Source organism: Dipodomys spectabilis, unplaced genomic scaffold (assembly GCF_019054845.1).
Source record: "Dipodomys spectabilis isolate Male_0828 unplaced genomic scaffold, ASM1905484v1 ptg000299l, whole genome shotgun sequence".
Taxonomy (NCBI): domain Eukaryota; kingdom Metazoa; phylum Chordata; class Mammalia; order Rodentia; family Heteromyidae; genus Dipodomys; species Dipodomys spectabilis.
In genome coordinates, this window is record NW_024870976.1 from 2,005,736 (window position 1) to 2,115,000 (window position 109,265).

Here is a 109,265-nt window from a genome sequence, read left to right on the forward strand (position 1 = left end):
ACAGCCTACCACCGCCCCATCAAAGCCCTTGTGAATCAGGCCCGGCCCGGCAGGGAAGCCTGTGCCTGCTGAGACCTCCTGGTCCAGCTGCCCCAAGGCTCCGGGTCCAGGTCCAGGTGTGCAGGCATCTGGCAAAGGCCATTAGAAGCTGCTGTTTCCCCATAAGGACAGAGGCACCTCTTCTCCCCAAAAAAACTCCTTTTGGCAAGTGGCGCTGTGGCTCCAGTGGTAGAGCGCTCACCTTGAGCTGAAGAGCTGAGGGACAGCACCCAGGCCCAGAGTTCAAGCCTTACCACCTACAGAAAAAAAAAGACAAAAAGCTCCTTTCTAATTCAATTGTGGCAGATACATAAAACACAACCATCTGACCATCTTCAGTGTCATGTAGTGCAGTAGTTCAAGTACACTCACTACCATCCATCTGCATCTCCCCAGTCTGAAACTCGGCCCCCCATTCCCCGGCCCCAGGCAGCCACTCTTCTGCTTTCTGCCTGTGAACTGAACTGCTCGTGGAACCGCAGCATGTGTCCTTTGGTGGCCAGTCAATTTCCCTTACACAGCATCCTCAAGGCCCTTCCACGGTGTAATGTGCCAGGCTCTCCTTTTTTAAGGGTGAGTAATAGTTCATTGTATGAATGTATGATGTTTTCTTTGTCCACTCATTGGTTAGTGGACACATGGGTTGCTTCTACCTCTTGGGTCCTATGAACACGGTGTACAACTATCTATTTGGGTCCCTGCTGCTTTCAGTTCGAGGCATAGACCCAGAAATGGAATTACTGAATTCCATGAGGATTCTGGTTGATTTTTTTTTTTTCCGAGAACTCACAGCACTGCTCCACAAACTTGCATAAATCTTCCTTTGTCAAGCCAGGGGCCTACTGCAATCCTAGCTACTCAGGAGCAAGGTTCAAAGCCAGCCCAGGCAGAAAACTCCATGAGACTCTCATCTCCGATTAATTAGCAAAAAGCCAGAAGTGGAGGTGTGGTCAAGTGGTAGAACGCCAGCCTTCAGGAAAAAGCTGCAGGCCAGCGTGCTGAGTTCAAGCCCTAGCTCATCTGAGGGGAGCAACACCTCAGCCTCTCCTACCTCCCCCAAACCCCTCCCCTGTCTGGGCTCTGCCATCAGCCTGGGAGGGGCAGGGGGGTCTGCAGATATGGGTTGAGTCCTAACTCCGCAAATTCAGGCAGACCCATGCCAGACAAGCACACTCTGCGGGGAGCCCACACACACCGCCAGCAAAGTATAACACCCAGATGGGGGGACAGTGACAGGGCCCCCCAGAGTTCTGGACCCCCAGGTGATGGCCCCAGGAGGTGCAGGGACAGGGCAAACTCTCCCCCTCCTCAGAGCCCCCCCCCCACCTCCTGCTGCTATGAGCAACTGAGGTTGAGGACCCAAGTGCCCCCACTTCCAGCCTGGGGCAGCCATCCTCCCCACTCAGCCTCCCCGCCCCCGCCCCCCACAGGGGCTGGTGTGAGCCCGGAGCCCAGCGAGTTTCCCACACTTTGGCCCCATTCACAGTGTTAAATGGCCCACAAAGGCCGGGCGTGTGCCTTGAGGCCGCCTGGGCTGCCATCTGGCCCGCACTTGGGGAGAGAGCCAGCCTTTCATCCAGCTGGGATTTAACACCATTCATTTCATATTTCCCACCACTGAAAATTGGATCAAAGCTGCTCTGCTCCGGGAGGGGGTACGGAGGAGGAGGGGGAGGGGCGGCCCCTCCCCCACGGCCCACCCACCACCCTCCCCTTGGGTAGGCTGCCGCCCTGGCCCACCACAGGGTGCAGGCAGTCGGGGTGGGGTGGAGGCTGGACTGCATCTTCTGGCACGTGTCTCCTTCGGGCCCAGAAGTGAGCTCTGGGAAGAGACCAGAAGGGCAGGATGCAAGCCCCAGCCAGGCCTGGGGGAACGGGTCTGGCCGGAACACCATGCCGCGGCTCGTTTGTCCCACATACACACATCCGGGCACAGCCACGGTCCCTGCCGTCAGCAGCCAGAGAACTGCCAGGGCACGTGTGCCCTTAGACCCAGCTGGCCGTGGCCAGAGCCAGCCCAGCCCGGTTCGCTTCTGTGCCTTTGTCCTTAGCTTGCCCCTGGCCTGGGCTGGCAGGGCGATGGTGCCACAGCCCCTCGCAAGCTCTCCCCCGGGGAGCTCACCTACGGGTTGGCCACCACCTAGCATGAATCCCGCTTTGGCTGCAGAGTGGCTCTATTGACCACTGCCGGGTCTCCCTGTGCAGACTGTAGGCCCTGCCCATCCTCCCCCACGGTGCCAGCTGGTGCCAGTGCTCAGGACTGAGGTGGACGGATAGGCGTTGCCTAGACACTGCCCTCTGGGCTTAGAGGTGTCTTCTGCCCTTTCCATCAAACAAGGGCTGGAGTCCCCCGGCAGGCCCCACATGCTCAGAGAGGAGCCTCTAGCTTATGGTGAGAGGTGTGCTAAGGGGGTCCTGGAGGCAGGAGAGCAGGGCTATCCACCCTATAACTAGCTGACCGTAGAGGGCCATCCTGACGTAGGCCAAAGCAAGCCTTCCCTTGTCCTGGACTCATCCATCCACAGGTAACCAATGGCTTCCTGAAGCCAGACTCACTCAACAGGCCCTCATGGCGGTGGGTCACTGCCAAGAAGTAGGAACATATTTCAGTATTTCCTCGTCAGCCCCTGGTCCGGGCTATCTCTAGATGCAGCTGTCATTGGACATGCAGGGAACCGGGCTCCAGATCTAAACCCAGGCTGAAGCATCCCAGTGTCAGCCTCTGGCTCCCAGGACTGACGTCCCCACCTTCTGCTTGGACTTGGCTGGTCCAGTCTAGGTCCCACTCCGCCCCTCCGGCGCCTGGGGGACTGCTGGGCTCTCTCCCTGGCCATGGAGAATCAGAATGAGACTGTTCCAGGCAGATGCTCCAGGCATCCTTCTTCTGGAGGCCTACCGTGGTATTGGTCCCCAAAGCAGCCACCAGCCCCCAGTTCAGCCGGCTGGGTGCCACGCTGGGGGAACCATCAAGGCGGTTCACCGCCAAGACATTACCCAGGTAGGCTCCAGCCCTCACCTCTGCCACCTCCACCCACTGGCCCAGTGCCTCTGGAAGGAAGGTAAACCCCACGGGCGCCCGCAGGCTGCGCAGGGCCTTCTGGAAGACCCACGGGGGGGGGGGGGGGGGGGGGGAGTTTCTAGGCTAGAGATGGGGAGAGGAGGCAAGGACTTTGCCTGCTGGTTCCAGAGGGGCAGCCTAAATTCCCTGCTTCATAAACCCCCTCCGGGGAGGAGGTGCAGGGGCTGCGGGGGGCTGCCTAGTGTGGGGCTGCATACCCCACAGGCCCTGGCTTTCTGGGCATGCCCCAAGCCGGCATGGTGCTCCCTTCCCAGCTCCGGAGAGGTCACTCGGCCGCAGGTCAGCCTAGGGAACTGGCACCGGAGACCGACAGGGCTGATCCTGAGAGAGATCTTAGCCTCCAGCTGTGGGCCAGGGTACCACTGCCTCTTCCAGGAGAAGGGGGGGTCCCCCGGCGCCCTTTCCCAGGGGCAGCAAATTCCCCACCGGCAAGAGGGGGATCCCCCCACGCCACCCCACCACACGCCACCCCTGGAATCCACTGCACTTAATCCTAGCCCCTCTGTGCGCCCTGGCCTCTGCCGGCCAGCAGTGGGGAGTCCCCGCGCGGCCCGGGGGACGGGGGGGGGGGGGGGGGGAGAGGAAGGGGCCGCTCCTTCCGGCCCACCCCTCCCCGGGCCTGGGAAAAGGCAGCATATTGAGGCCCGGGGCTCCCCGCGTCAGGCCCCGGGATGCTAATGAGGGCGAGCGCGTTCCCACAGCCCGGACATTGTGCCGCGCGGCCCACCTGCTCCTCGGGGAGCGCCCATTGTGCCCGCGCCAATTCACAGGCAATTTAGCGTGCGCTAATGGGCCGGCGCCTTTGTGCGGCCCGCGCCGCCATTGGCCGCCGAGTGTGGGAACGGCCGCGGCGCCCGGGCCCCAGGCGCCGGCGCCTCCGCCCGCGCCTATAAAGGGCCGGGCGCGCGGGGCCGCGGCCGCGCCAGCCCGGGACGCCGGCCCGCCCGCTCCGCCCCGCGCCCGCCCTCCCGCCCGCGCCAGGCATGGCCCCCAGCACCGTGGCGGTGGAGATGCTCAGCCCCAAGGAGAAGAACCGAGTAAGTCCCCGCCCGCCCGGCGCGCGGCCCCCGGGCCCCGGCCCCCGCGCCGCCCGCCTGACGCCCCCCCTCCCGCAGCTGCGGAAGCCGGTGGTGGAGAAGATGCGCCGGGATCGCATCAACAGCAGCATCGAGCAGCTGAAGCTGCTTCTGGAGCAGGAGTTCGCGCGGCACCAGCCCAACTCCAAGCTGGAGAAGGCGGACATCCTGGAGATGGCCGTCAGCTACCTGAAGCACAGCAAAGGTGAGCCGCGCGCCCCGCGCCCCGCTCGCGCTGCCGGGCTTCGCGCCGCCCTGTTCCACGCCGCCCGCGCCCCCTACCCCGCGCCCCGCGCCCGGGCTGCACGCCGCCCCGCGCCCCCCAACGCCGCGCCCGGGCTGCACGCCGCCCCGCGCCCCCCAACGCCGCGCCCGGGCTGCACGCCGCCCCGCGCCCCCCAACCCCGCGCCTGGGCTGCACGCCGCCCCGCCGCCCCGCCCGCTCACGCAGCCCCGTCTCCCTGCAGCCTTCGCCGCGGCCGCTGGCCCCAAGAGCCTGCAGCAGGACTTCAGCGAGGGCTACTCGTGGTGCCTGCAGGAGGCCGTGCAGTTCCTGACGCTGCACGCCGCCAGCGACACGCAGATGAAGCTGCTCTACCACTTTCAGCGGCCCGCCGCGCCCGCCGCGCCCGCCAGCGAGCCCCCGGCCCCGGGCACCGCGCCGCCGCCCGCGCGCGCCTCCGCCAAGGCCGCCGCGGCCGCACCGCGCCCGCCCGCCCGCGGCCTCTGGCGGCCCTGGTGACCTGCCGGCCCGGGGGGGCCCCCGCGCGTCCGGCCCCGCCCCGGGGGGCTGCCCCGCGGGCCGGCCGGCCGGCGGGCGGGGGAGCTCATTCTTAGAGAATGCGCGCGGCGGCGGCGCGGGGCCCGGCGCCCTGGGCCCGGCCGCGGCCGAGTGTCTGACCCCGCGGGGTTGAGCAGTTGACTTCTGCGAAGTCCCGGGCCGCCGGGTTCTATGACGTTCGTAGGGTCGGGCGCGCCCGCGGCGCCCCGGCCGGCGGAGGACTTGCTCCGAGCCCGCGGCTGCCAGGCCTGCGCCGGGCAGGCGGGAAGGGCCGCGGGCGCCTTGCCTTTTGTGAAGGCTGACTCTTGGTGTGTCCTCATAGGAACGGACTCAGCGCGTGGCCGCCAGGGCTGGGCTGTCTGGGAAGGGCAGGTCTCCACTATGATCCTTACAGGGTGCTGCCGCGCTGCCGTGTGGGTGGGCGCGTGTGGGCACGACTCTGGACTTGGCAGGCGAACGCTTTGTCGCGTGGGGAGCCCACCGACGGTTCTGCACAAGGGCTTCTAATAAAAGCTGTCAAGACCTCCGCTGTGTGTGCCTCGCGTCTGTCTGTCGGTCCTTGACAGCCAGGGGGTGGGCCTGCAGGGGCCCATGGGCCCAGGAGGGGTGCCCCTGCTTGAAGGGCTGAGGAGGAAGCAGGGAGGCGGGAAAGGCAGGATGGAGAGAGGCCTCTTGCTTTCTACACACTGGAGATGACTGGTTCCTACTGGGACCCGGAGGGGCTGGCAAGGTGACAGCTGTAGGACCTTCACCGAGAGGGAGCCAAGGGCACAGTGCATCTCCTCTTTCCACGAAAAAGGACGTAGCTGGGCCACACAGAAGGAGAGTTTGAAAAGACTTCTCTCCCTGCCCTCCTCCTGCCCCACTGCAGTGACCTCAAGGTGCCCGGGGGCACCTGCTGGACTAAGCCAGGCTGGCCAGCTTTGGTCAGTGCTAATCCACAGAATGCCAGCCATGAACCTTGCCAGGGGCTATCCTTGGCTTCAGAAAGGACACCTATTTTTAGGCAAGCTAAAACCTGTGGGCCATGTCTGTAAGAACCAAGACCCACAGCTCCCAGGCACACAGTCTCTCCCCAAGGTGAAATCCACGGGGCACAGGGTAGGAAGAAGCTAGGTATGGCTGTACATTTTCTGAAGGACAAGTCACAGAGGTGGGCCAGGCCCTGCCCTGGCCTCTTCCTCGCCCAACATTTCCCCCCCTCCCCTCTCTTCAGAGTACTCCTCCAGCCCAGGGCCTACCAGTGGCCTCTTGGGGTCTCTGGTGAGCAGATCCAGCCCACATGTTTATTGCACAGCAGCAGCATTTGAGTGAGTGGGACTTGCTCTGGGTATGGAGAGAAGGCAGGGCACAGCTCAGTGCCAGGTGCCTTCTGCTCCAGGGAGCAGACCTGCGTGCCCCGGGGCAGGTTCCCTCCCCTGCAAGCACACACCCTTGGGAAGGAAGCACCTGTTTGGCTGTCTCCCCACGGAAGCCGTGCCAGGTCCCTGAGTACTGCGCTCCCAGGAGCCCGCTCAGCTGACAGTGATACTCTCAACTTGCAGACAGAGGCTGAGGACAGGAGACTCTTAAGTGACCTGTCCAGGACCACCAGAGGCAAGTGCTGACCCCACCCCCTCAGTTCCTTCCCAAGCATCCAGGGCCTCCTCACGAGGACAGGCCTTCAGGGAGGACAGGCCTTCCTCTCCTCACCCCAAGCCTTGCCCCCCCCCCCCCCCGGGGTCGTGCAGAAACCCTGCCTTGCATTAGGCGGCCTCTGCTTCCTTCTCCTTACACCCGTCAGCGTGCGCAGCTTCCTCGGCTGCTGGTCCCGGACACAGGAGGCCGGGGAGGGGGACCTCGGCTTCCACGGAGTGCACAGGACTGTCAGCACCGAAGGTCACATGTGGGGGGTGCAGAGGGCGGGTCACCCTCGCGAAGGTCAGGGGACATTGCAGCCGCACGCAGGGCCAAGTTCCCATCCGACCAGCGCGCGGCTGCGCGGGCCCAGAACACTCCCAGTTAACATCTGGCCGGCTGGGGTAAGCACCGGACCATCCCCGGGTGCAGGCCGGGCCTCCGGAGGACCCCTGGGACCGGCGCCCGGGCCGCCCCGCCCTCCCGGGGCGGGGCCGGGGCGGGGCCGGGGCGGGGCCGGGCTCATTAGCATAATGTATGCGCGCGGCGGTTAGCAGTCAAATCTATGCGCATAGATCTCCATGGCCGACGAGGCGCCGGGCACTTCCAAGATGGCGGAGTGCGGGGCGAGCGGCGGCGGGAGCAGCGGGGACAGCCTGGACAAGAGCATCACGCTGCCGCCGGACGAGATCTTCCGCAACCTGGAGAACGCCAAGCGCTTCGCCATCGACATAGGTGGCCGGGGGCCGCGGGCCGGCGCGGCGGCGAGGCGGGCGCGGCGGGAAGGACGACGGGCGGGGCGCGGGCCGCGCACGGCCTCGCCGGGACTTGTAGTCCGCGGCCCGGCGGCCCGGCCCGGCGGCGGCGGGGCTGCGGCTCCCGGGGGCCGGACCGGGGCTCGCCGGGGCTCGTAGTCGGCGCGGCGGCGGCCCTGGTGCGGTCCGGGGCGGGGGTCCGGGCGGGGGGCCCCGGGTCGGGGGTCCGGGGCGGGTCCGGGGCGGTGGGCCGCGGCGAGGCGGGTCCGGGGCGGGCCCCGGTGCGGTGGGCCGCTGTGAGGCGGGTCCGGGGCGGGTCCCAGTGTGGCGGGTCCGGTGCGGTGGGCCGCGGTGCGAGTCCCGGTGCGGTGGGCCGCGGTGCGAGTCCCGGTGTGGCGGGTCCGGTGTGGCGGGTCCCGGTGCGGTGGGCCGCGGTGCGGTGGGCCGCGGTGAGGCGGGTCCGGTGCGGTGGGCCGCGGTGAGGCGGGTCCGGTGCGGTGGGCCGCGGTGCGGGTCCCGGTGCGGTGGGCCGCGGTGCGGGTCTCGGTGTGGCGGGTCCGGTGTGGCGGGTCCCGGTGCGGTGGGCCGCGGTGCGGGTCCCAGTGTGGCGGGTCCGGTGCCGTGGGCCGCGGTGAGGCGGGTCCGGTGCGGTGGGCCGCGGTGCGGGTCCCGTTGCAAGGTCCCGGGGTCTTCCGCGGTTCGGAGACCACTCTGCCCCGACGGTTGACAGCTGGGCGCGCCGCCGGGGCTCGGGGCGGCCGGCAGGTTCTGGGGACCCTCCGCGCCCGCGCCCTGGCCGCGCCTCCCCGGCTCCGCCAGACCCCGACGCCCCTCCCGTGGACTCCCGGGACACCGAGGCACCGGAAGGGGCCCGAGCTTGTCTAGGCCCCTGTTAGGAAGTGGCGCCGACCGGATGGGAGCCCAACCCCCCTTTAGCTTGGAGGTCCATCTCCTGCTTGGGGTCCCATCCACTTGGGGGGTCCGTTTCCTGCTTGAGGGCCCATCTCCTGCTTGGGGTCCCATCCACTTGGGGGTCCATCTCCTGCTTAGGGTCCCCTCTCCTGCTTGGGGTCCCCTCTCCTGCTTGGGGTCCCCTCTCCTGCTTGGGGTCCCCTCTGCTGCTTGGGGTCCCATCTCCTGCTTAGGGTCCCCTCTGCTGCTTGGGGCCCCAACTCCTGCTTGGGGTCCCCTCTGCTGCTTGGGGTCCCCTCTGCTGCTTGGGGTCCCCTCTCCTGCTTGGGGTCCCATCTCCTGCTTAGGGTCCCCTCTGCTGCTTGGGGCCCCAACTCCTGCTTGGGGTCCCCTCTGCTGCTTGGGGTCCCCTCTCCTGCTTGGGGTCCCCTCTCCTGCTTGGGGGCCCATCTCCTGCTTGGGGGCCCATCTCCTGCTTGGGGGCCCATCTCCCACTTGGACAGCCCCATCTCCTTCTTGGGGCAGGTCCCATCTACTGCTTGCGGTCCCATCTCCCGCTTGGAGGGCCCATCTCCTTTGTGGGGGCCCCATCTCCTGTTTGGGGGGCCCCATCCCGGCCCCCTCGAAGCCCATGTGCTGTCAGCAGCCTGCTTAGACACGGGCTTCTCCTATTTCCTCTTCCCTAACCCAGGGCTGTGGGTCCAAGAAACCACAGCTGCCCGCGCCCTTGGCCACTCCGCTCTTCTGCGCTTCCAGATAGCGACCTTAGGTCAGCTGCACTGGCTGCTGTGCTGCTTTGGAAGCTGGAAACACCCAGGGACGACTTGTTTATCAGAACATGCCGGTGGTTGTGACCTGACTGGATTTCTGGGGGCAGTGAGGCAGGAAAGGGCCCCAGGTTGTCCTGCCCTTGCCCGGTGCCCAAAGCTGAAAGGAGCCAGACAGGTGGAGGAGAACAGCCCCGGGGCCCGGCAAACAGGAGTGTGAGTGCCCAGGCCCGCGGGCCACTGCACTCAGCGGGACTTGCCCGTAATCACTAGATTGGTGCCAGCCTCAGGGCGCAGAAGGCTGTACCAGGGTGTGCAGGCCTGTCTTCTGCCAGCTTCACCGTGCTCACTGGACCAGCACCTCGGCCCTTTCTGCTACCTCTGGGGGAAGGAGTAGGTAGCTACAGCCTTACCTTGGTGGGCTTCTCAGGGCAGAGCACTGTGCATGCAGGCACATGCCAGGGTGTCCTATTTGGGGTGTGGGTTAAATTTAACACCAAAAACACAGATTCTGGGACTTGGGACTTTGTAGTAATTCTGGCGCCTCCTAAAACCCATCTTTATGCCTGTGCAGTATGTGTGTGCGTGTGGGGGGGGGGGGGCGATTGGGGATTGGATAGGAAGCGTTTGGCATTGCTCTGGGGCCGGGCCAGGATGGGGGTAGGGAGGAGAGCTCAGGGGCTTAGGACAGCCAGGGAATGAGCTTAAGTCTGTGACATGTTCACTAACGGGACATGGGCTGGTCCACAGCCTGACCAGGCAGGACTGGCAGCCCTGGCACTCAGAAGAGGGCTTTAACTTGCTAACTAGGAGGACTTTGGCCTTCAGATACCTTTGGTGTTTCCACATCTGTGTGCAGACCCGAGTATTTGCTCTCACATATTCCCGTGATACCTTCGCACAGTGCAACCATTTAGAAATAACTGTAGCCTTCTCACTTGCCTGGTGAGAGGGTTCTTTCCTTACCACGATCCTGGCTGGCCCTGTAGGAAAAGCCGTTTATAGAACTCATTCTGTATTGCTGAGCTTTCTGTTTTTTCTCCTGCTTGTCGGTCGAGGGCCTTCAAACCCTTGAACACAGTTGTACCTTTTCTTTGCTCAGGAGGGTCGACAAGCTGTGGCTTGTCTTTGGCAGTGCCTTTTTGGGATTCTCTTCTCTGAAGTGTGTCTAAGGTGAACAAAGGCTTCTTGCTTTTCTGGGAGCTCAGCATCCACTTAGGTGCAATACCCCAGAGGCCACGGGGCCCCTGTGACATTGAGAGGCTGGTGCCTGGAAGCCTCTGTCTGACTTCCTTTGGACATTTGTGGGGCTTGGGCTAACTTGAACTCGAGCACCCAAGAGCCAGGAGGTTCTTTCTGGCCCTGGTCCCTGCCTTAGATATTGAAAACCACCCACCAACCATGAGGAGATGTGGTGTGTGTTCCTTATGCCGACGGGAAGCCAGCTTGTTCAAGTGAAAACCTGGGTGCATCAACTCATTTCCTTGGGCCACTATCAAGATCAGAATGTGAAATGGAATTTTCTTAAATGACAGTCGAGTGCACCGGATGCCGGATGGCACTGTCCCTCTGTTAGTGATCAGAGTGTACAGAAAGGAATCTTTGAATTCTTTGTCAGAGACCACACACTACTGGGATCGCTGTTCTCGGTGGTTCCCTTTCCCCGTCCTCTGTTGGGTACCAGTCGGGTACCGAATGCCTTGTCCATGGAGGTCACAGTCCCCCGGGGGAGGCTGTTCCTACAGCCCTGGCATTCCCCAGAGAGCTTGAGGAGGACAGTTTCCAGGCCTCCTCCATCTTGGTTCTGATTTTTGCCCTGTCTGTCTTCCTCTTGTAGGCGGGTCCTTGACCAAGCTGGCGTACTATTCAACGGTGCAGCACAAAGTGGCCAAGGTGCGGTCTTTCGACCACTCAGGGAAGGTGAGCCACCATGCCTCTCTGCTGCCCACATACGTCAGCTTGGCTGTTCTGGAAGTTTGTTTTCTTTACTTTTAAAGCTTTAGCAAGGATTTTATTTTAATATAACGAGTTGAAGTAGGGGGAAATTGAAAAAGAAGAGAAATTTTTCTTGCATGCCATTCCGGAAATGGAGTTAAGGCCTCCTGGAAATTGTAATATTGATACCCATCCCTGAGTCCTCACTTCGTCTCCCCTCTAACCCTCTGTGGGAACACCCCAGTTCCTGCTCCTTAGGGCAGGTCTTTCCTGCAGAGGCTTCCCGGAGGGCCCTGGGGTATCCTGGGTCCCTCCCTCCTCTCCTAGGACTCTGCCTTAGGCCCCACCTGCATGCTTTGTGATTGATGAGCTGTGGCACCTGGGGCAGATGGCAGCGCTGTGCTCAGAACCCCCTGGGCTTGTCCCCTCAACACCCTGCTGAATTCCAGGACACAGAACCAGACCATGAGCCCCCCTATGAGATCTCGGTTCAGGAAGAGGTGACAGCTCGTCTGCATTTCATCAAGTTTGAGAACACCTACATCGAAGCCTGCCTGGACTTCATCAAAGACCACCTGGTCAACACCGAGACCAAGGTCATCCAGGCAACAGGGGGTGGAGCATACAAGTTCAAGGACCTCATTGAGGAGAAGCTGCAGCTCAAGTAAGTGGAGAGGGGTCCCAGGAGAAGAGCCCCAGCCCCCTGGTGGCTCCAATGGGTGTGGTGTGGCCCTGGGCAGCTGGGCTCCCTGTTGCAGTTCCTGCCTTTACGCATGGGCGCTGCCTTGGCGTGGCCGCTGGAAAGCAGATCTGTCTGTCAGACTGAGAAGCTGAAGCTTGGCAGCGTCTCTGGGTTGTAGCTCGGGCACAGCCGAGCAGCTCTGTGCCATGGCCTGGCAAGCATACCACAGTTAGTCCCCTCTGGGCTGGGACTGCTCCACGTGGCCGGCTCTTTCTTTCCAGAGTGGACAAGGAAGATGTGATGACCTGCTTGATAAAGGGCTGCAACTTCGTGTTGAAGAACATCCCACACGAGGCCTTTATGTATCAGAAAGACTCCAACCCCGAGTTCCGGTTCCAGACAAATCACCCCAACATCTTCCCGTACCTTCTGGTTAACATTGGCTCCGGAGTCTCCATCGTGAAGGTGGGTCTCAACTTCTCAGAACTCTGAGCCAGTGACTCAGTGGCCACTCGTTGTCCCCTGTGTTGGAGCCAGTGCTGGGCACAGGGCCAAACCTGACACGTGTCACAGAGGCGGTGCCCAGGCTCATGGAGCCGATGGCTGAGGGGTGAGCAGGCCCTGCTGCCGGTATTGTGGCCACACCCCTGTAGCTGCTCTCGGGAGTGGACGGGAACAGCCCTGGCCGCGGTGGCCTCTGTGGCTGACTTGTCCACCCTCGCTCTTGTCCCAGGTGGAGACAGAGGACCGGTTTGAATGGGTTGGCGGGAGCTCCATTGGAGGCGGCACCTTCTGGGGCCTCGGGGCTCTGCTCACCAAAACAAAGGTATGCTGGCCTGTGGAGACCTCCGCTTCCTGCCCCTTTGCAGGAAGGTCTGTGGCTGGAAGGCTGTAAAGGGCCTGTAGTCCTGACACCGTATGGGCTCCGGACTCCCCAGCTGAGCTGGAGGGTTTGGGGGGCGGTGTAGATTGCCAGAGCAGAACCAGTGAGGTGGTCTGTGGCCTCCAATTTTCTTTTGCCTCTGACCTGGGGTGCTGAGGGGAGCTTTTTGTGTCCCTTTAGCAAGTTGGTTTCCAGGGTAGCGTGGACCCCACCAGCTGCGGGGCCCGTCACCACCCCGCTTTGCCCCTGCAGAAGTTTGATGAGCTGCTGCACCTGGCCTCCAAGGGCCAGCACGCCAACGTGGACATGCTGGTGCAAGACATCTATGGCGGCGCCCACCAGACCCTGGGGCTGAGCGGCAACCTCATCGCCAGCAGCTTTGGGAAGTCGGCCACGGCCGACAGAGGTACCTGCCTGGCCGCTGCCACCGGGGAGGGGGGAGAGACTGGGCTTGCAGAGCCGCCCGCGCCCACGGCTCCTGCTTGCTGCAGGCCTGGCCAGCGCTCCCGGAACATTAACACGTTCTGCTCGCCTTTGTTTCCAAGGAAGTGCGAGTCAGGAGAAGCGGGCTGGGTGGGATTTTCCTCCTTGAAAACAGCCTGGTGCAGCAGAGCCCGGTCCCGTGTCACACGCGCATGACCTGTCTGACATCGCCCCCTCACGCCCGGCTCTGCTTTCCTGCCCCTCAGAGTTCTCCAAAGAGGACATGGCCAAGAGCCTGCTGCACATGATCAGCAACGACATCGGGCAGCTCGCCTGTCTCTACGCCACGCTCCACGGTGTGGACAGGGTGTACTTCGGGGGCTTCTTCATCCGCGGCCACCCTGCGACCATGCGCACCATCACCTACAGCATCAACTTCTTCTCCAAGGTGACCCCCACTGACTATCCAGGAGGACCAACGTGCTGACCGGGGCTGTGGCTGGCCACAGGGCATGGAGACACTGGAGGCACCGGGATGGGGCCACATTCGCCACCCCTTGCAGCTGAGCTCCCCGGGGCCCTGACAGACCACCGGGAGACCCAGACCCACCCACCCGGCCTGGCCCTGCCCTCCAGCCATTTGCAGGCATTCTGCCATTCAGCAGTGTGACACTGCTGCCAGGCGCAGGCACTCCAGGACTTGGTCACGGACGAGAGCCTCGCCCAGGGCGGCTGGTGGGGCGGCTTCCTGGAGGACACTGTCTCCGCACAGGACCACCCTTGCGTCCTGGAGACCATGGGCTGCTCCCTGGCACTTGGGTCCTCCGGTCCCCGGGTGGCGTGAAGTTGTGAGCAGAAGTTGGGGTCTCGGGTGCAGTTGGTGTAGAACAGTGCTGACCGGACACTGACTGCTGTCTGTGGGCTTGGCTGTGGCAGGGAGAAGTTCAGGCGCTGTTCCTGAGACACGAGGGCTACCTGGGTGCCATCGGGGCGTTTTTAAAAGGAGCTGAGCAGGACAGTAAGTAGAGCGTGGCCGTGCGCACATGCATCTCTGAGTGGTGGCAGTCACACAGGCTGGGCCTGAGCTCACGGCTGTCTGGGGAGCCCGGCCGGAGGGGGGGGAGCGGCAGGCCTCAGCACGCCTCAAGAATGGGTATTTCTAGTATTTAATAAGTGATTTTGTCCCTTTTCCTCCCCCACTTTCCCCTTTTGAATCAAGGGCCAGGCTGACACGGTGACGGCTTCTCGTTTTTCCAGATCCTAACCAGTACAGCTGGGGTGAGAACTATGCAGGCAGCTCCGGGCTGATGAGCACGGCGCCCGAACTCTGCCTGGCGCAGCGGACGAGGAGCGGCACGGTGAGTAGCCGCCACCCGCCCCTGCGACTGCGACCACTCGCCTGTGTGGCTGCACCCCAAGGAGCGCCGGGGCTGGCCTCCCAGAGCCAGGCCTCTCCCCGAGGCGGGGCCGGGCTCCCGGCACTGCCTGCTCAGCTCCGGGCACCTGCCCTTAGTCCGTGTTCCGTCCTGTGCTTCAGGATGTCTGTTGTTCCCCGTGTGGATGAGGCCCTTTGTGTCTGGGCTTGTGCTCTGGCGGGAGGTGAGCTGAGCACGGTGCACCTGTGTGAGGCCTGCTGAGGCTCCTCGGCCCCCGCCAGCCGGCACCTGCTTGGCAGGGCTTGTCGCCCCACAGGCTCTGAGCTTCCCTGGTGATGTGCTGGGGTTGGCACGTGACTTCTGTACTCACTGTACACATTGGACAGGCTTTGTAAATGCCAGGGTGGCCGAACAGCACACATAGGTCCCAGGCTATCCCAGGACACACAGGTCCAAGGCCATCCCAGGACACGCAGGTCCAAGGCCATCCCAGGACACACAAGTCCCAAGGCTATCCCAGGACACACAGATCCTAGGCCATGCCAGGACACACAGGTCCAAGGCCATCCCAGGACAAGCACAAGTCCAAGGCCATCCCAGGACAAGCACAGGTCCAAGGCTATCCCAGAAGACACGCAGGTCCAAGGCTGTCTCAGGATGCAGAGGTCCACGTCATCCCAGGACGAGGCTGTGGCACTTCTTCTCTTCCTTGTTGAGCAGCTTCCTTTAGGGGTGAGGGCAGACCTCCTGAGGCTCGGGCGGCCCATGCGTGTTGCACATACATCCTTTCTGGGCCGGGTGCAGGTGGAGACTGCTCAGTGTCTCTGCCTGAGCACCTAATTCATGGAGTGCAGCTGCGATGCCTGCCCCGAAGTAAGCAAGGTGGGTGCAAGGACTTCCCAGGAGCGCCAGGAGCCCGGTTGATGCCCTGCTCTTGGGCTGGTGATGTGTCCTGCTGACAGATGGGCACCTGTCTGACGTTTTTGGGGTGGTTGCTTCCAGAAGAGCCAGAACCAAAGTTTCTTGAAGCTTCCTTTTGCCAGGAAGACTGGGTGGCTCTGAAGGCTACTTGTGCCAAGCAGGAGGAAAGCTAGGAAACTGGTGGTAGCCTCTGTACCCCTTTCCCCAGTTGGTACATTCCCTGCCATCTGGGGGCAGGTGTCTTGTCCTTCCGATCTCACTGTCCAGGCGGCCTTGCTCTGCCCCTCAGTGCAGGCCCACACACCCTGGTAAAGGGGAGCCCGGGTCCAGGTGTATGATGTCCCTGATAGTTGCCAAGGGCAAGGCAAGGTTGTCCCTGGTGGAGATCATGGAGATCACTTTGGGCTGGGCTGTGTCCCTTTGTATGTGTGTGTGTGTGTGTGGGGGGGGGGGGGGTCATGAGGCTTGAGCTCTGGGCTTGGGCGCTGTCCCTCAGCTCTTCAGCTCAACGCGAGCGCTCTACCACTTGAGGCACAGTGCCACTTCCGGTTTTCTAGTGGCTAATTAGAGATAAGAGTCTCATGGACTTTTCTGCCCTAGCTGGCTTTGAACTGTGATTCTCAGATCTCAGCCTCCTCAGTAGCTAGGATGACAGGCGTGAGCCACCAGCGCCCGGCTTGCTGTGTCCCTTTGATGGTTCCTCTGGACCAGGACACCTGCACTCCAGTGCGGTGCTCATTTCTGACATGCTCATGTGCTCGCTGCCAGTGACCGGGGCATACAGATGGCCACTGACGTAGCTAAGTGAGCTGAGGGCCGGTATGTGCTGGGCAGTCTGGCAGCCCTTTGTGGAAGGATGGATGTGGAGCCAGGGCACTGCCCGACGAGACTGAGGCACGGCAGCCCGAGAGAGGCAGCCCAGGAGACTGCGTGTCAGGAGGAGGTGGCTTGAGGGGACACGGGGACACTGGGTCAGGAGGAGGTGGTGTGAGGGGACACGGGGACAGTGGGTCAGGAGGAGATGGCGTGAGGGGACACGGGGGGACAGTGGGTCAGGAGGAGATGGCGTGAGGGGACACGGGGGGACACTGGGTCAGGAGGAGATGGTGTGAGGGGACACGGGGGGACACTGGGTCAGGAGGAGATGGCGTGAGGGGACACGGGGGGACACTGGGTCAGGAGGAGATGGCGTGAGGGGACACGGGGGGACAGTGGGTCAGGAGGAGGTGGCGTGAGGGGACACGGGGGGACACTGGGTCAGGAGGAGGTGGTGTGAGGGGACACGGGGGGACAGTGGGTCAGGAGGAGATGGTGTGAGGGGACACGGGGGGACAGTGGGTCAGGAGGAGGTGGCGTGAGGGGACACGGGGGGACAGTGGGTCAGGAGGAGATGGCATGAGGGGACACGGGGGGACACTGGGTCAGGAGGAGATGGCGTGAGGGGACATGGGGGGACACTGGGTCAGGAGGAGGTGGCGTGAGGGGACACGGGGGGACACTGGGTCAGGAGGAGATGGCGTGAGGGGACACGGGGGGACAGTGGGTCAGGAGAAGGTGGCGTGAGGGGACACGGGGGGACAGTGGGTCAGGAGGAGATGGCATGAGGGGACACGGGGGGACACTGGGTCAGGAGGAGATGGCGTGAGGGGACATGGGGGGACACTGGGTCAGGAGGAGGTGGCGTGAGGGGACACGGGGGGACACTGGGTCAGGAGGAGATGGCGTGAGGGGACACGGGGGGACAGTGGGTCAGGAGGAGGTGGTGTGAGGGGACACGGGGGGACACTGGGTCAGGAGGAGATGGTGTGAGGGGACACGGGGACAGTGGGTCAGGAGGAGGTGGCGTGAGGGGACACGGGGGGACACTGGGTCAGGAGGAGATGGTGTGAGGGGACACGGGGACAGTGCATCAGGAGGAGATGGCGTGAGGGGACACGGGGGGACACTGGGTCAGGAGGAGGTGGCGTGAGGGGACACGGGGGGACACTGGGTCAGGAGGAGATGGCGTGAGGGGACACGGGGGGACAGTGGGTCAGGAGGAGGTGGCGTGAGGGGACACGGGGGGACAGTGGGTCAGGAGGAGATGGCGTGAGGGGACACGGGGGGACAGTGGGTCAGGAGGAGGTGGCGTGAGGGGACACGGGGGGACAGTGGGTCAGGAGGAGGTGGCGTGAGGGGACACGGGGGGACACTGGGTCAGGAGGAGGTGGCGTGAGGGGACACAGGGGGACAGTGCATCAGGAGGAGATGGCGTGAGGGGACACGGGGGGACACTGGGTCAGGAGGAGATGGCGTGAGGGGACACGGGGGGACAGTGGGTCAGGAGGAGGTGGCGTGAGGGGACACGGGGGGACACTGGGTCAGGAGGAGATGGTGTGAGGGGACACGGGGACAGTGCATCAGGAGGAGATGGCGTGAGGGGACACGGGGGGACACTGGGTCAGGAGGAGATGGTGTGAGGGGACACGGGGGGACACTGGGTCAGGAGGAGATGGTGTGAGGGGACACGGGGACAGTGGGTCAGGAGGAGATGGCGTGAGGGGACACGGGGGGACAGTGGGTCAGGAGGAGATGGCGTGAGGGGACACGGGGGGACACTGGGTCAGGAGGAGATGGTGTGAGGGGACACGGGGGGACAGTGGGTCAGGAGGAGATGGCGTGAGGGGACACGGGGGGACAGTGGGTCAGGAGGAGATGGTGTGAGGGGACACGGGGGGACACTGGGTCAGGAGGAGGTGGCGTGAGGGGACACGGGGGGACAGTGGGTCAGGAGGAGGTGGCGTGAGGGGACACGGGGACAGTGGGTCAGGAGGAGGTGGTGTGAGGGGACACGGGGGGACACTGGGTCAGGAGGAGGTGGCGTGAGGGGACACGGGGGGACAGTGGGTCAGTAGGAGGTGGCTTGAGGGGACACGGGGGGACACTGGGTCAGGAGGAGATGGCGTGAGGGGACACGGGGGGACACTGGGTCAGGAGGAGGTGGCGTGAGGGGACACGGGGGCAGTGGGTCAGGAGGAGGTGGCTTGAGGGGACACGGGGGGACACTGGGTCAGGAGGAGATGGCGTGAGGGGACACGGGGGGACACTGGGTCAGGAGGAGGTGGCGTGAGGGGACACGGGGGGACAGTGGGTCAGGAGGAGATGGCGTGAGGGGACACGGGGGGACACTGGGTCAGGAGGAGATGGCGTGAGGGGACACGGGGAGACAGTGGGTCAGGAGGAGGTGGCGTGAGGGGACACGGGGGGACAGTGGGTCAGGAGGAGGTGGCGTGAGGGGACACGGGGGGACACTGGGTCAGGAGGAGATGGCGTGAGGGGACACGGGGGGACAGTGGGTCAGGAGGAGATGGCGTGAGGGGACACGGGGGGACAGTGGGTCAGGAGGAGATGGCGTGAGGGGACACGGGGGGATACTGGGTCAGGAGGAGGTGGCGTGAGGGGACACGGGGGGACACTGGGTCAGGAGGAGATGGCGTGAGGGGACACGGGGGGACACTGGGTCAGGAGGAGGTGGTGTGAGGGGACACGGGGACAGTGGGTCAGGAGGAGATGGCGTGAGGGGACACGGGGGGACACTGGGTCAGGAGGAGGTGGCGTGAGGGGACACGGGGGGACAGTGGGTCAGGAGGAGGTGGCGTGAGGGGACACGGGGGGGACACTGGGTCAGGAGGAGGTGGCGTGAGGGGACACGGGGACAGTGGGTCAGGAGGAGGTGGCGTGAGGGGACACGGGGGGACAGTGGGTCAGGAAGAGATGGCGTGAGGGGACACGGGGGGACACTGGGTCAGGAGGAGGTGGCGTGAGGGGACACGGGGGGACACTGGGTCAGGAGGAGATGGTGTGAGGGGACACGGGGGGACAGTGGGTCAGGAGGAGGTGGCGTGAGGGGACACGGGGGGACAGTGGGTCAGGAGGAGGTGGCGTGAGGGGACACGGGGACAGTGGGTCAGGAGGAGGTGGCGTGAGGGGACACGGGGGGACACTGGGTCAGGAGGAGGTGGCGTGAGGGGACACGGGGGGACAGTGGGTCAGGAGGAGGTGGCGTGAGGGGACACGGGGGGACAGTGGGTCAGGAGGAGATGGCGTGAGGAGACACGGGGGGACAGTGGGTCAGGAGGAGGTGGCGTGAGGGGACACGGGGGGACACTGGGTCAGGAGGAGGTGGCGTGAGGGGACACGGGGGGACACTGGGTCAGGAGGAGGTGGCGTGAGGGGACACGGGGGACAGTGGGTCAGGAGGAGATGACGTGAGGGGACACGGGGGGACAGTGGGTCAGGAGGAGGTGGTGTGAGGGGACACGGGGGGACACTGGGTCAGGAGGAGGTGGCATGAGGGGACACGGGGGGACACTGGGTCAGGAGGAGGTGGCGTGAGGGGACACGGGGGGACAGTGGGTCAGGAGGAGATGGCGTGAGGGGACACGGGGGGACAGTGGGTCAGGAGGAGATGGCGTGAGGAGACACGGGGGGACAGTGGGTCAGGAGGAGGTGGCGTGAGGAGACACGGGGGGACAGTGGGTCAGGAGGAGGTGGCGTGAGGGGACACGGGGGGACAGTGGGTCAGGAGGAGGTGGCGTGAGGGGACACGGGGGGGCACTGGGTCAGGAGGAGGTGGCGTGAGGGGACACGGGGGGACAGTGCGTCAGGAGGAGGTGGCGTGAGGGGACACGGGGGGACACTGGGTCAGGAGGAGGTGGCGTGAGGGGACACGGGGGGACAGTGGGTCAGGAGGAGATGGCGTGAGGGGACACGGGGGGACAGTGGGTCAGGAGGAGATGGCGTGAGGGGACATGAGGGGACAGTGGGGTCACTGAGGAGTCCCCGGTGCTGCGGAAGTGGGGTGGTGCTGAGGGACAGCGCCGTGGCGCGCTGGCGGGACAGATTAGAAATCTTGAGGTGTGGACCCACCCCCGCCAGGCCAGATGACAAGTCCAAGGAGTGTCCACGCAGCTCTAGGAAGGCGAGTCGAGGGTCTTGCATAGAGACGAAGGGGACTGTCATCTGCTTCTGTAGAGAACGCAAAGCTTAAGCTGTCTGTTCTTTCTGTCTTTTGTTGTTGTTGTTGTTGTGGGGCCTGAACTCTGGGCTAGGCGCTGTCCCTCAGCTCTTCAGCTGTAGACTAGCGCTCTGCCACTTGAGCCACAGCCCCACTTTTGGCTTTTTCTGCTTACGTGGTGCTGAGGACTCAAACCCAGGCCTCAAGCATTCGAGGCAAGCCCTCTACCACTGAGCCACCTTCCCAGCCCTGGTCAGTTCTTTCTGAAAGCAGACGGTTGCTACTCCTTGCCTTCCCAGTTCGACCTGCTAGAGATGGATCGCCTGGAGAGGCCCCTGGTCAGCCTTCCCCTCCTTCAGGACCCGTCCTCCTATGTGCCCGACACTGTGGACCTCACTGACGACGCCCTGGCCCGCAAGTACTGGCTGACCTGCTTTGAGGAAGCCCTGGATGGGGTGAGGGTCTGGGCCCAGGGGGAACCTGTGTGGGCACCCAGGGCTCCAGGGGCCCAGTCCCAGAAGCAGCTGGCTCCAGCCCTCCGAGAAGTTGCAGGGTGAAGACAAGGTGGAGGGCAGGGAGGGGTTTTCCAAAGCCCCACAAGCTGGGTTTAAGTCCAGGAAGGGCGATTCTGCTCTTGGGCACAAGGCAGCTCCCAGCTGCACAGCAGAAAAGCCAGAGTGGGGCGGGGGCCTGGATGCTGGCCAGTCCGCTCCTTTAGGCCGCCGGCCTGCTTCTGCTGAGCCTCCTGCCCAGCCGGCGGGCCTTGGGGGACCCGGCCACCCCACTGTGTCCCTGCTTCCGGAAACAGGATGCAGTGGCTTCGCACTGTGACGGAGTATCTGGCAGGAACAAAAAGGAAGACTTATTGCCAGGAAGCTCGGAGGGAGAGGCAGGGAAGGGCCAGGGCAAAAGCGTCTAAGACCCCCTTCAAGCCAGCCCACCACCCTTTAAGGCCCACCTCCAGCCATGACCCACTGTCCTCAGACACACCCCTTCCCAGGTGTCTGTTCACACCGACTGCGTCCGCCTCTGCTGGGGGCAGAGTCTGCTCTGTCCAAACCCCCAGGTCATGTCCTTGTTGGGGTGAGGCCCAGGAGATGGGGCGGAGCGTTTCTCCACCTCTCCTTAGTCAACATTGGTGGTAACGCTGGACCTAGCTCTTCGGCTGTGGCTGGAGGCGTGGGCCCCGCTGTGCTCTGGTGCTGTGGTAGGAGCTCCCGCTTCTGCTGGTCTCTGCCCTGGCCCTTGAGCAGCTCACGTGTGAGCCTCGGACCTCACAGTTGGCAGGAAGGCGCAGGGGTAGAGCCTGCTTCCATCTCGCACAGTAGACACTGGAGAATGGTGCAGGACAGGCCCTCATCCACAGTGAAACACTAGGCAGATGGCCTTGTCACCAGTGCCACCAGTGCTTCCACAGAGCCTGCTGTCCTGCTGGGGGGGGCGGGGGAGGCAGCCCGGCCGTGGGGGCCTGTAGGGAACATGCCCAGGGTGGGCCTGGGAGCCCCTGACCACCCGGCTGTGTGGTAGGTGGTGAAGCGAGCTGTGGCCAGCCAGCCCGAGTCTGTGGATGCGGTGGAGAGGGCGGAGAAGTTCCGGCAGAAGTACTGGAGCAAGCTGCAGACACTGCGGCAGCAGCCCTTGTGAGTGCCGTGTGCCCGGCCAGCACCCCAGTACACCTCTGTGGGGCTCCCCCTGGCCTCGCAGTGGGGGGGTGCCCCGCTCAGCCCCGCTCTGTCCCGGTTCCACCCCCAGTGCTTACGGGACACTGACTGTGCGCAGCCTGCTGGACACCAGGGAACACTGTCTGAACGAGTTCAGCTTCCCGGACCCCTACTCCAAGGTGAGCCCGCGTGCCCCAGCCCCAGCTCGCACCCTGTGAGGAGATGGCCGCTCTGACGCCTGCATCCAGGCCAGAGCCTCACTGCTCCCTGCCTGCCCCTGCCCCGCTGCCTGGGGGACCCCTGCTCCTGCCACTTCCTGCACCTGGCCCCCTCCCCGCCCCGCCCAGGTGTGCCTTGTGTCAGATGGCACTTTAGGCTTGTGTGTCTCCTCAGCGCGCGCCCTTGGGCCCTCAGCTTAGGTCTTGACCTGGCTGTCATGGAGGGCTGGCTTCTCTGCAGGTGAAGCAGCAAGAAAACGGCCTGGCACTGAAGTGCTTTCAGAGCGTGACGCGCTCACTGGACGCGCTGGGCTGGGAGGAGCGACAGCTGGCCCTGGTGAAGGGACTCCTGGCTGGGAACGTCTTCGACTGGGGCGCCAAGGCCGTGTCTGAGTAGGTGTCCAGGGCCTCCCTGGCCCGGCCCCTTCCTTTGATCCGGAGCATGAGTGTCCGTCCCCCAACAGGCTGTCTGGCCCGGCCCGGCTGCAGCGGCCGGGACGGCAGACTGGACTGCAGGGCGCCCGTGCTGCTCCGGCCCTGCCTGAGGCCAGGCGCACCTCCCTGACAGGGAGGGACGCAGCAGAGCGTGGCTACGGCCTTGACCTTGGCGGGGACGTTTGCAGCGGTCACACACCCATGTGTGTGACAGCTCACGCCCATTGCGAGAAAGGTGCTGTGCGGAGCGGCTCAGTGCCTGTGTGTCGGCTGCCTCGGCGCCTCCCCGGGCTCCTCATGGCGGGCAGCTTCAGAGGAAGCCGTGTTTGTGCTGGAGAAGTGGCATTTCCGGCCCACACCCCACGGGGTGGTCACAGGGAGGCAGCCCTCCCCTGGCCCCAGCCTCTGCTGGGGTCACAGGCCTGTCCCGGGGGGTGTTTCAGACGCACACGGAGGACCGTTTCCTGCCCCTGCTCATCACATCTCTGAGAGGCTCCTCCCCACCAAGCTCGGCCGCGTGGCACGGCAGGCGCTGGCCGGTGGGAATGGTAACTTGGTTCTTTTCTCCATAGTGTCCTGGAGTCTGACCCCAGGTTTGGGTTTGAAGAAGCCAAGAGGAAGTTACAAGGTACACACGTGCTGATTTTCAGCATGTGGCTGGGTGGCCCGTGGGCAGTGGCCGGGGTGGGGACACGCCCCCTCAGCACCGGGCTCCCTGTGACCCTGGGTGTCAGAGGTCCCGCCCCGGAGAGAGGAGCCGCCAGAACAGGGGCCCCCTCGCACTCATTTATTTGGGTTACTGTTTCCACAGAACGGCCCTGGCTGGTGGACTCCTACAGCGAGTGGCTGCAGAGACTAAAGGTGTGTGGGGCTGCCTCCCCCTCTGCCCTGGGGAGATGGGCCCAGGGCCAGGGCCAGGGCCAGGCTGGGGGTCATCAGTCCACGGGAGACGGGTGGAACTGCCCCAGATGTCCCCGGATGTGGGCAGAGCACACAGCCTTGTCTCATAGAGCTGATGGCAGAACTTGCCCCTGAGCTGGGAGGCACAGTAGAGTGCTTGGCCAGCACGTGTGTGAGGCCCAACATTGCAGAGAAAATATAACGTCCCTGTTCCCTGCTTGGCCCGCAGTGACCACTAGCCAGGTCAGCTGGCCTCTGCACCAAAGCCCTCTGGGACTTTTTTTAGCAGCCCAGAGGGACAAGCAGCATAGGGCCCCGCGGCTGCCTGTGTCAGTGCCTGCGTGTCCTGGGAACCCGAGGGCCCCGGCCCGGCCCTGCAGGGGCGTGGAGTGGTGGTGTGTGAAATGCTTGGATGCACCTGTTCCCAACTGAACGTCCTGGTTTTGTTTTACAGGGGCCCCCTCATAAATGTGCCTTAATTTTCGCAGATAACAGTGGAATAGACATCATTTTGGGAGTCTTCCCCTTTGTCAGGGAGCTACTCTTTAGAGGCACGGAGGTGAGTGTGCAGGCTGTGTGGGTGGGACCCTTCCCCTGGGCACCTCCACTCGGTGGGGTGAGCCCCGCTGAGGGCCCCTGCGGCTGTCACTGCAGGTAGGTGTGGGCTCGGCTGGGTAAGGATCTGGACCTGTGGTGGCACAGCTCCAGTCCAGGGCCTGAGCTCCGTAGACTAGGGCTGACCCAGCCTTCTGGAAAGCCGTTCACTGGGGCCTGGGGACAGGCGTCACCAGTCCCGTGGGGTGGGCAGAGTTGGGAGGAGTTCGAGGGCACGCCGAGCTCACTGCCCCGGGCTCTGCTCCCTCCCAGAGGCCACAGAGCAGAGCCACCAGGCCGCTGAGAGCCCTGCCCCGCAGCCGCTGGCTATTGGGGACCTGCTCAGGGCTGGCCGGGCGCACTGGGGCTGGTCCACACCGGGCCAGAGCCACAGAGCTAAAGGCCGCGTCCCCGCAGGTCATCTTGGCATGCAACTCTGGCCCCGCCCTGAATGACGTCACCTATGGCGAGTCCCTCATTGTGGCCGAGCGCATCGCGGCCATGGACCCCATTGTCCAGTAGGTGCTGGCCATGTGCAGCCTGTTGGGGGCGGGCCCACCCGCGGGCGTGGGAGTCGCCGAGGGGTCCCGGTACTGACCCCCTGTGCTCTGCAGCTCTGCACTCCGGGAAGAGAAGCTGCTGCTGGTGCAGACGGGCTCCAGCTCCCCGTGCCTCGACCTCAGGTAACCGGCACTGCCACGGGGCCGGGGAGGCCGAGGGGAGGCGGTGTGTGACCCCAGAAAGCCACCTGGCCTAGAGGCCTAGAGGCTGGCACCTGTGGGGCTCCGCTCAGTGCCTCTCACAGCCAGCTCTGAGGTGGAGGAGTTGGCTGGCAACTGGATGAGGATGTAAGATTCTCTGGGAAGGAGCTGGGGTGACCACAGGAGCTCCCAGGCAGCCCACCCAGGCCTTGGGGGTCAAGGCAGCTGCCAGGAAGCTGAACCTGACAGACAGGCCCCATAGCAGCGAGCGGAGCTTGGAGGCCCACCCCCCCCCATGTCCCTGCTGGCCACCGCCTCCTAGAAAAGCGCCACCCGCACAAGTTTCCCACATGCCGCCTCTCACTAATGCTGCTGCTTCCCCTCAAAGCCGCCTGGACCAGGGTCTGGCCGTGCTGGTGCGGGAGCGCGGGGCCGACCTGGTGGTCATCGAGGGCATGGGCCGAGCTGTTCACACCAACTACCACGCGGCGCTGCGCTGCGAGAGCCTGAAGCTGGCCGTGGTGAAGAACGCCTGGCTGGCCGAGCGCCTGGGCGGCCGGCTCTTCAGCGTCATCTTCAAGTACGAGGTGCCTGCGCAGTGAGGTGCCCGCCCGCAGAGCGCCCCGCCGCTCGCCGGGAGCGCTCCACCATGCGCGGCGAGCCCCGCGCCCACACTCTGTGACTGAGAGCCGCAGCCCGCGCGCCCGGCCAGCCCTGCGTGCGTCGGGCCAGCGTCTGTCCCGAGTGACTCGAGACGGAATGTATTTAACTGTTAAATAATCTTTTATATATATATATACATATATATATATAAACATATACATAGGTGCCTGTGTGTCTGGTGAGACCTCGTCAGAGGCACAGGTCACGTGAGGCTCCGCTGACCGGCCCTGGCACGGCACCCACTGCCGCACTCTGGGATCTGGATCTGGAGAGCCTGCCCAGCCACAGCACCAGGGCCCTCGGGGGGCCCAGCGGAGCACACAGCCAGTGTGGGTTCCTCTGCTGTGGTCTGGAGCCCAGGGCTCAGCCCTGGAGGTGAACCAGAGGCTGGGGTCCTCACGGCCATGAGGCTCCATCCTCCGCTGACCCATCGCCCGTGTGTGTGTGGGGGGGGGGGCACAGAGAGTTGGGCTGCCAGGTGGCTCAGGGTTCTGAACCTGGTCTGCCAGACAGGCCTTGAAGAGGCTTGCTTACCCCAGGCCCCTCAGATCAAGAGAAATGCAGGGGCCAGCAAGGCCACCAGACCAGTGATGCCCAGCCTGCCCTGCACGGCAGTGGCTCCTTCCCCCACCCCCCACCATCCCCTGCCGGCCTGTCTGCCCTGCACGGCAGTGGCTGCTCCCCCGCCCACATCACGATGCCTGTTGCTGGCCCCGGGCCCTGGGTCCTGGGTCCGTCCCGAGCAGCTCACCCTTCCATGGGCCACTCAGGCATGCCAGACAGCCATTGCCCAGCTCCTCCCCTTCTTCCAGCCCAGGGGCTTGAGTCTGCTCCCAGGCTACAGTAGGGAAACCTTCTGGCCCCCTCTGCAGCCTTCATGACCAGCTGCTCCCAGCCACCTGTGGGCCGGCCCTGTCCTCACCTGCCCCTCCCAGGTTTAGAGCAGCCCCCTGGCCTCCCAGCCGGTGCAAGTCCACCAGGAGTCCCGGCACTTAGGTCTCCCACTGCCCAGGCTGTGCCCGCAGGAGGAGGTGGGGCGGTGGGCCCCTAGGACTCTGCACACAGGCCCCCCACAGAGCCCGCCCTGCACCACCTCAGATGCCTTTCTGTGCAGAGGACCCGGCATGGGCCAAGGCCCTGTGGCCGTCAGGCTTGCCACCTTCCTGTCTCTGACCCACCCTTTTCCCATCTGGAACGCGTGGGCTGATTTCCGCCTTGTTCCCTGAACAGACCAAGGTCCTGGGCTGGCACGTGTCCCCGCCCTGCATCCTGGCTCTGCCCCTCACAGGTCTTCGTAGTCAAGCTGGCTGTCAGAGCTCAGACCCAAGGGCTGGGTGTTCCTCCCCAGCTCTGGGCCACCAGCCCAGGCAGAGGTCGCAGAGAGACCACAGCCAGCAAGGTGCTAGCAGGAACCCCGGCCCGGACATGCTCAGTGGAGAAGGGTTGGCCCGGGTCCCATGGCTGCCTGTGGGACTGGGAACCCAAAAGGCCACGCTGTCCCCAGCCCTGTGCCCCCCTTCTTGAGGGTCCCTGGCCAGAGGCCATTTTTCCTGATGGGACACATCGGCTTCCTGTGCCAACCGCAGGCTGTCAGGTCACAGCCCGCAGATGTTGAAGCCTTGTATGGAGCATCCCGGTGCTCCTGGGATGTGGGTGAGCCCCTCCGGACCTCGCCAGGGGAGGCGGGCGGCGTGGAGGTCAGGGCCCAGCAGTGCCCCACAGGGTGGCCAGTCCTGCAGCTTCCCGGGGAGTGATGGATGTGGAAGCACATGCCCGAGGCTGTGACAGGCAGAGGACCCTGCCCGGGCCAGGCCTGGTCGCTTGGAGCACGGGCTGGCCAGGCCGCCCAGGGAGCCTGGACGGGGTGGCTGAGGAGTGGAGGGGCCCGGTGAGCACTGCAGAGGGAGCAGACGCCAGCGTGTTTATTGGAGTTTACAAAGTCTTTAAAATGTCCAGTCAGAACAAGCCAGTACAAAGTTGGGGTGGGGACAGGAACAACATCCTGTCACTCAGGGTGTGTCACGGGCATTCTGGGGACAGGCACACATCGGGCTGGAGAGGGCTGGAGACCCAGGGGCGCTGGCTTACTGCACGCCCCCAGGGCCAGACGCCAGTAGAGCAGTGGGAAGGGCTCGGCGTCTCAAAGTTTAAACCTCGCTATCCATCTTAAAATGTGGAGCTGGCGCCCAGGCCGCCCCCAGGACCAGCAGAGGACTACAGCACCTCCCTCCCCAGGGGCAGGCACCGGAGGAAGGCCGGGGCGGGGACAGACTGAGGGCAACCCAGGGAGAACAAGTGGGGACCCAGCAGCTCTGAGCACCCAGGCACTCCATCCCCCGGACCCGCCCGCACCCTCCCTGCCCCCCTCAGGCTTCCAGGGAGGCCCGGCCCACACGGGGGGTCAGTGCCTTGGCAGCAGCACCACACAGCGGCTCTGGGGCCCCCTTGGAGGGGACTGGCGGGTCCACACAGCCCTCATGGCCCACGGAGCAGGCACCCTCGGGGGTGCCCCGCTCCTCTTCTGGGGGGCCCAGGCCTCGCAGCCTCTGCTGCCGCTCCTGGGCGCGGCGGGCCCGGCTGGCGATGGCACGCACTCGGCTCTGGCTGCGCGAGGAGGGCCGCCTCAGGAAGGCCGGGGCCCCGAGCCCCCCCTCCCCGCCGGGACTCAGGCTGGTGGGTGAGGTGATGTCCTCGGCCTCCTGGAAGCCTGTGAGCCAGCGCAGTTGCTCGGTCAGGGTGTCTGTCCGCACCCCAGGCCCCGTGGGACGCGGGACCACCCCCAGAGTGCCCAGGCCACGGCTCAGGCTGCGCGAGCCACTCTCCAAGCCAGGGCCGAAGTCGTCGGCCGTCAGGTCCCCCAGGCTCTGGGACTTGGCCGCCGTGGGGCCATCCCGCGGGCCCCCCAGGGGCAGGCCCTGTCGCTGGCCCCGCAGCTGGTCCGCGCCGGAAGGCAGCCGCTGGCTCGCGGCCTGCAGGTTGGGGTTGGATTTGCTTTTGGTCACCGGAGGCGGGTCCCGGCGGGTAGCGGAGGCCGAACCGGACCGAGAGGGCAAGCGTCCAAATGGGACCCCCAGCAGGCTCTCGCGGCTGCGCCCCAGGCCCAGGCTCGGAAGGGACAGGTCAATGACGGTGTCGCTGGACGACATGCTCGAGGACGAGGACACGCTGTCACGGTGGCTGCCGGGCTCCAGCCGCTGCCACAACCGGTCGCCGCCTGTGGCGTCTGAGTAGACCGAGGGCGCAGGGGTGGGCCCGCCCAGGAGCCGCCAGGCGCCCAGGGGTTCTGGGAGCACCTGGCCCTCACTCTTGGCCCTTCGGACCCTGGGCAGATGGCCCAGGACCTGTGGGAGGGCCTTGCCGTCCGTCCCCCGGGGGCCTCCACCACTGTGCAGCGTGCACAGGGCCTCTTTGTTGTCCCCTGTCCGGACCTGGAGGGGCGCGGAAGCTCCCACTCTGCCCCCAGGGCCCGTAGGGCCCCGTGGCCCTTCCCGGGAGGGGCCGGCGGGGGAGGCCGCCCGTGGTGGGAGCCCAGGGCCCAGCGCTGGCTCCTCGGCGATGGTTTCCAGGCTGCGCGGTGGGGAGACTGGCCGCTGCATGGGGAAGAGGCGGGCATCTGGGTGGAGGGGAGAGGGACAGAGGGAGATGCGGATGGAAACAGGGTGCAGAAAGGTAGGGAGCACAAAGGGAGGGCAGAGAGAGAAAGGGGAGACCGAGACCAAAGGGAGACGGAAAGACACAGAAAAAGGGAGATGGCGGAAGACAGGCAGAGATGGGGCAGAGTGAGGGAGGGACAGGAAAAGGGGAGATTGGGGGGAGAGAGAGAATCGAGTCAAGGACTGGAGGCCCCCGACCCTGTGCCAAGGTCAGGCCCACCCCAGGTCCCCCCCACCCCCCACTGGCCAGCCTGGCCATCTGTGCACACCCAGCACCCCCCATGCCGCTGGGGCCAGGGGCAAACGCCAGATTCATGGGCCCCATGCCACGCAGGGTCCACAGGGCCGCCGGCAGCCGCTCAGGGTGCTCTGGAGACGGATGTTGGGGCGAGGGCTGCACACAGTGTGTGGGGTGGGGGTGGTGGGCGTACAGGGCGGGCGGTGGGGTGACGGGCACAGGGCATGGGGGTGGGGTGACGGGGTGCACAGGGTGCATGGGGGCGGGGGTGACGGGGTGCACAGGGTGCATGGGGGCGGGGTGATGGGGTGACGGGGTGCACAGGGCGCATGGGGGCGGGGGTGACGGGGTGCACAGGGCGCATGGGGGCGGGGTGACGGGGTGCACAGGGCGCATGGGGGCGGGGTGACGGGGTGCACAGGGCGCATGGGGGCGGGGTGACGGGGTGCACAGGGCGCATGGGGGCGGGGAGACGGGGTGCACAGGGCGCATGGGGGCGGGGTGACGGGGGTGCACAGGACGCATGGGGGCGGGGTGACGGGGTGCACAGGGTGCATGGGGGCGGGGTGACGGGGTGACGGGGTGCACAGGGCGCATGGGGGCGGGGTGACGGGGTGACGGGTGCATGGGGGCGGGGTGACGGGGTGCACAGGGTGCATGGGGGTGGGGTGACGGGGGTGCACAGGGCGCTTGGGGGCGGGGTGACGGGGGTGCACAGGGTGCATGGGGGCGGGGTGACGGGGGTGCACAGGGCGCTTGGGGGCGGGGTGACGGGTGCACAGGGCGTGTGGGGGCGGGGTGACGGGGGTGCACAGGGCGCATGGGGGCGGGGTGACGGGGTGCACAGGGCGCATGGGGGCGGGGGTGACGGGGTGCACAGGGCGCATGGGGGCGGGGTGACGGGGTGCACAGGGCGCATGGGGGCGGGGAGACGGGGTGCACAGGGCGCATGGGGGCGGGGGTGACGGGGGTGCACAGGACGCATGGGGGCGGGGTGACGGGGTGCACAGGGTGCATGGGGGCGGGGTGACGGGGGTGACGGGGTGCACAGGGCGCATGGGGGCGGGGGTGACGGGGTGACGGGTGCATGGGGGCGGGGTGACGGGGTGCACAGGGTGCATGGGGGTGGGGTGACGGGGGTGCACAGGGCGCTTGGGGGCGGGGTGACGGGGGTGCACAGGGTGCATGGGGGCGGGGTGACGGGGGTGCACAGGGCGCTTGGGGGCGGGGTGACGGGTGCACAGGGCGTGTGGGGGCGGGGTGACGGGGGTGACGGGTGCACAGGGCGCATGGGGGCGGGGTGATGGGGTGACGGGGGTGCACAGGGCGCATGGGGGCGGGGTGACGGGGGTGCACAGGGCGCGTGGGGGCGGGGTGATGGGGTGACGGGGTGCACAGGGCGTGTGGGGGCGGGGTGATGGGGTGACGGGGTGCACAGGGCGTGTGGGGGTAGGGTGACGGGGGTGACGGGTGCACAGGGCGCACGGGGGCGGGGTGACGGGGGTGACGGGTGCACAGGGCGCATGGGGGCGGGGTGATGGGGTGCACAGGGCGCATGGGGGCGGGGTGACGGGGGTGCACAGGGCGCGTGGGGGCGGGGTGATGGGGTGACGGGTGCACAGGGCGCATGGGGGTGGGGTGACGGGGTGACGGGTGCACAGGGCTCATGGGGGCGGGGTGACGGGTGCACAGGGTGCATGGGGGCGGGGTGACGGGGGTGACGGGTGCACAGGGCGCGTGGGGGCGGGGTGATGGGGTGACGGGTGCACAGGGTGCATGGGGGCGGGGTGACGGGGGTGACGGGTGCACAGGGCGCGTGGGGGCGGGGTGACGGGGGTGACGGGTGCACAGGGCGTGTGGGGGCGGGGTGACGGGGTGCACAGGGCGCATGGGGGCGGGGGTGACGGGTGCACAGGGCGCATGGGGATGGGGTGACGGGGGTGCACAGGGCGCATGGTGGCGGGGTGACGGGGGTGCACAGGGCGCGTGGGGGTGGGGTGACGGTGACGGGGGTGCACAGGGCGCATGGGGGCGGGGTGACGGGGGTGACGGGTGCATGGGGGCGGGGTGACGGGGTGCACAGGGCGCATGGGGGCGGGGTGATGGGGTGCACAGGGCGCATGGGGGCGGGGTGACGGGGTGCACAGGGCGCATGGGGGCGGGGTGATGGGGTGACGGGTGCACAGGGCGTGTGGGGGCGGGGTGATGGGGTGACGGGTGCACAGGGCGTGTGGGGGCGGGGTGATGGGGTGACGGGTGCACAGGGCGTGTGGGGGCGGGGTGATGGGGTGACGGGTGCACAGGGCGTGTGGGGGCGGGGTGATGGGGTGACGGGTGCATGGGGGCGGGGTGATGGGGTGACGGGTGCACAGGGCGTGTGGGGGCGGGGTGATGGGGTGACGGGTGCACAGGGCGTGTGGGGGCGGGGTGATGGGGTGACGGGGGTGCACAGGTCGCATGGGGGCGGGGTGACGGGTGCACAGGGCGTGTGGGGGCGGGGTGATGGGGGTGCACAGGGCGCGTGGGGGTGGGGTGACGGTGACGGGGGTGCACAGGGTGCATGGGGGCGGGGTGATGGGGTGACGGGTGCACAGGGCGTGTGGGGGCAGGGTGATGGGGTGACGGGTGCACAGGGCGTGTGGGGGCGGGGTGATGGGGTGACGGGTGCACAGGGCGTGTGGGGGCAGGGTGATGGGGTGACGGGTGCACAGGGCGTGTGGGGGCGGGGTGATGGGGTGACGGGTGCACAGGGCGTGTGGGGGCGGGGTGATGGGGTGACGGGGGTGCACAGGTCGCATGGGGGCGGGGTGACGGGTGCACAGGGCGTGTGGGGACGGGGTGACGGGTGCATAGGGCTTGTGGGGGCGGGGCCCATTACCTGGCACTTGCAGCTCTCAGTCCCTAACTATGGAGGCCGCACAGGGTGCAGGGACAGAAAGGAGAACATGGTCAGCAAGGGCTGGGCTGGTGGGTGGACAGACGGACAGCAAGGCCAGGAAGGGGCAGGGAGGAGGCGGTGGAGGCAGGCTGGGTGCAGCTCCCTCCCACCCGGACTCCAGTGACCAGGTGCAGGCCAGCCGCTGGGGCTGCTCCCGCTGATCTCCCACCTGAACTGGCAGGGCTGTGGGCAGCCAGGGCACCCAAGCATGCGGGGCCTGGCCCTGGGGCTTTGCCGTGCCGCCCTGGAGGTGCTGGGTGCCACCCGGGGCCTCCAGGGCGTCTGGGGTGGCCTGCAGCTGCACCCTGACTTGCGCGGGGCTCCAGGGAGGGTTCTAGGCAGGCCTGGAGCCTGGCCCTGGAGGTGGGCATGGTGGGAGCTGAAAGCCACCAGACCCAGGAAGGTAGGCCCAGGCCAGGGAAGGCTTGCTGGAGCCTGCCCAGAGAGGCCTGGGCCCTGGGCCCTCTGTCCGCCTGGGGGCCAGATGCACACTCCCCTGGCCCCATCCCACAAGGCACCAGGGCTTCTTGGGCAGAGCGGAGGGGCCAGAGGCCAAGCGGAGGGAGTGCGGTGGAGCAGAGGCACACAGCACAGCGGGCGGCAGAGGTCCAGGCATGCCGGGTGCGGGAGGAGGTGGCAGGCCTTACCCGTGGAGAACATGGGGGAGTGGCTTCTGATCTCCTCCAGCTTTTGAACGAACAAGGCGTTCATCTCTCCCTGCAAGGCCCCCTGCTGCCTGTGGGGGCCCTCAGGCGGGCAGAGGGCCCCCTTGGGGCTGCCTGGGCTGTCCGGGCTGCTGGAGCCTGAAGACACAGAGCCGCCGCCACCCGGCCCCTGCCGTGGGGCCCTGGGGCCCTTGAGGGCCTCTCTGCTCCTCCCTGGGGGGGCTCCGGGGCCCAGGGACTCCCCCCGGGCCTGGGGCTGTTGGCTGATGGCCGCGTGCCCGCCCACAGGCCCGGGGCTCGGTGGCCGCTCCCTGCGCAGACCCTCGGCGTCCACACCGGCACAGGAGCCCACCACACACTTCATGCACGTGGCAGCCATCCCCGCAGGTCCCGGGCCCTCCGGGGCACGAGGGGGGCGTGCCGGAGCCAGGCTCCGCCCTGCTGCCGCTGCTGCTGGTGCCTTACCTCGGGGGCTGCTGCCGCCCGACCCCCTGGGAGCCGGGGCCTCGGGGGCAGGGCTGGGGGCGGCCACGTCGTCTGCCGCCCCCTCCGAGCCCACGTCCTGAGTGCCCAGGGCCAGCTCTGGAAAGCCCTTGCGGCTGGGCTTCTGGCTCTTGGCTGGGGCGCTGGCCGTGCGCCGCAGGAGCCGCTGGCTAACGGAGGGCCGGGGTGGGGGCTGCCCAGCAGCATGACTGTCCAGCGAGCCTGGCTTTGGGCCGCGGAGGAAGAGACCTTTTAGCCCCAGAGCCTGCTTGACCTGCAAGAGAAAGAGCCTGCATAGCCAGCCAGCGCGCGCCCGGCCACTGTGGACAGCTGGAGCGGCGGTCCCCGGCTGCCTTCCTCGCTGCCCGGCCACAGGACGCGGGGCCGCAGCAGCTCCATCGGGCCGGCAGGACCCCACCCCTCAGACTGAGACCCTGCCCCTTCTCCAACTCCAAGTCGAGATCAGAACAAGGATGGGGAAGACAGCTTGCCCGGGTTCTCTCAGGGCCAGGCCGCCACCCTAGACCAGTCACTGCGCTCTCCCCTGTTCCTCAGAGCCGCAGCCCCGTCTTCGCCGAGGGCGGCATCCCTCCTCAACGCCTCCCACCACGGGTGCCCGCAGCCAGGAAGCAGGCTCAAGGGCTGCAGGGAGGCCTGGTTTCCATGGCCCTGCCCGGTCCCCAGGTGCTGATCCTGGCTCCTGAAAGAATTGCCCCTCCCGGGAAGCCCTCCTGAATTCTCCCGGGCAGTCATCAGTCTCGCCTGCTCCCTGCTCCCCGTCCCCCCAAACCCTCCTGGTCCACGGCTGGCTCCCCGCAGGTCCACAGTTGGGCTGGGGCATCTGGCCCGCCAACACCTTTCCTGGATGGCTGGGCTGGAGACCCCTGCCCAGGGTACCGCTGGAGGGGGCCATGACCAGAACAACCCTCATCACATGCCACATACCCGTGCCCCAGAGACCCCACGCACCAACCACGCCCCCGAGATGGGCTGTGCCGGTGCCACCAGCCCCGAACCCAGCGCCCAGCAGGCGTGAGCCCTCTGGGGGAGGTGATCATGTGGCTAGCACTTGAATCAGCTTCCCGATTCAAGATCCAAATCCAGTGCAATTTGGTCACGGTGGCTGGAAAGCCATTTAGAGGGAGATCCAGGATTCAGGTTTGGAGTGGCGGCGGGGACGCCCCGTTGGGAACCCCGGTGTCGACTGAAGAGAAACAACAGCAGGAGGAGCAGACTGGGGAGCAGGAGGCGGAGGGGCAGGCGGCCCACGGCGCCCCCAGAGAGCAGCACTCGGAGAAGAGGGCAGAGGACGGGCAGGCCTGGTGTGGAGGGAGGTTGGCCGGAAGCAGGAAGGGCCCTGGCCCTGGCGAAATCCTGGATCTGCCTCATAAATGCCACTCTCTGGCTGAGGATGGCCCAGGAGACCCCGGCGCCCTGTCATGACCCATGTCCCATGAGCTGACAATCTCCAAGATGCTACCAGGAATCACAGATGCTAATGGGGGCGCAGCCTGGCATGCAGGTGAGGCACCACCGGGCTCCACCGTCCCGAGGCACCCGGTACCTTCGAGATGCCTAACAAGGCTGTGCTTCTAAAGGTAGACTTGGGACATAGAGAAGCCCACTGCAAGACCAAAGAGACAGAGTGAAGGCAGGTGAGGCGGTGCTGGCCAGGGAGGGACCCACCGGCCCCGGGTGACAGGCAGACACGTGACACACAGAAGGACGGTAGCAGAGGACCGGAGACACCTACAGAGCCTCCGGGCCCCCGGGCGCAGCAAAAGAGAGAAAGTCAGTGGCAGGCCAGGCAGAACCGAGTGCCAGCCGGCCTGGGCCCAGAGGGGTGCCAGACACGTAGAAAGGGGGCGGGGAGAGCCATGGATCGAGACCCCACCTCACCCTGGCCCGGGGGTAGCAGGGGCTGGGATCATGGGCAAACCCAGGCAGATGCCTTGCTGGCCACTCTGAAAGTCGAAGCTGAGGGAAGGCTCTAGAAAGAAAAGGAGAGCCACAGGAAGGGACCCTGTTCTCCATGGTCCCCAAGAAGCCGGGTGGGCCTGGGTGAGGCCACCGAGAGAGGTCTCGCTAGCAACTCCAAGAGCAGGAGGGAGCCCCCGGGCGGGCAGGGACGACCCCCCGGCCACGTCCACCTCCGGACGGGAGGCCAAGCACTGCCAGCACCTGTGTCACACGTGGAGGAGGCCCGCGGAAGGACTGCCAGGCCCCGGCGGCCCAGCAGGCTCAGGAGCAGCCGTGGGGCGCTGCTGGGGCCGGTGCCGCCCTTCCCCCAGCCACAGCTCCCGCAGGTGCCGCTCACCTTACCGCTGATGTCACTGACAGACACGTGCACGAAGATGGACGCCTCTTCCATCCCTTCCAGGTACACGTGCCGGTAGCCTGGCAGAGCAGGGCGTCGCGTGTGAGGGGTGCGGACCTCTCTCCAGAGGTCCTCAGGCCCTGAGCAGACCGGGGAGCGGGTCCTGGAGGCTCACCTTCTCCGCCAGGCCTCCACCGGCCTTGCTCTGGGGTGACCCCACACGCAGCGCCCGCCCTTGCCCACCCCTGGTCTGCCAGGCCAGCTCCGAGGATGCCTGCAGTCCCAGGCCCACCCGCGGCAGATGTCACCTGCAGGGAGGAGCCCTCAGACTCCCCAGCCCCCCTGGAGAGTCCCCCAGCACCCAGGGCCCCTGCCCACCTGGCATCATGCTGCTAAAAGCCAGCGTCCTCTGGCCGATGAAATCCCGCCCAATGGGGTCGTGGTCCCAGACCAGGAAGCGGATGAGTGCGATCTCGGGCATGTGCACAGTGAACACCAGGGTCTCCTCCCACATGGGGTTGAATCCTACAGGCATTGGGAGGAGGGCCTCCACCCATCAGAGGGGACCCACACTGGACGGGCCGTGGACACAGGGCAGGCGGCCCAGCTGCCCTCTGGGGTCAGTCTGTCATCACCAACGCAGAGAGACAGCCTTGGGCCCCGGGCCAGCGCGCTCCCCCACCCCACCCCAGACGCTCACCATTGTCGTCCACCACTCGAGTCTGCTCCTTGCTGCAGTCCACCGGGAGCCCGATGACCTCCACCTCCACAAAAGGGTCGATGATCTGGGAACAGGATGAGGAGTGGAGCCGGGCTCAGGGCCCCCACGGCCCGGCCCACCCGTGGGAGCTCCTCTCTACCTCTCCACGGTCACCCAGCATGGAGTCCCGGGGCTTGGGCAGCTGCTGCCCGCTGATGATCCTCAGGGCCAGCTGCTTCTTGAGCTGCCCGGGCAGCGGGTCCTCGGAGTTGGGGTTAAAGACACCTGGGAGGATTGTGGGCGTGAGGCAGAGCCACACACGGGCCGGGCGTGGCTGGGCTGGGCGGGGCTCCGGTCATACTCCTGCAGGCTGGAACATCCCAGCAACGCCACATCGCAGCAAGTCAGTTCAACACAACCAAAACGGAGTGGAATTGGAAGGGAACCCTCAGGCTGAGCTCCCAATAGGCCTTGCGAGGGTGGCTTGGTCCACAGCACCTGGGCCTGCGCCCCACAGACAGCCCTAGATCCCTCCAAGAAGTCCTGCCCTGCATCTGCAGTCCCAGAGCCCGGGGAGGGGAGGACTGCCTAATTCCCCACTCCCCTTTGCTGGGCACCCCCACACCACTCAGCATCCTGGCAGCTGATCCCACCCATCCTGCCCCCCGTCCCCCCCCAGGGCCCCAAGGTGCCAGGCCTTACCCTGGCACATGCACGGGGGCTTGAGCACATAGCCACAGCCGCCATTGGCACTGAACTTGGCGCGGTTCAGCTGCAGCATTCTCCCCTCGGACTGGTAGTTCAGGGCAACTGCAAAGGGAGGTCACTGGGCTGTGGGGGTCAGTGGCCATCCGCCGTGCCAGCCCCCCGCCCCGGACTCTATGTAGCCTCTCAGCAAGGGCTCTGGAGCTCAGCCAAGAGCAGGGGGCCCTGCATTCTGTCAGAAGGATCACAGGCACCCGACATTCTAGCCGCACAGGTGCAGACCTGGACTCTCCCAGCGGGCCTGGGGGTCTCAGCGTCCACCCCGGCACTGGCCTAGTGGAACTGGTGACAGGCCTAGATGTTCTCCAAAGCCATGGTTGGGTAAGGGTGAGAGGGCGAAACAGGATGGGGCCCCACGTGCGCACTCCTAACTACCCCCGCCCCCCGCCGTCAGCCGAGCACCCACCCATCTGGCAGCCGGCATTCCAGAAGGGCTGTGGGTTGTAGTTGCTGGAGTCCACGCGGTAAGAGGAGGGGTAGATGCGGGAGAGCTGGCGCTGGTTGAAGCGCAGGTACTGGGCTGGCCTCTGCTGCAGGATCTGGTGGGCTTTGGTCTCGCTGAAGGATGTCACCTGCCAGCTGGACGCCACTGTGGCGGTGACCGCGTGAGTCCGCGCTGCGCTGGACGCATGCATGCTGGGCCGGGCCACCTCCCACACCACCCGCCCGCCACACGGCCCTCACCCTCCGTCTCCACATCGTGGGAACCCACGGACTTGGTGTACTTCACCAGGTCGGAGAGGGCCCGGGACAGCTTCATGGTCTTCTTCTGCCTGGCCGTCCTGTGGGTGGCAGGGGCCAGGCCCTTCAGAGCGGGCTGGGGCCTGGCCTGGCAGCTTGGCCCGGACCCCGGGACGGGCCCTCTGCTCTCCAGCAGCCAGGCCTCGAGACGGTGTGCAGTGGGGGCAGGCACCGGCTCTGCCCAGGGCAGACAACCAGGCCACATGGGGACCGTGGAAAGGCACTGCTGGGCATGGCCTGGCTGGGAGCTACCAGTAAGTGTAAAGGTCCTGGAACTCATCAGCAGGTGGGGGGGGGGGCTGCCAGCCATGTGGGAGTGCTGAGGGGTGTAGTCAGGTACCACAGGGAGAGGACCTGGGGGTGAGGGTAGCAGGGACTATGTGCAGCCCTGAGAGAGAGATGGGAGGGGAGCGGTGGGGGTGGGAGGATGATTTGGGGGCCTCCAAGTTGGAATTGGAGGTGTGAAATGCTGGTGAGACCCGGAGATGCTCTGGGAAGCTGGCAGAGATGCGAGCAGGGGCTGGGAGGGCCAGGAACAGATGTGGCCCTGGGCAAGGCGTGGGGCGGGCGCTCGGGGAGGGGTGGGAGCTACGTCCTGGGAGGCAGAGCAGGGCCGGGGGGTCCCTTGGGATCAGGCGGCCCAGTCCTGGTGCCCCAGCTGCAGAGTCCTAGCCGCACACAGATCTGTGCCCCAGCCCCAGCCCCAGAGCCTCAGCCCCCTCTGCCTCCTCGGAGGTCTACGGGGTGGTGGGGAGAAGCACCCTGTCCAGCCTCCCAGGAGCCCCTGAGAGATGGGTGAGGGGTCCATGGCTGGCGGACCCTGGGACTGGACAGAAGTCTGCCACAGCAGGGCACTGACCCTCGGCTCTGGCCTCCCGGGGCGTCCAGGTCTTCGTCTCCCTCTTCCACGCTGGCCGCCTTCTTTATCTTGCTGCCCTTTTTCTGTGAGGAGCCCGAGGTCAGGCCAGGCCAGGGCCCAGGGCAGGGGGGCGCAGGAGAAGTTCACCCCACCTCCCACCCCGTGCTGATCTGCGTGTCCTGCTCCACCTGGCCCTGGCACTGGCTCCACAGCTGTAGGCTATGGAGAGACGTGACCAGAGGGTCACCCAGACAGTGGCTCCTGACCAGCCCTGGTCCAGCGACAGCTTGCACCTGGGGTGGTGGAGGACCCCATGTGCGGGACCCCCTCCTGGGGTGGCGGAGGACCCCATGTGCGGGACCCCTCCTGGGGTAGATGGAGGACCCCATGTGCAGGACCCCGTCCTGGGGTGGCGGAGGACCCCATGCGCAGGACCCCTCCTGGGGTAGATGGAGGACCCCATGTGCAGGACCCCATCCTGGGGTGGATGGAGGACCCCATGCACAGGACCCCGTCCTGGGGTGGATGGAGGACCCCATGTGCGGGACCCCGTCCTGGGGTGAACAAAGGACCCCATGCGCGGGACCCCGTCCTGGGGTGGATGGAGGACCCCATGCACGGGACCCGTCCTGGGGTGGATGGAGGACCCCATGTGCAGGACCCCGTCCTGGGGTGGATGGAGGACCCCATGCACGGGACCCGTCCTGGGGTGGGCGGAGGACCCCATGCGCGGGACCCCGTCCTGGGGTGGATGGAGGACCCCATGCGCGGGACCCCGTCCTGGGGTGGATGGAGGACCCCATGTGCGGGACCCCGTCCTGGGGTGGGCGGAGGACCCCATGCGTGGGATCTGATTCAGAGCTCCGTTCACCTTGCGCTTGGAGAAGCTGCTCATGAGAAGGCGGTTGTTCCGCCTGCCGGTGCCGGTGTCTTCCCCAGACTCCACGTCCTCCTCGGCCCTGCTCTGCCCCTAGGAGACATGGGTAGAGTGTAAGCCCAGACTCAAACCAGCCAGCCGGGGTAGGGCAGCTCCCTGGTGGCCCCAGAAGGCCTTCCTGGAAGAGAATGACCTGAGCCAGCCCGAGAGCAAGGTGGGAAGTGGGCTGGGATCAGGACAGTGGGGCTGGAGACTGGACAGGAGGACCAGAGTCAAGACAGAAGGACAGACCAGGGTCAGGACAGCAGGACCAGGGTCAGGTCAGCAGGACTGAGCAGGGTCAGGACAGCAGGACAGGGTCAGGACAGCAGGACCAGGGTCAGGACAGGAGGACAGACCAGGGTCAGGACAGGAGGACCAGGGTCAGGACAGCAGGATGGGGTCAGGACAGCAGGATGGGGTCAGGACAGCAGGACGGGATCAGGACAGCAGGATGGGGTCAGATCAGGTCAGGTCAGCAGGACGGGGTCAGGACAGCAGGACGGGGTCAGGACAGCATTATTGGGTCAGGACAGCAGGACAGGGTCAGGACAGCAGGACCAGGGTCAGGACAGGAGGACAGACCAGGGTCAGGACAGCAGGACAGGGTCAGGACAGCAGGACCAGGGTCAGGACAGCATTATTGGGTCAGGACAGCAGGATGGGGTCAGGACAGCAGGACAGGGTCAGGACAGCAGGACGGGGTCAGGACAGCAGGACCAGGGTCAGGACAGCATTATTGGGTCAGGACAGCAGGATGGGGTCAGGACAGCAGGACAGGATCAGGACAGCAGGACAGGGTCAGGACAGCAGGACGGGGTCAGGACAGCATTATTGGGTCAGGACAGCAGGACGGGGTCAGGACAGCAGGACAGGGTCAGGACAGCAGGACAGGGTCAGGACAGCAGGACCAGGGTCAGGACAGCATTATTGGGTCAGGACAGCAGGATGGGGTCAGGACAGCAGGACGGGGTCAGGACAGCAGGATGGGGTCAGGACTATGTCCAATCACACGCCCACACCAGCTTCTCATAATGTGTGGTCTTAAACTCAAGGACGCCATTCTGACGCTCTTTTCTGTGGGAGAGGACTGCTGTGAATGCGTTTTCGGCTGGGATTCTCCAGCTGAGCCGGCAGAGGCCATGCTTGCCAGGGGGGCCTCTGATCACCTGCCTGCTCCGCGCAGGGCCAGGGGTTCCCTCAGCAGACCAATCACACAGGGCTGCTCCCGAACGCGGCCCAGCAGCAGAGCAAGCCCCCTCCCGGCCCCAGCCCATGGCCCGGCCCCCACCTCAAAATCTTTGCAACCATCATGAACTTGTTCCCACTGAGCCGTGGGGAGACGGTGCCCCGGCTTCTCCAAGGCCACGGCAGCCTCCTCTCCTCCCCCCCCCCCCCCCCCCCGGCCAGGCTAGCCCTGCTCAGGCACCCGGCGCCACCACTGAGCTCAGCGGGCCCTGCCCCACCGCAGCCTCTCCCGGGGATGGGGGCTGTGGACAGACGTGCGTCTGCAGCCAGGTAACAGCTGGGGGCAGACACGCCACATGCACCCCTGCACTGCACAGGTGAGAGTGCGAGCTGTGCTACCCAAACACCCAAACCTGCACACACGCACGCACACACCACACATGCATATACGCTCAGAGACACACACAGACATGCACACACCACACACATGCATATACACTCAGAGACACATGCACTCACACACCACACGCATGCATATATACTCAGAGACACAGATAGACATGCACACACCACACACATGCATATACACTCAGAGACACACACAGACATGCACACACCACACACATGCATATATGCTCAGAGACACACACACACGCACACACCACACACATGCATATACGCTCAGAGACACACACGCACGCACACACCACACGCATGCATATATACTCAGAGACACAGACAGACATGCACACACCACACACATGCATATATGCTCAGAGACACACACTCACGCACACACCACACACATGCATATACGCTCAGAGACACACACAGACATGCACACAGCACACACATGCATATACGCTCAGAGACACACACAGACATGCACACACCACACACATGCATATACGCTCAGAGACACACGCACACACCATACACATGCATATATACTCAGAGACACAGACATGCACACACCACACACATGCATATACGCTCAGAGACACACGCACACACCACACATATGCATATACGCTCAGAGACACACAGACATGCACATACCACACACATGCATATACGCTCAGAGACACACACGCACACACCACACACATGCATATACGCTCAGAGACACACACAGACATGCACACACCACACACATGCATATACGCTCAGAGACACGCACGCACACACCACACACATGCATATACGCTCAGAGACGCACAGACATGCACACACCACACACATGCATATACGCTCAGAGACACACAGACATGCACACACCACATACATGCATATACGCTCAGAGACACACAAGCATGCACACACCACACACATGCATATACGCTCAGAGACACACACAGACATGCACACACCACACACATGCATATACGCTCAGAGACACACACCACACATGCACACACATGCCCACACACAGACACAGACACACACTGCCTCAGGAGCACACTGGACACGGAGCGCAGTGCTGAATGCAGGCCCCACACCAGATAAGTGCACCCCACACCTGTCAAGTGCAGGTGGTGCGGCGTGAAGCTCCCCCCCACCGCTCTGAGCCCCGCCCCTGCCTCCTGCCTCTGGGGGTCATCTCCAGAGCGGCTGACCCTTCCTGATGCCCCGTGGCCATGCAGCCTTGCTGGCCCCGCCCTCCTAGTCAGCAGATCCCACAGGCCGTGAGCCCACGGTGCAGTCACAGAGTCTGAGGTCCGGGGCCATCAGGGGCTGATCGGCCTTTAGCGACGTCTGTGTCCCCGGCCGCAGCACGGGCCGCCAGCCGCAGCACATGGAGTGGCAGAGTTGCACCTGGTATCGCGGGAGCTGCTTGAGGTAGTGTGCTGAGGGGCGCTTCCAGCTTCTCCCCCAAAGCACTGCCGTCGCCAGCCACACGTGGCCACAAGCAGCAGAGAGAACAAGGCTGGAGGGTCTTCCCCCGGTCACGGAGGGTGGCAGGGCCCCCAGCAGAGGGGACAGACACCTATGCTGCTAGGATCTCCTGGCCCACTAGTGATCTGCCTGCTACCCCCAGCATTCCTCACAAGGAACCCCCTGAGGTTCAGGTACGGAGGGGCTGGCAGCCTGCCCCCGCCATAGAAAGGCCCAAGGAACTTCAGGTGGAATTGTCCCACACCGATCCTCTGTCTGCCTGGACCCCCCCCCCAGGGGCTTCCCGTGGACCTCCTGGTCACTCTCCACTCTGCAGATCCCTGCCGCCCCAGGGATCTCGTGCCGGGAGAGACCTGGCGGCGTGGGGCCCCCTGGGTGTCTCAGCAGGAGCACAGGACCAGCAGCTGCCAACATGACGGAGCCAGGGCTCGGCTGCTCTCCTGTGCACCCCGAGCGCCCCCTCCCCAGGAGCCAGGGCTCGGCTGCTCTCCTGTGTACCCCGAGCGCCCCCTCCCCAGGAGCCAGGGCTCGGCTGCTCTCCTGTGCACCCCGAGCGCCCCCTCCCCAGGAGCCAGGGCTCGGCTGCTCTCCTGTGCACCCCGAGCGCCCCCTCCCCAGGAACGGCTTGCCAAGGGACATCTGAGTCTAATGTCACTCCCCACCTGGCTAGATGGAGCTGCAGCTGCTCTGTGCGGGATGGTGCTTGACACCAAAGACACAGGAAGGCTGCGTGCCCGCGACGGGGCCCGTGTTAGCTCTGGCAACATGGGCTGTGGGTGAGCACACGGACAACCACCTCTAAAAGTACCGGGCCCAGCAGGGGCCACACCCCCAGCGCATCGCCCCCCCTCCCCCAGCCATGGCCTGCAAGACATAGGTGGGTGAGGTAAGCAGACCAGACCCCGAGCTCTGGGAGATGCCACAGCCTGTTTGCCCTGCAGACCCCCTGCCCAGTCCAAGGCCAGCTGTCCACCTGTCACAGCCACCCTGGAATAGGCCAGCTGCCCGCCTGTCACAGGCCAGCTGCTACCCAGCTCCTTTGTAGGCCACCTGGCTGATACTGCCGGCCTTCAAGGCTGGCTGCCCCTCCAAAGTGCTCCTGACCACTCAGCCTGGCCCCTCCCCAAACACCTTCAGCAGGCCCCTGATGAGTCCCCGGTGAGCATCGTCCCCACCTGACTGGCCCTGTGCACCTGGGCGAGTCCAAGGAGTGTGGCTGTGTCCCCACCAGCTGGACCGCACGAGGGACCGGCTGGGATTTGAGAACCTGCTGAGCCCTCCCTGCCACTCCGCCACCTTCACTAAAGCGGGCAACGCTCCACTCGCCCTCCACCAGGAGCCGCGGGCCTCCCGAGGACACCACGTGTGTGCCAGGTGTGTGTAGAGTGTGCACAGGCATGCAGGACGCTGTGTGTGGGCCGGCAAGTGTTGGTGTGCACAGAGATACATGTATAGGTGTGTGTACAATCCTGTTGTGCAGAGATGTGTTGTTGCTGTATGTGTGTATACAGGCGTGTGCATGAATGTGCGTGCATGCAAGTGTGCACCGCTGAAGGTGTGGGCACAGGCATATGTGGAGTTGTGCACAAGCAGGCATGCACACGTGATGTGCTGCGTGTGTGCGTGGGGGCGGGTACACCGGTGCGTGTGGTGCCGTTGTGCTCAGGTCTGCAGGGGCAGGGTGCGTGCAGGGTGTGCACACGCCCCGAGTCCCTCGTGCAGCCCACCGTGGCTCAGGGGTCTCACCTTTTTGGCCTCGGCTTTGTGCCCGAGTTTTCCAGGTGGGGGCAGCGTGGAGACGGTGAAGTCGTTGGGATCCTCGCAGTCACGGATCTTTGACTCCTTGATGAGAGAATCCAGCTTCTTCTTGGCAATGCTTTCCACCCGCTTGCGGTTGGTAGAGGCCTGCAGGGGCCCGGAGCCAGCCGTTGGCACTGTCCCCAGGTCTGTGGGCAGCATCAGGTGACAGCCCCCAGGGGACCTGCGCGCGAGCGCGCTCACACACGTGTACACACACACACACACACACACAGCTCACAGAAGCTGCCACTGACCACAGGGCCTGCCGGCAGGCCGCTCCAAGCAGAATGTAGGCCCAGGCCCCCGGGATGTACTCAGTGACAATTCTGTCTGAGCTGCAGCTGACAGCTTGTGTACAGGCGACCCTTCCCGTGGGTCTTTGCAGAGGTGGGGTACACAGCAGAACTTGGGACACCACATTGGCTACCATGCCCTGCTCCACCGGGAGAGGATGGAGGAGAGGAGCAGACGGGAGGGGTGCAGGCTGGACCTGGCAGCCCGTGTGGGGGTCCTCGAGGGAAGGCTGGGCTTGCACACACTGGGGCAGACCCCGGATGCCCAGGCCAGAGCAGGCACGAAATGGACATCACAGTGGAGGGGTTTATCGCCACCCCGGGCCAGCTGGAGACACAGCAGGCACACCCAAGCCAGGAAGAATTCTGCTGCCTCAGGGCGTTCAAAAACAATTAGCCAGCCCTGGCCAGGAAGCCACCCGCCTGCACAATTATTTTCCCATCCAAAGGCCCTCAGGGAGGAATCAAGTGTGCACTGCCTGGAAGAGGCAGGCTGAGCACAGAGCTCAGAGCAGAGACACGAGTCACAGCGCTCCCGGCCCACGCGGAGGCTTCCCTCCATGGCCTCGGAGGCCGGGCCCACCGTGGGGAGGAAGACACGAGGTGTCCCACTAGCGTGACGCGCGTGGGGCCGGGCAGGCTCATCCAGCAGAGGGCTGGCCTCGGGGCTGGTGCAGGTAGCCAGCGGAGCACTGGACACTGGGTGCAGATGGGATTGGCCAGGAAGCCGGGGAGTCCAGCAGACACAAACAGTGCAGAGCGATTTCCCTGCCTGGCCCCGCTCAGCGAAGGGTCAAGAGGACCAGGCCAAGGGCCAGGCCTGAGACGGGACGGCAGCAGGTGTGTGGCTGACCCGTGGCCGGGAGCGTGGGATTCATGGCTCGTGGGGTGGGGAGGGCACTCGGAAGGCCCCACAGACCCCAGCCAAGCCCGTGGTCAGCAGCCAGCCCCTAACTCGCCATGGGGCAGGACCAAGGGCTGCTCTCAGGGACATAGCCCCCCCCCCCCCCGGCTCCCAGGCACACCGCCCACCCTCGGCCCTCCCCGCCCCCCCCCCCGCACACCGCCCGTCCTCGGCCCCCCCCTCCCCCGCACACCGCCCACCCTCGGCCCACCCCCCCCCACACACACCGCCCGTCCTCGGCCCCCCCTCCCCACACACACACCGCCCGTCCTCGGCCCCCCCTCCTCCCCCCCCCCCACGGCACACGCCCTCTGCCTCACACACCCCCGCCCGCCGCCCGCCCTCGGCCCACACTCACATCCCCATTGAGGAGCTTGCAATCCTCGTCGATCTCGTCGGCGCTATCTTCGTCAGACACCTCGCCTTCCTCCGCATCCTCGCTGATGGTGGCGGGGAGCTTCTTCCCCTGGGGAGGAGGCAGACAGTGGGAGGGACGGGACAGGGCAGGGTGCGGGGTGGGGTAGGGAATCCTGGCTGGCACCCGTAGGAGTAGGGGAGGGGCTCTGGAACCTCAGCCAAGGGCCGGGGCCAGACCAGAGGACCTGCTTCCGTGTGCACACATGGGCCTGAGACTGGTCGGCTACCAGAGGTCGATGAGATCAGGCCAGCGAGGGGCACCGCCACCCTCACCCCGGACCTGCCCTCGGACGCCTGGCCGGGTGGCAGGCTCACCTTGACTAGGATCTTGCCCCTGAGCATGTGTGGCGAGGGTAACGAGGTGGCGTCGTCCCCGCTCACGGAGGAGAGGTCCAGCTTGTCCCCGAGGATGTCCGTCAGATACTGGGCCATCTTCTTCTGCTGGACCACGCTGCAGTGGTTCTCAATGGAGAGGATCACGGGATATCTGGGAGCCCAGGGAAGAGCAGGGTGAGGCCAGGCCCCTGCCGAGGATGCGCGAGGCCCCACAGCTACGGGGTGCAGGTCACCTCTCATCGAGTCTTTGCTAAGTCTGCACGCAGGCAGCCAGCTGCTTCCCAAGGTGGCGATGAGGGAAATCAAATCAGTGGGTAGAAAAGGAGCGGGGAGAGCTTAGAGGCAAGTAAAGATAGCATGACTTTTGGTGTTTTTTATTTTTGTTTTTTTTTGCTTTGATTTTGGTCGTGGGGCTTGAACTCTAGACCTGGGCACTGTCCCTCAGCTCTTCAGCTCAAGGCAAGCGCTCTACTTCTTGAGCCACAGTGTCACTTCCAGTTTTCTGGTGGTTCATTGGAGAAAAGAGCCTCAGGAGCCGGGCGCCCAGTGGCTCACACCTGTCATCCTAGCTATTCAGGAGGCTTGAGATCTGTGGATCATGGTTCAAAGCCAGACTGAGCAGGAAAGTCGTTGAGACTCATCTCCAATAAACCACTCAGAAAACTGGAAGTGGTGCTATGGCTCAAGTGGTAGAGTGCTGGCCTTGAGCTGAAGAGCTGAGGGACAGCACCCAAGCCCAGAATTCAAACCCCACGACCAAAAAAAAAAGAGTCTCAGGGACTTTCCTGCCCATGCGGCTGGCTTAGAACCGCAATCCTCAGATCTCAGCCTCCTGAGTAGCTAGGATTGCAGGCGTGAGCCACAGGTGGGAGGCTGGTATTTTGTTTTGTTTAGTTTTTTCCCAATTAAAAACAAACAAAGGCAATTGGAAACTCTAGGAAAACCAAAAGAAACATTTGAAAAAGAAGTCATGGCTTACATAGGGCACAGACTAAGCAATGCATAGAACATAACCAACATAATCCCTTTGACCTGCACACCAGAGCAGCAGCCTGTGAGTGAGCATAAGGTCCTCCAGTCTTGTGGAGGAGACAGGCCTGGCTTACAACATCTGGGTGTTCTGCGGGGCCGCTACCACCTGTCCCGAGCGGTATGAGGCTGTTCAGTGGAAGGTTTTCAGCTTCATTTTCATTTTCACCTCCTGCGCATTTCACTTTGATTTTTACCCAAAGGCAACCATGCTCCTCTTAGGAAACACACCCAGACCGAGAGGGCGTGTAACGGAGAGAGACACAGGCAGCCACAGGCTGGGGAGAAGGCATGCGAAGATGGGGCTACAGGGCTCATCTCCTCATTTCGTAGGCAAGAGACGGAGACCTAAAGCCTGGGGCTTGGGGGGCGCAGTAAATACGCCGGCCGCACCCGAGGCGCGGCAGAGCCCTCGCTCTTTTTTATCGTGACCACAGGAAACTGGTGTGTTCCAGTCACCATGCCAAGAGCATCGCTGTCCCTCCGCCCGCAATTATTTTGATTTCCTAAATCCATCTGGCTTCGGCAGCCTCCTTCACTCAGCTCCTTTCCTTCCTGTAAAGCCTTGTTTAGCCAAGGCTCAGAAGAAATGCCACCAGTGCGGGAGGCAGGTTTCCATTTCCAGAGCCCAAATTGGATTTTCCTCAGCGGTATCTTCAGCCACAGCTGAGTGACAGCAAATTGAGTCTGGACACAGAATGACTTCTCGGGAGTAATTAGTGCTGGAGCCACGGCCGCGGTGGGCGCGGGGCCGGGCGCTGCCTCCCAGCACGCGTGGACAGACCCCAGCAGGCGTGCCCCCAGCCACCTCGGCCTGTCATGTGGCCATCGGTCCTTCGTGTCCCGCCCTCCCACCTCCCGTCTCCTGCCTCAGAGCAAGTCCCTGAAACAAGCCCAGTCCCTCGTGAGCGGCAGCACTGCCTCCCCCTCCCAGAACCGGCTCGAGGAGCAGCCACTCACTCGTTCTTGACGAAGGCGTACTTGTTGATGGTCTCGATGACGTCTTTGAAGAGGATCTTGGAGGTCAGAGTGTAGCCGTGGTGCACGATCGGCTCCCCGTCCGGCCCATCCCAGCAGTCCACTGCGGGCAGGCACACCCCTCAGCCCCAGGTCCTGGCCATGGGGGCCCGGGAAGGCTGGGCAGGACACCAACTAAAGGGGGTGTCCACCCTCTTTGCTTATGGCGCACCCTGCCCAGAGACCCCGGCGGCCCCTGGGGCCCCAGCCCCTGGCCAGGCGGCGACGGCCCCGCGGGACAGGGAGCCAGCGGCCGGGACGGCTCACCTTCTACGCAGCGGCAGCCGGCCTGCAGGACCCAGGCGTACATGTCCACCCGAGACTGGGACATGAGCTGGTCGCCCACGAGGTAGGTGTTGTGGGACGAGGTGATGAAGTAGTGGCTCAGAGGTCGCGTCATGTCCTGGTGCACACCGTAGTGCTCAGGGTTGAAGATGTCGCCGGCAGGGCTCCGGGTGTAGTTGGTGAAGCCTGCGGGGGGGGGGGGGGGGTCAGCCCCACCACGGAGTCCTCTCGGGGCCACCTGCCCCGTGTGGAGCTCGGGGCCCTGGCTTCCTTCCCGGCCGGCGGGACTGCGGGCAGCACCCACTCACCATCGATGCCCAGCACTCCCTTGCTCTTGTTTTCCGGGCAGGGCTCAAACTGCTCGATGATATCCTGGCAGGTCTCGAGTGTCACGCCTTTCATCTAGACCAGAGCAAGGGCAGGAGTCCAGGCTAGCCTCCCAGCAGCCCGGGCTAGCCTTGGGGGCACGTCCCCCTCTTCCCATTGCTTCACTCTTCACGTCGGCTGACCAGAGTAGGCAGTGAGCTCGAGGCCGTAATGCTGACCACTGGGACTCGGTGGCCAGAGGACTACTCGTCAGTCACATGAATCTTGAGTAGCTCCCTCTACGTGTGGGTCCTTCCCACGGGGCCTTACTGGGCAGGCCACCCTCCACTGGTGTGGGGAGGCCCATGAAGGGGACGCAGGGGCGAGGAAGAGCCCTGCAGCACAGGGAGCCGTCTCCCTCGCAGCCCAGCCCGGCCCAGGGGCTCCCAGCAATCAGAGGCAGAGTGACCTCCAGAACTCGGTGTCAGCAGGACCTAGAGTGGACAGCTGCCTGGCCAGCCCCCAGAAACCAGACGGGCAGTTACAGACAGGGGAAGGGAGCAAATGTGGACCAGAGTCTAGAGCCCTCTGTGGCTCCCGGGGAGGCTAGAGTCCTGACAGCTCAGGCAAGGGCTCCGTCCACCTGCCCAGAGGAGAGTATTAGACTCCAGGCTGCAGAGAAGGTTCTGGAACCTAGGGGTCGAGGTCAGGGAGGAAAGGGTCCATTCTCTCCATCTCCCATTAGAGAGTATCCTGCCTTCGGCCTCCACGTGCCATTGCCTGGACAGAGGACTTGCGGCTGGGCCATGTCCCCCAGCCTCATGCTGACGCCACGCACTGTGGCCGGGGCCGGGCGCTGTCCAGCCAGGGCAGCAGGACCAGCAGTGTGGGCTCTAAAGCTTCACTTGGCAGGGTGGGGGATGGGGCTTCCAGGGGATGGGGCAGGATGGGGGAGGGGCAGAGGACACCCAGACTGCAGGCCAGGGTGGGCAGCGGATGGGGAGGGGATAAGACAGGGCTGGGCACCAGCCATGCTGGCCTGGAAAGCGACACTGGGGAAAGCCCGCTTGGCTTCCCCTGTGGCGACCCGCGTCAGTTACGGTGAGGTTACGCAGGGCGGCGGGCACTGTGCGGGGCCCGGGCCGGGCACTAGGCCCCGAGGCTTGTTCTACTCCACACCACGAGAGTCTCCGGAAGGGAGGCCCGAGGGACACTCCAAAGAGGGGCCACCCCATCTGAGCTCCCTCCCCAGTGGGCGTGGCTTCCCTGTGGCCCTAGGCTGACCCGTGGGTGCTGCCACCCGACAGGCAGTACTTGCTCTCTGCCCAGGACTGGCGTTGGTCCCTGTGGCTTTGGACACTCCTGCTAGTCTGCAGGGCCGTGCCATGGGCCACTCAACTCAGCCCACTAGGATTGGACGAGGAAAAGACACAGCACCCTGGGAATCAGGTGTTAGGTGGACAAGCAAGCCAGGCAGGTAGCCTCAGGCCCCTGGGGCTGGACCACATGGGAAGGAAGAGATTCCCAAAGGTGGGGCTAACAGATTCCTCCTACATGCACCACACAATGCTCTGTCAGGGCCACCGGTGCCTCCCTGAAAGCTCGGGATGTCCGTGGTTAAGACAGAACTGTAGGGAGACACTGGGGGAGACCCTGCCAGCGTCTCCACCCACCTGGCAGTTCTGTGGGCATGCCACGGAACACACCACAGGGCATTCTGTGGAGAATGGGAGCTGAAGCCAGTTGGGGCGCCGCGGGTTGCAATCCACCCTGAGCAGGTCTGTGAGGGCGTCACGCGGGCGCTAGGACGAGGCTGGACGCCAGCACGCTGCCCCCGCCCGGGCCCCACCTTCTGTTCCACCTCCAGGAAACGCTGCAGGTCAGCAGCGTCCAGGTGGTCCTTGTGGTTGCTGTAGGTCAGCATGAGCAGGTAGAGGTCCCGGCGGGTGGACATCATCTTGTAGAAGGCGCAGAACTCATCAAAGCCCAGAGTTCCCTGGCGGTCATCCGTGTCCGCTTCCTGCAATGCCAGGCTCTTGGTCACCACCGTGCTACACCACAGGGCCCTCATGACCCACCCCCTCCAGGCCCAGGGCACTGCCCGCCCCAGGCCCTGCCCCGGGCCCGGGCCACGCAGCCACCCAAGGGGGCAGCCATGCTTCTGATGCCAGACTGATGATGGGCTTGGCTCTGAGACTTGACTGCTCCTCTTGCCCAGCGTGGGAGGCTCTGCAGCAGCAGCCACAGGCTGGCCACCCTCCCCAGGATGAGCAGACTCCCGCAGCACGGCTGGGCCTCAGAACCACTGGCCTCCCCGCTCACTGGCCCGGGCTTGTGCAGCCCAGAACCCAGCACCGGTATCTGCCTGTCATCCCCAGCAACAAGACAGAATACACACCCAAAGAAGCCACACAGAGCTCAGAGCCACGGTACAGAGGACACCAAACCCGGCTCCAGCCAGCCCAGGGGGCTCCTGGGCTGTTAGGCCTGAGCACAAGTGTGCTGGGAAAGCCCCAAGTTCCAGGGTTATCTAAGAGTTAATGAGACAGGGGCCTGCAGCTCACACCTGTAATCCTAAGGACTCAGGAGGCAGAGATCTGAGATTCATGGTTCAGAGGCAGCCTGGGCATAAAAGTCTGTGAGACTCTATCTCTAATTAACCACTGAAATGCTGGAAGTAGAGCAAAGTGCTAGCTGTGATCAGAAAAACTCAGGGACAGTGCCCAGGCCCTGAATTCAAGCCTCGGGACCAGTATAAAAAAAGAAGAAGAAGGGATTTAATGAGATTATGTTGGCGCTGTTGTACCACCGCACAGGTCTTTGCTAGATTAGGCCGTTTCAGGCAGCCGGAAGCAATGTCAAGATTTTTCTACAACCAGATTGCTGCTAATTATCACAGTGACCTGAGCCTGGCAGGAGGTTCATCTATTTCCCTTGGCTTGGAGCTCCTGCAGAGGCTACCGGGCGGGTGGGCAGGAAGGGCAGGCCCTGGGGGACTGGGGCCATCCCTGATTGGCCAACTAAGTGGACCAAGGCCACTAGGCCTCAGAGGTGTGGGGTCTGGGGTCAATGGCCCCAGAGCAGCAACCTCCCCCACCCTGTAGCTCTCTAGAACTAGCCCTGGAGCACAACCCTGCCCTCCGACTGCCAGCTAGGGGGACTTCCTCTAGCCCCCTGGTAGAACCAGGCCTTGGAACCAATCAAGTGCTCACTGTGCCCCCACAACAGGGCAGAAGAGCATGGACTCCAAGATTCCATCTCAGAGCCCAAGTCAAGACCTCAGACTGGGCCCCTTGCTCAGGCCGACACACGGGGCCTGATGTCCCGTGTCACCTGCTGTCCGGCTCCCAGAGCAGCCCGAGGAAGGTCCTGCTGAGGCCGGGGCTGTCCCCACAGGCTCACAAGGAAGTGGGGTGGCCCAGTCCTGGGTCCCATGGGGGAAGGGAGGTCATCTCATCAGATGCAAGACACCTGCCAGTCCCCGCTGCCCGGGCAGACTGTCTCCACCAGGGTCTGCAGTGGGGGGGGGCAGTCCCCGCTGTCCTCAGCGGGCAGTCTGAGAGCTCACTGCCCCTCTGGTGCCCGTGTGCGCAGACTCGGAGCAGGCAGCTGTGGCTCCAGCCGGGCATGACTGCTTGTCAGGGGCTGGACACGGCAGAGCTGTCAGGCCAAGAGCTCTGTGTGTGTGTGTGTGTGTGTGTGTGTGCGCGCGCACGTGCACGCGCGCACACATGTCCACGTGCATGCAGACATATGTGCTCATGTACATACGTGTTGGGGAATCTGGAGCCCAAGCTTATATAGCCTCTTTCCCAGGCTGTAGCAGGCGCAAGGCTGTGGGACTAGGTTTGCTGGCTCAGCCCATCCCTGCCCCAAACCAGGACCTGCTGACGGCAGAGTTTCTCTCCCCCGCAGAGGTTCCAGAAAGAGAACTAATTACAGACAATAAAGGCTGCTGCTCAGCTGAGGGATGCATTTTCATAACTTCTAACACCAGAGTGGTTGGGGGCCCCAGTAGCAGGGGGGGCTGAGGAGAAATTCTGCCCACCTGGAAGGCTCCTGATGGGCCTGAGATGGGGGTCCTGCGATACCAGGAAGGGGGTACGGCTGTGGGCCTTGGGGGCCTATTCCAAGGGCCTAGCCTGCCCCACTGCACGAGGCTGTGCCCAGCGCTCAGCCCCTTCCTTGGAGCCAGCAGAGCAGTTCCTGGCAGAGCTAAGCTCTGGCACCGAGCTCGCAGCTGCCCGGCCCACACAGGCCAGGGTCAAGCCGCCTCTCCCGGTGGGGCGGACACCCTGCCAGGCCCTGCCAGCCCCTCTCGGGAGCCCTGCAGGGCCCCGCAGGGCCAGGGTAACCTAGCAGCCCACAGCGATCCTGGGTGGTGCCCTGGAGACTCACCCTGAACATCTGCTTCACCCTCTGGCGGGGCAGGTTCACGTTGAGTTTGTGCAGCAGCTGCAGGACCTCGCCGATGCTCAGGCTGCCGTCCCCGTTCTTGTCGGCCTCATCAAACGTCTGCTTCAGCCACTTTGGGGCTGAGTTAGGGGCCAACACAGGCTCGCAGGCCCGACCAAGCCCACCGGGCGGAGAGCAGCCGGGGCCCCAGCCCATGCCCCTCTTCCCACCCCTCCCCCAGGCACAGGGCTCTGCAGGGAGCAGGCTGCCCACACTGGACGGCAGAGGGGTCTGCCCTGGGGTCTGCCGCCGGCCTGCTGCCCAAGGATATTGGTCTCGGGTTCGCTGGCGACGGGCCAGGCTGTCCTCGTCGCTGATGCCAGCCATGAGGTAGCGCAGGCCGGTCACCCAGGTGCGCGCCTCATCGGCGCTGGGGGAGACCAGGTCCAGAGACTCGCGGTGGCTGCCATGGTAGATGCTGAAGCAGCAGTTGGGGTCAAAGCTGCTGTCAGGGTAGCGCTGGAAGATCTCGGACTGCCGGCCCTCGCTCACCTCTTGGATGGAGTCTATGGAGACTACAGGTGGGTGGGGGAGGGGACTGGTCACCGCCTCGCAGAGGCCAGGAGCCCCTGGGCCTGCACTGCACGGCTCCAGGACTGGGGTCCGGCCCACCTACAGCCCCTCCACCGCGCCCCCACCCCCGCTACATTTCGGCCCCTGTGGTCCCACAGCTCCACCCCACCCCCGTGAGTTAGAGGGGTCACCTCTCCCCCCCAACCGGAAACCTCATGCATCTGCTGCCTTGGGACTGTAGCTCATTGGGGCTGCCCGGGGAAAGCCGGGCCGGCCGGCCCCTCCTGTCAAGCCCCAGTGGGCTCAACTCCCTGTTCTGAGAGCGGTAACTGGCCAGCTGGGCATGGAGGTCCCACGATGCCTCTGTCATAGACCCCAACCTAGCAGGCGTGGGAGCCGGGACGTAGCAGGTGGACTTGGGGTGCTCTGCACCACGGCAGGGGGCTGGGGGAGTCACAGCTAACCACAGAGCCTCTCCCAGAAAGCTGAACCTCTAGAAGTAATGAGCTCCAAGGTCCGCGCCCTGGGCAGGACCCCCTCGCAGCTGTGCAGGCCCCGGTGCTGCCAGGGGGCGCCCACTCCCGGCCCTGTGAATCCTACTCCGTCACACACGTGGACCTTCCAAGGCAGAGGGGTCTGAGCCCCCAGCTGGGTCTCCAGGAGTAGGGGAGGCTAAGGAGGGCACCGGTTCCCCAGCTCATCTCCCCTTCCGGGGCTCCCTCACACCCTCACCCTCCTGCCTCCCAGTGTGTTGCGTGTTCTTGCCATTAGCATGCTAGCCACGCACCGTGGGCCTGCTGGGAGGCCCGGCCCCCGAGCCCAGGGCCAGCATCCTCCGATGCCCTGCCGCGGGCAGTGCTCCCAGCAGTGCTGGGCTCCCTCGCACGCACCCGGGAGGCAGCTCCATGGCTCCCACGGCGGTGGCAGATGCCCCCGGGCCAGGCCTCCCTCGCCCTGGGGCTCGGCTTTACCCAGTCCTCCTGGGGCTCTGGCAGTGTGGCTCTCCTGGGACCCGTGGCAGCACTCTTGGCAACCACGGGGCTAAGGCCGCTCTGTCCTGGCACTGCTGGGGGCCGCCTGGGGGGGGCCCGGATTTCCCCGGCCCCAGACCCACCTCACGCTCAGTGTGCCCCAAAGGGCCTACATGTCCCCTCCAGCCTCGCCCTCACCGCACCTGGCTGGCCCTTGTCTCTCTGATCTCTGGAAGCTTTTACCCCCTCAGCTGGACTAATTGCCTTTTGCCCTTCACCAACCCCAGCATTTGGCACAGGGCTGGGCACTGGCTACCCAGTCCCCACTGAGTCTCAAAGCCCCGCAGGGTGGACAGTCGGGCAAGAGCCCCTGGCCCATGTCCACCCTGCAGTTCCAGAGGTCACTGAAATCCAAGGCCACCGGAGTGCAGGGTCCCCGGCCGCAGCCGTCCAGCAGCCACACCCGGGAGGGCCCCCCCCTCCTCGAGCTCCCAGGCTCCAGCCCCCCCTCTACGAGCTCCCCAGGCTCCAGCCCCCCCGGTCCCCCCCCGCAAGCTCCCAGGCTCCAGCTCCCCCCCCCCCCCGCGAGCTCCCCAGGCTCCAGCGCCCCCCCCCCCCGCGAGCTCCCCAGGCTCCAGCCCCCCCCACACCCCCCCGCGAGCTCCCAGGCTCCAGCCCCCCCCCCCCGCGAGCTCCCAGGCTCCAGCCGCCCCCCCGTGAGCTCCCCAGGCTCTAGCCCCCCCCCCGCAAGCTCCCCAGGCTCCAGCCCACCCTGCCCCCCCCGCGAGCTCCCCAGGATCCAGCGCCCCCCCCCCCGCGAGCTCCCCAGGCTCCAGCCCCCCCCCACACCCCCCCGCGAGCTCCCAGGCTCCAGCCCCCCCTTCCGCGAGCTCCCCAGGCTCCAGCCCCCCCCGCCCCCCCCCCCCCGCGAGCTCCCCAGGCTCCAGCCCCCCCCGCCCCCCCCCGCGAGCTCCCCAGGCTCCAGCCCCCCCCGGCCCCCCCCGCAAGCTCCCAGGCTCCAGCCCCCCCTTCCGCGAGCTCCCCAGGCTCCAGCCCCCCCCCGCCCCCCCCCCCGCGAGCTCCCCAGGCTCCAGCCCCCCCCGCCCCCCCCGCAAGCTCCCCAGGCTCCAGCCCCCCCCGCCCCCCCCGCAAGCTCCCCAGGCTCCAGCCCCCCCCGGCCCCCCCCGCAAGCTCCCCAGGCTCCAGCCCCCCCCCCCACCCCCCCGCGAGCTCCCAGGCTCCAGCCCCCCCTTCCGCGAGCTCCCCAGGCTCCAGCCCCCCCCGCCCCCCCCCCCGCGAGCTCCCCAGGCTCCAGCCCCCCCCGGCCCCCCCCGCGAGCTCCCCAGGCTCCAGCCCCCCCCACACCCCCCCCGCGAGCTCCCCAGGCTCCAGCCCCCCCCACACCCCCCCGCGAGCTCCCAGGCTCCAGCCCCCCCTTCCGCGAGCTCCCCAGGCTCCAGCCCCCCTGCCCCCCCCCCGCGAGCTCCCCAGGCTCCAGCCCCCCCCGCCCCCCCCCGCGAGCTCCCCAGGATCCAGCCCCCCCCACACCCCCCCGCGAGCTCCCAGGCTCCAGCCCCCCCTTCCGCGAGCTCCCCAGGCTCCAGCCCCCCCCGCCCCCCCCCGCGAGCTCCCCAGGCTCCAGCCCCCCCCCCGCGAGCTCCCCAGGCTCCAGCCCCCCCCACAACCCCCCCCCCGCGAGCTCCCCAGGCTCCAGCCCCCCCTGCCCCCCCCCGCGAGCTCCCCAGGCTCCAGCCCCCCCCGGCCCCCCCCGCGAGCTCCCCAGGCTCCAGCCCCCCCCGCCCCCCCCCGCGAGCTCCCCAGGCTCCAGCCCCCCCCGCCCCCCCTCCCGCGAGCTCCCCAGGCTCCAGCCCCCCCCGCCACCCCCCCCGCGAGCTCCCCAGGCTCCAGCTCCCCCCGGCCCCCCCCGCAAGCTCCCCAGGCTCCAGCCCCCCCCCCGCGAGCTCCCCAGGCTCCAGCCCACCCCACCCCCCACCCCCGCGAGCTCCCCAGGCTCCAGCCGCCCCCCCCCCCCCCCCCGCAAGCTCCCAGGCTCCAGCCCACCCTGCCCCCCCCCCCCGTGAGCTCCCAGGCTCCAGCCCCCCCGCCCCCCCCCGCGAGCTCCCCAGGCTCCAGCCCCCCCCCGTGAGCTCCCCAGGCTCCAGCCGCCCCCCCCCGTGAGCTCCCCAGGCTCCAGCCGCCCCCCCCCCCCCGCGAGCTCCCCAGACTCCAGCCCCCCTGCTCCCCCCCCCCCCGCGAGCTCCCCAGGCTCCAGCCCCCCCCGCCCCCCCCCGCGAGCTCCCCAGGCTCCAGCCCCCCCCGCCCCCCCCCGCGAGCTCCCCAGGCTCCAGCCCCCCCCGCCCCCCCCCGCGAGCTCCCCAGGCTCCAGCCCCCCCCCCCGCCACCTCCCCGCGAGCTCCCCAGGCTCCAGCCCCCCCGGCCCCCCCCCGCAAGCTCCCCAGGCTCCAGCCCCCCCCCCCCCCCCGCGAGCTCCCCAGGCTCCAGCCCACCCCACCCCCCACCCCCGCGAGCTCCCCAGGCTCCAGCCGCCCCCCCCCCCCCCCGCAAGCTCCCAGGCTCCAGCCCACCCTGCCCCCCCCCCGTGAGCTCCCAGGCTCCAGCCCCCCCGCCCCCCCCCCGCGAGCTCCCCAGGCTCCAGCCCCCCCCCCCCCCGTGAGCTCCCCAGGCTCCAGCCGTCCCCCCGCGAGCTCCCCAGACTCCAGCCCCCCTGCTCCCCCCCCCGCGAGCTCCCCAGGCTCCAGCCCCACCCCCGTAAGCTCCCCAGGCTCCAGCCCCCCCCGTCCCCCCCCCCCCCCCGCGAGCTCCCCAGGCTCCAGCCCACCCTGCCCCCCCATGGGCTGCCCACTCACTCTTGGCCTTCTCGTTCTTGCGCGAGGGTCGCCAGCGGAGACAGGAGCGGTGCTCATCCAGGTAGTAGAGGCGGACCAGGCCCTTGGAGCTGCCTCGAAGCTTGACCATCTGCGTCCCCTCCTGCATGGCGCTCATGCATCGCTCCACTGGACACGGGCACACAGATGACACAAAGACAGCCCATGAGCTCTGCGGAGTTGTTCAGGACCCCTGTCTGCCCACCACCCCTCCTCTGATGGCCCGAGACACTGAGGTGAGGCCAGGTCCAGAGAGGGTATGCCCGGCCCTGCTCAGCTACAGTCCAGCCTGCCACCACCGGCAGCCCCAGTAACCACCTGGGCCCACTGATCCGAAGCCCACAGCCAGAGCCACGTACCAGTGGCTCCCATCCGTAAATCCCAGCTATTCAGGGAGCTGAGATCTACAAGTTCACAGCTCAAAGTTTGCAAGGCTCCATGTCCAACTAATCAGCAAAATGCAAAATGGAGGCGTGGCTCAAGTGGTAGCGTGCCAGCTGAGAGTAAGTAAAACTGCAAGCCCCTGAGTTCAAGCTCCTTACTGACTGACGTGCATGCACATGCATGCATGTGCACACGCACACACACACACACACACGGCCCAGAGCCGTGTGTGCACGGGAGCCACTGTGCACAGGCCTCCAGGGGGCACAGCGTGGGCGAAGCACATCCCGGTGCCCAGGCTGGCTGTTGGCACCAGCCGTGAGCCACTCTCGGGAGTCACAGTCCCACTTCTGAGTGCCACGCTCCCTTTTTGCAGTATCCTCGGGACGACCACCCTCTCTCCTGAGGATCAAGTCCAGTGCTAGCCTCCCCAAGTCCTCCCCAAGCCTGAGGGAGGCCTCCGGTGAAGGCACTGCTGAGAGGTTGAGCCCACAACCCACTCCCTTTCTCAGACCCCTGCCTTCCTTCCTGTCCTCTTGGTTTCCTGACCCAGGTCCCAGAGGAAAAGGCTGCGGGCTCTGGGGAGTTCAGGTCAGGCCAGCTGGCCTTGCCTAGGGACAGGCCAGTCCCTCGCTGTAGACCCTGCAGACTTGCTTACAGAACCCACCCCCCCCCAGCTGAAGCTCAACGCCACAAGGGTCACACAGTAGTTGGAAGGTCAGAGGTCAGAGCACTCTGGGCAGGACCAGCCTGGGAGACTTCTTGAAGGAAGATCCCTCTGACTGTGTGGGCATGGGGAGGCGGGGAGGCTGGACTCTCCAAGGCACAGCGTGGTCACTGGTTCCATGGGCTGGGGACAGGAGACGAGACAGGCCCCAGAGCCCACACAGGAAGGTGGCAAATGCTTGTAGCCCCCATGGCCGGTAACAGCAGAAAGGCGCAAAGCAGACAGTCCTGACGGCGCCTTCGGGCCCACCCAGGACACACACTGGACCGTCCCGTCCCTGACCCACTGTCTTTTTTCCACCCAAGTCACATCTGACCAGCCCTCTGTCCACCTCTAGGGGCCAGGGTACCCCGCACCAGCACACAGTCCATCCTAACTGGCCAGAGGATGCTGCTGACCCCCCCAAGGGACAGGGACCCTGACACTGTGAGAGCTTAGGGGCCCCTGTGCCCCCCACCCTGGCGATCCGACCCGGGCTTCAGCCCTGCTGCACCCCCTCTCCACCTGCGTTTACCCTCCAGGAGACTGGGGGTCCTCCTTTGGGGGCTAAGCAGTCAGTGTTTCTAGACCCTGGCGACCCCAGGGGAGAGGTAAGGGGTAGGAGGTTAGAGGTTGGTGTGGGGCTCAGGTGGAGTACAGGCCTTTAACACCTCCAGGGGGCCCCTACCCTCCCCAGGCTCCTGCAGGGTCTGTGCCCCTGGGGCTTGGCCAGTTCTCAGCCAGGGCCTCCCCACTGCCCCTCTTACCTAGTAGGCTGAGCTGCCACCGAGGGCACACCACCATGCACCCCCCAACCCAAAGGAACACCTCTGTCCCGCAGGCCGCGGCTCCCATGAGGGGCAGGGGCACTGGGCTGGAGGCCGGGCATGCCCAGCCATGCTCACAGAGCCCAGGGGGGCCTGCAGGTCAGGTGGGGGCGGTGCCAGGTACACAGGCCCCTTGGGGCTCACTCTCTCTACTCCACCTCTTCCTCTTCCTCTCCAGAACCCCTGGATTCCCCCCCACCCCCACACACACAGGGCTGCCCTTAGATCCCTGGCATTGGCCTGACTACCACACACAGTCTCGCAGCCCCTTCACCAGCTCGCCCACCCACCCTCCAGGGCCTAGGGAGCACCGGAAGAAGCAAGGGCTGGGGGAGGTGCCCAAGCTCACACTGCCCACCCCCTGGCCAATCCCCACACTAATCCTGCAGGAAGCCAGCCCAGCTGGCCAGAGGATTGAGGCCAGGGTGCTCCCAGCTGCCAGGAGAGCATGGGGAAGAGCGCCGGTCCCAGCCACCAGGCCCACGGGAGAGTGTGAGCAAGAGCAGCAGGACAAATAGGGACTCTCCCAGGACCCAGAGATGCGGTGCAACCCCAACGGCATTACCAGCCTTGTGCGGGGCTGGTGCTCAGGGCTGCTCTGCCCCTTGCTCCCACATCTCAGAGTCGGATGGGGACAGGTCCAGAGCATCAGTAGCAGTGTGCTGTCCCCTGGCTCTGTACCCAGCATCCAGGGCCCAGGCTCGGAGGCTGGAGGCCAAAGCTGAGCCGGGGCGGGGCCACTGCCCAGCCTGGGGAGCTGGACCCAAGGTATCAGGGACCATGTTCCATCTCAGTTCTTAACACAGGCCGGTGGGAGGTCTCCGAGCCTTCTGCCACTTCCTGTCTCTTTCATTCTGCTCTAGGTCCCTGGGCTGTGGGGCCTTTACCCCAAGGTCGCCCAGGTCTGACCTTTAGGGCCAGAGGTGCTAGTGACCCATTGCCCAGAGCACATAGACTGCTGCACCTATGCCCAAGGCTACGATGCCCGGGCAGGCTGCCCCTCACAACCCAAGGAGGGGACCCAGCCCACCTACCTGACAGCTGCCACTGGCCCCCCACCTAGCCACAGGCCCATTAGGGGCGGTGGAAGGGGAAGGAACCATACAGCCCTCCCGCTCTCCCCGGGGCTGCCTCCCCCATGCCAGGCCCCGTGCCAGCAGGGCAGGCTGTGCCCTGGGAACCCCACCGAGGACCCCAGCCCACAGCAGCCCACGTTGACCAGGACCCTCGTTCCTCCTGCCTGGCCCAGCCTGCAAGCCCCGGTTATTTCCACGTACTTAGCCATAGGAAGTCTGACCCCAGTGAACCAGGCCCTGCCAGCCCAGATCTGATGTAATCAACTCAAAGCCAAACACAGAACCCAATTAGGAGCCCTGGCCAGAGGCCCTGCCTCGTGTGCTCGCTGGAGGTCGGAGGCAGCATGCCCTTTCTGCCTCAGATTGGATTAGGGAACCATTAGCAGCCGGGACAGGAAGGACTGAGTCCTGAGGAACTCCAGAGAGGGGCCACAGGGCCTTGGCAGCGTGGCTACTCGTGGATGGGGAGCCCAGGGCTCCCAGGAAGCAGCAGTGCCAGAGCAGGGGATGGGGACACAAACCCGAGGCCCTGGGGCCACCAGGGACCCCAAGGAAGGCAGGATGGGCAGCTCACGCCCGCTCACGGTGCATCAGACTTCCCTTCGCAGAGCCAGTCCACGCACTCCCCACGCACTCAGTGGACCCCGTAGACAAGACCCAGTTCTCCAGACACGCCTGCTCCTGCCCTGCCTGGCCTGGCCCAGTCTGGGTGCTCCTGAACCCAAAGCTCCCAGGACCGGTCAGCCACGCCCTTCTGGCTCCTTGTCTGCCCTTGGCTCCCAGCCACAGGCTGGCCTTCCACCCTGGCAGCGGAGGGACTGGGGCACAGATCGCACGGGCCTGGCGCCAGTCCCGCAAAGCTTGGCTTGAGCCCCCGCACCCCAAACTCCCCAGCCCCTCCTCAGGGGCCCCAGGCGGTAATCCTCCACGACCAGGCAGGAGAGGCCCAGCTAATCCTCCTGATACAGAGCTCTGCCAAGACGCCTCTACCACCCCCTGGGGACCAAGGTGACCCTCATCCCCTGTGGCAGTGGGTCGGGCCCAGGCAGGGAATGCTCAATGGGGCGTCCAGCCCTGTGTGGTTGTGGGGTCCCCCCATGCAGCGGATCTAAGGCAGACAGATTCAGACAGAGTCAGAGGCGACAACCAGCCCACTGGCCGCGTGGGGCTTGAGCCTGGGGCCAGCTGACAGGCCCTCAGCTGACTTCCCGGCTCCAGCCCTTCACCCCCATGCCTGGCCCAAAGCCAAGCCCACGGAGGCAAGGGCACCTTCCTGTGCCCCTCAGCAAGACCCACGGCCCCCACACCTACACAGGGTCCACCTCACAGCCAAAGTCATGGGGCCCGGGGGGAGGGGGGGGCAGGTGAGGCCAAGACCACCACCCACCTCTACGGCTGCTTCCTGACGGCACACTTGGACACTCCTGGGAGGCCAGGAGGCCAGCCTCCAAAACAAGGCCACAAGGACTCCCCGTCCCTTCCCAGGACACCTTTCCACCCTAGCTCCTCCATGCTCTGGGCCCTAGAGCTCACTGCCTGCCCCGAGCTGGGCGTCAGCTGCCCGCAGGGGATACAAGGGTCCGGCCGGGCTCCGACTGAGCTCCCACCCCCAGGGGGCTGGGCTCCGACTAGGTGGCTAGAGTCACCACACGGCCTCTCTGGCTCAGACGCCCTGCAGGGCTGAGGGGAGCGGGGAGACCGTAGCTGGCCCCAGCTCATGGTGGATGGACCTGCCCGGTCACCCCCAGCCCCAGGTCAGGGCCGTGGGGTGGGCAGTCCAGGCCATGGAGAGGTGGAGCCTTCATGCCCCTGCTCCTGTCTCCTGTGTGTGGTGTGCACCCCAGGGACCTGCGACCCCACAGAAGCACGGCAGGCCGGACTCGCTCTGCCCTCTGTCCCTGCGTGACCCCGCTGGACACAAGTGAACAGGCGGACGGAGGACGCAAGCGCACGGCCTGCCCCAGACAGTACCCGCAGCATCTGCTCGGCCTCCGCTAGCTCTGGGACAGAACACAGCCATCCTAGAGGTCCTGGTGCTCAGGACGGACAAAGGGTTGGATAGAGATACCTTGACAGGGGGTACAGGGAGGCCCTCTGGGCCGCTGGCCCCACAGTGGCCCCATGGGAGGGCACTGTGGCCCAGGACAGTTCCATGGCCCCCTGGCCTTTGCAGTGCCAGGAGACAGGAGCCCCATCCTTTCCGCCCTTCCTCTGGGCAGCTCCTTCCCTGAGCTCTTGCAGGACTCCGGGCCTGGGTGGCTGTGGGGGGCGGGGCAGACCAGGACAGCACCAGGTGGCCTTGCTCTGGGGATGAAGATTGCTCTTGTCCCAACGCTGCTCAGAGCCTGCCCGCCTGCCCTCCCCCCCCCCCCCCCGGAAAAGCTGGAAAATCAACTGACGCTTCCAACAAAACCACAGATCACCCCACACGTGCACAGGGACACCGGTGGGTGTGGCACACCCTCCTCACACACACACACACACACACACACACACACACACACACACACACAGGTCGGGCACACCCTACCCACTGGCCTCCACAGCAGGGACAAGGCTGGGCTTGGGCACAACCCCTCCTCCCCCCCCCCCCCCCCCGGTCCCCGGCAGTGCAACCCCCTTGTTACCAGTCCGCCTCTTGCCCATCCAGGCCTCTTCCTTTTCACCCGTCCTAGAGGACTCTGCAGGAGCCCCTCCTATGTCCACCCCACTTACAAGGATCCACAGCACAGGAAATGGGGGACAGAGGCCCCCAGGCCCTCCCCCAGCAGCCCTGTGGTTCCCCAGCTCCCTGTGTCCTGCAGACCAACCCAGCACAGAGCAGGTGCTCAAACAGTGTCCAGGGTGAGGAGAGGAGGAGGAGGCTGACCTGCCCTGGCCCACGGCAGTGTCCACTGGACCAGCGTGGCCCCTGGCCCACGGCAGTGTCCACTGGACCAGCGCGGCCCCTGGCCCACGGCAGCGCCCAGTGGACCAGCGCAGCCCCTGGACCAGAGCCTCGAGGGAGGAAGGCAGGGTGGAGGGAGGACCGGCCCACACACATATGGCTGAGATTATTTAAACGTCTGAGAGGCAAGGCGCCCCCCACGTCTGGGCGCCTCCTCCCCAACTATTTTTACTTTATCAGGGAGTGAGAGCCGTCTCCCTGCAGCCCTCCCCGGCAGGACCCAGGGGCCCAGAGCCAAGGCTGGAGCTCGGCAGGGCCAGGCAGGGACGCAGGACGATGGCTGTGGACCCGTCGGCAGGCCCAGGCGGGGAGCCTCGTCGGCAGGCCCAGGCGGGGAGCCTCGTCGGCAGGCCCAGGCGGGGAGCCTCCGGAGCCCCGCTTGGTCGGATGTGCCCTTTTCCTCCAGCAGCCCTCCCCTCAGCAGGGGCCTGGCTTCCCGCGGGAATGGAGAGGTCTCGCCACGTGGCATGGGGAGGCTGGGGGGGGGAGGAGATGGGGGGAGCCGGGCCTGGGCGGGGCCGGGGCTGGGGTAGGCCTGCTGAGACCCTGCTCTGCCCCCCTGCCCTGGCTCACCAGCGCTCCAACGCGCAGGCAGCACCTGGGGGTGGAAACAGACTCCCCAGGGCTGTCCACTCTCCATAATGACTGGCCCGTCCCTGGTCCGGGCGTCTGCCTCCCACCTCAGAGGTCCTCGAGTCTTGGGCCTGGACTACAAGGGGAAGGTGGATGGCAGCAACCTGGCCCGTCCTGGGCCGTGGTAACAGCCCCAGGCCCAGCTCTCCAGATGAGAGCCAGCAGGGGCGCCACCCCCAGGAAGCTGCAGGGGGGGGGGGAGTCCCAGGTCTTCCTACCCTCTCCCCAGGGAGCAGCGGAGGGGGGGGGAGGGGAAGCAGGCCAGAAGGTCCGGGGCCCAAGGCTACCCAGGACAGGGCTCAACCCCAGGAACTCTCCACACAGGATATTGTAAGGCCGTGAGTGTCCACCACCCAGTGCCTCTCTCCAGAGGCCCCTCGGCTCCTGCCCAAGCCTCTCAGCCTGCCTCCATGTCCAGGGGCCTGCAGGGTCTCCCTGCCTGCCCCGGCGCCAGGGCCTCTCTGGGTGCCGGAGCCACGTCCGGTCCCGGCCCAGCCAGGGTTCTGGGCTCCCTCTCCCGCCCCACCCACCATCCCCAGCCAGCGTGGCCTGTGGCAGCTCAGTTCATGGCAGTGGCATTAATCATGTCCGACGATCCTGCCAGGAATACAACGCTATTAATAGCCCATTTCACAGCTTCCTGCTCTGGTAGGTGCCCCTCGTCCCTGCGTCCCTGGGGGGCCTATCTCTGCCCCTCCCCACAGCCTTCTGGAAGCATCAATTGCCATCTCCCCTTCCTCCAGCAGGGCTGGCCACGCAGCACCGGCCGGGGCTCCGTGAGAGTCCGGGGCAGATCGTGGCTAAGCCACGGCCAGACGGACCACAGCTGCTGTGGGCTGGCCACATCCTAGAAAGCCACCAGATTCTGCCGGTGGGGGGGGGCAGCCTCTCCCCAGGCGGAGTCTCCAGAGGCCCTGAATGGGCAGAGCCAGCCCCACCCCTGCTTCTTACCTCCTGGCTCCGGGGCCAGGAGGGAGGGCAGCAGCTGGCTGGGCTAGGAGCTTCTGGGTGGAGCTGGGCCGGGAGCAGAGGAGCAGGAGGCAGAGGCAGGTTGAGGATTCGTTTCCTAGAGAGCCCGCGCTCCTGCAGCCCCGGCGCGTCTGCCGGGCAGGTGTTCGGGAAGCAGAGCACGCCTTGAGCTCTGACTTCCCAGCACTTCTTCCTGAAGCCCATAGTGCCTGTGCAGACACCCACCGACCGACCAGACCTCAGGCTCGGCCAGCCACCCCGCCTCTACCTCCCACGGTGCTGGCCCGCACACCTCTGCTGACCCACAAGAATCTGAGTTCCGGCAGGGCGCCAGTGGCTCAAGCCTGTCACCCTAGCTCCTCAGGAGGCTGAGATCTGGGGTCATGGTTTAATGCCAGCCCAGGCAGAAAAGTCCGCGAGACGCTAATCTCCAACACACCACTAGAAAACCGAATCTGAGCTCCTCTGAAAGTGGGCTGCCGAACCTGGCTCTGTGCAGCTCAGCCAGAAGGGCTGGAAACTGGGATCTTAGAGCGCTTCGGAGGGAAACCACAGCTGTTCCGGCCCCCCCCCACCCCCCGGCCACCTGAAGGCCAATGCCCTGAGTCAGAAGAGTGGTCCTGCCACCCCGTCAGGGCCACGTCCCCACGCCCCAGGCCTGCCTGGCTCCCACCTGAGTGGAGCCAGAGAGGCCAAGTGCTCTCTCCCTCCACTACTGGCCACATGTTGGGCGCTGACCCTGGCTGGTGTGGGGTCTCTGCACACGGGGCTGCCCAGGAACCAAAGAGCCCCTCCCACCCCCGCCCCTCCCCCCACAGGAAGGTCAGCCAGCCAGGAGCCCGCATGCACGGGCTTGTCCGATTACTGGTCCCCTGCTGGGCCCTCTCTGGACCCCCGAGAGGCCCTGGCATCCCGCCCCTGCCTCGGGAGAGGGCACCGCCTGTCAGGGGCCTGCGGCACTCTGGGGAAGGTGCCAGGAGCCGGGGAGGCTCTTCAGCGGTGCAGATGGAGGGCTGGACTAGGGATGCGCGCCCATCTGCTCCATCCTCGGCTCCGCGTTGAAGCTGTGAGGACCCGCCGTCAGCTCCCGCGCCCCTTGGAGGAGAGAACACAGGGCTGGGGGCGGCCCTGCCGGCCCTCCACTGTACGGCCAGTCTCCCCCCGCGGGAAGCAGCTCCCCCACGTGTGTCCAGTCCCCGTGGGCTGCGGGGCCTTTGGGGGAAGGGGGCAGTACCAGCCTCTGCGCATCCTGAGCCAGGGCACGGAGGCCAAGGAGCACCCATGGGCCAGACAGGCAGGAAGATGCCACGCAGGGCCTCCCCAGGGTGCCCAACCACCAGGAAGCCCTGCCACCACCCTGAGCTGGGGTTGGGGGCCGGCAGCGGGGGCCCGGTCCCACACCAGAGCCCTGCAGAGTCCTCCATTCATAAAGGACATGACAGCAGGGAGGTGGAAGGACAGGAGGGAGGGGACGGACTCCTGGAAGAGCTGCACCAGCTAGCACAGCACGACCCTTTGCAGACACACTCCACCACCCTGGCGGTGGCCGCACACAGTCCCTCCAGTTTCTGGGCTCAGAAGGTGTCCCTGTGTGAGGTCGCAGCCTCTCTCCATCCAGCATGCTTGCTATGCCAGCCAGGGGCAGACCCAGCCAGGCCCAGAACACCTAGGAGCTAAACGGACCACCAACAAGGCAGGCGCTTGCTCTCAGAACCCCAGCCCTTGATCAGAAAGTGCTTCCTGCTGCCCAACCCAACCCCACTGTAACTCTAGCTGCGTGTTCCCTTCGTGCCCTGGCCCAGGGCTGGCACTGTTTTGGGGGCAGAAGAGACGGGACCAAGGAGAAGTCCCGTGCCGTGCAGCACAGGGTGTACCCTTTGGGCAGCTCTGAGAACCCTTCCCTCTCCTGGCAGCCCAGCAGCCCCCAGCACCCCACGCTGCCTGCCCAGGAAAGTGCCCCGACTCAGGGCAGAAAAGCGGGGCAGAGCTGAGCAAGGTTTGCCGCCCAGAACCTGCAGGGTGTTCCGAACAACACAGGCTCCTGTCCATGGTGCTGACTGGAGCCAGGGCTCCCGGGGCCGCGGCACGCACGCAGAGCCCACGGCCCCAGTCACCCTGGGAGGTGCCCACATTGGCCCTCTGGGACACAGGCATCCCCTGGGGGTAGGGTGGGGTCAGGGGACAGCAGCTGCACCACTGGAGCTCTTCCTCCTCTGCCCACCAGAACTCCACACCCTTTACCCGTGGCCCTGTCAGCCGTGAGGCAGAGGAGGGCAGGGGCTGGGCAGGGGAGGGCAGGGGCTGGGCAGGGGAGGGCAGGGGCTGGGCAGCAGGAGGTTGGACGGGTCAGTGGCTGTACTCTGAGAGCCTATGGGAGTAGCCAAGCCTGCTCCCCACCCCCCCAGCCAGGGGCCACGGCTGCCCAGCACTGGCCCTGAGTCCCTCGTGGGGGTCCCAGCCCCCTTCCAGGCCCCTTCCCTCTCCCTTACCTTGGTCTCGGCTGAGCTCACTGGGGGGGCCCGGGTCTCCCATGGCCGGCAGTCTCCAGCACCGCTGTTACCGGCACGGCCCGAGGTGGCTGGGGCCCCTCGCCAGCCCCCCGTGCTCCCCAAGTCCCAGCCTAAGCCAGGGCGCCCCGCACACGGTGCCCATGCCGGTCAAAGCCTGCAGCCACGCTCCGCGCTGCGCTGCCGCGGAGATCTGCGATCAGCGAGGCTCTGCTCGGGAGGCAGCAGGAGGGAGGGACGGGTCCGCCCCTCCCGCGGGAGCCCCGCCCACCGCCCTCCGCCGAGCCGATCCGGCTCTAGGTCCCCGCCCCTCCCCTCCCAGCCACCTGGGGCAGAGCTGTGTGAACCAGGGAGGGGGTCTCCAGCTGGCACGGCGCCAGCTCAGCTCCAAGGTGGAAAGAGAAGGCAGCGCTGTCCGCTCTCCACTTCCACGGGCTCCTGAGACCACTCACGCCCACCCTGAGTCCAAGCATAGGGTGACCCGGGGCCCCTCTGACCACAGCCCCCCCCCAGGGGCCTCCATGACTCCAGGTCCTCTGACCACAGCCCTCCCCAAGGGGTCTCCATGACCTGGGGTCCCTCTGACCACAGCCCCCACCCAGGGGCCTCCGTGACCCCGGGCCTCTCTGGGCTGGGTCTCAGGCTGCACTCCTGGCCTGGAGTGGGTTCCACTGGGCATGAAGGACGCAGAGGGTAGTGAGTGCTGAGTTGTCCACCCCGGACCAACGGCCAGCCCTGTGGACCTCGCAGTTACTGTGTAGCCTGACTCCCTGCATCCAGCATCAGGGCAAAGCCCCATTCTCCATTGCACACACATACACACACACACACACAGAGCAAAGCCCCATTCTCCGTTACACACACACACACACACACAGAGCAAAGCCCCATTCTCCGTTACACACACACACACAGCAAAGCCCCATTCTCTGTTACACACACACAGAGCAAAGCCCCATTCTCCTTTACACACACACAGCAAAGCCCCATTCTCCGTTACACACACACAGCAAAGCCCCATTCTCCGTTACACACACACACACACAGCAAAGTCCCATTCTCCGTTACACACACACACACACACACACACACACAGAGCAAAGCCCCATTCTCCGTTACACACACACACAGCAAAGCCCCATTCTCCGTTACACACACACACACACACACACACACAGAGCAAAGCCCCATTCTCCGTTACACACACACACAGCAAAGCCCCATTCTCCGTTACACACACACAGCAAAGCCCCATTCTCCGTTACACACACACAGCAAAGCCCCATTCTCCGTTACACACACACAGCAAAGCCCCATTCTCCGTTACACACACACTCCAGCCCAGGAGACACAGTCAAGGGTCCTCTCTGCTGCCCACAGCCTGTCCACCTGGCCTCCCAGAAGGGGCCTGGGTCAGCTGGTGGGGATTGGGAAGGCCAGGCAGGTGCACGCGCCCAGGAGGGCTCTCTGAATGCCACCTCGAGGTGTGACTGCCTCCTGCGGGCCAGGCCCCAGGAGTGGCCGGGGAGGGGCCCCTCCAGGAGCTGTGCTGCCAGCTGGCCCTGCCAGGAGGGGCCTGGGCCTGAATGCCCAGCAGCTCCTCCTTTGTTGGCAGCCACGGTGCCCTGGGTCAGAGCGTCCACCGCCCCTCTCTGGGCTGCTCTGGTGGATGCTGTGTCTTGTGGTCACACCAAGCCCGGTCAGCGCCCTGGGGCCTGTGCTCCAGTGGCTGGGCGGCGCTGCTCACACACCAGCTCTGAATGAGGATCTCAGCTGGCTGTGCAGGGTGGAAGCACGGAGCCAGGGACAGAGGCCAAGGAGCGCTGAGGGAAGCCTCCGCGTCCGGACGTCCAGGGGCAGGCCCAGGAGGCTCACACACCTGGCCTCTGTTCCCCCTGGGACAGTCCCCTCGAAGAGATGATCAGCAGAAAAGGAGAAACGGAGGCAAGGATCCAGAAGAAAGAGGGGGACGAAAGACAAGAACCACAGAGGACAGACCTGGGAGTGAGATGGGGAGAGGGCTGAGCAGCATGGTCTCCAGGGGGACCCAGGCCAGTCCAGCCTCGCTCCCTGGACGTGGACAAAGCCCATCCCAGAGAGGCTGGGTGGAATCCAAGCTCAGTTCTAATGAATAATCCACCCGCCTGGCTGTGTGCCCCCCCACACACACACACACCGCCAGGAGATGATTCCCGTCACTGCTCTGGCTGCGATTAAAGAAATCCACCACCGCACATGTTAATTTGCTAAGATTCTGATCTCCTAGGCCTCCTTGCTGGGCATTTAAGCAGAAGTCCCAATTTGAGAGCATTTGACTGGACTGGCAGGGGAGGGGAGGCTCCAGGGAGGGAGAGCCTGTGGCACGCAGTTTAATCTTCCTGGAGGAGGAGGTGGAAGATGCAGCTGGCCAGGTGTGGGGTGGAGCAGAGCCCCCCATCTGCTCCCCCCGTCCCCCCCTGCTCAGCACCGTGCTCTCTGGGGTGGGCACCGCACTCTCAGGCCACGGTAAGGCCCAGTCTGTCATAGGAGGGCCCCTAACCCTGGGTCCCCACTCCACGGGACAGGGCCTTGCCCTACAGAGCTACGCAGCTGCCCCGGTCCCCGTAGGGCCAGCGGAAGGCCAGAGCGGCCCACGGGCTTGGTGGAGTCCGTCCTCTGCTAGAGAGGGGCCAGAGGGTGCCTGAGGCCTGGATCTTGGGCCCGGTGGCTCTCAGGGAGGCCTGGAGTGGACAAGCCCACCCCTGCTCCATGCCTCAGTGTCCTCCCTCTCCACAGGGACACCCAACACAGGTCCTTCCTGCCCCAGGCCCATTCTCTGCGCAGGGTGCCAGCCCCTCCCCAGGTCCCTGCAGCCCGGCCGCCGCCCTGGCCACGGCTGGCCCTGAGGGCTGTGTCCTCCCTCCCTCAGCTCCATGCCAAGGGAGCCACGCGAGCCAGCAGCACAGCACCCATCCCACACCACCCGCCCGGGGCCCTGCAGCACTCCCTCTAGTCTACCACTGCCAGGGAGCTTCTCACAGAAGGGGCTCCGTGTGCCCGCCCGAGTCAGGACGCTGCCTCGGACCAGGGTGGCAGGCAGGGAGCCCCCAGGGACCCCTCCCACCCAGAAGAGGCTGCGGTCCAACTGCCCTGAGCCCCAGAGCCCCCTGCTGGCCAACGGGCAGCACTTCAGGCAGTCAACCTGCCACCTGGAGAGGGAAGCGCTGCACCCTGGAGCCCGAGGCAGGGTCCTCCTGCAGTGAGGGTCAGCCCTGGGTGGCCTGAGCCAGTGCCTGAAGGGGCCACAAACACCACAGCCAAGCTCAGCAAGCAGGGACAGAGAGGACGGTGCCCAGAACAGCAGGTCAGAGGCCCCAGTTCAAGTCCCAGCTCTTCCTGTCTCAGTGTGAACCGTAGGAGCTCATGGCCACATAGCCTCCATTTCCTCTTCTGTCAACATATACAGGCCATCAGCCGAGGAAGGCCTGGCCAGCCTGGAGCCTCAAGCCGAGGGCCCCTCGAGCGTGGTCTCTAGGCAGCCAGTGGGCATGCTCAGGGGGCCTGGCTGGGTCAGAGGCTCTCCCACCAAAGGTCCACATGTGGAGCCCCTTCTGGTGGGTTCTGCTGCCGGCAGGGGGCCCAGGGCACTGGCCCTGCTGTTCTCGGGTCACAAGGGTGGCTGGCCACCGGGCAGCAGTAAGTGACCACTTCCCATCAGCCTCGTGGAGCAGGAGGCCACGGGAAACAGCTCCCCAGCCGAGCAGCAGAGCAATTCACACCTCTGAATCTTTTGTGGGGCACCTCAGCTTTGGACTTCAAATTTCTGTCCTACATAAATCTCCAAGGAAACGCTGCGGATGGCCAGCTGCTGGGAGCGGAGACAGCTGTGTCCTCCTCAGCGCGCTGAGCAGGCCTGGGCACAGCCCAGGAGACCAGGCTCAGCCGGGGCCCAAACCCAGCTCCGAGCCGTCCTCAAGGGGCCACCTCAGAATGCCTGAGCTACAGGGTCCCCCAGAGGCCCGCTGCTCCCCATCTCTGTTTTCCAGACAGGGAAACTGACACCAGCAGGCAAGTCTTGACTGGGGTCCTCGAGCCAGGCGGAAGCAGGGCCTCCCTCGGGGGCTGCTCCTCGCGGTCTCTACTGCATCGACTACAAGCGCTGTGTGCGCCTGGCACCAAATGCCATAATTACTTCTCAGACGTGCCGACTGGTGTTTCACGGCAGTTGAGGACGGAAGCGGGGCCCCTGGGTGACAGGCAGGGCTGACAGCCCTGCGCTGGGACAGAGGAGCCTGAGACGTGTCATTAATTATTCAACATCAACGCCAGGTTCGTGTTGCTTCTCGCCTGGTCTGAGCGTCCTGTCGATGTCACCACTGTTAGCAGCAATCAAAGCGGCTCTGGAGGAATCGGCCCACCCTGCAGCCCTGGGCACCCCACAGCCTGCACCCCAGCATGCCCTCGGGGGCGAGCATCCTCCTGCCCTGGGAGGCCTGGGAGGGATGTGTGGCATGCCAGAAACCCTTCCCCAGGCCCCTGTGTCCCCAACGGCATGTACTACATCCAATGGCGTGTACTACATCCAATGGCGTGTACTACATCCAATGGCGTGTACTAGATCCCTGCACGAGGGTACGCCAGTGACCACAGCCTCTCCAGTGACCACAGCTGCCCAGTGACCACAGCTGCCCAGTGACCACAGCCACGCCAGTGACCAGGCTGCCCACAGCTGCCCAGTGACCACAGCTGCCCAGTGACCACAGCTGCCCAGTGACCACAGCCACACCAGTGACCAGGCTGCCCACAGCTGCCCAGTGACCACAGCTGCCCAGTGACCACAGCCACGCCAGTGACCAGGCTGCCCACAGCTGCCCAGTGACCACAGCTGCCCAGTGACCACAGCCACGCCAGTGACCAGGCTGCCCAGTGACCACAGCCACGCCAGTGACCAGGCTGCCCACAGCTGCCCAGTGACCAGGCTGCCCAGTGACCACAGCTGCCCAGTGACTGCAGCCTCTCCAGTGACCACAGCTTCTCCAATAACCACAGCTGCCCTGAGACCACAGCTTCTCCAGTGACTGCAGCTGCCCCAAGCTGACAAGGAAGACACTGCCATCCCAGGCCCTCCAGCCCACACCCCCAAGCAGGAGCCCCACTCCTAGAGGAGTCAGGGTCAAAGGGAGCGCCCCCAATTCCAAGGCAGAAAATGGAAAGAAACAAAAGAGCGAGGGCAGACACTTCTGGAGGTGGGGTCCACAGAGGCATGGGGAAGGGGGCCGTGGTCAGTGGTCAGTCCACAGCACGGGGAAGGGGGCCGTGGTCAGTGGTCAGTCCTCACAGCATGGGGAAGGGGGCCGTGGTCAGTGGTCAGTCCACAGCATGGGGAAGGGGACCGTGGTCAGTGGTCAGTCCTCACAGCATGGGGAAGGGGGCCGTGGTCAGTGGTCAGTCCACAGCATGGGGAAGGGGGCCGTGGTCAGTGGTCAGTCCACAGCATGGGGAAGGGGGCTGTGATGGTCAGTGGTCAGTCCTCACAGCATGGGGAAGGGGGCCGTGGTCAGTGGTCAGTCCTCAGCATGGGGAAGGGGGCCGTGGTCAGTGGTCAGTCCTCACAGCATGGGGAAGGGGGCTGTGATGGTCAGTGGTCAGTCCTCACAGCATGGGGAAGGGGGCCGTGGTCAGTGGTCAGTCCACAGCATGGGGAAGGGGACCGTGGTCAGTGGTCAGTCCTCACAGCATGGGGAAGGGGGCCGTGGTCAGTGGTCAGTCCACAGCATGGGGAAGGGGGCCGTGGTCAGTGGTCAGTCTTCATGGCATGGGGAAGGGGGCTGTGATGGTCAGTGGTCAGTCCACAGCATGGGGAAGGGGGCCGTGGTCAGTGGTCAGTCCACAGCATGGGGAAGGGGGCCGTGGTCAGTGGTCAGTCCACAGCATGGGGAAGGGGGCCGTGGTCAGTGGTCAGTCCACAGCATGGGGAAGGGGGCCGTGGTCAGTGGTCAGTCCACAGCATGGGGAAGGGGGCCGTGATGGTCAGTGGTCAGTCCACAGCATGGAGAAGGGGGCCGTGGTCAGTGGTCAGTCCACAGCATGGGGAAAGGGACCGTGGTCAGTGGTCAGTCCACAGCATGGGGAAGGGGACTGTGATGGTCAGTGGTCAGTCCACAGCACGGGGAAGGGGGCTGTGGTCAGTGGTCAGTCCTCACAGCACGAGAAGGGGGCCGTGGTCAGTGGTCAGTCCTCACAGCACGAGAAGGGGGCCGTGGTCAGTGGTCAGTCCTCACGGCATGGGGAAGGGGGCCGTGGTCAGTGGTCAGTACACAGCATAAGGAAGGGGGCCGTGGTCAGTGGTCAGTCCACAGCATGGGGAAGGGGGCTGTGGTCAGTGGTCAGTGGTCAGTCCACAGCATGGGGAAAGGGACCGTGGTCAGTGGTCAGTCCACAGCATGGGGAAGGGGGCCGTGGTCAGTGGTCAGTCCACAGCATGGGGAAGGGGGCCGTGGTCAGTGGTCAGTCCACAGCATGGGGAAGGGGCCGTGATGGTCAGTGGTCAGTCCACAGCATGGGGAAGGGGGCCGTGATGGTCAGTGGTCAGTCCACAGCATGGAGAAGGGGGCCGTGGTCAGTGGTCAGTCCACAGCATGGGGAAAGGGACCGTGGTCAGTGGTCAGTCCACAGCATGGGGAAGGGGACTGTGATGGTCAGTGGTCAGTCCACAGCACTGGGAAGGGGGCTGTGGTCAGTGGTCAGTCCTCACAGCACGAGAAGGGGGCCGTGGTCAGTGGTCAGTCCTCACAGCACGAGAAGGGGGCCGTGGTCAGTGGTCAGTCCTCACGGCATGGGGAAGGGGGCCGTGGTCAGTGGTCAGTACACAGCATAAGGAAGGGGGCCGTGGTCAGTGGTCAGTCCACAGCATGGGGAAGGGGGCCGTGGTCAGTGGTCAGTCCACAGCATGGGGAAGGGGGCCGTGGTCAGTGGTCAGTCCACGGCATGGGGAAGGGGGCCGTGGTCAGTGGTCAGTCCACAGCATGGGGAAGGGGGCCGTGGTCGGTGGTCAGTCCACAGCATGGGGAAGGGGGCCATGGTCAGTGGTCAGTCCTCAGCATGGGGAAGGGGGCCGTGGTCAGTGGTCAGTCCTCACAGCACGGGAAGGGGGCCGTGGTCAGTGGTCAGTCCTCATGCACCCCGCATGGGAAGGCCGGAGTTCAGCCCGAGCCCAGGACTAAGGTGCGCGAGGCGGGGGCTGTGTTGTGTCAGGATCTGTTTAGGAGAGGTGGGGCGGGCTGCCAGCGGGGGGCCAGGGGAGCTTCAGACAGGTCGAGACTGAATTGTGGTGCCCACACCCCAGCTGACAGGGGACCCGGCTCACACCGGCTCACACCGGCCCTGGGCGGCCCCTCCGCACCCAGCTGCAGCTCCAGCCACCAGCCAGGCTCCCTGCTCCCCCAGGGATGGCTCCCAGCTAGACCTGGCCTAGGTCAATGGGTCAGGCCGTGCCCTGGGCCACGGCGGCCCTGTGGGAGCCCGTGGGAGCAGACCCTGCCCTGGCTGCCTGCCCCGCCTCCCACAGCAGCCTGACCTAGATTTGGTTCCGCGTGCAGCAGCCATGAGGAGCCGGGGCCGGCCTGGCACGGAGACGGGCGGGCAGGACTCCAGGACAAAGCAGCCCACGGCCGGCCCGCAGTGCGGCCTCGGGCACGCCCCCGGCAGGGGCTTCCTCCTCCCATCCTGCCCACGCGGGCGCCTCCCAGACAGGGGCTTGGCCCACCCCCACTGGGCCCATCAGCAGAAGGGGCCGCGACCTGACCCATTGGCGTGGCGGGGGTGGGGGGGAGGCCCCCTCAGGGGCTGCCACGCTGCCTTCTTCCAGCTCTGACAGGCCTGCGGGGAGGGCCGTCACCCCTGCACCGAGCCAGAGGTTCACCCCTGCACCAATGAGTTAAATCATCGCCCCTGCACCAACAGGTCAGGGACTGCTCCAACGGGTCAGGGACTGACCCCTGCTCCAACAGGTCAGGGACTGACCCTTACACAAACAGGTCAGGGACTCACCCCTGCTCCAACAGGTCAGGGACTGACCCTTACACAAACAGGTCAGGGACTCACCCCTGCTCCAACAGGTCAGGGACTGACCCTTACACAAACAGGTCAGAGACTCACCCCTGCTCCAACGGGTCAGGGACTGACCCTTACACAAACAGGTCAGGGACTCACCCCTGCTCCAACAGGTCAGGGACTGACCCTTACACAAACGGGTCAGGGACTCACCCCTGCTCCAACGGGTCAGAGACTCACTCCTGCTCCAACAGGTCAGGGACTGACCCTTACAGGAACGAGTCAGGGACTCACCCCTGCTCCAACGGGTCAGGGACTGACCCTTACACAAACGAGTCAGGGACTGACCCCTGCTCCAACGGGTCAGGGACTGACCCTTACACAAACGAGTCAGGGACTGACCCCTGCTCCAACGGGTCAGGGACTGACCCTTATACCAACAGGTCAGGGACTCACCCCTGCTGCAACAGGTCAGGGACTGACCCTTACAGGAACGAGTCAGGGACTCACCCCTGCTCCAACGGGTCAGGGACTCAGAGAAGCCAGGAGAGCGGCTGTGGTCACCCAGGGAGGCCGTGGCTCAGAGGGGCTCCGGTGGCGCTCTGGCCTGCATAGGCAGGCCCCAGCCCCCAGGACTGACGCCTGGGGAGCCACAGGCCCAAGCAGCTGGCCTTTCTCCCATGGGTCACCCCAGAGCCTCTCGGCTGTTTGCACAGATTAAAATCCTAAAAAGCTTCCAAAACAGAAGCATGTGCATGTTGCATGGAAATGCATGCAAATGTATGCAAATGTGCCCCTGTGGCTGGGTTCCCAAGGAGGAGGCAGTGGTGTTCCTTCACAACCAGGACTGGCAGCTCCAGTCTGTCCCTCCTTCCCTCCCCTGCCTGTCCCGGCCCTGCAGCCGGCCACAAACACTTAGCACTACTGTGTACCACACATTGCTGAGGGCCGGATGAGGAATGCAGGAGCAGCCCCTCCCCTCCAGGGAGCTGCCCAGACGATACAGAGCAGCACAGGGGCCTCCAGGAAGCCCTGAGCTGGGGGACAGGGGGGGGGGAGAGGAGACCCCAGGGTGGAACAAACTTTGGGATTCCAGGGAAGAGAGCCGGGGTGCGAGGAGAGCCAGGAGAGCCGGGTGAACGTAAGGCTGGAGGGACATTTAGGGTCCCACCCTGTGCTTGGACCACAAGCCCCGCCCACCCCCTCCATCCTCCCCTTCCCCCCCCCCCCCCGCCCCCGATAAACGGCTCACCTGGAATCTAAATGCTGAGACTTCCAGAAGGGTCCCATCTTTTTTGTCTGGGTCTGGTCCCACATCCTGAACTCAGGGGCTCGAGGTCACTAGCCTTTCTTACTCACAGCTGCTCTGCCACTTGAACCTTAACCCACCCCCCTTCAGCTCAGTTTTTTTGTTGGTGGTGGTAGTGGTGGTGGGGCTTGAACTTGGGGCCTGGGCGCTGTCCCTGGGCCTCTTTGTGCTCAAGGCTAGTGCTCTACCACTTGGAGCCACAGCTCCACTTCCAGTTTTTGAGTGGTTAATTGGAGATGAGCGTCTTAGGGGATTTTTCTGCCCGGGCTGGTTTTGAACTGCAGTCTTCCCGAATCTTAGTCTACTGAGTAGCTAGGATGTCAGGCATGAGCCACGGGTACCTAGCTTAAGATCCCATCCTGCTTGTGAGAATTTCTACATTTCCAAGAGCCATCATTATATTCAGAAACTCCTTGGCTGGGTAATGAGAGCCGTTCAAAGTCCCGAGGAGCGCTGGGATCCCACACAAAACAAGTGCAGCGGCTGGAGGGGACGCGGTGGGTGGGAACCGGCCACACATCTCCCCTGTGCCCGGGCAGTGCAGCTTTGGGGTTTCCGCTCCAGTGACTCCCGGTGGGTATCAAGAGCCCCCAGGCCCTGCATGGGCCCTGCCCCCGCCTGAGCAGCACCCTGGAGCAGAGGGACACAGACCAGTCCTCTGCACGGGGCGCCGGGCCAGGCTGGGGCCGTGCGCAGCACCACCCAGCACGCTGCTCCTCAGCATGTCCATGCTGCACACCGCTGCTGGGGAGGCTGCAGACAAGGCCACCTCACTGGGCCGTCCCAGACAAACCACCTCTGAACGGCAGCCGTGGGGCACACACAGAGTAAAGTCAGTGAGACCCTGCGATGCACGAGGAGACAAAGAGCCTGGATAGGGGTGTGCCCAGCCCTGGAGAGCTGGCCCTGCAGGGACCCTGCTACACCACAGCACCTAGCACGCTGGTGCTCACCAAGCGGTCAAGAACTGGCCTCACCACACCCAGGCGCAGTGGCAGGTCTGTGGCGCCTACCACAGCACGATTTCCCAGAAGACACAGAGACACATCTAAGAAAGGCCAGAAGGAAGCTGCTGGGCCAAGTGCACAAGGCCTCCCACGGTAGCATGACTCCCAGCAGGAGGTGTGCACACAGCACAGGGCAGGAGTGTGCACAGAACACAGGACAGGAGTGTGCACACAACTCAGGACAGGAGTGTGCACACAGCAAAGGACAGGAGTGTGCACGCAGCTCAAGACAGGAGTGTGCACGCAGCTCAGGACAGGAGTGTGCACGCAGCTCAAGACAGGAGTGTGCACACAGCTCAGGACAGGAGTGTGCACGCAGCTCAGGACAGGAGTGTGCACAGAGGTCAGGACAGGAGTGTGCACACAGCTCAGGACAGGAGTGTGCACACAGCAAAGGGCAGGAGTGTACACGCAGCTCAGGACAGGAGTGTGCACGCAGCTCAGGACAGGAGTGTGCACACAGCTCAGGACAGGAGTGTGCACACAGCTCAGGACAGGAGTGTGCACACAGCTCAGGACAGGAGTGTGCACAGAGGTCAGGACAGGAGTGTGCACACAGCTCAGGATAGGAGTGTGCACAGAGGTCAGGACAGGAGTGTGCACACAGCACAGGACAGGAGTGTGCACACAGCACAGGACAAGAGTGTGCACACAGCTCAGGACAGGAGTGTGCACACAGCTCAGGACAGGAGTGTGCACACAGCTCAGGACAGGAGTGTGCACACAGCTCAGGACAGGAGTGTGCACACAGTTCAGAGCAGGAGTGTGCACGCAGCACAGGACAGGAGTGTGCACGCAGCTCAGGGCAGGAGTATCCACACAGCTCAGGACAGGAGTGTGCACACAGCACAGGACATGAGTGTGCACACAGGACAGGGCAGGAGTTTGCACACAGCACAGGACAGGAGTGTGCACACAGCTCAGGACAGGAGTGTGCACACAGCTCAGGACAGGAGTGTGCACACAGCACAGGACATGAGTGTGCACACAGGACAGGGCAGGAGTTTGAACACAGCACAGGAGTGTGCACACAGCTCAGGACAGGAGTGTGCACACAGCTCAGGACAGGAGTGTGCACACAGCTCAGGACAGGAGTGTGCACACAGCACAGGACATGAGTGTGCACACAGGACAGGACAGGAGTGTGCACACAGCTCAGGACAGGAGTGTGCACACAGCTCAGGACAGGAGTGTGCACACAGCTCAGGACAGGAGTGCGCACACAGCTCAGGACAGGAGTGCGCACACAGCTCAGGGCAGGAGTGTGCACACAGCACAGGACAGGAGTGTGCACGCAGCTCAGGGCAGGAGTGTGCACACAGCTCAGGACAAGAGTGTGCACACAACACAGGACAGGAGTGTGCACACAGGACAGGGCAGGAGTTTGCACACAGCACAGGGCAGGAGTTTGCACACAGCACAGGACAGGAGTGTGCACACAGCTCAGGACAGGAGTGTGCACGCAGCTCAGGACAGGAGTGTGCACACAGCTCAGGACAGGAGTGTGCACGCAGCTCAGGACAGGAGTGTGCACACAGCACAGGACATGAGTGTGCACACAGGACAGGACAGGAGTTTGCACACAGCACAGGACAGGAGTGTGCACACAGCTCAGGACAGGAGTGTGCACACAGCTCAGGGAAGCTAGACCAACTTCAGGCCCGCGACCTTGGCCTTCCGGCTCTTGACACCAGCCCGCCTCCAGAGGATGTGAGCGCCAGCAGATGACGTAGGCACAGCAGCAAATGTTTATTTTTTTCATTAGGGCAAAAAAAGAAAGGCAAAGGAAGAGGGTGCGTCACTGGGAGCCTTCAATGGCAGACTGAGGCAGCCCCCACCTGCCCGCCCCCTCTGCTGTGGCGGGGCCTGCCAGCCACTGCTCCTCCCAGGCTTGGGCCAGGTGTGGCCATGGTGCGGTGTGGTGTGGTGATGGGCTGCTGGGCCTTCAGGGACCTGATCCCTCCTCCCTCGCCAGGCTTTGTAAGGAAGCCCCCCCAGCGGGGCCTCTCCCACCCCACCCCACCCCACCCTGCCCCCAATTGCCAACAGACACCTGCAGCACTGGGAAGCCGGTGGATATCTGTGGACAGGCAGCAGGATCCAGAGAGAAGCTGCTGGTGGCCAGAGGCCTGAGCCCTGGACCTCCCGGCACACAAGCCTACTGCAGGCCACGGATCCTCTCTCAAGGCCAGACAGGCCCTGGGGCCCAGCGCGGAAAGGTGTGGGGCAGGCGCCTGGGCCAGGCATTCAAGCCCGGCCCCGTTCCTGTTCCTGCTGGCACACAGGGCCACCGAGTGTTAGCCAGGCCAGGCTGGCTCCATGTACCCCAAGCCCCAGGGCACCCTCCTCTGGGGGGCCTCTGCCACCACACCTGAGCACGGAGGCCCGATAGGTCAGACCCCAGATTCTGGGGACAGTTTGGTGCCCTAAGAAAGGAGATGGTGAGCTGCGGAGAGGGCCTGACCGAGGGCCGGATGACGCAGTGAACCCCTGGAGCACAGAGCTACGGCGTGCACCCAGGATCTCTTCCAGACTCGAACACAGCTCCTGGCCTCGGGCCCCAGAGACGCCGAGGGGCCAGTCTTCAGAGGACATAGGACCTTCTTCCACCAAGACTCCTGGGTGAGCCACAGCCAGAGCAAGGCCCAGCTCCAGATGGGGAAACTGAGGCCAGGGAGGGCACACTGCTACCTGTCAGGAAGTGCGCAGAGCCCAGGTCTGTGTCCCCCACACCCCTTGCCCTTCAGGAGTCAAAGCCGCATCCGGGCTGCCAGGAAGAGCCACCCCGCGACCTCGAGTGTTCCCGGGGCAGAGGCAGCGGTGACGGTGACGGCTGAGTCATGCCCCGGCTTTTTAAGGCTCAGCTGAGCGCAGGGGCAATTTAGGTCTTTTGATGAGACACAAGCGCACAGGCAGAGCGCTGCTCAGAGCCAGCTCGAGAGGCAGGACACGGTGCCACGCAGCAGCCCCGGGCTGCCATTCCCACCCGCGGTGCCCCTCCTCACCAGTCCAAGTCCCGCTTTGGGGGGGTCACACGGGGGCTGGCCGGCGGGCGCTGCATAACCATGCTGGCCTCACGGACTGCATGGCCAGGGTGCCCTCGAGCGGAGTCTAGCAGACTTTCTAGGAGCAAGCCTGGTGGTTCCACCCGATCCCACCTCTGTGGCTTCTCCAGCAGCAGCCAGGCGAAGCTCACATGGAGAAGACCCAGAGGAAGGTGTCTGGGATTCGGGCACCAATCCCGGATCCAGACCTGGCTGTGGTGGCCCCAGGCCTCAGGTGAGTCTCCCTCTGGGTCCCGCTGCCCAAACTCACCCCGCGCTCCCCACCTCCCAGCCCGACGATCCCCAGTGCCGTGCTTGCCTTCCAAACGCAGAATAGAATAATTCCCAATAATGCCAAGCCCAAAAATAACCCCACAATGTACACTTGCAGATCCCGCAGAGAATGACTGACTCAAACACAGCTGCAAGCCGCTTTAAAAATACTTACACACACAAACAGGCACACAAACACGCACGCCCAACCTGCCGGCAAGAATGTCTGCCTCCACCCACGGGCAGGCGCCGCTCAACAGGTGAGCAGGGGTGAGGCCGGGGACGCGGCTGCAGGGAGGTCCTACCCTCACCCCAGGGCGCAGGGGGTGGGCGAGGGTGGCTCTCCGCTTGTCCCAGAGACCCAGGCCACCACCGGCTCCTCACAGAGCTCGCGGGGCGAGGGGGGGGGGGGAGGGGAAGGCATGGCCCTGCCAGGGCCCGGCGCACGGCCCTGGGCGCTCCTGCCCAGAGTGGAGGGACCAGGTAGAGGGACCTGGGCCCAGCCTCTTGGGGCTGGACACGCAGGCAGCGGTAGGAGGAGCACAGGGTTGGCCCCAATGGTCCAGCGTCTCAGGGCTAGGGCCTGTGGAGGCTGAAGGGCAACACGAGGGGCCCGGGTCCAGCGGCACCTTCCTGGGCAGCAGCTTGGGGGTCCCCATATCCCCCAGTGGGGACCCAACCCACCCTGCTCCGTGTACCAGTGCCACAGTGGGTTCTCATCGAAGCTGGGCCCAGGGAGACAACCCAGAAACCCTCAGAGATGGGCCCTGCCTAGAACTGACAAGCAAGGGCCGGAAGAGACCAGCCAGGTCCCCTTAGGTCCCCAGAGGCCCAGCAACACCCACTCCCAGGTCAGGACCCTCACCTGAGAAGGAGCTCCAGGACCAAGCGGGAGCCCGGTCAGGAAGGTCTAGGGTCACCCTCAGACCACCGGCCTAGGAGAGAAAAGTCGGAGGCCTTGACCCTCTACTGCCCTCCCTGGAGGGCAGCCACGTCTCATCAGATCACGCCACGCCATCATACCACCCTGTCGGGTGTGAACCTCCAAGGGACCTGCAGAGATCACCAGCTGCTCAGAGAGACAGCCAGGCATCCACCGGCACAGGGCTCAAGGCTCCCAGCCAGGGTCACCAACAGCCCTACGGGGCGGGGAGGGACCATGCTGCCCACAGACAGCCACTGAGGAGGGCAGGACACAGCTTTGGTGGCCAGCAGGTACCCAGCCAGCCCTCTGGCTTGGTCCTGCAGCCCTCACAGCTCTTTCCAGGAGAAGTGAAGTCTGGGACACATCATTCAGGCTGGGACCAGGTCTGGCACTGCTCACCTCTGTACCTCCAGCCCCGCTGAGGACCTGGCAGGAAGCGGCCTCCAGCAGCAGGTGCTGGCAGAGGGAGGCCACCTCCCTCCGGCCCGGAGAGCCTAAGCCAGCACTGCCTGGGGAGCGTATGATGGAGCTGCCCCCGCCCCAAGTGAGCCGCAGGGGCCCTGGGCCCTGGGCAGACGCACGGCCTTCCCTCACCCCCTCTGCTCAGGAGCATCGCCACAACTCTGCCCCACTGCCTGAGAAGTGGGCCACAGGCCTGGCTGGAGACCCTTGCTCAGAAACTGGCCAGTCACGGGATCTGCCTCTCAGCGAGGAGCCTTCTGAAACAGCAATGGAGGAAAGCTGGGCCTCAGAGCCCTAACCACCCCCCCAGTGTTCCCCAACAGCAGGCCCCGCCCCTGCCCCAACCACCCCCCCAGTGCTCCCCAACAACAGGCCCTGCCCCTGCCCCAACCACCCCCCCAGTGCTCCCCAACAGCAGGCCCCGCCCCTGCCCCAACCACCCCCCCAGTGCTCCCCAACAACAGGCCCCACCCCTGCCCCAACCACCCCCCCAGTGCTCCCCAACAGCAGGCCCTGCCCCTGCCCCAACCACCCCCCCAGTGTTCCCCAACAGCAGGCCCTGCCCCTGCCCCAACCACCCCCCCAGTGTTCCCCAACAGCAGGCCCCGCCCCTGCCCCAACCACCCCCCCAGTGCTCCCCAACAGCAGGCCCTGCCCCTGCCCCAACCACCCCCCCAGTGCTCCCCAACAACAGGCCCTGCCCCTGCCCCAACCAGCCCCCCACTCCCAGTGCTCCCCAACAGCAGGTCCAGCCCCTGCCCCAACCACCCCCCCAGTGCTCCCTGCCAGCAGGCCCCGCCCCTGCCCCAGCCCCCCACTCCCAGTGCTCCCCAACAGTAGGCCCCGCCCCTGCCCCAACCTCCACTCCCAGCAACCCCCCCCCCAGCAGGCCTGGGAAACTCCTTCAGACCATCCCAGGAGTGCAGCCCACCCCACTAAGCTTGAGCGCTTAGGGGAGCCCTCCCCAGGTAGGATAGGCGGGGGGGGGGGGGGGGGGCGGGCTTCCCATCAGGCCCTCTCGGCTGCCATGGTCATCAGGACACCAGAAGTCTCCAAAACACACCACTGGCCCAGTCCTGACATCTGCCACCCGGAGGGAGGGGATCCCAGACCTATACACCTAGAAGTAACAGGACAGCCGTGCACAGCCGCTGCTGGGTCTGTGCCCTACTGGGAGGAGAGCTCTGGGTCCCAAGAGGAGTGGACGGGGCGGGGGGGCTGTTATGGTCAGGGGGTTCTGAGGGAGCCCTTGAAGGAGGCCCAGGGTCACCCTCAACATGACTGCCTGTACCATCCCTCTCCCAGCACGGGCCCGGCACTGGCTGCGCGCCGTCTTCACAGACACCCTCACCTTAAAATGGACGATCGCAGGGCCGGCCGGAAATACACACATAGGCGACATCTACGACGCAGAGTGCTCCGGACGGGGCCGCACAGGGAATGGGCGCCAGCCAGGAGGCAGGGCAGTGCCCAGGCTATGCCAGAGAATGGGGGGGGCTTCCTCCACCCTGTGCTCCAGGAGCAGGAGGGGGTGGGCAGAGGAGCCTGCCAGGTAACTGTTGTAGCGTGGAAATGGGCAGCCGTGGACAGCTCTGAGAGCAGCAGCAGGTGCTGTGTTCTCTTGGATCAGGACCCGTGAGGACGGTGGACCGCGACCCGGAGGTGTACCCCACCTCCACCCTCAGACAGCACACTCAGAGACCTTCCTGAAGGAGGCCTTACTTTGGGCTCTGCTGCCTCCAGGCGTGTAAGAGGCCAGGGACCTGGCGCTGGGCCAGGCGGGAGTGGGGAGGGGGGCAGGGGGAGCCGGACGGAGGGCTGTGCCCTGCAGCAACAGCCCCACTCACTCCAGGAGAGCAGCTGTTGCCTTTGAGTTAGGATGAAACGCTTCCGCGGGCTGCCCTCCCACGGGGCCAGGCCCAGGTGGAGGGCCAGTGGGGAGGACCTGGCCTGGGAGGCTCCTGCTGAGCCTCCCGTTGGCACCCCGAGGGCCCCCAGTCCAGCAGCCTGGCCCAGTCCTTACAGCTTCAGTTCCTTCCTTCTGTAAACCTGCACGGACATGGGGCCGGGGACAGCGAGGCCCACCCCACACCCAGGAGCTGGCCACCAGGATGGGAGGAGGCTCCGAGCCCCCGTCCCTCCAGCCTTGGCGGAACGCAGCCCTCACTTGGCAGACTTGGCATTTGTGAAGGATGACAAAGATCCTGGGGCTCAGAATGTGTTTTTTCGTGGGAACAGACACTTCCATCCCGGCGTGCGACGCCAGGCCCTCCCCTGCAGTCCAGTCTGAATCATCGCCTCCCAGGGCAGTGGACATGGGCCGAGCGCACACCATGGTCCAGCCCCAGAGACGCAGGCGTGGACTGGAGTTCTACCTTTCCTTGGCACCAGGGAGCAGCTGCCCGACCCCTAGGCTGCCCCTTCAAGGTGATGGGGGAGGATGGGCTCCAGCTCCAGTCCGCGGAGGGGATGGGCACGGGCTGCCCTGAATGTGGACCATCTGTGGGAAGGTACTCCCAGGCCGGGAGAGCCATCCCCGATGATGGGCAGAGCCTTGAGATCCGTCTTCATTAGCCCGTTCTGCACTACAATTTCTCACCTGTCAGGACAATCATGTCCCTGGAGGCTGCCGTCTATCACTGTGAATTCACAGATGCACGCATCTGCAGTTAGGATCTAAAACAGGTCCACCAGCAGCCTGCCCTCCCCAGGACTGCTGGGCCCTGAGGCCCGTGGGGCGGAGCCTTCCCTCCCTGGTGACAGACCCTGGTGGGGTCTGTCTGGGACGCGCTGGGACTGCCTGCCGTCCATGCCTCGGGCTCTGAGTCCTGTTTCCAGAAGGGCGGGTAGTGTGTACTAAGTCCTGTTTCCAGAGGAATGGGTAGTGTGTACTAAGTGGTCAAGCCACGGGCCCTGGGCGGAGCTAGGAGATCAGAAGCCCCTCCTACCAGGACTGCTGAAGCAATCAGATCCTCCCAGGCTTCCCACCTCCTCCTCAGGTAACTCATTTTCTATCAGCCTTCTCCAGCCCCTTCTTACAGGTGAGAAAACTGAAGCTTAGGGAAATAAACATCTCGTCCAAGAACCCACAGCCCCGAGAGCGGCAGGTGGAGTGACTTACACCCGGACCGGCAGCTCGTACACCTGCAAACACCTCTGATGAGCCTGGCCTCAGGGAGAAAGCAGGAACAGGGCACCAGGCCTGGGCACCTAGGCCAGGCCCAGGGCCTGGGCAGGACCAGCTCACTCATTAACTCCTTTCATGTTTGCTGAAGGCAGCAGAAGTATCCCAGAAGTGCCTCTCTGCTTTGGGCAGGAGGATCCCCGAGGCAATCAGAGGCTCTTGGAAAAGTGGGGCATTCCATGATTCGTTAACAAAGAGCCCCAGGACCGCTATCCATCCTGCAGTGAAGAGCCCCGGGCAAGGAAGGGAACTACAGGCGTGTCTCCCCAAAAAAGCAGCACCTGAGGCTACCATTTTGCAAGTGTCAACCAAATCCTCCCATAGGAGGGGCCCCCAAGACCTGCCACCCGGAAGCCCGGCGTTGGGGAGGGATCGCCATGGGCAGAGCCACCTCTGTGCCTGTCTGGCCACCGCTCCACAGGAAGAGACGCTGCTCAGGACCTGCGTGGGGGCAGGGGTGGGGCAAGGTGGGAGGCCCAGGGCCTTTGGACACTACCCTGGCCTCCACTGGAGGACCAGAGTGTGGGCAGAGCGCTGGTGTGTCCAACCAGAGACTTCCCGGACAGAGCTGAACAAGCGGCCTCACATCCTACCCACAGCCTACTCCTGCCAATCTCCTGGACCAGAGAGGACACCATGGCCGAGCCTGCTGTGACCAGCCCATCTGTCCATCCACAGGGCTGTATCTACACCCCACTGACCCCCATCCTGGACAGAACCCGGGCCTTCATCTCCCAGGAAATGCCGCTGCCCAGCCCGGCAAATCCCTCTAGGAACAGCAGACCCGGCACGTGGACCCGGTCCCAGCCCTTGCTCTTCTGGTGCCTGAGCTCTGCACAGAGGCGGGCCGTGTGGTGCTGAGTCTGTGGGGAGCACACATCCCTGCAGCACCATCTTTGGCTTTGTTATGGACACTGATACGTATGCACTTTTTCTTCAAGGCAAGTGAACAGTGGCTCCAGCCTGAGGCAGTGCTGGAGCCGGGAGTCCCAGAGGGCTCCAGCCTCCGCCTCGGCCTCCGCCTCCGCCTCCGCCTCCGCCTCCGCCTCCGCCCCGGCCTCCTCAGAACCACCAGCAGGGCCTGGGGCCGTCAGAGACACTCCAAACGGGCCGATTTGAGCACAGCTGCTCGGCAGGGCTGGCTCTTCCCTGGACCTGCCCCTGCCTAGGAGCCTGCAGTGGCCTGATGACAAAAACACTGGGAAGACCCTGGGGTCCCTCTACCCCCACCCCAGTAGCCTCTGGAGACAGTGGCCGGCCCGAGCAGCCTGGAATGGGGAGGGGGCCAGACGGCGGCTCTGTGCACCCCTCGGCCTGTCCTCCGCGGAGCACAGGCTGAGCTGTGGCTCCTGCCTCGCTAGTTCGCCAGTGTTTGTGCAGGGGATACTCAGGTGAACCATATAATTGTTAGAGTGGGCTGCAGGGCGGCCCTTTGAGAGATACACCCCCTCCCCCCAGGCCTGCCAGCATGTATTTAGAGAGTGTCTCTGCAGATGTAACTAAGTTTAGGATCTGGAGTTAATGATCCCGAGTGCCAGTGATGACCCAGCTGAGCCCCAGACCCCATGCCAAGTGTCCTCTCGAGAGAGAGGAGACGTGAGGGGGAAGGGAGAAGAGGGCCATGCGGGAGCGAGGGGGGGAGGCCAAGGCCAGCAGGGCCACCGGTGGCTGGACACGGCAGGAAGGGGCCCCACCCCTCCAGCCTTCAGAAGGACGATAGCCCCGGCCACACCGGGATCTGACTTCTGACTTCCTGAGGGAGACGAATTACTGATGCTTTACACCATCCACGTGTGGAAGGTCTGGGGCTGCGCTACGTCACCCGCGGGCTCCCGGAGTTCAGGGGGAGGGGAGGGGAGGGGAGGGGAGGGGAGGGGGGAGGGGAGGGGAGGGGGGGGGAGGGGAGGGGAGGGGGGAGGGGAAGGGGAGGGGGGGAGGGTAGGGAAGGGGAGGGAAGGGAGGGGGGAGGAGGGGAGGGGAGGGGAGGGGGGGAGGAGGGGAGGGGAGGGGAGGGGAAGAGAGGGGAGGGGAAGGGAGGGGAGGGGGGAGGGGAGGGGAAGGGAGGGGACGGGAGGGGAGGGGGGCTTTCCATTCCCGGGGAGGACAAGGACTCGACCCCAGCAGCCAGGGGCACTGAAGCCATTGCTCCCTAAAGTCATCCATTCAGTGCCTGCCACTTCCAGGTGGCTCCAGATGAGGCCTTGACGGGGGGGGGGGGGAGCACAGATGGCCAGGTGGCCCTCCCAGGTCCCCAAGCCAGTTGGGGGGGACAGGCTCCGTTGGAGGCTCCAGGCTCTACACACAGCACCGCTATGTACCCCAAATCCAGTGTGTCATCTTAGGGGAGCTCTGACACAGAGCGACCACTCAGAAGTGCTGGCGCCAGGTCTGCCAACAACCCCCATCTAGGTCCAGGCCGGGCCCAGGATGAGGCTCACACATTGGACTTTGGGATTAGCAGCCTGGCTGAGACCTCTCCAGACCAGAGGGAGGGATGCCACAGCATCCCATCCCTCCTGCCCCCAGCCTTCCCTGCGGCCCAAGCTCTCCAAGGCCAGCAGCCCAGTCACATCCTGGTCACCAACAGCCGGAGCCGTGGGCCTCCACAGGGCCCTCCCACCCCTGTGTGCTGCTCTGACGCCATCCTGGCTGCCAAGTTCCTCCGGCCAGCGGCCCCGCTCCGCCCCTTCACACAGCAGCCTGAGGAGGAAGCCCCCAGGAGGAGAGCCGGCTCAGCACCTTCCCAAGCAGCCTGGCACCGCTGTCTTGGGAACGGGCCTGTGCACTGCACAGGCGTGCATGCATGTGCACGGGTGCGTGTGTGCATGGGTGCATACACAGGTGCTCCAGCGCACATACATCTCTGAGGGTCCAGCAAGGACGCCGAGGGCCATGACTCCACAGGACGCAGGTGAGCTGAGGGCCACAGGGCCTCCCACATGCAGTCGGAGTGGAAACAACTCCGCAGACCCTCTGCCCCTTGGCCCCCCAGAGGTGCCTCTAGTAGTTTGCCAGCGGAGCTGACGCCTGGCATGTTCCCCCCCCACACACACACAGAGGGTCAGGTGCACAGCAGCAGCTCAGAAAACAGGTGTGAGGAGCTTGCTCCAATCTGTGGGGGCGGAGACCCCGGAATCAACGCCCAGAGGCTGCTGGGAACACCGGAGGGGATGGGGAAGGCAGGCAGGGAGAGACGCTGCGGGGGGCAGCACCAGGACCAGTGCGGGCACCCTGCTTCCCTCTTAGGCTGCTGCTGGCCCAGGGGACGGGACAGGCGCACGCACACACACTCTCACACACACACACACACACACACACACCACTGCACATGAGGCTACAGGAGTAGGAGGCTGGCCTTGGAGGCTCAGTCTTACCTCTGGGAACCCCAGGAAGTGAAGGGGCACCCAGACCCCACCAGCGCTGGGCCCCACTCCATGCACAGCTGCCCGGCTCGTGGCCAGGCTGGGCAGCAGAAACAGCCTCTTTTGTCCCTTTGTGCTGGGCTGGCTCACTGCTGCCGCTGGAGACGTCTCCAGAAGCCCTTCCTCCGACTGCCTCTGATGCTGCCTGTTACACAACAGACCTAAGAATAATCCCAAGGGAGGTCGCAGATTTTGTGCCTTGCCCGAGACCCTCTAGCTCCTGAGGCGGGGCGAGGGACTGCTGGGTGTCAGTTTCTGCTTTTGTTCAGGACGTGGTCTGTACGGAGGCCAGGTTCCCCCTCCCCACCCCCAGCCCCGGAGCCCTGCTCCGGAGCCCTGCTTCCGGCTAGACCTGCGGTTCTCAGGGTGAGCCTGGGATGGCAGGACTGGCAGGTGGAATCCCTCAGGATCCAGCGCCACCTTTACCCAAAATGGCCTTGGGGTCAAGAGTTCTCATCCAGCCTGTGATGGCCGAGAGTGGGAAGTGACAGTTTTTGGAGGGTGTGCGGATGTCCGGCCCCCACATGGCCACCCTTTCCTGGCGCTCAGGGTCAGGCGGGACCCCACAGCATGGAGCCTGGGGACCCAGGAGCCGTGGGAGGAGACTGGGCTACGAGAGAGGTCGGCGGGGCCGTGGGCAGGGCAGCGGGACCCGGATGGGGCCATGGGACCCTGGGGGCTGGCCCGGCGGCAGCCCTGGCCCCTCTGGCGGAGCCCTCCCCCTTGGCAGGTGGCAGGCAGCCTGGGTTCTGGGCACACCCTCGGAGCATGGCTCCCACCCTTCCTGGGAGCAGGCGGCGGGGCGGGCAGGATAGTTAGCTGCTAATGAAGTAGTCCTATTAGGCAGAGTAACCGAATATATACAAATTGGCCCATAGCTCTTCATCTATTGCAGACATTAAAAATTAAAATCCAATTACGGCTGGTATTGTCAGACCTGCCGTTTGAAGCAATCCGTGTGTGGGGTAGGGGGTTATGTAACCTGAGCTCTCAGTGACGGGACAGGAGAGGCTCCGGCGCTGAGGCTGCCTCTGGGGGCTCTGAAGGGAGCCTTCTTCCCTCAAGCCCCTCAGGCTCTATGGCAGGCATCTGGACCCAAGGGGGGCCTGGAGCCCGCTGACCTCGCCCAAACACCTGCCCAGGCTGGTCCTCCACAGGAGGACCCACAGGTACTGCACACATGCTCCAGGACGCCCCCCCCCCCCCGCCAGTGGGTTCCCAGCTCTGCAGGGAGATGGACTGAGGCCTGCCTCGGCCTCCCTGGCTGGTCCAAGGCGCCAGTGCCACCACCCTGCTTCCCGGGGAGTGCCAGGCACAGCAGACCCGGGGCAGCAGATACGCCCCCTGAGCCCCTGTCCCCTGCCCAGCCAGCAACAGCACGACCCTGAAGGTCAGCTGCGTTCTCTCGGAGGCAGGGCCCTGCACAGCTGGCCTTGGGCAGGGTGCGGTGGGACTGCAGACCCTGCCCGCCCCGCACCTGTCTCCACCCCCTGCCCGTGGGGCCCTGCAGAAGCTGTGGCTGTGGAGAGGGGTCGGAGGGAGCGGGATGGGGGAGCCAGCTGCTTCTGGGAGCCCAGTGTCCCAGGGGGAGACAGACAGGCTTACTTCTGTCCTGCCAAACCCCCAAACCAGGCAGGAGGCAGAGGCAGGAGGGCGACCTCTGACATCCGGCCCCCCTGGTCTGTGCTCAGGGGTCTGAGGCGGGACACTGGTGGGGTGTGCAGCTCAGGTAGCTGCGCATCTCGAGAGACAAGGGCCCAGAGTGGGTGCGCTCTGTGTGAGTGCTGGAGAGGGTCCAGGAAAGAGCCTGCCGGGTGGGGGTTCTGAGAGCTGCCCGCCGGGGCCGCCAGGCAGCAGAGGACGTCCTGGGGAGGAAGGACCCCTGCTCCCAGGGCATCCCCTGTCTTCCAGCTCACAAATGCCCACATCCCCGGATGGATGCCCCGTAACTCTGCCTGCAGGCCCAGGGCCCCAGGAAGCACAGCTCCGTGGCGCTTGAGCTCTTCCCAGACGCCACCCAGTTGAGCCACAGGGCTCCTGCTGCCCTGCCCTTGGCCGGGGCCCCTGGAGTGGAGAGGCTGGCCGAGGGCCAGGGCGGCACCTGCAGCCCAGGCAGATGTGCTTGGACACCACTGTGGCCTGTCCACCCAGCACCTCCGGCAGCACCGGCCAGCCACGCCCCTCCCTCCGGCACCTTCCGGGACTTGGGTGCCCCCAGCAAGAGCGCCCGCTCCAGAGCCACGATCGACTGCAGGATGTCCCAGCAGGACGTCCCCAGCCAGGAGACGGAGGGGGGGAGGAAAGTTTGGAGGGGGAGCTGCCCTCAGACCCTCACCCTGCACCTGAGGCGCCCTGGCCCTCTATGCCTGTCCCCCCCCACCCCCGCGAGCCCCGGGGCGCACCCCGCCAGCGTCCACGACCACAGCCCCCCCCCCCCCCCGCAGCACCCGGCAATGAGCGGGGGTCCCGGGGCGGCAGAGGGCGCGGAGGGAGCCGCGAGCGCCCTCCCCGGGGGCGGCCCGACCCGCAGGAGGGGCGGCGGCCCCGCGCGACCCCCGCGCGGCCCGGGCCGGGCGCAGCAACACCTACTGTGCTTCTGCGGAGCGGCGCCCGCGTCCATTGTCTCGGCCGGCGGCGGCGACGGCGGCCGGGGCGCGGACGGCGGCCGGCGGTCAGCGGCCGGCGCGGGCTGGGGCGCGGGCTCCGGCGGCCCGGCTCCGGCGACCCGCGGCGGGCGGTGCGCGCGGCGCGCTCGGGCGCGGTGACACTGCGCCCCGTGCAGGCGCGCGGCGCGGAGCGCGCTGTCACTCGTGCCGCCCGCACCACACCCCCTGCCCGCCCCGCGCCGGGCGGGGGCCGGGGCCGGGGGCGCGGGCGGGCTGGCGGCGCGCGGAGCGGAGCGCAGAGCCGGGGCGCGGGGCGCAGAGCCCGGGCAGTGCCCGCCGCGCGCCCGCCCCGCGCCCACCGCAGCCGAAGTGCTCTCTCGGCACACACGCGCCCGCCGCGCCCCCGCGCCCGCGTGGCCGGAGACCCGGACCGGAGGGGCCCAGCCGTCACCGCCCCCCAGCCCCCTCCCGCCATCCCGGGCCGAGGGCCGGTCACCCGCTCCCTCCCGCCGCGCCTGGCAACCGAGCCCCTCGGCCGGCCGGGTCGGCTCCGGCCCCAGGCTCCCGGAGGGGCTGGGAGCCACTTTCTTAGAAGCCGACCCTCCTCTTGGAGAGAGGACACGGATGCGCTGCCCACCGCAGGGTCCACCCTCGGCCTGAGCAGCCCGCCGAGCCAGGTCCAGACTGGCACCCACTGTGGGCTCTGGGGACCCTCCTTGCGCCCTCCCCTCTGCAGGCCCAGGTCCTTCCCCAGTGCCTCTCCCCTGCCAGCCCCTCCTGCAGCAGGCGGCAGAAAAGGAAGAGGCAGCGATAGCCACGATGGCCACGTGTCCACAGAGGCCTCAACTCCCTCCTGAGCTGCACAGTGAGCCCCACCTTGCCAACCCAGGCACAGAGAGGGCCCCAGCTTGCAACCTGTGGCTCCCAGCCCAGCCCCCAGCCCAGGGCAGCCCTGGCCACCCAGCACCCAGCACCCAGCCCAGGGCAGCCCTGGCCACCCAGCACCCAGCACCCAGCCCAGGGCAGCCCTGGCCACCCAGCACCCAGCACTCAGCCCAGGGCAGCCCTGGCCACCCAGCACCCAGCACTCAGCCCAGGGCAGCCCTGGCCACCCAGCACCCAGCACTCAGCCCAGGGCAGCCCTGACCACCCAGTCCCCAGCACCAAGCTCAGGGCAGCCCAGGGCAGTCCTGTCTGCCCTCTAGTGCTGTGTCTGCACCTGAAAGGGGGTCACTGGACGCTATCTTCAGAGGGTTGACATGGGCAGTTCAGAATGGGAAGGGACACCCTGGTAGGCCCAGAGAAGAAGATGTGGTCCAAGAGGAGGCTTGAACCCCCAGACTTGGCCTGTCAGGGAAGAGAAGGCCACAAGGGAGGAGGTCTAAGACGGACACTGGGCCTGGAGACGGGCTCTGGGGACCCAGGAGGAGCTATGTCAGAGGACCATTTGAAACAAAATGCTGCCAGGGTCCTCATTTTTCCCATGCCCACTCTCCAGCTGTGGCCTTGTGATGGAAAAAGACAGTAAGTTCCCACAGACTCATGAGAAGCCTCTGCCTCCCTCTCCCGGCCTCTGTTTCCCCATTTACAGACTCCTGACTTCCTCAAGCCACCCAGCAAATTCCTTGTCTGGACAGCAGACTCTGGAGCCGAAGCTGACCCACGATACCCCAGGGAGTGCCCGGGCTCTCTGCTTTCTGCTCCTGGCTCGGCCCCTGCAGTGATAGAGGTGTGTGTTCTGAGACGCTTCCTGTGTCTGAGGTCAGGTGGCTCAGCCTCCGTGCAGGGTAGGTAGCACTGGCATTCCCACCACGCTGCAAGTCTACAGCAAAGCCTTCATCACCACCACAGTGCGGCTCTGCCAGAGTGCCAGAGCCTGGCTCCGGAGCTGCGGCTGCCTTCACGGGGCTGGGAAGGGAGCAGAGGAATTAGAGGAGCTCCTCTCCAGCACTTTCCCCAGCAGGAAGGACTGCTTCAGAGCCCCTGGGCTGGAGCCATGCACCCAGGCTCCATCCCGCATTCCTCTAGCCATGTCTCTAGCCCCACGCAGGCCAGAGCAAGGCAGCCCACCCCGCTCTCCCCTCCCACCCTGACGGCAGGAGCTGGCCCAAGGCCTCTGTGTGACGTGAGAACACACGGCCCTGACCCCCGACCCGGGCACTCCCAGCACGTGCCAGGGACTGGCCAGAGCCAGCCACAGGACTTCCATGCAGACGCCAAGAAACTTCCTGAGATGGTACCTGTGGGTACCAAGGCTTCTCTGCTCCCGAGTCAGGAGGCCAGGGGCCTGACCCGACATCAGCCGGCACTGGGGCTGGGGGCTTTCTTGGGTACTTCACCCATCTGCGGGGTGGGGCGCATGCGGGGCAGAGGAGCCCAGACCCCTCACCTTTCCCAACAGTACCATCCAAACCATCCCAGCAGCACAGGGCTTGCTGAGCGGTTGCCGGATGCCAGGCATGGAGGCAGGATCCCGGGCAGGGCCAGATCCTGCACCCTGTAGAGTTCAGGCTCCTCTGAGGGAGCCTTATGCCAGCAGAGGAGGAGCAGCTGAGAGCCAGACGCCAGAGGGAGATGGGAACTGAGCTCACTGAAGCAGAGACACTCCTGCATGAATCCAAGACCCAGATTCAAACCGGAAGCTACAAAAGTAGTGTCCATGCTCAGGAGCGGTTCCAAGAATCCCTGGGCTTCCTGGGTGGGCTGGGCCAGAGTCTCAGGAACAGGGCCCCCGTGACAAGGAAGGGCATTCGGTGGCGCTATCTCTAAGGTTATGTGCTCTTGGACAACTCCAGCCCCCAGAGCCAACAGCCTGCCCTCCAGGCCACCCCTGCCCGTGCCCTGAGAGCGCAGGAGCCTCCATGTCCACTTGCACAGACCTCCCTCTCAGACATGCCAGGACGCGAGCCTCACTGATCACGCCTCCCACTCTCTCCAGTCTCACTGCTGCAGGGGCACGGGACACGCCAGATGCCTCATCCTGGCGCCTGGGTTCCCAGAAGGTCTGTCTTCCCCACCTTTGGGCCCTCCCCTCACTGACATTGCCTAGAGCATGACTCCTGCTTCGTGGGACTGGCCCTGCTTCTGCCTGATTCCCTGTCCCCTACACTGTCCAGGACAACCGCTCTGCGTTGAGTCTTCCCTTCCCAATAAGACCATAGGGATCCAGCAGTCAGGGAGAGACACGTCCGTTGCTTCCCCTAACACAAAGCACCTGCCTCTAAGGGACCCTCCGGTGTCAGCTCTCCTTGGGGGAGACCTGGGCCCGCCGCTTGTGCACCCTGCGATGCAAGCTCTGTTGTGTGGCAGGGCAAGCTCTGGGGGGTCCAGAGACCTATCTGCAGCCTGCAGCCACCGCTTGGAACATGCAGGCCCAGAGAGACGCCCACAGGGAGGCAGCAAGAGGCGCAGCCAGGGCACCGCAGAGAGAGCAAGCACGCTCACCGAATCAATACATCTAATTGGGTAAATGTGCAATTCTCAACCGACTAAATTTAGAAAGTGTGTGTTTCATTTTCCACCAGCATCTGGTCTTAAGACGTCCCGTTCTCAATCAGAACTCAAGACAACGTGCGCGATTGGCTCCAGTCCCCACAGGCTCCCCCTCCCACACACGGGGCTGGGGCTGGAGCGGGTGCCAGGGCAGGAAAGGCCTAGCAGGGGTGGGTGGAGGCCAGGCACCTCTTGTGGGCACAGAGGGCTGGATGGGTGACCTGACCTCCAGCCCTGGGCAGGGCTGACTCTTGTCCCACGATCCACAGTCACTCTGCTATGCTGGGTTGGTGCCAACAAGAAGGGACGTCGATGCGTTGCGGAAGACACAGGTGGAAGGGGTGTCATCGCGCTGGGAAGCCAACGCTGCCCCCACGGCTCCTGCTGAACCTGGGACTCTGTGCTTTCATTAAGGCACAGAGACACAAAGACTGGGTGTGGTGGCCCATACCTAGAATCCCAGCCACTCCGCAGGCAGGGGTAGGAGGGTGGTAGTCTGAGGCCTGTCTGGCAAAAACATGTGACCCTATCTGAACAGCAAACTAAGAGTGAAAAGGGCTGAGGTGTGGCTCAAGTATTACAATGCTTGCCTGGCATGTGAGAGCACCGATCAAACCTTAGCATAAGCGCGCGCACACGCACACGTGCACACGCACACACTTAAAAAAATTAAAACCCAGAAACTCAGGGTCCCAGCACCCCCAAAGGACCCAACTCCTGGACGGAGATACTTCCACCCGGGACTTACAGGACAGAGCGCCCGTCAACTGGGCCAGGGCCACCACCACACAGCCATCCGCCCGTCAGAGCCTCATCTCAGGGGCAGTTAGATCCCAGGGGTCCTGAGTCATCCTGGGCCCGAGCAGGGAGCCGTTCACGGCTGGATGTTGGGACATAAACTTCCCTGGCTCCCCTGTCAAAACCTGTAGGGCCCCTCTCCCTCCTGGAACCTGCAGAGGAAGAGGCCAGGGGACAGAGCCTCAGGCCCGCAGGCTACGGGAGGGTAGAGGCGTTCATGAGCAGGTGGGCAGAAGGGACAAGTGCCACCATGCAAATCCAGAGGCCCATTCCGGAGAAAACCACAGCCTGAGATGTTGTCTGCTCTGTGTGTGATACAGATGGGGGGCAGTGCTGGGACACCCTAGGCCACAGGGTGCTCACCTGCCCGAATAAGAGTGGGCAGGGGTCCCCTTTCCTGGACACGCCAGGCCCCCTCCCTCCCTGTGGACAAGCCCCCCTGGGGTCCCGGACCAGCCTTCTCTGCAGACCTGCGTCCAAGTCCACACAGCCCTGCCCGCGGGTGGGCTGAGGGCAGAGAAAAGGCTCAGGGGAAGGTCCCCAGGAGAGACCCAGAGCTGTTCTCGGGGAGCACCTGTAAGCAGAGGGCTTCTGGAACCCAGGACTGGGCCCTGACCCTTCCTTCCCACCCCACACCAGGCCTGCCACTTGTATCTCTGTCATAAGCCTGCTGTCCCCTGCGCACAGAAGCCACACAGCGCGCTACGCTGAGGGTTTTATATCCATTCGCTTGCTCTTTCATATAGCCCTTGACAAGCACGCTGAACGTCCCGGGACACCTGGCAGGGCAGCCAGAGTTCACTGAGCCTGCTGGAAGTCTCAGCCCAGTGATAGCATGACAAGAGCACCCCGCGGCACTGGCAGGCACTGGGGGGTCTTCATCAAGCAGGGGCTGAACACTGCTCACTGGGGCAGAGGGGGCTCCTGGGGAGCAAGTCACAGAGAGCTTAGTGACAGAGGTAAGGAGGTGTCGGCAAGTGAGCTCTAGAACAGAAAGACGGCCAGGCACTCAGGTGTGCTGTGAATGCATTGACTGTGTGCACAGTGCCGTGGATGTGTGCATGTGTGTTTGTGTGCAGGAAGAGGATGGTGGGAAACCACTTGCTCAGCTCAGGAACCAGGGTGGCTCAGATGGGGCGGGGGCTTCAGCATGGGGAATGCAAGGTCTTAGAGGAATGTCTCAAGGATGGACGGATGATGGACAGATGGATGGATCAATGATGGATGGATGGATGGATGGATGGATGGATGGATGGATGGATGGACGGATGGATAAATTGTTGATGGATAGATACATGGATGGATTAATGATGGATAGATGAAGGGATGGATGGTGGATGGATGGATGGATGAGTGGATGATGGATGCATGATAGATGATGGATAGATGAATGGATGGATGACAGATGATGGATGATAAATGAATGATGGACAGATGGATGGATGGATGGACAGATGATGGATGGATGGATGGATGGATGGGTGGATGATGGATGGATGGATAAATGGATGATGGGTGAATGGATGATGGATGGATACATGGATGGATTAATGATGGATAGATGAAGGGATGGATGGATGGATGGATGGATGGGTGGATGATGGATGCATGATAGATGATGGATAGATGAATGGATGGATGACAGATGATGGATGATAAATGAATGATGGACAGATGGATGGATGGATGGATGGATGAGTGGATGATGGATGGATGGATGGATGAGGCATGATAGCTAGATCAATGGATGGATGGATTTTAGCTTGAGGACATCTGTGGGGTCAGTGCTGTTGGCTCTGACAGGGAGGCCTGGGCAGAGGTCTGAAGGTGAGTTTGGGTTGGTGATGAGTCTGACATGGGCAGAGCTGACCGGCTGGCCGTGGAGGTCCTCACTGTTGCTGTCTTGAGTGGTCTGGATGTCGTGAGGCTGGGTGGCACCCTGGGGTTCGGGTAAACCTGAGTGTCCAGTTAGGATGTCTGCCAGGAGAAGAGGGGCCTGCAGACCACCACGGCTCAGGGCATGTGAGAGTGACCCTCTGTCACTGCCTGGTCACCTTCAGGAGGCTGGACAGGAAGCAAAACCCAAAGACTCCTGACCTAGAGACCAGGTCTGAGCTTACACTGCCCACTCCTGCCTCTTACATGCCCAAGAGCCCTACGCCAGCATGTATTAAGCACCAACTGCGTATCGGGCCAGCATGTATTAAGCACCAACTGCGTACTGGGCCTACAGATGCTGTCTTAGCAGGACAAGAGCCCCGCCACCATGTCCCTGCTCAGGGCTCTGGATCCGTGGGCACAGGGGCCTGAGCAGGTGGCATGTCCCCCTCATTTGCGCTCTACCCGAAGTGCACCCTGGCCCCTGGGGCTCCCCACAACGCCTCTGGCAGAGCTGCAGATGTCCCCTCTCAGACGGCCCCTGTGCCGCATGCCCACCAGTGCCCTTCTCCTCCTCGCAGGGCCGTGGTTCAGCAGGGAGCTGCCCCGGGAGAGAGGAGGGGCCTCTGCCTGTTTCCCGGATGCAGGGCAAGGCTCTGAGTGCCAGCCCCTGGTCATTCGTGAGCCCACATGGGCTTGGGCAGGGGTCCCCTCTGAAGCTGCCTGGAAGGGCCACGCCAGCCACGCCCTCCTGCGCCAGCAGCTTCCGGACTCCCACCACTCATGGCCGCCTCTGCCCTCCTACCCGTTTCAGCACCTCCTAAGGACTGTAGGCCCCAGCACCCCTTCCTTGGGTTCACAGCTGGGGCCACCAGCTCTGTGCTACAGCTCCAAGAGCACACACCCTGTGTCCCCAGACCCCATCGGCCAGCGTCTATGCTCTCCCCCCACACACACACACTGTCTTGACCAGAGATGGTATCGAAGCCTCGGGCCGCCCTGCACCCTGCCTCACACACACCCATCCTCCCGCCGTGCCCGCAGCTGCAGGCCGGCCGCTTTCCCCCTAGAAAAGCCTGTCCCTGCACCAGGCGGGGCACTGACACTGAAAAGCCACTGGGGCCACAGGCCAGGCCCCCGCCACGCTCCACGGGCCCTTCATAGCCAGCGCCTCCTCCGGCTTCTCAGCCAGCTAGAGGTGGAGCTTCAAAGGGCCTGGAGCTCATCAAACGCTGGTGCCCATGGCCAGAGACCCTGGGCTTCCACGGAAACAACCAGTGCCGACCGGAGGGAGATGTAAGGCGCACGCAGAGGCCCTCCTTTGCTCTCAGACTTCAAAGTGTCCCAGACGCCCAGAGACGGCCACAGTGCTACGCCCATGGGTGCAGGAGGCAGCCATTAAAAACCAGGCTCCGGAAGCAAATGCACAGGTTGCAAGGAGCCGGCCCAGCGTTCTGAGCCGGTGGGCTGATGGGGAGGGAGGCAGACATCGCGGAGGTGAGGAAAGAAGGCAGGAGCCCAGCCCCACCGGGCACAGTCAGAATCCCGCACACAAAGGCTCAAAGGAGATACGGACGGTGTTGGCGGATCTCGCTTGCTGCTTTATATTTTTGTATTGCGCTTTCCAGAGCAGCTCCTCTGAGACAGGCTTGCTTTCATAATCAGGAACAGAAAAAAATACAAGAGAGGCTGACGGTGCGGGTGAGAAGTCCCCAGAGAGTCCAGATCCCAGCACAGCACACTTTGAAGTGGGAGAGGCCCCTGGCGCTCACGTCCTGGCGCGGACATTCGCACCAGCCTCCCTCCCATCCCCCGCACACAGCCGGAGTGAGCAGCCACAGCCCGGGAGGACAGATGGACGGACACGCAGCCCAGCTACCCAGTGCTGACAGCCGTGGCTCCTTCCCCAGGCATTTCCAGGGGACAGGAGAGCCCTGGCCAGGACCCCCGGAGAACGCCCCATCTCTGGCCACTCCATGTACCCCCCACCCCACCCCAGGCCAGCTGGGCTCTCTCTCCTCACCACAATATGGCAACCTGGCTGAGTGTTTCTGGGTTAGCTCCGGAGCAGTCTCCGAGTCCTCTGTCTGTCATCACTGGAGTGCATGGTCCCGGAGAAGGGGTCCCGGAGGGAGAGACCCATGACAGCAGGGGTTGGGGTCTGGGCCCCCGGGGAGGGGGCCTCTGGCACTCCCCAGTCAGCACTGGAGACAGCTAACACAGCTCCTCACAGCCCTGCGGGGTGAGCCAGCCCTGCGGGCAGAGAGGTCCCTGGCCTGGGAGAGTGCGGGGCCGCGAGGAGGGAGCCGCCGTCAGCCTCCATCGCGCAGGTAGGACAAGCAGGTGACCGCTTCTGCCTCAGCTCCACCCACGCATGGGGGGAGGAGGTGGCTGCTTTAGACCCAGAAAGGCCTCTGTCTTCCTGTCCCGCCCCCCTGCCCCCACCCCGGGCAGCCATAACCCAGGAGGCCTCTCTCCCCACAGCCCATGAGCCAGCGGCCCTCATGGAGGACTGGAATCCAGATCCATCCCCACAATCCCCAACCCCGACCTTTCACCTCTGCCTCCCATGACCCTACCCCATAATCTGAGGAAGGTGTGTGTGTGTGTGTGTGCGTGTGTGTGTGTGTGTGTGTGTGCGTGTGTGTGTGCGCGCGCGCGTGTGTGTGTGTGTGTGTGTGTGTGTGCGTGGGCGTGTGTGTGGGCGTGTGTGTGGGCGCGTGCACGTGCGTGGGCGCGTGCACACACACACGGACCTCCATCGGGGCCGGGGACCTTGGCGTGGGGCTGCACGCACCTCAGCACCCACGGCTTTACTCCTGTGCCTTGAGCCTGGGTGCCACACCCCAGTGCTACAAGTCCCTGGCCCCGCCCACACGCCAGCGCTCGCATGTCCCCACCCTTCAGCCTGTGGAATGGATTGAGCTGCTCTAAATGAAACCCGTTACCACGGATACACCAGCACTGGGTAGGACGAATTGCATGGAGCTCTGAGGGGCCGGAGGGCTGCGCTAAGGCCGCCAATGCTGCCCTGCAGCCCTGTGCCTGGGCCCATCCTGTCCACCAGCCCAGAGACCCCACACCTGGGCCCATCCTGTCCACCAGCCCAGAGACCCCACACCTGGGCCCATCCTGTCCACCAGCCCAGAGACCCCACGCCTGGGCCCATCCTGTCCACCAGCCCAGAGACCCCACGCCTGGACTCCATCCTGTCCACCAGCCCAGAGACCCCCGCCTGGGCCCATCCTGTCCACCAGTCCAGAGACCCCACACCTGGGCCCATCCTGTCCAGCAGCCCAGAGACCCCCGCCTGGACTCCATCCTGTCCACCAGCCCAGAGACCCCCGCCTGGGCCCATCCTGTCCACCAGCCCAGAGACCCCACACTGGACTCCATCCTGTCCAGCAGCCCCGAGACCCCACGCCTGGACTCCATCCTGTCCACCAGCCCAGAGACCCCCGCCTGGACTCCATCCTGTCCACCAGCCCCGAGACCCCCGCCTGGACTCCATCCTGTCCACCAGCCCAGAGACCCCACGCCTGGGCCCATCCTGTCCACCAGCCCAGAGACCCCCGCCTGGACTCCATCCTGTCCAGCAGCCCCGAGACCCCATGCCTGGGCCCATCCTGTCCACCAGCCCAGAGACCCACGCCTGGGCCCATCCTATCCACCAGCCCAGAGACCCCCGCCTGGACTCCATCCTGTCCACCAGCCCAGAGACCCCACGCCTGGGCTCCATCCTGTCCACCAGCCCAGAGACCCCCGCCTGGACTCCATCCTGTCCAGCAGCCCCAAGACCCCACGCCTGGGCTCCATCCTGTCCACCAGCCCAGAGACCCCATACCTGGACTCCATCCTGTCCAGCAGCCCCGAGACCCCCGTCTGGACTCCATCCTGTCCACCAGCCCAGAGACCCCCGCCTGGACTCCATCCTGTCCACCAGCCCCGAGACCCCCGCCTGGACTCCATCCTGTCCAGCAGCCCCGAGACCCCACACCTGGGCCCATCCTGTCCAGCAGCCCAGAGACCCCACGCCTGGGCTCCATCCTGTCCACCAGCCCAGAGACCCCATGCCTGGGCCCATCCTGTCCACCAGCCCAGAGACCCACGCCTGGGCCCATCCTGTCCACCAGCCCAGAGACCCCCGCCTGGACTCCATCCTCTCCAGCAGCCCCGAGACCCCACGCCTGGGCCCATCCTGTCCACCAGCCCAGAGACCCCACGCCTGGGCCCATCCTGTCCACCAGCCCAGAGACCCCACACCTGGGCCCATCCTGTCCAGCAGCCCAGAGACCCCATCCTGGAAACCCTGTGCCTGGACTCCATCCTGCCCTCCAGCCCCACGGGGGTTCGGCCCTCTTCTGAGCAGCAGTCCCTCATTCCCACTGATGCTCTCTGCTCCAGGGCTCAGGGTGCAAGGTGGGAAGGTGGACCTTGAACCCAGGTCCTGGCACCTCAGAACCTCACTGCCTTGTCTGGAGACCTGGGCCTAACCCCACGTGGACTGCAGCGTCCAGGAAGGCAGGAGGCAGCATGGAGCAGGCCAGGTAAGTATGGCTAGAATCTGTGCGTGTGACCCAACCCAGGACCCCAAAACCCAATGACCCCGAGCAGCCCACGCCACCCGGGACACATTGCTGCCGCCCTGCCCCTCACACACACAGGAACCCCGCTCACTCGGGGAAGTGGAGCTCACATCTGCAGGGCAGACACTGGCCCAAAGGACCGGCGCCCACGCCAGTGAGCGGCCGCAGCCCTGCTCAGACGGTGCCAGGAGGTACGGGCTGCCCCCGGGACGGGGTTTGTGCCCGAGTACCATCCCTGCCTGCTGCTGCAGAGCCAGGCCCGGGCCCCAAACCCCTGCCCAGCACGAGAGCTGCACAAGCTCGGCATCAGTGAGCCAGGCCGGGGGACGGGTGCGGGGTAGGGCAGTCACCGGGAGCGTGAGTGCAGGCTGGGGGCAGGAGCCCTCCTTTCTGGGATCCGGTGCCATTTACTGCATTGGGACCCCAAGTCCCCCACCTCCACCTCCCCTCCCGCAAAGGCCCTGTCCGGGTGGAAGCCCTAGGAGACCTTTGGGGGTCTGCTGCCCCCTCCCCCCGTCCAGCCACTCCTTCCTTGGCGTTGGGTCCAGAGGTGAAATCGGGGCCCGCGTCCAGGCTGTATTCATAACCCAACACATGCGGCCGCCCCGGGGTGGAGGCCTGTCTGGGCACATCTGGAGAACGTGGGGCTGGCAAGCTGGCAGGGTACGCAAGCACACGCACCACAGCCACCAGCAAGCTCACGCGGAGACCCAAAGTGCAGACGACCAGCCCTACTCTGAGGCCTTGAGGCTGAAGGCAGAAGCAGAGCTCCCCTCCCTCCGTCCCAGCGGAGACCCGGGCCCTCTGGCTGGGCCCAGCACCGGGCCCCACGTAGGGAGGGAAGGCACTGCCCGGGAGGCAGGCCGCGCCGCAGGTTCTGAGCCCACCTGGGCAGAATCTGCCCGCGTGGAAGGCAGTGCGCGCCGGCTGCCCTCGCTTCACGTGCCGGGCGCCCCGGCCGTGGCCACAGCTCCGTTCTGAGGAAGCTGGCAGAGCCCTCTTCTCCCCCTAGTGACACCCCGAGTGTCACATGACCCCGAGGACTTCACGGGCACAGAGTCACCGGGCGGGAAAAGAGCCAGGAGTTGACGAGGCCTCACTCACCCACTTGCAGATCGTTGGCACGGAGGAAAAGCCAAGTCCGGCCCAGGTCAGGCTCTGAGCTCTGCAGCAGAGGAAGGGCCTCCTGGGGCCCGGCGGGTGGGGGCGCCATCCCGGAGGGGGGGGGGTCTTTGGGTGTTGGCCTGGATTAGCAGAGAGGGCCGGCCATCAGCGGGGGCCAGAGGAGGGCATGCCGAGGTCCTGCTGCGCCCAGGGGCCCTGGCGGCGCTGGCTGGGATGGATTCTGGGCCTGCAGCTCATCACACACCTGGAGTGAGCAGGAAGGGCAGAGTCAGTGAGGAGCTGCCCGCGCTCCAGTGAGGAACTGGCGGCCAGCCGTGGTCCGGGCGCCCCTGCGGGAGTCTGGACGGCCCAGCCCCCCCACCCCGGGTTACAGGCAGGCCCTGGGGGCGGGCGCGACCCAGAACCAACTGCCAGGGCTCCAGTGGGAAAGGCCGGAGACCGTCTGCAGAACCTGGCGAGTGTGGTGACAGCCGCTGTCTCTCTGGGTGGGGACGTTGCCCGAAGCGCATGTCCGAGTCAGGCACCAGTTAGAAGCCTCTGCTCAGAAGCCAGCCAGCCAGCCCCCCACCCCCCGAATGAGCCGTGTGCAAAGCGAGGGGCCTTCAGAAGGCGTCCCCTGGTGCCCGCGGGCACACGTGGGGGGCGTGGGCCTCCTTGGGCCCTGCTGCAGCCTGGGCTCCCACTGTCGTCCACTCTGGGTCAAAGGTCAACGGCCCTTTCGGCCAGGGGTCCCTGCAGAGGCCCCGTAGCCTCCCAGAGCCGTCTGGCAAGGGCCGGCCTGGCCATTGACGTGAAAGGCCTCTCCCCAGGCACCCCAGAAGCTAAGCACGATTCGGCCCTGCGGGAGCGTCCCCTCCCGCTCCCGTCCAACACCTCCTCTCCCCGCCAGCTCTTCCCCTGCTCGGCCTTCCTCAGAGCCTGCCCTGCCCTGCAGTGTGCCCTCTCTCCCTCCCTCTCTCTCCGTCCCTCTCTCTCTCTCTCTCTCCGTCCCTCTGTCTCTCTCTCTCTCTGTCTCTCTCTCTCTCTCTGTCTCTCTCTCTCTCTGGAGACACAGGGACTAGAAGATGCCAGGCAGGGGCCCCATTCCGCTGGGCTCTGGAGCCCTCTGAGCTGCCCCACACAGAGTCTCTGTTTCTAGCCTCAGCTGGACACCGGCACTGCGAGACCCCCGACAGCCAGAGCCACGAGCGACCCATCCCCCCACATGAGGGGGCGGCCAGGGGCCTGGAGGTTCCGGCTCCTGACACGGCCCCTGGGCAGCCCTGGTGGGGTGGGTGTGCCGTGTGCCCATGGGTGAGGTGCCACCCTCCCAGTGGGACGCTTGGCTTCCCCCACCCCCGGGCTTTGCCTTGCCCACAGGCTCCTACGCACTCACAGTCACCCAGGGTTCTCTGCCAGGGCTCCTGAGCTCGGGGACCAGCCTCGGACAGCCCGCAGGCCCCTGCCCACCCCGGGGGAGGCCTCCCTGCTGTCCCTGGGACCCGCCCTGCTCATCCCAGCTCCAGGCTCACCCCCAGGGGTGAGGTCCCCCAGCCCGGGGCCTCTTGAAGCAGCCCACAGCATGCCCACGCCAGGCCAAGAGGCCACCGCGGCGCCGCCGGCCGCCGTGAGCCTGAGCCCAGCTTCCTCCTGCAGCCGGAGCCCGCGCCGTGCCTCCACATGCCCGCAGGAGTGCGCCTCCTCCGGGCAGCACCAGGAAGCCTAATTAGGCAACAGCACCCTGCTGGCTGCCACAAGCTAGGGCGTGGCTGCTGAGGACCATGAGGTCAGCCATTGGCACGGGCCCCGCCACACCGGCACAGGAGCCCCTCGCTCCAGCCATACCAGCCCCTTGCTCCCAGGGCAGCAGGGGCAGCCGAGGGGCCTGCAGCCAGCGGGCTGCCAGGGAGGTTCCGGTAGTGGCAGCTCTGGTCCACCGGCTGCGAGGCCCTCTGTGGCCCGGCCGGGTCCCCCTCACGCTGGCCACAGGGCTCTGGCTGACCCCTGTTTGCCCGCACTCAGGAGCCAGCATCTGACTTCAGCCTTTGGCTTCTGCTCGGACCCTGGGGTGGACGCCGCCCCGGGAGCCTTGGGCCCTGGTGGCTGGCCCAGCCGGCTGGCTGCCGGTGGTGGCCTACACGGAGCCAGGCCAGGCCTGGGGAGGAGAAGGCCATACAACCCTGCTCCCACGTCATCAGATTGTCAAGCCTGGGACCCAAAAGCCTGGCCCGAGCCCAAGGTAAGAGATCCAGTCCTAAGGCTGGCAGACCCCCCGCCCCATCCCAACCCTCCAGCCAGCCCTAGGCTCCCGTGCGCCTCCGGGCCCTGCTGGCACCACCGCACGCTCACCCGCCGCGTCCATCACCCATGCCCGAGGTGGTCCCTGAGCGTCCCGACAAACGGCTCACCCGGGAGCACCAAGAAGGCCGAGCAAGCCCCGGCCTGCCTCCCACCTCCGCCCCTCCCGCCTCCCACCTCCTCTGGCAGAGCCCAGGAAGCAGGCCCCACCCTTGGCTGGCACCTCCCGCCTGGGAGCCCCTGGGAGGGCAGGTGCCACGTGGGAGGGAAGCCCGCTTCCTCCTGGGACCCCAGGCAACCCTGCCGGAGGAGCGCCCTCCTTCCTCTGGAGGGAGGAACAGGTCCAGAGGGGATGAGGCCACCCAGCTGGCGGACAAGCGGGGACACACGCAGCTCCCTTCAGTCCTTAGTACCCCAAGGCCCCCAGGGCCGAGCCTCCTCGCACTCAGACAGCTAGAGGATGCCCCCCACCCCACCCCTGCCCCGTCCCCAGCCCTGGCCTCGCCCCTGGCTGCCCACTGTGCCTAGCTCTCCATGCCCCTGGGGAGTCTCTGTCCAGGCGAGCGCCTCCCGCGTGGAGCCCACTGACCCCCACAGCCCACTCTCCCCGACTGTGTCCTCTGTCCCCAGGTGAGGAAGGGGGTTCCCAGCCGGAGGACAAGCCTGGAGCTAGACTCTCTTGTAGAAGCTGCCAGCTGCCCAAGAGACCCCGCCCCCCGCCCCGCCGTCTGCCCCAACTCAACGCCCCTCTGCGTGGCCCTGTCGCCCTCCAGACAGCACAGGACAGGGCTGAGCCCCGAGAAGCCGCAGGCCCAGGCAGGCTCAGCCACTGTGGAGCTGGTTGAGCCAGCTGGAGCCGGGTGGTGGAGCCGGACGGCCTGGCCCCGCAGGCTTCACCCACCCTGAGACGTGGAGGGGCATGCAGGCCTGCCCGGGCCCAGGAGGAGGCAGCCTCCCGGCCCCGCAGGCCCCTCAGACACTTGGGGGAAGATATCCACCACAGCCCCCTGCAGGCACTAGAGGGAAAAGGGGATATGAGACCCTTATGCACAAGAAGAGCACATCCTGAAGGCTTCGATGGGAAAGGTGGGAACAAAGCGCACGCCCCGCTCCGGACCCCAGAGCTGGCCTCCCAGTGAATGACCCATGAATGCCACCCTGCTGTCCTAGTGGAGGGCACCTCTCTATCCCATGCTGGCATTCACAGGGACCACAGGGCCTCGGCAGCACGGGGCCTCACCCCTGCTCCTTGACGGTACCAGCAGTGACCACGCTGGTACCGAACCCCAACCCCAAGCTCAGCGTCCACAGTGGGGGAGGGGGGCAAAGGGAGGTTTCGGAGAGGGATAGAGCCACCGGCTCCATCCACACACCACCACCCAGCCCGAGACGCTGTTTCCACCTCAAAGGCAACTGCTGGATGAGCTGGGGCATGCCAATCTAGACTTGCTTTCTCAAAAAGCAAAAGAAGCAGCCAGGCAGTGGTGGCTCCCGCCTGTCATCCTAGCTACTCAGAGATCTGAGGATCATGGTTCAAAGCCAGCCTGGGCAGGAAAGCCTGAGACATTCTCATCTCCAATTAACCAGCAAAAAGCTAGAGGTGGAACTGTGGCTCAAGTGGTAGAGCAGGACCCTAGGACCAGCACACACAAGGCTTGTGGACACACCTGCAGTCCCAGCTCCCTAGGAGGCTGGGGGTAAAGATCCCTGGAGCTGGGGTTTGAGGCCACAGCAAAACCTCATCTCAAAGGAAAAAAAACCGGAAGCCTGCACTTAAAAGAGAGGAAACGGCGGTCTCAGTGCTGGTGATAAAATTCAAGCTCATGTGAAAATTGGGGCTTTGTACAATGTGTATCCACCGCTGTGAGCCTGTCGGCGCGCAAACAGGCAACGGCTTTGCTCACCAGATCAGTCGGTGCCGCCGCGAAGGATGTTTTTAGATGGTGTATAATGAAATGTGTCCACGTTTGGGGGGTGGGGGAAGCTGCCCCATTTGGTGAACCACCATCTTCCAGGCGACCACACACATGTTCCAGAACCAGGAAGAGGGGCCTTTAGGTTCAAGGCAAGAAACGGAGCAACGGATGTGTCGCTGGCTTAATCCCCGAAGTCCACAGATCGCTCCGGGGTGCACCCCCGGCTCCCAGCTGAGCGTGGCACCGGAGGGAACACATATCCCGGATCTGTGTGAAGCCACGTTTCTTCACATACTTCAACCAAAACAACACACTGCGACAGATGGAAGCAGACGCGGCTAGCGGACCAGTTTGTCTTCTCCACGCCAGATGCTGGAGAGATTTGCAACCACAAAAAAAAGGAAAACATGTCACTCTTCTCCCTGGATTATTATTCTTTGTTGATGTGCACAAGTACGTCTTAAATGTTATTTATATTTACATGTGACCGGTTTGTTGTTATTTTTAACACGACTCCACAAATAAAAATTGTTCAAAAAGTACTTTGGGTTTCCACCGTGGTAGGTCTGAGATGGCGGACCTTGGGTGCGCTGGCCTGGGGGGAACCCCAAGCTGCAGAGGCGAACCAGGGAGGGAGGCGTCTGCGTCCTGGGGATAGACATTCCCCCAGCTGGCATCAGCTCCCCACCGCCAGGCTGGGAAGAGGCCAGCCATCCCACCCCACCGCACTTCCTCCGCCAGTGTCTCGACAAGAGCGCGGCTCACTGGGCGGAAATAATTAGGAAGTGCTCCGCTCCAGGGTTGGCTACCTTTGTTTTCAAGTCATCTGTGTGTTTTACATATGTAATTAGTTTAATTTGATTTTAATAATGGTTGTGCTCAACCACCAGCTCACAG

At 65.0% G+C, this 109,265-nt stretch overlaps 3 protein-coding genes across 3 annotated transcripts; 2 read left to right on the plus strand and 1 right to left on the minus strand.

The window, feature by feature from the left end:
• The first annotated feature begins 4,066 nt into the window (after positions 1-4,066).
• Hes5 (hes family bHLH transcription factor 5) lies at positions 4,067-4,938 on the plus strand. The gene is made up of 3 exons (XM_042701956.1): positions 4,067-4,155; positions 4,234-4,399; positions 4,662-4,938. The coding sequence occupies exons 1-3, from the start codon at positions 4,102-4,104 to the stop codon at positions 4,934-4,936; spliced, it is 495 nt and encodes a 164-aa protein (XP_042557890.1). The 5' UTR covers positions 4,067-4,101; the 3' UTR covers positions 4,937-4,938.
• A 2,212-nt stretch (positions 4,939-7,150) lies between these two features.
• Positions 7,151-35,320, plus strand: Pank4 (pantothenate kinase 4 (inactive)). The gene is made up of 21 exons (XM_042701917.1): positions 7,151-7,327; positions 10,864-10,946; positions 11,411-11,625; positions 11,925-12,108; positions 12,377-12,469; positions 12,779-12,932; positions 13,216-13,397; positions 13,886-13,967; positions 14,207-14,307; positions 20,542-20,697; positions 21,770-21,882; positions 21,995-22,082; positions 22,363-22,514; positions 23,129-23,184; positions 23,368-23,417; positions 23,911-24,015; positions 24,468-24,568; positions 24,665-24,733; positions 25,140-25,354; positions 26,919-26,922; positions 35,310-35,320. The coding sequence occupies exons 1-19, from the start codon at positions 7,174-7,176 to the stop codon at positions 25,351-25,353; spliced, it is 2,352 nt and encodes a 783-aa protein (XP_042557851.1). The 5' UTR covers positions 7,151-7,173; the 3' UTR covers position 25,354; positions 26,919-26,922; positions 35,310-35,320.
• On the minus strand, positions 27,781-59,893 carry Plch2 (phospholipase C eta 2). Its single transcript, XM_042701997.1, has 22 exons — positions 59,842-59,893; positions 57,967-58,113; positions 53,877-54,130; positions 53,559-53,687; positions 51,010-51,180; positions 49,163-49,256; positions 48,837-49,040; positions 48,513-48,633; positions 46,503-46,674; positions 46,129-46,236; positions 44,520-44,678; positions 39,645-39,743; positions 38,774-38,856; positions 37,858-37,955; positions 37,580-37,762; positions 37,111-37,218; positions 36,569-36,693; positions 36,409-36,493; positions 36,087-36,233; positions 35,709-35,788; positions 33,374-33,665; positions 27,781-29,027 (listed from the first exon to the last, which is right to left on the minus strand). Exons 1-22 carry the CDS (start codon positions 59,876-59,878, stop codon positions 27,781-27,783), a joined length of 4,143 nt encoding a protein of 1,380 aa, XP_042557931.1. The 5' UTR covers positions 59,879-59,893.
• Positions 59,894-109,265: the final 49,372 nt, after the last annotated feature.

What these genes read in the sequence shown, in the direction of transcription:
- Hes5 (XM_042701956.1), top strand. Translation starts at nt 4,102, where the DNA reads ATGGCCCCCAGCACCGTGGCGGTGGAGATGCTCAGCCCCAAGGAGAAG. An exon ending in GCCCCAAGGAGAAGAACCGA is followed by an intron (nt 4,156 to 4,233) that starts GTAAGTCCCCGC and finishes CCCCTCCCGCAG; the next exon opens with CTGCGGAAGCCGGTGGTGGA. An exon ending in CTACCTGAAGCACAGCAAAG is followed by an intron (nt 4,400 to 4,661) that starts GTGAGCCGCGCG and finishes GTCTCCCTGCAG; the next exon opens with CCTTCGCCGCGGCCGCTGGC.
- Pank4 (XM_042701917.1), top strand. Translation starts at nt 7,174, where the DNA reads ATGGCCGACGAGGCGCCGGGCACTTCCAAGATGGCGGAGTGCGGGGCG. An exon ending in TTGAGGAAGCCCTGGATGGG is followed by an intron (nt 20,698 to 21,769) that starts GTGAGGGTCTGG and finishes GCTGTGTGGTAG; the next exon opens with GTGGTGAAGCGAGCTGTGGC. An exon ending in GGCGCCAAGGCCGTGTCTGA is followed by an intron (nt 22,515 to 23,128) that starts GTAGGTGTCCAG and finishes TTTTCTCCATAG; the next exon opens with TGTCCTGGAGTCTGACCCCA.
- Plch2 (XM_042701997.1), bottom strand. Translation starts at nt 59,878, where the DNA reads ATGGTGGTGTGCCCTCGGTGGCAGCTCAGCCTACTAG. An exon ending in TCCTGGAGGTGGAACAGAAG is followed by an intron (nt 49,257 to 51,009) that starts GTGGGGCCCGGG and finishes GCTCTGGTCTAG; the next exon opens with ATGAAAGGCGTGACACTCGA. An exon ending in GCCCCCGTGCATGTGCCAGG is followed by an intron (nt 36,694 to 37,110) that starts GTAAGGCCTGGC and finishes CAATCCTCCCAG; the next exon opens with GTGTCTTTAACCCCAACTCC.